The sequence below is a fragment of the Callospermophilus lateralis genome, chromosome 6 (genome assembly GCF_048772815.1).
Source record: "Callospermophilus lateralis isolate mCalLat2 chromosome 6, mCalLat2.hap1, whole genome shotgun sequence".
Taxonomy (NCBI): domain Eukaryota; kingdom Metazoa; phylum Chordata; class Mammalia; order Rodentia; family Sciuridae; genus Callospermophilus; species Callospermophilus lateralis.
The window spans coordinates 3,198,145-3,341,412 of NC_135310.1; the positions used below are offsets into that span (position 1 = coordinate 3,198,145).

Here is a 143,268-nt window from a genome sequence, read left to right on the forward strand (position 1 = left end):
GCACAGAGCACAGGGTGTACCAGGAACAGTAAGCAGGCAGCACAGGGAAGAGCGGGGGGCATAAGCACTAGAGACGCCCGGTCAGGGGACAGGTGGGACAGTGTATCTGCAGGTGCTAGGAAGGGCCATGTCCTGCTCTGAGCAGGTGAAGAGCTGGTGCAGGGCTCCAGGCCAGTCAGTAACTGCACCTGCCTCACCCCTGCCTGATGCTCCCGCGGGTCTGAGCCCACCGCTCCCAGGAAGCCTACCCCTGTCTAGAGCTTGCCCGAGAAGCTCCACCCCACACCACCAGGACTTCAGGAAGCTACGGTCACCCTGGTGGTAAAGAGAATCCCAGCTCATCACAGCCACAGAGGCGCTGCCCTGAAGTGGGAGGCCACTCACTGGGGGCACTGAGGACCCTCCACCTGGGCAGTGTGAACCAGCCCTCCCGCCTCTGGGTGAGCCGTCCCCTCGAGCAGACGTGGTGAAGCCCCGTCACTGCATCTATGATTAGTTCAGAAGAGCTTGTGTTGGAGTAGGACGATCCCTGCCTGGCGCAATGTGACTGAGTCCCTGTAAGAAGAAGGTGATGTGGACACACACAGAGGAGGCACGACCAGGCGGAGGCACAGATGGGTGACGCGGAGGGAAGACAAGGACTACTGGCCACACCAGTAGTCCCTGGAAGAGCAGCTGGAGCCTGGCTCTGCCCAAGCCTCGGTCTCAGGCTTCTGGCCTCCAGAACCAAGGGCCACACAGTGTCATCCCCACCCAGGGCACAAACAGCGCTCCATGGGCCTTCCGGGTGTGCGTGTGCTGTGGGACTCCTACCAGTACCGGGGTCGCCCTTCTCTCCACAGTTTGCCAGAAGAGCCGGCTCTGCTCTGAACTGTGAGAGGTCTTGCTGTCCCCTCCCCTCCCCCCATCCTGGCCTCCTCCCCACACACTTGGCACTCTCCTGCCCACCCCCTGCCCCACCAGTGCACACCTCAGCTGACCTCAGAGTCTGGTGTGGTCACTCGCTGTCTTTCTGGGCCTTCCTGTCCTCCCGTCTGGGTCCCTCACTGCTTCCTGAGGGTGTGGGAACCATCCTGGCTCAGAGCCTTGGCCTGCTGGCCCTGGGCTGGGTTCGCTGTCCTAAGGGACAGCCTTTCCTCACCTGATCACATCTGTGATCATAGCTGGCTCAGGATGTGCCTGGCTGGGCACCGTCCTTCCTCTTCTCAGCCCCCCGGGCGACCTGCTCCAGTCCTCTCCCACCTGCTTTGTCTCCTGTGCAGCTCTGGTCACTTCTAGAGCACTATGTGACTCATGGCTTCTCCGCCTGAGCTCCAGGGGCAAGGAGTCGGTCTGCTTTACAGGTTTTGTTCACCAACATTTCCTAGAAGCTCAGAAGAGCACATTTCACGATTCTCTCTCTTTCTTTTTCTTTTTGGGGCCACAAACTGAACCCAGGGGTGCTTAACCACTAAGCCACACCCCCAGTTCTTTTTAATTTATTTAGAGACAGGTTGCTGAGGCTGGCCTTGAACTTGCCTGTGCCTGCTCAGCCTCCCGGGTTCCTGGATTGGGGAACCACGCCTGGCCACACCTATTTTTTAAATGAATGAACAGGTGAGTGCATATGAAACAACGAGAGTTTTTCTAAGAAAGTCTACAGGCAGAATCAATACCAGCAAAACAGCCACATGACCCACAGTGACCTAAAAATGTAGTGCAATCCCTATCAAGATCTCCATGCCATTTTTTCATAGAAATTGAAAAAAAAAACCCAATTATCAAAGTTGAATGGAATCAGAAAAAACCCAAATCGCTAAGGCAATCTCCAGAAAAAAAGAACAGAATGGAGTCATCACACACCTTGATTTCAAAATATATTAAAAAGTGTTAGTTATAGTCCAATCCCAGCACGGGTATGAAAACACACCGAGCAATGGAATAGCAAAGGGAGTCCAGAAAGAAGCCCAAGTTTAGTGGCAAACTGACTATAGACAGAGGTGCCTAGAACACACAATGGGGAAAGAACAGTCTCTTCAGTAAATAGTGTTGGGGAAACCCACCATCCACACGGGCAGAGAGTGGAATTGGAGCTTATCTCACAGTTTACAAAAAAACAATCCAAAGGACTGAAGGAGTTGAACAGAAGGTGGGAAGCAGCAGCTCCTAGAAGAAAACCCAGGGGGAAGTTCCACAGCTGTTCCGACAGTGCCTTGGGCAGAACTCCAACAGCACAGGCAGCAGGACCTGGAGTAGGGAGGAGGAGGCACCAAACAGAGGGGCTTCCTCACAGTCAGGGGGACAGCAGAGCCAGCCACAGAGAGGGGAGTCCCTATCCAGCCTGGAGAAGGAATTCAACAAGAAAACAAAGGAACTGATTTTAAAATGGGCAAAGGATGTGAACAGACATCTCAAAGGAAGAGATAGGAAAATCTGCTCCCACCTTTAACCGCCAGGGAAATGCAAGTTTAGTCGCAGTAAGATGTCACCTCACACCTTTCAGAATGACTGCTGAGTACAATGCATGCTGAAAGGGAGGTTTTCTGCCCTGGGAGTCGCGGTAGGGAAAAAAACCCCCAGCGCCCTGGGTCTTCAAAGGACACCTTTCCTTGGCTCCAGTCTTTATCCCCAGCCCCACCAAGGTCTTTCCAAACCTGCTTCCTGTTGCGATGAAGAAGCACCATTTCTTTATCCAGTAAGACAGACAGACCAGCCCCCGTCTGCGGCCCTTTGTGGGAACAATGAAGTCTTAAGCATCTGAGACCTAAGATAACACTTGGATCTCTGGTCTCCTGTGGGGTCCTCGCCCTGCTGGGGCCCGTCCTAAACAGATTCTGTACCCACACAGCCCTGCTGCTCCAGACTGGGGTAGGGCCCTCTGTAGTCACAGACCCCACAGGGGATTCTGATGCACATTCAAATTTGGAAACTAAGGCCCTGGGGAGTAGGAGGGGTAAATAAATAGTCACCCAAGACTTTGAAGGAGACGTCTGCATCTTTCAGAGAAATTGATGTGGAGATCATTCCTAAGTCACTGGGCTCTGGACCTACTGGAAGTCAAACTGGGAATCCATTCCCAGGCACCAGATCTCCCACCTCCCCCAGCACCGCCTCCCTCCCACCCAAAGCACCTTGATGAGATTAAAAATACACCCAAAACTTTTCTGTTTGTAGAACCTAGTGTCAAATACCGGTGTCCACGCAGGAGGCACATTAGCATTTGATTAGTATGTGCATAGAAAGTTGTCTGAGCCCAAATACACAAACTGGGAAATCAAAGAGGGGGCCTCACACCTTTTGCTGGCCTCATCCTGAACATTTATTTGTTTTAAAACAACTTCCTCAGGGAATTTCCTTCCGAAAAGAAACTCGTCTCCATTTTAAAGGAAAATGACCCCCTCTCCCCTACTCCTTAACCAGGTTCTGACAGTGACCCCATAATGAGAAGGGAGAAGGTGGCGGCTGGCATTTTTCTTGTCCTCCTTTTTAAAGCTGCAGTGAGACTGTAGAAAAAACATCGTCAGGAAATTTAGAAGCTACAAAGGACTAGCATTTTATATGGAATTTATCCTAATACCTAGCTAATGCTTGTACTTTTGTGCAGAGAAATAATTACTAAAATGCAATAAACTTTGAACCATGTTCCTATGAGGAAATAAAAAAAAAACTTTTAACAAAATGTTTACAGCACTAAGGAATGGATTTCCGACTCAAAGTTTCATCCTATCAGTAAAGTTTAACACAATCCTTACTGAAAGTAAAAGCAGGAAAAGATCATCCTCTAATGCAAAGGTTTAAAGGACTTAATATTCAGCAAATATTTATGTTGGTATATAAGTTTTTGATAATTCTAAAAAATCAAATTTTTTTTGGCAAAAAATATTCTCTCACTGATTCATTGAAGATCTTAATGGTTATAATTAAACTTTTTAGTGACTCCATTAAACTTTTTAGTGACTCCATTCTTCTTATGACCAAAAATATGAAAAATGCGAATTTTGTACACTTTTAAAATCAAACTGACTTTAGAAATCATTTCATCTGACTTTCAATTCTCGCAACAAAGGAAAAGAGAGCTGTGTGGGGGTGGTGTCTGGCAGCCATGGTGAGGTGGCACAATCCCAACTCCAAATTTGCTTCCACCCTTTGCTGTCTGTCTGAGCAAGATACTTCAGGAATCGCTATTTTTTTTTTTTTGTAACATTACTTAACAAATTTTAATGAATGAAGTTGCTTTCTTGCTAATTAGAAGTGAGTGGGATCAAAGACAAAGGCACTTGCAGTGTTTACCACAACCAGGAAGAGCTGGTTTCCCAGCTGACTAGTCTAATTGAGGCTCCACCTGCATTGATTTGTAAAACCTTCATGCAGAGTTTAAAGTCTATGCTAATGGCACTGTGGAGGGGCAAGCTGAACTTGAGTACCCTAAATTTTAGGTCCTGTTTCAATTCAGAAGATGTATTTGGGAGGGGAGGGGAGTGGTGGCTGGTGGTCTCTAGGTCTCTCCTTCCTGAGGGCCATCCATCTCACCAGTTTCCTGTCTTTTCCAAGCGCGAAGGCTAAGGACTTTAGTGGGTGGTGGGTGAAGAGAGACTCTGCCTCACACACATTTTGAGGGACTGGACAGAGTTTATATAGCTCCAGCTCCGAGTCACAGTTGGAGTGAATATCCAAGTGAGAGGGTGAGTGGCCGTGTGTTCACACACCGTAACTAACACTAGAGGGAGAGGAAGATAACAGGAGAAGGAATGAATGGATCCGTAAGGGCTCTCTGTAGGGGGGGAGCAGGCGGGAGGAATTCTCCAGGCAGTTCAGAAGGATCTTTCAAAACCCTGCACATATATTAATATGATATTGTAAATAAAAATCATTAGGGAATCTAAAATTTTAGCTCCAGAAGAGACCATCTAATCCAGTTTTAGCCTCAGGACCAAAATTGTTGCTTTAGAACTAAAAATAAAACACATAGATTATATTAAATTCATGAGTTTTTGAGTTCTAGTGCATTTAAGACCAGAGAGTTGATTCCATTACAGAAACTCAACCACACTATTCCAACTTTAATGTTTATGGCACAACACATGACACATACAAGTGAAAATGTATTTTCACTAATTTTGAGAGAGACAGACTGTCAGAAACACACACAAGAGCGGACGTTTACTATAGTTTCTTTTGGGATCATTTAGATTAAGAGCTTTTTCTTTTCTTTTCTTTGTGGTGCTGGGGATGGACCCTAGAGCCTCCTGAATGCTAGAAAGTGCTGGGCTTCGCCCCAGCCCAGGGTTGTCTAGTTAAAGCGACTCGTTGTCTCTCCACACACTTAACCACTGTATCAATTACAATAAATTTATGATTGAGTGGATTCTCTTCTTCCTGCCAAGGGAATTTATCACATATAAGGAAGTCGATCATAAAGAAGCAGTTCTCAAGTCTTGGGTAATGCTTAGGGAATACCTGCTTCCGCAAATATCTAGTGAAGACGAAATGTACCCTTAAGCCACTTTCCCACGTACTTCCTAAAATGCTCAAGACCCACAAGCCTTAAAGGCACAGCTCTGTTGGCAGTCTCTCCGCGCCTAACCCTGCTCCGTGTGTGGTCCGCAGCGGTCCTGCGCAAGGCTGGTGGGATGCTCAGGGACCAAGCCCCCGGAGCTGCATCCTTGTCGCTGCCATAGGGGCGCGGGTTGACCGCTGGGTGTCGCTGCTGTGCGAACAGCTGGGCCGAGGGAGCCCGCGCCGGGGTGGAACCTGTGCGGAGCAGCCTCCGACGCCGAGCAGGACCGTTTTCTTACAAGAGTTTAGTCCGCTTCCGAGGAGGCTGATCCTCGCAGGACAAACCGCTGCTCGTTAAAGGAAAACAGTTCTTCAGGAGTGGTTTGAGGCTCGAGGCGCTGCGCCTCGGGGACCTCGTGGTCATTCCGAAAGGTCGCTTTTTAAGAGAAACAGCCTCAAAGCGCTCCCTGGAAAATGGGTCGAGCGCTTCTTCGGGGCTTCCTCCCAGTGGCCGGTCTGCGGGTGGAGCGTCCCCGCAGCCTGCACGGTGAGAGGGGACGAGATCACAGCGCCCCGGCCCCGCGCTCTCCCCTGAGTACGCCTAGGGATGACATTCATTGCAGCTTCTAACGACACAGACTTGAAGGGGAACAGAGGGAGACTACAAACAGGTTTATGGCCTGCCAGCGGGGCTCTGGGCTCCAAATTGCCGGGCTCGGCAATCCCCGGTCGTTTCCCCGGCGCGGGCGGGGCGCGCGGCGGGCGGCGGGGTCCCCGCGGCGCGCTCATTAGCGCCCACTCTCCTTAATGGCTTCCTGTGGCTGGATGTTTACTTGTCATTTGTTTGCAGCCTTGTTCCCAGCTACTGATCCCAAGACTGACCACCTTTTCTGTCCTTGTTTGAAGCCGGTGCCCGGAGCGGTGCCAGTGACCCCGTGCAAAGTCGCGCCCCAGGCCGGGCGCCTGCGGTCCCCTCCGCGGGCCAGCGTCTACCTGGTAGGACCCGCGGCGCTGCAGGGCCGCGCACAGTGCCCCCGGCTTGGGGGGTCTGCGGGTCCCACCGCTGTTCCCACTGTGCGTCTGCGGACGACCCGGGAACCGGGAGCCCAGCCCCCAGCTGGGAAGGCCTTTCCCGGGAGCCCCTCTGCCAAGGCGGAATGGGGGCATGGCCGGCCCGCGGCCTCCCAGCTCCTGGACGGAAGGGGAGACCCCAAACCCCACCATCCGGAGCCCGCCACCACTCCAAGGGCTGCCTTCTGTGCCAGAAGGCTTGGGTGGGACCTGGGCCTCGCAGAGACCTCCCTGTCGTTTAGACGTTACTGTTTTGAGAAGGATGAAAGCGCTTCCTGCCGAGGGAGGCAGGGTCCAGCTGCAGAGGGCCGCCTCCCTGGTGTCTAAGGGATTCCACTCGCCACGTAGAACCAGGTCACAAAGAATTCTCGTGTCTGCTCTAGAATTGCCTCGTTTCTCGGGATGGGGGCAGCCAGACAAGTGCTGACGCAAGCTACTTTCTTCATCAAACAGCCCCCATCAGGCTTTTTAGAGTCTTGGCCATGCCTGGTTTTATTCTCGACTTTGTTAAGGAGTGAACTTCTGGCCAGGCACCAGGCGCTCAAACTGCGCTCTGAGCTCTCTATCCAATCAGGTCTCAAAAGAGGAGACTGGCCGCGGTGGATCTGCAGGGTCCAGTTTACCTGCCCCTCAGGAAGTCCCTTTACCCCCGTGAGGAGTGCTCCTTTGGAGCGTCCAGTCCAGGCTCTCCTCCTTTCTTCACCTTTCCTGTCTGTGAAACAGCCTCGCCAGCTCAGTTGCTTGATTCTAGAATCAAAAAATAAAAGCCGTTTAGATCTACAGATTCGTTGTGATTCTGACTTCTGACAAACTGAAAATGGAATGGAAAATGAGACCCTCAAATTCTAAGTCCTGGGTGCCTGAAGGGGTTCTTCTGGGCTCACTGTTTCAAAAAGTTACCTGCCATGTCCACAGGTGGTTCCCAAATCTGGCCTTATCAGTTGGAGAGGTGCCCCAATGTCTAAGACATGAATTTATATTTGAAAGTGGTGAGGGTCCTGATGTCTGTTTTCTGCTAAACTGGCAAATACATGTTTTATCACAAGCAGGAAATCCCTGTGTGGCAATCAGTTTAGAGTATGACAATTCAAGACTCCCCAGGTCAAAGGGAGATACAAGTAGAAAATGACTTTTTAGGGAAAGGTGTCTTATCTTTTTCCTCCCAATGTCCTCAAACCCGTTGGCCCTCTTTTCTCTCTAAGGCTTCCTTGTTGCCACCCCGTCCCCAAGGTCCCCTTAGTAACCTAGAGTAACTCTAGCTACCAATGAGAAAAGAACAGTTCGCCTGTCTTCAGATGGTCCCCTTTAATTTTAAACCCATTATTTAGGGACAGAGACAGTTGAAGGTGTGGTGGAACTTTGTGGGTGTCAGTTGCTATTGAAAGTAACTCTTCTCTGAACAGATGAGCTGCAGGTTACCCAGACATTACACTCCAAGGCTTAGGAAGAGGACTTCAGTGTTTTAAATCATCCACTGATGTATCATTTGTCATTAAAAATATCACTCTGATATATTTGTTCTCTTTGAATGTAAGATTATAGGGTTGCAGAATGAACTGACCAGATGTGGAATCTTGAAGAACATGAGTGACCATGAAGGGTTTTGGAAGCTGGTTCAAGAGGAAGGTCACGGAACAGAAATCAAAGAAAAGCTCCAAAATATAAAATTTAAAAGTTTGTATATTTCCTATTTTTTATTGTGGATTTTTATAATTGCCTTAACGTTTTTAGCAGTTGGTTCTGGGAAGCAGTGATGCTGTCTCACAGTCGGGTTAAGATGGTAGGACAGCTGGTTTCTAAAGGTTTCAAGGCCATATGGGTTTTCATAATAAAATAGGCAGTGGGGACAGTGGCTGTGTTTGCTGGTTGCCTTCAGTGCTCCGACCACACCACCATCCAGGGCTCAGAGGGACAGCCACGCACCTCTTCCTCAGGACGGTTCCAGGGCTGCTTCTCACCAGAGTGAAGAAATTCATTTCAATAAATGAGGAGTGTTTACTTCTTGCCAAGAACTGTGCACAAACACAGGTGATAAATGGCCTAAAGGAGACAAAAAAGTGTTCCCAAAGAGGCTTTGAGCAATTGAGAATGTGAGATTTTAAAGTGGCCGCAGGGAAGTTCATAGGTCAAATTTACTTTGTGGAGAGGTTTAACAGCCAGGAAAGCCAGGCAGTGGGTTTCGCCTCAGCCGCATCCTTCACCCTTTGAGAGCATAATTTTTAGCTTGTTATAGGTTCTTAAAGTCTTTGTGCCTATGAGATGTCAACAGCCTGAGGGTCAGTGACTCTCGCCCCACTGACCAGGGCGTCTCTCTGTGGCCGTGGCTTTGGACCAGAGCCCCTCTAGAGCTTTGTAGATCTGGGTTAGTAAGCACTCCCTTGTCTGAGGTTTGCAGTGTTCTGAGGTGAAGGCCCGGTGGGTTTGTTACCTGTTCACTCTGGTCAGGCACAGAGCTGGGCAATGCTGGTACAGAGGTGACCACAGGCTGATTTCAATCTTCTTCTCAGAAGAATACTTTCAGGGGACCGTGATCTTTTACCTTCGTACTGGGCTACTCTGCCTAGGTTCTAGTGTACGGCAGTGCTCACCCCTATATAGCGTTAGCGTGCTCCCACGAAAATGTCTAAAGAAACCTGGGCCAACGTGCAGATGTCCTAAGCAACAGCACGAAAAGTTAACTTCCAGAGAAGATGGAAATGAACATTGTTAGTTGAGTGACTTTTTTTTTTTTTTTTTTTTTGAGAATGGAAAAATCCAAGTGAAGTTTTTGGGGTGGTGTGTTAGAGCAAAAGGGCCAGTGGCTCTTTTCGTGTGTGTGAGGAATTCCTGAAGGAGCCAAGCTGCTCCTGCTGGGTGACGTGTGGAAAGCCACCAGTGCCCGCCAGCTGGAGTAAGGCCATGCTGGAGTTAGGTCACTGCTGGCAGGTGGCTTTGTGTTTTCTCAGTGAACCTCTGATTTGAAGGTGCTATCAGGACCAAAAGCCACGGGAACTCAGAGCCTGTGGATCTTTCTGAATGAACCCACAAGCTCGGACCCCTGAACAAAGGTTTTAGTTAGTTGAAGAAGGTAGAGAACCCAAATGTTGAAAGCATAATTGTTGGAAGGTAAATAGGTCTTTTCCGCTGCCCATTCAGAAGCTCGTCTGCCTTCAACATTGCTCTTGGCCACTAGTAATTGTCGTACATTTTACAAAAGAGTACTGTGAGCTGGGCATGGTGACACGCACCCATGATCTCAGTGACTTGGGAATCTGAGGGAGGCTGAGGCAGGAGGATTGCAAGTTCCAGGCCAGGCTGGACATCTTAGTGAGACTCTGTCTCAAAATAAAAAATAAAAAGGGCTGGAGGTGGAGCTCAGTGGTAGAGCACCCCTGGGCTCAATCCCCAATACAAAAAAAAAAAAAAAAGAAGAGGAAGAAGAATTAATTAATTAAAGTGGCATCTATGCAGTTGCACCTGGAGCTTCCCATATCCTTTGGTTATCCAACTGTGACAGTCAAGGACTGGACCTAAATGTCTGGTAGGAAGAAATCTGAGCATAGAGAGGTTAGAGACCTGCTCATAAATATTCACAGAAGAAAAATAGCACCAATTTCTAGGAAATACAGGACTTTTATCCAAATAGGTGACGGCAAATGTTGTTCACTATAACTTGGGGGTGTTTAAATATGTAAAGCATGGTTTGGGTCTTCACCAAAAAGAAAAAGGCCAGTTTTCCCTAGAATATTATGAGTTAATAATCTACAGTAAAATTTTTGACTTGGAGATGATGACAAAACTATCCGCCAGCATTTAAGTATATAAATAATACTGAATGCTGAAATTCTAAAAAGAAAAAAAAAATCATAGTTGAAAGAACTGTAAATTCCCAGGTTTATTCCAAAATTAAGAATTTACTGTTCAAACATTAAGCTGGATCCTCAATATTAAGTGTTTACTCATTGTGAATCCACATTCTTTCCTACTTAGACAGCACTGAATGGTGGTACAAATTGAGCTTCTTGATACCTCGCATCTCTCTCCCCAGTGTTGAATCCCAGGCCTCAGGATGCTCCTAGGAGAAGGGAAGCCAGGCCACTGGTGGACGCTGATCGCCAGGACAGGCTTTGCCGGTGGCGACAGGTGAGGCTGCTCCTAGGGATGAAAGAAATGTTCTCTGACATTGCGTTTTCATTTCTGTTAGGGGGATTCTTTCATGTCTACTATGTCCCAAGCTTTTTTGTTACTCAGCATTAAAAATATTCATGTGGTGAAGTGATTGGTCTAACGGGCGGTTTTGAATACTTATGGCACACAAAGTAGCATTTTGCATCATCTGTGCAATTTCACTTGGAAGATGTAAAGGCAGGTGTGTCTGGGGAGACAAAACCTGGTGAAAATGACTCCCAAATCACCAACTGGAGACTCATGTGTGGGAGAAAGAAAACCAGTGATTCTTGTTCTTTATTATAAAAACCCAGGTGCAGGGGAGTTAGGGAGGATTCTACAGACACAGCTCTGGTGGGAGGGACTGTGTTTGTGGAGGGGAGGGCTCCCGCTCTGAGGGGAGCAGGTTTCTTCTGTCTCCAGGGCCGCCCCTGGGTGCCCAGCTCTGCAGCAGGAGGAAGGCTTCTGGTTGACCACGTGCCTCCCATCTCCCCAGTCCTGCTCATCCTCACAGAGGTCTCCATTCCCCCCAGATGAAATGACCCCAATACTGAGGAACCACCCCATGAAGCTGGGGAGCCGCCCTGGAGACAGAGCCAGGGTCTAGAAGTAGGAGGTGGGGTGAGTGCTGCAACCTCTCCAGCTGCACCCATCCTCAGCTGCCACGGTGTGACGGAGACAGCTCAGCCTTGGAGTAGGAAGGTCTGGCTTTGATTTTTGACCCTGCTCCCTAACAGGGGGCTTGGGCAGGGCCGCAAGTCATTTCTTCACATGCAAAGGTGTGAGTGTGGTGCCTGTTTTACAGGTTGTGACCAGAGGAACCCACATGAACGAGCCAGGTACAAATTCGTTTGAAATTTGTTTTGTGCTGTGGACATGTTGGACCTGGTTTTAGCAAACATTTCCCCCGCTGAACATCCCAATGCGTTGTGTCTGGGATTTGTTTTGGACACTTGCAGTAACAGGAGCTGCTTGGAGGAGGACGGCTGTCCTCTGGTCAACTCTGTTCTCTCATTGGCTGGTGCCTGAGCCAGTGGACAGTGCATGAGCTGGGCCCTCCTGGGTGGCTGGGGAGGGCTGGGCCTCACACTTGGGTGTAAGGAGCACACCATTCTCAGTTTGCTAGAAGAGCAGTGTTTGGGGGGAAGGTCTGTCGTATGGCTGAAGATGGCTGAAATTTTGGTTTGCAGCAAAGAGTTGTCTTATGTACCTCGCCCTCTGGGAAGAGGGCCATGCGATCCCATGACTGCAGAGACAGATGTTCCGTCTAACTCCCCTGGGTCAAAATAGATCTCGCATTCTGAGCTAGGAAAGGCAGTTTTCTCAAATAATGATGGACATGCGCGGCTTGTGCACCCGATTGACTTTCGACCCTGAAAGTGACCACCCCCCTGATTGTCTCTGCAGGTAGTAGAGGTAGTTAAAAGTGGCTAGGTGTTGATTATTTCTGGCTCCCCCCTGTGTTCAGAGAACTAAAACCAGTTTATTCGTCCACGTGAACAGGCACATTTAGGGGAGGAGAGCTGGCCTGAGTGCGGGATGTGTGGTTAGACTCAGGATACCTGGTGGAGGTTTCAAAAGGATGGACATGTTGTCCTCTGTCTGTCTGTCTGTGCTGGGGAGGGAACCCAAGGCCTTGCCCATGCTAGGCAAGCGCTGTACCACTGAGCTACAAACCCAGCCCAAGTGTTGTCCTTTAAAAAAAAGAACATGGGTTGGGCTGGAAAGAGCTGGACACTTCACACCAGGAAGACGAATGGCCGAGCAGCCCTGGGAGACAGTGTGGGGTTCTCAGGTGTCCCACGTTTCACTGCATTTCATCGGCTATTGTCCCTCAGGCTGCATTGTGCCCTTCCCATGCCCACAAGCCACATGTTGAAGCCCTACCCCCAGCGTGACGATGTTTGGAGGTGAGTTTAGGGGGGGTGACGAGGGTGGGACCCCCATCATAGGATCAGTGTCCTCATGAGAGGAGATGCCAGCGAACTTGCTGTCCCTCCCTGTGTGTGAGGATACACTGAGGGGGCTGCCATCTCCGTGGCAGGAAGAGCCCTCACCAGGCCCCAGTGGTGCTGGTTCCCTGGTCTCCCACTTCCTGCCTCTGAGTTGTGAGAAAGTGAATTTCTGTTGCTTAAGCAACCCTGTCTGCGGCAGTTTGTTGTGGCAATCTGAGCTAAAATTCCAATAAATGTATTTCATGTTTATTTCATATTTATCCAAAGTAGCTTCATAGATCAGAAATAAGGCCAATGGGAAGAAGTCACAAAAAAGTGAGGTTTAGTTCAGCATGGGGGTGTGTGCATGCTGGACCAGGAGGACCTTTAATAATGTGGACACATATATAATACTAACTGAGTGCCCCCCATTGTGCCTCCCCCAGCCCTACAGGAGTTTGAGTCTGGGATGCAGATTCCTTAGGTAGAACCTAATATTCGGTCCAATTCAAACTAATTTAAGTCCAGAGAAAAAACAACCAGAGGAATAAAAACACACAGTGTAAAAAATACATGATAGAGAAAAACTCTGTCCAGATGACTGTTTGAGAACCAGAGCCCCCACACAGCACTGGTGGTCACCGCACATCACGCTAGGCTCCAGCTCTGTAGCTTCTTATGGGATGGTGACATTATTTCACATAAAGACAAAACTGAAGGCCACAGTTAGATAAGAATTCTATAAGGATCTCTCTGTAATAGTTACAATGCTGTGGGGAAACCTTTGCAGAACAAGCTAAAAACAAAGGCGTCCTGCCTAAAACATTGTAGCGAGTAGAACCCGGTTCTTACATCACACTAAGGCAGTAAGATAGGGGCCAGGCCAGTGCCTCCACTAATATCACGATCCCACATGATGTCCAGCGTCGTTCCTGGACTATCCCAGTTAATGTCTGCAGATTTTGAGAAGCCCATTTTACAGGTGGGGAAAAAGAAACTTAGGACAGTCTGGTAACACCCTTGCCCAGGGTAGCCCAGTCTGCACAGTGTGGACCTGGATCCCAACCCGGCCTGCCTCCAAACTGAGAGGTAGGCAGAATTGCCAGGAATGTAGGACAGTGCCCGTAGAAGCCCTTCTTGTGGCCAGTGACTGTGAGTTTCATCATGAAGATGGCCTGAAGTGACTTGGGAGTGACAGACCCTCCAGGCACTGCTGCTCACAGCCCACAGGCGGCTTCCCAGAATCCCCTCTGCAGAGGACCCTCAGGTGGAACTGAAATTAGTTTCGAGCCCAAGAGGGGCGGGTGCAGCTCACACCAAACTGTGAGAAAGCCCCTGCCTTTAATCTGGCCTGGCCTGGCCCGCAGGCCACCAAGCCCCTGTTTGGTCCTCTGCAGCCAGGTCCATCTGTGGCTCGGAGGCAGCTTGGCAGTGTTAGTCGAGAGCTGCGCAGAGGAGATTGTTCACAGGGAGGTGAGGAAAAAATAAGACTGGAATGAGGCAGGACGTCTTGACATGAAAAGGAGGAGTGCCACTCGGAATTAAATCCAAAGTGAATTTAGGGGACCGCCCTGACAGTTGTCAACAGCAGGAAGACTTAGTGCCTGCAAGCGCAGCCTGGGGGAACGAGGACCAGCACAGAGAAAAAAGAGAGCAAGGAATGTAGGCAGTGTGGCCTGGAGGCACACCTGCAGCTCAGCTCCTCAGTTTTACAGCTTTTGCTTGGGCGGGTCCAGGTCACCATGGACACCTGGTGGCACAGGGCTGTGGCTTCCATCAGAGACTGGCTCATGCCGCGATAGATGCTAGATGAGGTGTAAGGAGCACCCTGGACCTATGGAGTGGCTGGAACTGCCACACTCCCAGAAGGGGTGCTTGACTTAGGGCACTGTGAGCAGCGCCCCAGCAGCCTTTGTCCCCTGGGAGCAGCCACATTTCACCTGCAGACACAGGCGTGGTGTCAGGGGCATGGTCAATAGAGAAAGCAAGATTCGATTGGGCATAAAAATACCCACAAAGCTCTGTCCACTGTGGGAACTGCCCCTTCACGGAGGAATGCTGAGTGCCTATGGAATCACCTGGGGAGGGACTGCCAATTGTCCTGAGCACCCCTGTCCCCTTCCTGTGCTCCTGCAGCACCTATGATGCATGCCCAGGGTGCCTGCCTTTCACAGCTGGAGTCTTGGGAAACAGACCCCTTGAAGTGAAGAGCCCCAGGTTGGCTTCCCAGAACTTCCTCATTCTGAGAATGGGAGCTGGGGGCTGCCCGGCCAGCGGGTGCCAGGGAACCTGCCAGCCCAGCCTAATCTACAGGTGTGTACTACCTGGCTTTGCTTCTGTAAAGCGCAGCCCCTTCTGTGAAGAGGCACCCCGCTGCTTCTCCCCGTTTCTCCTTTGCCCATGGATTGCCTGTTTCCTGCGTGGTTGGGCAGCCAACTGGCCACGGGGATCCAGGTGGTTCCTGGCTAGGCTACTGGTCACACTGGGAACCACTCTGGTCGGGTAAGATGTGATTGGTCATTTCGCAGCAGACTGAACCCCTTTCTGCCAGGCAGGTGAGCAGCTGCAGGTTGCAGGGCTCCTGAGCCTGCTGCACTCGCCGTCCTGGAGCATAGGCCTCTCTCAGGGGCGATGATGCAGTGGTTGGCTGAGCACGTAGGCGTGGGCTGCCCCAGCTGGAGCTGTGCACAGTGTGCTGGGTGCATTCTTCACCATTGCCATGACAGTCAGTCCTGTGTGACCTTGAGCCCTGGCACGTGGTCTTGGGTCACCAGCTCTCAGGCCCAGTGCAGCTCCTGAATCCAGAACTTTGAGTTTGGGTTTTAACCAGCCCTTAGGGACTTAGGGACAGACCCAAGTTTGAAAGCCAGGGCCCTAGGCACTACCTCAGCTTGGGGGCTTAGATGTCCAGACTTAATTAGCTGTGGTTCTGGGCCTGTTAATGATAGGCTGTCTGACTTTATTTATTTAGGTACTGGAATTGAACCCTGGGATGCTCTACCACTGAGCTATGTCCCCAGCCCTATCTATTTATTTATTTGAGACAGGGTCCTGTTAAGTTGCCCAGGCTGACCTTGAACTTGCCATCCTCCTGCCTCAGCCTCCTGAAACACCAGGGTTATAGGTGCATACTGTCATACCCCTCGGCTGCCACGGAGCTGTACCCCCAGTCCCAGTTTTCCAACTCTTAAACAATAACTCCTTTCAGATATTCAGAATGTTTCCAAGTGTGGTGGTGCAGGCCTGTAATCCCAGCTACTCAGGAGATTGAGGCAGGAGGCTTGCAATCTCAAGGCCAGTCTGGACAATATAATGATACTTTTTATTGAAATAAAAATAATAAAAAGGGCTGAGGATGTAGCTCAGTTTTAGAGTACTTGCTTAGCATGGATGAGGTACTGGGTTTAATTCCTAATACTGGAAGAAAAAAAAACATAACTGGGTTTAATTCCTAATACTGCAAGAAAAAAAACATAACATGGTAGATGCTCAGTAAAAATTCCTTGAATGGATAAATGACTTACAGAATGAATGACTGATGTTCCTAGTGAGGTGAGTGGGCTTCCCTGGAAGTGTGCATGTAGGTCTGAGGACCCAGGAAGGAGCATCAGGGACTGGCAAGAATCAGTCTCCTTCCCTCTGACCACTCGCCACCAGCATACCTGGCTGCCCAACGCAGTTGTACAAGAGAGTCCAAGTGAGGCGACTCTGGGACTTGAGGACGGTTCACAGGTGGAAGTTCCTGTTTACAGGGACTTAACATTCCTCTCTCTAGTGCTGAGCCTTCTCTGTGAACATGAGGGTCAGAGACATACTCACTTCTTGGGATTACACCTGATCCACCCAATCCACACTTTCTTTTTAAAAAGAACCTGAGATTGATGTTCCTCTCCAAGCAACTGCTGCAGGGCTCTGGAAGAACCACACAGAATGGCCCTTCCTGCTGTAAGAAGAGCCTCCTCCTGCTCTGCGTATGGAGTGGAAGGATTGCCATGCATTCTCTATGACAGGTGACACCGCCACTCGGCCTGCTCCCAGAGTCAGCACCCTGCATCTCAGGCAGAGCCACCCACAGAGAAAGGCCCTCCTACCTCCGAGGACTGTGAGTGCCTAGAGTAGAATCCGAATGAGATCTGTACAGCTTCTTGCAAGGAGGTCAGGTTGAGCTACCAAGCTCTAAGACTGACCTTGCCCTCGACTTGCCCGCTCAGTAAACCACGCTGACTCTTTGTTCAGGATTCATCGGAGCCAGGCTTAGACAGAAGCATACTGCAATACCCCCACCCAAATTTGAGCCTTCTTACACATCTGTGACCACCTAGGTCCAACCAGGCCCTCCTCCTGTGGAATCTGTCCTGCTGCTGCCCTTAGCCCAGCACACAGCTGCAGTCCAGTCTCAACAGGAGAGCTGCAGGGTTGGGGTTCTCCACTGCTGTACCAGAATGCCCAGGAGCCTAGTGGAATGGTGGCTGAGTGTTGGCTGGGGTAAGAGGGGGATCTTCTGTTGGTCTCCTGGGCTCAAGTACGGGGAATGCACTTAGCTGCGAGCTGGTGAACTCTAAGACCTCCAAGATAGCCGAGGGTCTCTCCCCTCCTCTCTGTCCTCCCACACCCACAAGAGAGTCCAAGTGGGGGCAGCCAGCCTTTTCCACAGTGGCCCTCTGTTTTCTTTCTTTTTTTGAATACTGAGCACTGAACCCACAGCCTCACACATACTAAGCAGCTACCTACCACTGAGCTATATCCCCATCCCCTCTTCTAAGAAAGAAGCTGCCCCAGCTGTCTGTCCCCATAATACCTGGATGTCACTTATGCCACACTCTGAGTCACAGCAGGGCACAGGGCTGGTCAGATGCCAGCAGAGGGGAAGCACCCCCCATCTCTTGATGGAGTAGGCCCAGGAGGGGTTGCTGTGCCGGCCTGGCCTGGGAGACACTGCCTTCTGTGTGCCCAGCTCACCTCTGGGTTTCTGTCCAAGCCTGCAGCTGGCTCCTGTGCTGTAAAAGCCACAGGCTGATTTGCATGTACTCGGATGTACTGTGGTCTGTGTACTCCCTTGGCCTGACATGATTTGATGTACTCGGATGTACTGGTCTGTGTATCCCTTGGCTGACGAGAGTTCCTTGGGCAGGAAGGCTTCTACACGAGCTCACTGTTGTCCTGCATGCTGAAAGGAGTGCCTGGCCTGTAGGCAGAGCTTGAGAGACAGGTGCAGGACGGGTAAGGGAGTGTGGTGCCCACAGGTAAGCCCACAGGTTGGCCCTCTGTGGCCAGACTGTATCTCATAAACAGACGCTGAAAGATGTGGTATAGAACCGTGTCACATACCTGTTGGTCCTGGTGGGGCAGGGAGTGGGACGTGAGATGAAAAGCACTGTCCTGGAGCTGTGGGATTGGGGAGGCTGCTGGAGGGGAGCTGTGGGATTGGGGAGGCTGCTGGAGGGGAGCTGTGGGCTGCTGAGAGGCCACAGGTGACTGAGCTGGGTCTGGCTGACACTGACCCTGTCAGGTCTCTGGGACTTAGTTGCAGCCAGGACAAGACAGCAGGTGCTCGGGCTGTGTGACACGCAACACAGAACATGGGGGGGCCGTTGTGGCCGACGGTCGTGGGGGTGATGTCCGTGCTGGGGCTGTTTAGTAACTGCCTTTGTGTGTGCCATACTGCAGCAGCTCCTCTGTTCCTTTAAACTAGTGTTGAATTGTTCAGGAGAACCCTTTTCCCTGGGTTGTGAAGCACTGTCCAGGGAATTCCTCCTTTTTTTCTTGCTATTAAGAAAAAACATGCTAGTTTTAAGATTAAAATATCCTGAAAGTAATACAGGAATGAAATAGTTGGAGCTCTTTCCCCCTTTGTGGTGCGGGGCTGAACCACCACCTCGTGCCTGCGAGGCATGAGCTTCCCATCAAGATTCACCCAGGCCCAGATCCTGGATGGGTCTCCAGGGGGTGATTCTGTCCTCTAGGGCCTTGGATCTGGGGACAGTGTCAGATGCGATGTTAGGAACGTGCTCTGTGGACAGGCGCAGTTCACCGCAGGCATCAGGCTCTGGTTCCGAGGCTGAATCTGGGCTCCTTTGCTCAGTGACAGACCCTGAAACCTGTGAGAGGGTCTTACCTTCTCCACTCCTGACCCTAGTTTTCACTTCTTTCGAATTTTCACTTTTATGGATTCTTCACACTTTTAAAGCGTTTATAGCTTAACAATGAAGTTCTGATTGAAGTCGGTTACATTACAACTAATTTTTAGTAGATAGTTCATATAGAAACCTTCATTTTCCTTCAGTGTAAGTGACACAATATTTGCTGTTGATCTATAGGAAGTAAAACCCTTTGACCTTCAGAGATGAAAAACAAAACCACACCAATTACATTAGATACAAACTAATGAGACTTTACCCAGTTTTGAATGAATATGAAGTTGTAAGACAACTACCTCAATTTTTCTGTCAATTTATCCCTAGTGTCCACATAGAAGGACATTGTCAGGAACCTAAGGTTATTTTCCTCTTAAAATGATACAAAATAACAGCACAATTTAGGCAACTACTATTATTGGGCATTTGTTACATGCTGGGAATCTAGACCAGATATTAAGATTGTGTGAATGTGAATGGGAGGAAGTCATGTCGATTAACACATATGTATGGTAAGAATATATTTTTTTGTTCTAGAAATATTGAAATAATTGTAATATTTCTAAATAAGAGGTGTCTCATTTCTGAAACGGCCCCATGGCTTGTCCCACCTGGGATCTGGATGCCCACCAACCGTCAGGATTGAGGCTGGCTTTTGTTCTTTACAGACCAGGGCCTCTACTCTGGGACAGGAACCCTGTCTGCCTCGAACCCAAGAAGAACCTCAGCGACAACCTCTGAAGGTAAGAGGCACAGACTTCACGTGGCCTTGATACCTCCAGGTACCGTCGGCTTAATGACTACGGTCACCAGGACTGTGGGGAGGAGTGGTATTCCCAGGACATTAACCATAGAATCTCTGTGTTTGTGTATATGACAATGAGATTGTGTAAGCAAATGTTTTCTCTGTGAAGATGAAACTGGGGGCGTATTATTATTGTCTTTTCTTTCAGAAGGCAATATCATTTTTATGTGAAGGTGTGTGTCTCTAAAAACTAGATCCTTGCTTCTAAACTAAATATCACCCACTCAGCTATGTATCCATCCATCTACCCACCACACATCTATCTGTCTGCCCATCTGTCCATCCATCCGTGCATCCATCCATTAAAAAGCACTCATTGGGGCTGGGGATGTGGCTCAAGCGGTAGCACGCTCTCCTGGCATGCGTGCGGCCCGGGTTCGATTCTCAGCACCACATACAAACAAGGATGTTATGTCCGCCGATAACTAAAAAATAAATATTAAAAAAAAATTCTCTCTCTCTTTCTCTCTCTCTCACTCTCTCTTTAAAAAAAAAGCACTCATTGGAGTAGGTTTCAAAATATATTCTGTGAGAGGTAGAAAGATGAACCAACTTCTCAAATGACTATCATTTTAGTATCTTTTGTACTGAAATTTGATTTTGGGGATTAGAAGGGATGTAGAGTAATTTCTAATTGTGACAATGTATGCGCAGTTTAAGTTTCACTTTTTTAAAAACAAAACTCCTTGGTATGAGAAAATAACTAAAGGATCAGAAATAAGAGCTAATGAGGACATTTCAGCGGGAACACTTTCCCTCTCCTTGTTTTCTCCCTACTTGACCCTCAGCAATCCACTTTTCCTATTCTTGCTTCATCTTACTATAGGTGTCCTTCTAATAAAAATACTCGCCTTAAACACTTCACTAAATGTGGAAGAAATGGGTAGAGTCATGGCTTTGCACAGATGTTTCTGAGAGGTTCTCTCTCAAAAGGGGGGCTTTTCAGGCTGGGGTGGTGTGTGAATGAGAAAGGCCACTCCTGGGGGGAGGGCCATAGTCCTGGATTGCAGTGTGCAGCGGTGACACTTAGGATGGCTTCCTCTGTACTCGGAGCTGAGAGGGGTCAATCCCTGGGTGCTCGGACCGTAAACAGCCTTCAAGCACTTTAAAAAATCTGCATTTTGTGGGTGTCGGCACAATGCACTCTGCCTTCCCTCCGCCATCTGTGCTTTATGCCCGAGTCCCCTTTGAACATTTGCCTTGGCTTGTAAAGACTGCAATTGATTTCACTCCAGCCTTCAAGGTGATATACCATTTTGCCAAATGCAGTTGTAGGCAGATAGTCCATTCCTAAAAAGATAACCTTCATTTTTCGTACCCAGACTTGAGTTTTCTTGGTAAAAAGCCACAGTGCAAATTTTAGGGAGCTTGCAGACACTTGGGGCCTGGTGTTTCTCCAATTGATGATGAGGAGTGGGCAGAGGTCACCTTTCCCAATCCCTTTGACGACCCGCTCTTAGTGGGTGGCTCCCAGCTCTGGAATTTGGGACTCTGAAATTCCACTTTGGTCCCTGTGGCCAGGAGTGGCCCCCCAGATGGCCCCACCCAGTGTTCCCCCTCATCTCCAAGGTTGGGTCCTGGTGCAGGACAGGGGTAAGGGGTGGTGTCTCCTTCCTGCCATGACAGGGCCTTGCACTCTTGGCTTTGAGGTTGTCTTAGGAGAAAACCCACCACTCAAGACTGGCTTGTGGCAAGTGCTTCGCTGGGTGGAGAGCCGGTGGGGGACCCGGGCCCTCGCCACCCAAGGAATTCCTGCATGCGCATTTCCCACAGGAGGCTTCCCAGGACTGAGGGAGGGCCTGTGGGGCACTTGTCACATGGGTGACCTCAGATCCATTAAGACCTAGCCTCTGGCCTGAGCAGCTCCCCGTCTCACAGGCTGGGCTGGAGCAGTGTGTCCCCTCCCCTGCCCACTGTTCCCGCCTCTCCCGGGCCACACTCACATCTCACCACCTCTGCCAACCTTCCCAAGGGCTCAGCCAGAGGACACTGTTCTTCTTTCCAGCTTCCCTGGGCACACTTGGCCCTTGCACAGGTGTTAGCTCCTCAGCGGAGTGGGCCCGCAGCTCCAGGCCCACCTGGGGCAGCACTTGGACTCTCCTCGGTGGGGACTGGAGCGTCTTGTTCCTGAAGGCCAGCCCATCAATCTGCCTCTGCCTGGCTAGTCAGCAGGATTTCATACTCGACTTTGCCTAAGCAGGATCCTCCCTCTTTCTCTTCACCATCAGCCAGCATATCTGCTTTGGGACCCAAAGCTCCCTGGGCCCTGGGACACTTGTCTCACTGGGACCCAGCCTGAGAGGCATCTCCTTGGTTGCTGGGCAGGCAGTGGGGTTATGAGCTGTTGTTCTGGGTCCATCCTGCTCTGGGGGAGGGAGAACCTGATGCTGGGCAGCCTGTCCCTCCTCCACGCAGCACGTGTTTGCTGGCTCAGGCAGGTGAAGAGCGCCTGGCTGGAAGAGCGAACGTGCGTCTGGCTGTGGTCGGACATGGGTTCTGCATCCTGAGACAGCGTGCACACAATGTCAGAGGCCAGTGCATCTGTAACACCACCTGTGAAGACGATTGCCGGCTGCTGGGTAGAAGGCATCCCGCCCACTTAGGGGTTTGCTTTTAATCAAGGACAGTTGCATTCATGCTTTGAAATATTTCTTTTTCCCAAACTTCTCAGAGTGCTGAAGGCAGTCTGGGCCTCCTCTCTCCTCCAGTTTCCTCCGGCAGTCTTTCCTGAGCAATCCCTCTGGTCCGTTTGTCTCCCCCAAACCTTGCAGCTTGGCAGAACCCACTGGGCTGTAAAGGGCTGACTTAGTAAATTCTATGCAAAGGGATTAGAGACACAAACTGGGAGGACCCAGAGACGTCACTGGCAGGACTGCCTGTAGGTACGCAGATTTAGAAATGCTTTACAGCTTCGGCTGGGAATTTTACACGCTTTGCCTAATTGTGGCAGACAACATGCACTCCCCCAGCCTTGCCGAGCTGAGCACATGGTCATAGAGCTCCAGGGCCTGGCCGTTGGATCTGCTGGCTGGGAAATGTGGCCGCAGCCCTGGGCAGTACAAAGGGCACTAATGACCTCGAAAGACCTAAGCCAAATGGGGTCATTGGTGCTTGGGACGAACTATATCCTCCACTTAGAAGCCAGGATCAGACGTTGATTTGCTGGGTTCTAGGAAAACGTGCTTTTGTGGGGTTTGTAACGAGGGAGTGTATAATCAACTCAATGAGGAAAACCCTGGATGAAGTTCCTTCTTAACGTGATTTTCTTTCTTTTTAGAGTCTATATCTCTGCATAAATAAAAACAGGATGTTAATTTTGTACTTTCTCAAAATGTATCATTTTCTGTTCACCCCAAATATGTCTAAAAACAATGTGAGGTACACACAGAGGGAGTTCTAACATTCCGGCCTCAGGACACGAGTGGTCTACTACCCCAAGTGACAAAAAGGGTGCCACAGGGATTTGGCAGTGCAGATGGAAATGCCACTGTGCTCACTCCTGATGGGAAATGACGGGATACAGAGTTTTACTTGATCCATGTGTTTTACTAGGGAGCACAGGCATCGTATTGTGGGAAATAATTTATTTAATCACATTTTTAGCAATAAAATGAGTCTTGGACTATGTCTGGAATGTGGTCTTGTCCCAGATGGAAGGATCCTATCCCCGTGGTTTAGCTGCCTAAGATTTGGATCACCCAGGCTGTTTCTTCCAACAACACAAAGTGTCCAGGTGAGAAGGCGGAGCCTGGTCCCATCCTGGGAAGACCTGCAGAAGCCCCTGGAACAGGAATACTGTTGAAATCTCCGTGGACGGATGTCTTCATTAAGAAAAATGTTCCATCATAGCCACCAACAGCTAAACCAGGAATACAAAATGAGTAAAACTGGCTCCCGGGAAACAGGGAGCTCATACCCGGCACCTGAGAGCTCAGGAAGAGGTGGGAGCGGCCTGCTGGAGAGTGGCTTCCTGGCTGTCCTGGTGATCTAGGGCAATGCTTCCTGGCAGGAACGGGGGAGCCATTGTTTTAGGTCTGCTGGGCACAGCTGGTCTCTTGGGCAGTCCTCTTCTGTCCCTTTTAAAAATAACACTTGAAAAATGTCAAACCACAGATCTGGCCCCTTGGCTGGAATCTGCAGCCCTCTAGTCTGGGATGCTAACTTGGTGGCTCTCCTTTTTGAATTTTAATTACAGAAGAATAAATCCAAATGTGCTGTGTATCTTTTGGAGTCTAAGTTAAGAAAGCCATCTCTCTCCCCATCTTTCACTGTAGTGTTTAAGCTAGGACTGGGGCCCGTGTGGTGCTGCACACCTGTGGCAGGAGGGTCGTGTGTTCAAAGCCAGCCTCAGCAACTTATCAAGGCCCTAAACAATTTGGTAGGATCCAGTCTAATTAAAAAAGGATGGATCTGGCTCAGTGGTTAAGTGCCTGAGTTCAATCCCAGTAACAAAAATAAATAAGTAAATAAAATAAATGAACAAACTAGGGCTGGACTATGCATAAGGCCTATATGCTGAGACCCTGGCCCGAGGATGCCTGATGAAGTTCAGATTTCAGGGCCCCTTTGCCAGAGGACAGCTTTTCTTATTGTCACCTGATTCTACATTGTTGAAAAGGTGGCTTTGATTTTGAATGATGTGTTTTACCAACACTAGAAATGCTTCCATGGGTCACCCTACCCTAGCCCCAGGTTTTTTTGTAGAATTTAAAGTTTGGAACCCAAGGGATAAAATTGGTTGAAATCATCACCTCGATAGGGAGTGTCACGTAGGGTGCAAACACAACATTAAAGAGTGAAGGAAGTTGGAAGTGCACTGTGAATTCTTGGCTGAGAGTTTTAAAATGTGTTGAAGTCCATTCTGTGATAAGGTGTTGGGTGTCCCTGTATAAAGTAATGTCCTCAGGGCAAAAACAGAGCTCTTCTTGTTTCTTTCCTGGGCTTGGTTTCTCTGCTGCTCTCAGCCTCCCCACCCCAGGGGGCAAAGTACCCACTGCTCCCTGCACAGTGCGCTAATAAATGCCAAGGAGCTGACTGACCTAGAGCGGGTGGCCCCGGTCCTGCTTTCTTTTGCAGAAGAGCTGTGTTCACTTTTCCATTTCTTTGAAGAAATACATGCATTTTTCAATCTGCCCAATAGTACCAATAGAAACCATTTAGAATTGCTTTAAATACAGTGATTTTCTGTTTTCCCCTTTCTGTTTCATAATATTGGCCCAAAACACTGAGGCATGATGAGCTAGTGATTTGCCAAGTCTCACTACAATCTGCTCATAGGTGTTCTATAATTATTAATTTCTTCTATCACTTGAAGAGAAGTGGTGAAATGTTTCCTATAAATACCTACAGAAATCTGACGTCTTTGAAAACACGTCTGATTTTTACCCATTTTCTCTCCCAGTTTGATGAGGAAGAACAACCTTGTGTTTTCAGAAGCACTTTATGATGGGGCTTGATGCTGTGTGACATTTTCTGACCTTGGATGGTGGAGTGTCTGAGTTAATCTGGCTTCCCCCACCCCTGCTTCCCTCCTTTAGGGTCTGAGCTACCCAGGACTTGCATTGCACCGAGGTTTCTTCTGGTGGGTGATGGAACCTGGGGATCCATGGGGGTTAGGGGCCGTGTGTCTCTCCAGCTGTGGTCCATGCACACTCCACTTGTAAATAGCAGACCCAGCACCCTGGCTGTGTGAGCAGGGCGCCTTGCCACCCTCCTCCACCCCCTCTCCCTGCGGGACAGCTCAGCCTGGGGTGTCAGGGAGATCATTAAGGGGCACTGCTCCTTCTCCACACCTGCGATGCTTCCCTGCTGTAATTTTATGGGCCGTGAGGAGGCAGGTTTGACACCGGGACACAGTCTCTGCCAACAGCTGCAGACGAGTCAGCTCCCCAGACAGTAAAATGTAAAGAGGGGGGAGGGGGCAACCTTTGAAGTTTGCAAAAAAGCATGACTTTGACCACTTCCTCTTCCCTTTTTAAATGGCTCCCAGGTATTATGTTGAGAGCGGCTACCGCTAGCTTTACAAGGACAGATCCGCTTCCTCCCAGCGCTCGAGACTCAGGTCTGCATGGTCCCCAGCATTTTAATACCATTTCTGGATGGCCCTCTGTGTCCTAGATGACACCAGGAGGAGCAAATGGGGAATGGCTGCTGAGCTGGAGGCGCAGTGGGCATCTGCACAGATGCACACCTGCGTGGTGCTCTAGGCTGCGTTGCCGACAGCGGCTTCTTCCTTGGGCTTCCTGATCCTGACCATAAAGGAACCGTGACGTGAGGAACGGACTAAAACTGTGGCTTTTTTTGGATCTTAGTGTCCAGTGGCTGCTTTCTTTTCCCACTTTGTTCCAGCATTTTCTCTTTTTGTTTAAAAAGAGACTCCAGGAGATTAGTTGATCTGTCACTTCTAGGTACTTTAGCATAAGAAGTCCTGAATGTGTGTGTGTGTGCACGTGTGTGAGTCCAACACCACCTGCTCCTCGGGAGGCCTTGCTCAGTGAGCTTGTGGGGGGCATGCGTGGTGGCCAGCTGTGAAGTGCTAGGGCAGCCTCTCTTCCCCTCGCGAGGGCTGCAGGCTGCTGTGAGGCTGAACCGTGGTAATGGGAAGAGCTATGGGAAAGCCGAATCCTGGCTGACCCCCCACCACCACCATGTCCTGCTACTATCCCAGGCTGCCAGCAGTTCTCGGCTGGCAGCTCTCTGCCACTCCACCATGGCCACATTGGGCTGCTCCACCCTTGTCTGCCTCTTGACCTCCCAAGGCCTTCTGGTGACCACTGTTACTCTTTTCACCTGGTGGCAAGTGCCTCTATGACAGTGTTGGCCTCCCCCGCAAACCCTGTGGTACCTTCCTGGTGTTCCTGTGTGTAGGCCTCAGCCCGCACAGCACTCCTGTCTCCCTGGCCCCCATCTCTCTGGCTTTCAGGCCACCGGTTGGGCCTTGCACGTCCTCCTAAGGAGCCACGGGCACACTCCCTGCACCCCTAGCGCCTCCGCGTCCTGCAGGCGCTGTTCCAGCTTCTTGGAGAAGCACTGTCTACCTCCTCGTTGCTGGAGCTCCTCCCGGGCCAGGGTCTTGGACACTAAGTCCTGCCCCTCTGCAGCAACCTTGGGCCCGTGGCCTTGGATGTGGCTGGCAACGCCAGCCTGTGATGATTTCTACCCAAGGAAGCCAGGCGCTCCGGGAGCCAGCTCGGCAGGCAGCAGAGTGGATTCCCTGCAGGGCAGACTCAGGCCTCGGGAGTGCCACGGATCTGCCACGAGGAAACTGCTCCTGCAAGCCTTCGTCCCTGGCAGCGAATGCACTGGGTGGTACTGCCTCGGGCCCTGGGGAGCAGGGACACAGTCCTCCCTCTTCCCTGTGGCACCACGCGGACCCCTGTTCATCACTGTCCTTGTTAGCACACTCCAAACTCAGCCGTCTGCATGCCACCCAGGTGCCTGCTGGGCAAAGACGGGTCCCTGGGGGGACATTCACATGCACACTCTCCCCTCTCTTGACCAGGTCCAGGCTCTTCTGAACTGAGGTCTCTTCCCACCCTCTGACGGGGCACCTGCCCTTCATGGTTGTTCAACACACCAGTGCAAGCCGTGTCCTCCAGACGGGCTCTCAGCTCCTCGGGACAAACTGCCCTTCATACCGGAGGCTCATGCAGGGGTGGGTGTGCGAGAACGGCAAGCACACCACAGCAAAGTGGCAGTAGGGACACTGTGGGACCCAGGGCCTCTTGCTCAGCCTCATGAAGAGGCAGCCTGACAGGAGGGTGTGGTCTGGCCAGAGTGGCGAGAGGTGACCTCCTCAACTGTTCCTGGATGTAGGCAGTTCCAGGATGTAGGTTTCTCACCAGAACACCGATGTCCTCCCCTGGGGTCTGCTGCCCCGATGCTCCCCCTCCCCTCAGGCCCAGAGCAATGGACTTGTCCACCTTTGGACTGAGACCTCTGAAACAGTAAGCCCTGAATAAACTTCCCCTCCTCTAAGTTGTTCTTGTCAGATATTTCTGTCACAGTGACACAAGATGACACACCTGTGGGGACCATGATTTCCCTAGAGGAATACAGTGCTCCCACAGAAGCCAGAAGATCCTTCATGTTTCGATAAAGCTTCTAATGATCTAAGCACATGTGGTGACCCGCGCCATTTGGAGGATTTCAGCGTGGCCAAGGGATGCCCGTGGCGGGGCTGCATCTCTGCCTGCTCTGCCCAAGTCTTCCTTCTCATCTGTGCCATCTGCTGCGGGTGCTGTGTGGGGGTGCTGGCTCCCATTGACAGTCCCCGTTTCCTCACCTGGTGCACGGCTGCTTCTGTCTGCACCTTGCCGGATGCTCCTGCCTGCTGCCCTGGATGAGTGAAGCAGCCTCCACTCCTTTTTTTTTTTTTTTTTTGGATACTGGGGATTGAACTCAGGGGCACTTGACCGCTGAGCCACACCCCCAGCCCTATTTTGGATTTTATTTAGAGACAGGGTCTCACTGAGTTGCTTAAGGGTCTCACTAAGTTGCTGAGGCTGGCTTTGAACTTCCGATCCTCCTGACTCAGCCTCCCCAGCTGCTGGGATTACAGGTGTGCACCACCACACCCGGCTCCACTCCATCTTTTTTATTTTGGGCAGCGCTGGGGTGGAACCAGGGCCTGGTGCATATAGGCGAGTGCTTTGGTAGAGCATCATGTCCACCCTCACTCTTATTTATCTGCTTTGATGGGGTGACTGAGGTCTTCCACTGAGGAGAGCTGCAGTGACTGGTAGGAGCCCAGCATGACAACATCATGTGGAAGAACCTTCCAGGCCAGGGAGCAGAGGTGCCCAAGGCTGTGTGCCGCAGTCTGGCTGGGCACAAATAACCGGGAGGTCATGAGCCACTTGTAGGTTCAAACAGGAACTACTTTATTGCCAGAACCCAACGGGAACTCCACCAGAACTCAACGGAAACTCCGCAAGAACCAACGGGAACTCTGCGAGAACTCAAAAGTAGCAGGCACCTGAAGTAGCAGGAGCCGCCTTATTGCCGGACAGCAGAGGTTTATATACACAACTGAATACACAGCTTGTTTCAATTTAGCATCATCCAGTTACAGCAATCAGTCATTATCTTAATAATTATACACAGCTTAACTTAATTATCATCATCTTAATGGCTCGCTGGCGTTACTTCTCAACCACTCCTTCTGGCAAAATGTCAGGCGCCATCTTGACTTGGTTGTGGCTCTCAACAGCTGTGGGCAGGAGCCAGCTTGGTGTGTCCCAAGAACAGAAATATGAGGGACACCTTGCAGTGAGGGCAGGGCTGTTGCCGGGGATCATGGAGGTAGGAGGAGTCAGAGAGGCATCCAGCCTTCTCTGAAAGGGCCACATGGGCAGAGATGCCAGCGGTCCACTCAATAGCTAATGCACATGAGATTCCCACACTGTGCAAGTCTTACATACCGCGTTTCTTTTCCTCACAATCGATGGGTATTGAGGTCTAAACTGGCAAAATAAAGGAGTCAAGTGAGGCTGCAGGCCGGACCACCTACCTGCAGTCATGGAAAAGGAGCCAGAGCTGGACTTTGACCCAGAGAGCTCTGACTGCCCACTGCACTGGGCCCCTTTTGGTTTTCCTCAGGAGATGGTTCTGGAAGAAATGACAGAGAAAAATCTGAAGGCAGGCTCAGACCGAAATTCCCCAAACCCGCGAAGCCAGCAGCAAGAGGAGCAGAAACAAGTGAGCAGAAACCATCCACATGGCCTTTGGTGTGGGCTTAGCCCAGCACAGGCTGCACATGGCCAGGTGCTGTCAGGGCGCAGGGGCAGCTCCAGCGCCCTCCAGCCAGACCTGAATCATGAGGCACGTGCGCCACGTCCTAAAATCAGGAGGCCCGTTCTGAGCCACCGTTCTGCTGCGTCTGGAGTCGAGTCCGAGCCTCGATTTTCAGCAGGGGCCTTTCTCTCTGCATTAGCTGCGGGAGGAGGAGGTGTACTTCTCACTTCTATAGTCCTTGTGGAAGAGGAGGAGCACACCTGGCTGACGGTGGCACTGAAGGGTGCGTAGAAAGATCTGTCTCCTTTTCCCCAAGGGCCTTCTTTCTCAAGTGACCGAATGGAGGAAAAGGTGTCAACAGCGAGAAGATGCAGGAAGACCGGGAAGACGAGCCCCTGGACAGGGCAAGGTGAGTGTCGGGGCTTGGCAATCTGATCCCGCTGCTCTCCTGCAGCTCTCCTCCCACCCTGGGCTTCAGAGCACCGCTAGCCCAAGAGAAGCCAGAGGGGCCTGAGTTCAAAGTGAGACTCAGGAGAATCAATAGTGGAGAAGAAAGAAAGGAGGAAACTCACCGTGATTCTTTCCCACTGCGAGAGGAATGAGCCTGGCCAGAGGCAGGACAGAGGGCCCAGCTTGCTGTCCACCCTTTACCTTGCGGATAATTTACACTGCTGGATGGGGTGACTGAGATCTTCCCTAAGTATTTTGCATGCCAACTAGAGGGAGTAAGTCGCTATGTTTAGCCCTGGTGAGTCATGACAGTGTACGGCTGCTGTGTGTGATAACGTGCTCTCCCGTGCTGTCCCCATCCTTGACCACTGCAGATTCCATCTCCAAGGTGAGACACAAGCACAAATACTTTCACAACAAAATATTTCTTACAGAGCAAGATTGCTTGTAAAACAGGTGAGAAGGATTCCCGAAGTAAGATCTATCTTCGTCGCTTGTATCAGATGTATTCAACCTCTCTTGCAAACATGGAATTCTCCAGAAGGTGAGTTCCTTTCTAAAACATATTTTAACGACTTTTTTTTTCTTGATTGTTTTGTGGTCCTGTGAATGAAGTCCAGGCCCTTGTGCATGCTGGAGCTACACCCCAGCCCTTAATGCCTAATTTAAATGTCTTTCCACAATCGTCTTTGCACATAAGTGTGTTAGAGAATTGCCACTCAGGAGGCCACCAAATGTTCTGGAAGGCCATCAGATAGGGCACGGTTACCGTCCCTCTGAGATGGAGACCCAGCCCAGAACGTTAGGTAGCCTGGCTGGGGGTCCTCAGCCATGGAAGGCATTCTGGCCCCTGGCCTGCTGCCAGAGGTCCTATGTGTCCTGGGAGTACTTTCCTGTAGCTGTGTGGAGATGTGGGGGTTGGCCTCTCTGTGTCCCTGGCACTACTGGTGGGATCACAGTGAACCTCAGGACCCGGCTCACCATTGCTCCCTAAGAGCCAGGACTTGAACTTGGATCCGTGGCCCATCCTGCTCTGTGCGCTGGGGGTGTGAAGCAAGCGCATGTCTCTTGGCGATTGGCCGTGCAGAAGCCCACTCCCAGTGGAGACTGGCAGGGGGCTGGGAAACTGTGTCCTTTCTTTAGAGGACACAGAAGCCAGGCCATCTCGGAATGAGATGGACGGAGGGTACTGTGCTGGCCTGGAGGACTCACTGGGACCTCCTGGCGTTTCAAGGCCACCTTTTCTGAGATTCTGAACCTGGGGCCTTTCTCTTCCTCAAAGGGCTCAAGAGCTCTCCAGATCTGTTGAACACACAGCAGAGAGATGGGTCCTAAAGGTGGAGACCAAAGTCTTCAGGGGTCAGAGCCTTGTGAGGGGGAAAAGCCCCTTCCTTCCCTCCCCAGAAACCCAGAGTCCACCCCCCGGGCTGTTTCCCACGAGGCCACTGTACATGTCCAGCTGGGAGACTGCTGTGGATTCTTGTAGCAAGGAGCCAGTTTCTGGTCATTTGGAGGGTGGAGGAGGTGTCTCCCTCCTTTAGGGACCAATTCAGGCTCCGCTATTAGCATTTGAATCAGGCAGCCAAGCAGTTTTGATTGAACAGAGAAGCCAAGCCTTTGTTGTTGCAATCTAAGGGCTTAAGTAATTTTCTGGCCTGCTTTAATCAGTGGGAAAGGGGAAATGGAGATGCTCCGGAGAAGTGTGTTCTGGCCTCTGAGGCCCAGCTTGAGCCCCTGATCCCAGGCCAGCTCCTGAACTGCTGTCCTTACACTCAATCTGCTCAAGTGTCTCCAGAATATTTTTTTTTTTTTGGTTTGGATTAAACCAATCCAAATAATTATGGAGACACAGCAGGAGGGGATGGCAACCCCATGGTCACAGTCTTCTCTTGCAGTGGCTCAGCCATATCTCCTCACCCCCCATCCACAAAAGGAGCCTAAAGGCAGAGAATCTGTGGCCAGTTCAAGGACAACATCCAAGTAACCTTGTTACACAGTGGAGCTACGGCCTCTTAAGAGCACGGGGAACTACTGGAGGTAGCCCATGGTATTTAATTGACATGGGAAGGAGACAGTCTATCTATGTGCTTAACTAATAAAAATTGTAAAATCTTAAGTTTAGAAAGGCTGAAGGCCAAGTTTCCTCAGCCGCTTGCTCTTTCCTGTGGCTGGCATTACGTTTTCTTATATTGTGCACAGAGACACAGACATGAAGGACTCCAAAAATGCAGATGACTATGAAAAACCTGTTTGGAAAAAATAGTCTTTGGAAAACTTGACCTCTTGGCAGCCATGCTCAGAGTCTGCTCTGGGGGGGCGGGGGGGTCCTGGAGCAGATGAGCCAAGCCCCTGGCCTGCTCCATCTGGGCACGCTTTCTGAGGAAAGGTGCCTATGAAACACCCAGAAGCCCTGGCACACCTCGTGGGGCCTGCTCGCGTCCTTGTGTCCACGCTCAGCAAACCCCAGCACCTGCACACTCCGACACGAATGTGTGGCGTTCCAGTGCGCTACCGCACCACCTGATGTCTGCTCCATCAGCTCAGCTACCTGCAGGCTCCCTGCAGGCCAAGGGCTCCCTGCCTCTCAGACTGGCTCCAACTCACTCCCTGGATTCCTCTTCCTCATTTGGGCCACCCATGGCTTCCCCTGCAGGCCTCCCCTGCAGATGGCCTTCTCTCCCCCAACCCTGCCTGGGGGCGGGGCCTTTCCCACCTTCCTGGGGGATGGTCCCAGCTGTTTGAGAGCGGGATGCCTGGAGGGCAGGTACTCTGCCTTCGTTAGTGTGTGTCTCCCCCTAGGCTGGAGCCCTTCCCCAGGAGAGGCAGTTTACCCAACAGCTGTTCCTGGGGCTGATAAAAGACCTCCTGTTTGCTTCTGCCTTGGTGTTTGCTGTGTGGCGTGTGTGCAGACAAATGGCCACTCTCTTGTCCAGCTTGAGAGGAATCCACCCTGACTCCCCCACCTTTGCCCTGGCGACCCCATGGCTCAGCAGGAGCCCCCCAGGGCTGTCGGCTGAGCCTGTGTGGACGGGGGGAGGCTCACACGTGCTTCTTTGCCACAAGCGTTCTGGTCTCTACAGGGGAAGCCACGCAGAAGGGGGACCATGTCCTGGCAGGCCTTGCCCATAGTCCCTCCTGGCTGCTGCCTAACACTGGCCGCTGGCTGTTCACTGGCTCTAGAGCCCAGTGCTGATGCCCGGAGTCTACACTTTGACGGGGACAGGTCAAGGGTCATCCAAGGTCCCCTGGACTCTCAGGCTGGCCAAGGCCTGAAGGGATTCCCTGCCAGGCACGGTCTCAGAGCCTCCGTCCCCAGGTGAGGGGCACCGTGCTCCAAACATATCTTACCACACTCCAGCCCTGGGACTGTCCCCCTCAGGTGAGCCTGCGTGCCCCTAGGTGTGCGTGTGTCATCCCTAGTGTGTAAACAACTGAGTGACCTTGCACACTGCGGCTGTGCACACAGGGACTCAGAGCAGCGAGGATGGCATATTCCTGAGCCATCCTCAGGGTGTTGCCAGCAGCCCGTCCATGAGCCAGCCCCCCTGAGAGTGTGCACCTCCTCAGCCCACGGTCCCTGGGCATGGCCCCCCGATGGTGTGCACCCCCTCAGCCCACACTCCCTGGGCATGGCCCCCCGATGGTGTGCACCCCTCAGCCCATGCTCCCTGGGCATGGCCCCCCGATGGTGTGCACCCCCTCAGCCCACGCTCCCTGGGCATGGCCCCCCAGCAGTGTGCACCCTTCAGCCCACACTCCCTGGGCATTGTCCCCTGACGGTGTGCACCCCCTCAGCCCATGCTCCCTGGGCATGGCCCCCCAGCAGTGTGCACCCTTCAGCCCACACTCCCTGGGCATTGTCCCCTGACGGTGTGCACCCCCTCAGCCCATGCTCCCTGGGCATGGCCCCCCAGCAGTGTGCACCCCTCAGCCCACACTCCCTGGGCATTGTCCCCTGACGGTGTGCACCCCCTCAGCCCACGCTCCCTGGGCATGGCCCCCCAGCAGTGTGCACCCTTCAGCCCACACTCCCTGGGCATTGTCCCCTGACGGTGTGCACCCCCTCAGCCCATGCTCCCTGGGCATGGCCCCCCAGCAGTGTGCACCCCTCAGCCCACACTCCCTGGGCATGGCCCCCCGATGGTGTGCACCCCCTCAGCCCACGCTCCCTGGGCATGGCCCCCCAGCAGTGTGCACCCCTCAGCCCACACTCCCTGGGCATTGTCCCCTGACGGTGTGCACCCCTCAGCCTACGCTTCCTGGGCATGGCCCCCCAGCAGTGTGCACCCCCTCAGCCCACACTCCCTGGGCCTGGGCCCATTTTTATGCCAGGTTTACTTTTAATAGTAGGTCAGAAAAGGGGATTGCATGTGGCTCCAGCACTGGGGGGACTTGCAGGGACTCAGCAGAGCCACACAATGCACAGAGGCTGGGGGCTTCCCCTGGGGCAGTCCTGGCCCAGGCTTCAGCAGGAGCAGTGGGAGGACCTGTCAGAGCAGCCTGTGTGTGTTCAAGGGGTGCTGAGCCTGACAGCTTCCCTGTGTTTGCTTTTCTCTGTTTGGTGCCACCTGAGCAGACTGATGGAGAGAGATGGCCGCTTTGCAGATGAGCACGCTGAGCGCAGAGCTGGAGGTCTGGTCAGTGACCCTGGGTTTAGTGGCAGCACAAGTGACACTCTGTCCTGCCTGGGACAGAGATCTGGGAGGCTCTGGGGGAACTGGCATTCCTGTGGGTGCAGAAACCGGCCAGCAGGCAGTGCTGCCCTGGAGGGTAAGGAGTGAAGAAGTCCGTTTGCCCTGAGTGGTGGTGTGGGGGTGTCTCGGGGCAGTGGTGACCAGGGGACCGGGTCAGTCGGGGTTCTAATGAGACAAAAATCTACTGTTGAATCCAACTTAAAAACAGAACCCAAAGACCCACCTTCCTCTGGCCCCAGGGGCCCCTCAGTTGCCACCCTGTGATGGCCTAGCAGCAGGCAGGAGGCAGAAGTGCGTAGCCTGGTGGGGTCCAGGCAGCGTCACTCAGCAACAAGACACTACTTCTTAAAGTGGCACTTTTTAGACAACGAAAAGCTTAAAATATGAATAAATAAATACCCATTTAAGTGAGCATTGCTGCCCTATGTCCCAAACTCTTTTCTAAACATTGTTCCTTGTATTACAAATATAATGAAAGCAGCCACAACAAAATCAAAGTATGCTTTGCTTCTGAAAGCTGGATTTCATGGTCCCGAATGAAGACACTGGGCAGGAAGAAGTCCAGCCCAGGGAAATGGGGACAGAGGACCTACCACCCATCAGACGTCAGCCTGGAGGACGGCCTGCCCTCCACTTCCTGAAGTGCCAGAGCCCAGCGAGTGCACAGAGAGCGTCCCACCGGAAAACAGGAGGTCGCCAGGTGGCCCTGTGTGGCATGTGAGTGGCAAAGCAATCGAACAAAACCTAGAAATGAGAAATGTTTGCAAACAGACAAAACCTAACAAGCAACCCATGTTGCAGTGATGGAGTGTGTGGTGGAGGTGATCTGGTGTGTGGTGGAGGTGAAGGAGTGTGTGGTGGTGGTGAAGGGTGTGTGGTGGTGGTGAAGGGTGTGTGGTGGAGGTGAAGGAGTGTGTGGTGGTGGTGAAGGGTGTGTGGTGGTGGTGAAGGGTGTGTGGCGGAGGTGAAGGGGTGTGTGGTGGAGGCGAAGGGGTGTGTGGTGGAGGTGATCTGGTGTGTGGCGGAGGTGAAGGGGTGTGTGGTGGTGGTGAAGGGGTGTGTGGTGGAGGTGATGGGGAGTGTGGCGGAGGTGAAGGGGTGTGTGATGGGGTGTGTGGTGGAGGTGAAGAGGTGTGTGGTGGAGGCGAAGGGGAGTGTGGCGGAGGTGATGGGGAGTGTGGTGGAGGGCGAGAAGAATGCAGAGCCAAGCACTGGATCCCTGATGTTCTGCGGCAGACCCTGCTTGGGTCTCAGCCAGCCCGACACCTTGCTCCAGGAGTCCCCAGGCACCCCCTGAATGGGTGGCCTGGGCCTGCGCTCCCCCAGCCTCAGCTCCCAGCCTCTGCTCTTCCTCCCTGAGTCCCCGTCCAGGGGAGCAGTCTCCTGCCTCAGGCCATTACTGGCTCTTGTAAGGCACCTGTGAGGACAGCAGGTGGCTACCACTGTGTCTCCTGCCTCCAGGACAGTGACCGGCACACAGCAGAACCCCATTATTGTTTCTAGAACGAATAACTCGATGGGCTCCTGTTGGTCCAGGTTTCTTCACAGCCAGGCCCAGGGGTGCCCCTGGCGGCGCCAGGTCCTCCCTTCCTCGCTCCGAGGCTTGGCCTTGGCTTCCTGTGGCACAGTGGGCACTGGGACCTGCTCGGGTTGTTGGGATCCTGCACCAGCTCGAGTGTCCAGTTGCGTCCACTGACGGTGGTACCAGCAGTGGTACCTCACACTTCTGGCCAACGCCCTCACGGGAAGGGGGAGTCGGAGTTGCATCTGGTGGTGACAGTCTTGACACCCTGGTGGTGCCCTTCTGTATTAGCCCCTCGTCCCTAGGAGCAAATCCTGTGGAGCTTCAGGCTCGGTTTGCTCAGGTCGTGGGTGATAAAGATGCGCAGGAGCTCTGCCATCTGTGAGCCTGCCTCCAACCAGGGAGAAATCCACTGGCAGCCTGGCCCCGAGGCTCTTCAAAGTGCATTTGCAGGACAGATGCCCTTAGCAGGAGCCAGTCTGAGGAGGCTTGGTGAGGCTTCCATCGGGACCTGAGAGTTGAGTCTTCTGTTACCTTGGTGTCTTACTGACATTGCTTTTCTTCTTGGAGTCCTTTCCAAATTGAGGGAAATGCAGACAGTGAACGTTTCTGTCAAAGTGCCTTGGGTCTTAAATGTAGCTGTCGTACCCTCTGATCCGGAGGTGAAGCCTGACACCAGATGTGGCAATGACTGGCTCCTCTCCGTTGAGGGTGAGCATGACATCTGCCCTTGGCCAACCTTCTGGGCACCCCATGTAGCCCATGGCCCAGGACAGCACAGGGTCCTTTGGCTCCTTTGCCTGACTTGGGTCCAGGGATTGTCCTGTAGTGCCCATCTCCAGACAGTCCCAGTGCTACCCACTTGTGATGTTTTCAGACAGGAACTTCAAGCCAACTTATGGAGCAGGTGAAAATTCACTGGTCACTACTTTGGATTTTCCTTTTCCCCCATTTTTTTAATTGATGCATTGCAGGTGTACATCACGGTGTGGTCTCTTGTCACATAGCCATGTGTGCACTCAGTGTGACAATATAATTGGCCCAATGTCATTGGTTTGTTCCAATTTTCATTGAGCTTATGGGATAATATGAATGTTTTCCTATACAAACATGCACACTCACACAGAGACACACAAACCAACAGACACACATAGATGCGGACACACAGATCCTCGTTGAAGTGATTTGTTTCATTTCTCTGATAATTAGTTTTGGTGAGGACTAGGGTGTCTTGCCAGAAAAAGATGCAATCTTTTTTCCCCCCAGTGGCAGAGCAGCATGGGTTATACTCAAAGCATAAAGTGGACCACTGTCCCATTTCCCACTGTCGATCTCTACATTCCATTTCTGTGGAAACATGGGTGACAACATCTCCAAACTATTTTCTGCTGAAAGGGGTGGGGATGTTGGGGAAAGTAACCCGAGGTCCTTGTTCTCTATCAGGTGGAGTGTGGAAAAGATGCAGTCTCATGTAGCAGGAATCTGTGGCTCACAAATCATCCTCCACAGCTGGATTGTTGAGTACAAAATGTACATCCAAATGTTCTCTGCTTGATTCCCAAATCCTGAAGAACATCTCCATGATTTCCCCAAGGATCAAGATTTCCAATTTGAGTTAAAATAGGCTATGCACTCAAACAGTCAGGAAAGGAGGGCAGGATACCAGTAAATGTGATGCAAACTCAATGCAAAATTCACAAGGGAAGCAGGCTTCAGGGAGCCACTGAGAGGGGCTTGGTCTGCAAGCTTGTAGCAGCCTGTGGTGCCCACCTAAGACTGGCCAACCCAGAGTGTGGAGGCGAAACCCTTAAGACCCTTGCACTTGATTGTGTACATATGAATTCTTGGGGAGAGAATTCATAATGTTTTTTAAAAATTGGATTCTTATGGAAGTTAATGTCATTGAATGTGATAGAAAAAGTTCTTATATTTGCAGAGAAAAGTTATGTGTTGGTATTTACACGATTTTGAGTTTATGCACAGAAAGCCAGTTTAAATACCATCTAAGGAGCCTTCCCTCTTTCCTTAGGCGTAACCTGGCAGAGCACGTGAAGGGTGAACCTGCTCCTCCTGGGATGACCACAGCACCCCTGGCCCTGGAGCACATGATTCTGACTCACCGCATTGTGGTTAGCTCCTGTCCTTCCTCTGATGTCGCCCTCCGTGAGATCAAAGGGCAAATGAGAGTGGGAGAGAGGGCTGGAGAGCTGCAAGGGTGGGAGGGGTGGTTGGAGCAGGGTCCCAGCAGGGAAGGTTCTAAGGATTTCAGGGCTGGGAACTAGATGGGCCAGTGGTCAGAGGTGGAAATAGGGAAATTCCTGAGCCATGGTAGGAGCTGGAGGGAAGGAGCTATTTCCTAATTCCCTGGTGAGAAAGAGCAAATGGCCAATAATGAGGTGAGGCAATGGGGGTGTGTCCCTAGGACACTCACCTTTAAGGTTTCATATATATGGGGTGGTTTTTTCTTTCATTGTAGGAGGCCAAGACAGGAAGTCGGTACTGGATCAACTATGTGGTTGAAGAATAAAGCTGCCCTATCAGAACGAGATGCAAAGAAGGAAGGAGAAAGAAATGTTGAAATTCCCCAAGAAGTAAGGAAAAGACAGCTTTCTCTTTCTTTAATCCGCAGTTCAAGTAGGTAAGCATGTAATCAACACGCAGCTTCAAGCCTGTTCCTCACGGTGTGGCGTTTCCACGGGGAAGCCCAGGTGACCGAGAATCCCTAGAAGCAGGCCCTGGTGGGATCAGACTCACAGTGAAGCCAGGTCATAGAGACGGTCGGCACAGGTACACAATCAGCCTGTGTTTTCTGTGCCTGACTAGAGTATTATGGCTGAACAAACCTCAACATGAGTTTTTAAACTGTGAGAGAAAACATTTGAAAAGGAGTGAAGTAGAGATCGTGAAGTGGAAAAATATAACAAATGAAAAGAATATTCAGTGAGTGAGCTGAACAGTAGCTTGGGTGTGCCTGAAGATGAACCCCTGAACTAGCCAGGTCAGAAGAACGACTCATGCAGCACTGGAGACAGAGATGGAGCCTGAGAGGGCCCGGGACACAGAGGACGGAGGAAGAAGTCCAGCACGTCTAATCAGCTCCACTAGCGATACTGGAGAGGAGCAGGAAGAAGCAGGATGTGAAGAGAGAAGAATTTCCTCTGGCTTAGGAAACCCAAGAATCATGAACAAAGTGAGTCAAAAGAATACCACCGAACATGAAGTGGAGATCGTTGAAGGATCCCCAGAAAAACAAGGGGATAATACCCAGAAATGCAGACAGCTCCTCAATATGAGTAACAGGCAAATTCTCTCAGAGTTATTTTAGCAGGAAGAAAGAGAGGGCTGGGGAAGTGGCTGGGTGGTAGAGCTCGTGCCTAGCACGTGTGAGGCCCTGGGTTCCTTCCCCAGCCCTGCAGAAGAAGAGGAAGAAAAAAAGAAATTATAAATAAGTAATAGAAATCCTAAAAAGCCCTACAAATGTTAAATAAAACCAACAAATTAAAAAGCTTTCCACCAATAAAATAAGGAAACTCTAGGCCCATGTGGTTTCATGGCAGAATTCTACAAACCCCTGAGGAAGAAACGATGCCATTGTTCATGTGTGACTCTCTCAGAACACGGGAGCCAGCATGTGAAGGCAGGTGACCTCAGTTCCAGAGCCAGAGCAGGCGTGTGTCACCAGGAGGAAACACAGCCACCTCAGGCAGGGACACACTTGCTTTACTCTGGAAGAAAATGTGAACAGATGGGGCCTAGTGGTGCCGCTCGATTCAGTAAGTTCTGCTTATAATAAAGTAACAGGAAATCATGACTCGGAGGGAAATCCTTCAATCTGAAGGTGTACACACTCACACACACTCATACACGTAAAAATATACTTCACATCTTTCCCATTTTTATTCCATATAGTATGGGAAGTCTGACTCATATCATAGGAAAGAAAAAGATATAAAAGCTGTAAAGTCTATGAAACAAGAAATAAACTTTTCTTTTAAATAGAAAAATTCCAACAAATCTACAGATTGATTATTTGTTTGATTGTTTGGTTGATTGTTTGATTTGGAAGATTGCTGGAAAAAGGTGAAGATACAAAAATTGACTATATTTCTATATAGCAGCAAAAATTCAACAAAGGAATGTAATTTACAATGATGTATCAAAAATAGCAAACATGTAGGGATAATTTTAATGAAATTGTGCACCATGAAAACCATGTGCTATTTTTGGAGAATATTTTTTAATCTAAATAAATAAATGGATACACCTGTTTTGTGGATTGGAAGACTTGATACCATAATGATTTCAATTTCACACAAGTTATAGATTCTATATGATTCCAACTGTTATCCAATAGTTTTAATTTAAATACAACAAATTGATGCTAACACCTATATAGAAATGTAAAGTTTCAAGTAGGTCAAAATATTCCCTCTCTTGAAGACCCTGTACCAGTTCGGACAATGTTGTAGCAATAGGCATAGAATGGACCCGTGTGAACCTGCTCGCACACACACCAAGCACAGAGTACAGAGAAAGACCCTCGGCCACATGGGCAACCCTGGATGGGGGAAAACCACACCAATCAGTTCTGAATCGATCGTAGGTCCCAGGGGCAAAAGTACAACAAGTGAAGTCCTAAAATATAACTTAGGAAGTAACTTTATGCTGTCAAGTAGGGGAGACTTTCACAAGTAGGGTTCAAAAATCATTTTTCACTGAGAAAAACGTGAATGAAGTAGACAACATTAAATTAAAAACCACTTTTTTTTGGGGGGGGGGGCGGTGTCAAAAGACGTCCATGAGCTAATTGAGAGGTGAGACAAGGTAGAATAAAATATTTCCAGCACTGGTACCGGCAACAGGCTTGCAGACAAAATAGGTGAAGAACGCCGACAAACACAGAGCCCAAAGGCAGACAGCCGGACAGAGAAGGGAGAGGTTTGAACAGAGGTTCAGACCCACAGCAGATGGCCAGGGAGGCACCCAAGGTGGGCTCAGCCGCTTTAAAGGTCATCACCACAGGGACAGGTGGCCACCCTGTCCAGGATGACTACGGTGAAGAAAGACACGTGTGGACGTGGGCAGCCTGGATCCAGGCAGTGAGACCCCCTTCCTGTGTGCTGACCTGTCCACCTCTTTGCCTTCCTACTGTGTGTTTGAAACACACCCCTGAACCAGCGATTGAGAATCTGAACTCGGTCTGGGCGCTCCTGCCTGTGGGCTCTGCAGCAGCCCCCGGTGGGGAACGAGGAGGCAGCCTCTGCCTCCAGGCTCTCTTTCTGCCCTCCACCCCCCTAGGCACAGTGCAGGGAAGGCCGGTTCTGTCAGGGGAGGAGAAGGGGTCATGAGGCCCTCGTTTGCTTTATTTACTATGATTGAATTGACAGGTGCATGTCTCACATGTTACATGTGTGACCATCAACTGAGGAGCAGTTGGCACACTGGGAGGAGGTGCCAGGAGCAGGAGTGGGAAGGTGGGTGTGGGTGTTAGGTAGACCCAGGTGGATGGGTGGGAGCCGGTGAGGGGTCAGTCCAGGAAAGATGATTTTCCTCTTATTTTGACCTGAGCTTAACGACACTCCATCCACCCTGGATAAAGACTTGGGTGGCAAGACCCCCTGGGCTGCACATTTAGAGTCAACAGATTAAGGCAAAACCATTTTGGTTTAAAAAATGAGGGGAAAAAAGGTATTTCTGAACATATAAGTTGCCTCTAATAACTACACCTTCAGAAAATCATTTACAAGAATCTAATCCTCAAACATAATTACTCTTCACTAAGAGGATGGGGCAAAATTGACCAAAATGATGGTTTACTACAATAGCATGAGGCCACAGGGCATCTAACAGGTGAATTCAGCTACCATGATTAGCCAAAAAAAAAAAAAAGTCTCTGGACTTTGCATCAGGGTCCAAGTCAAAACTCTCACATGGTACGATTTAGATGCTGGGAGAACCGGGATCTGCTGGGTATTTACAACATCCTACAGTTTACACACAAACACGTCTCTCTGCTTTATGAGCAAATCATTTTAAAGGTATTTGAACTGCATTCAGAACTTTAGAACTCATCCTGGCAAGGAGTGGCTCTGGCCTCTTCTCAACAGATTCGCAGGACAGAAGGCAGCCCCAGTTCTGAGCTGGCACTGCCCACGAGTCCTGGAGGGGACAGCAAGTCATGCCCATTGCTTGTCCACTCGGCAGCACTTGCTGAGGGCTTGCTGTGCACACCTCCAGCTGCCGGGGGCACCCAGCTGAATAGGATGGGCAGTCACTGCCCTCTGCTCCATGGGGGTGTGGAGAGATTCTGTGGCAACTCCAGGAGGAGGTTGGAGCCATCATGAGGTTGGGAGAGTGCTGGGAGCCACAGCCAATTTATATGATGCATGGCATTTTTGATTGAAAGGTGACACCAGCTAGCCATTGAGATGATATGATTATGTTAAAAATTACATTCATATGGATACCGGACTCCTGCTGTTTACCTGGGCCTGCTGCGGGACTCCTGGAGAGTTCCCATTGGTTGGGAAAGTGCAGTAGGAGGGAATTCCGGGGGAAGTTTGGGCGCTGGGGGTGCGGGAAGGAACCGGCGGAACGCCGCGTGGGTGGATCAGGATTCTTCCTGGACGCAAACGTGGTATTTGGCGGTTGTTTCAAAAATAAAGTTTGTTCCTGTTTGAGTGGCTCGTGATCTTGTGCCCAGCCAGACAGCGGCAGGAGAGCAACTGTATAAATAGTCAACGAAGAAAGTGCAATGTCAAGTCATATCGAAGACAGAACTGTACTTCTGTAAAATCATATTTCTGTGGACTGAGTTGTAAGAACTCTTGGAAAAATTAGTAAGTTAGTTCTGGGGAAGGAAAGAAGGAAATTTGCAAAATTCCCACATCTTTCAGGAAGGAAGGAAGAGTTACTACTATTCTTCCTCCTATCTGGCTAAAGAATGAGTAAGAACTCAAGAAAAAGAAGTGGCCTAAGTAAATTATAATCCTTTAGCAATGTTTTCAACTTCCAGATAACTATATGTACACATTATAGTCTCCAGAAAGAAGAAAAAAATTGCCAAACTTGTTCACACAGGTTACATAGCCCTTATCCAAAATGCTAACCACAAGAAGTGTTTTAGATTTCAGTTTTTTGGATTTTGGAATATTTACATAGACTTTACCAGTTGAGTATTTCTAATCTGAAAATCAGAAATCCTAAATGCTTCCAAGTCAAACCTTTTGAGTATTGGTGCTTAACAAGTTTCAGATTTTGGAGCCCTTGGGATTTAGATTTTCAGATCAGGGATGTTCAGCCTGTAGGAAAAGAATAGTAGTAGGGAAGTGGCATATAAAGAATGTTCTAGATTGGGTCCAGTTCTTGAGCAAAAGGTCATGTGGACAGCAAAATGGTCAGCACATTCTCCCTGACCTTCTAACATTTGCTGTAGTGAAGAGGAAGACTTTGCTCAATGTGGAATACTGATGATTTCAGTCTTCGGTGAGACTGGTCATGGGATGCTTGTTTTTCAACCCCAGAATGACTGTGGCTCTGAGCTGGGTCATGGACCCACTTATTTTGGGAGACTCCTTCCTCACCTTGATGCGTAACCCAAAGCAGCACTGACTCAGAGCTACATCTTATTAACCTCCACAGACCATGTTTGCTTGATAACAGAGAAACGCAGGCTGGGTCTATCAGAGGACTTTCCTATGGGAGGCCAGAATTCACCTGGTGGCCAGTTAACTAGCCAACTGAAGGTGCACATTATTTCCTGATGTAAAATTTGCAAAATTCCCACATCTCTTAGTTTTAACTAGGTTTTAAAATTGTAATGTGAATTTATTTTCCCGCGGACACCAAGCCACGATGCACGTTTCAAGTGTGTGCTGTCCTTGGCTTCCACAACCCCCAGGCTTGCCCGGGTGCCCTGCTTCTCCACGCCTCTGTCCCAGGACCCTGCAGCTGTAATAGTGACATAGTTTGATCCTAAAGCCACCACTGGAGTGAAGGCTGCTTCAAAGTCAGAGGATGTGCCTGCCAAAGACCAGCGATGGCTGCCGAGTGGCCTTTGTCTGGAATGGCTGCAGCCCCCAGCTGACTTGGAGTTCCAGTCCCATGGCCACCGTGGCACTGGGCATGCTGCTGACCTTTCTGATCTACATTTTGCTTCCCAATGGGCATTTTAAACCCAGGCTGACGCCAACACTGCTGCGCAGGGTTCTTTGGAGACAGGCTGGGTCAGGTGCGCTGGCTTCCTCTCCAGCGGCCGCATCTGCGGTTACCACCAGCCTCTCAGAGCCCAGCGCAGGCCATTTAGGGTGAATGTGAGATTACTGGCCTTTCACCCAGAGTTCCGAAGGAATGAACCAGACCCTCTCCCCATTCCCGGACCCTCCCAGTCAGTTTCCTTCCACACTTGTGTGAATGGGGTGGACAGGAGAGGGGGAAATACATTGTTTCTACTTCCTGTATGTTTACCTTAATTTGATGGGAGTTCGGTTGGGTTTAAATGAGCACAACTCAGAAATCACATTGGCACTGCATTTGAACTCTCCAGCCAGCTTCTGCCGCCTGGGATAGAGGGGGCAGTTCACCCTACTGCACTGTCCCATCTCAAGGGCGATGTGCACAAGACAGTGAGCTCAGGTGCTTCTCCTGGTGCTCTGAGGGGCCGAGCCCCCTGGGAGCTGTGAGTGGTTGAAGCAGGCTCACTTCAGCCCAGTCCCTGGGGAGCCGAGATCCCAGGCTGTTCTCCAGGTGTCCCAAGTCCCCGCTCCGTCCCATTTGCATTATCAGTCTGGTTCCTGATAAGTGGGAAAGAATTACCTGAACCCCCTTTCCCTGGCCGGCAGCCTCTCCTGCCTCCACCCTCACACCCCCCAGCCAAAGCCTTCTGCAGATTTCTGCTCAGCGCTGCTGGTCGCCGTCCCTTCCCTGGCCCCACCACCACCCGTCCCCAGTGGGCTGAGACTCCATCGCTCCTGGTCCAGTCCTTCACAGCTGTCCTGGTCCACAGCGCTCACAGGAGTCTCTGCAAGGTGCCTGGGAAAGCAGGCTTCCCCTCCCCTTCCCGGATGTCTGCAGGGAGCGGTCCTCCCACTCCCCCTTCAAACACGGCCGCCCCTCCCCCGCCCCTCCCCACCCGGCCTTTCCTGGCCCCGTTAGCACCGAGGCGTCTCCAGGTAAGATCTGCCAGGTCCGCCTCCTGACTGAGCCTCCCCTGCTCTGCCCACAGGCCATTGTGTCTTGAGAGTCTCCACTGTCATTGAAATGAGGTGCTGTCTCTCAGTCTGCGGTTCTCATTTTGTTCCTTCTTATCTGTCTTCCTTAGATACCCAGGTTCTCTGCGGGTCCTCGCGTCCCCTGCTGTTCTGAGTGTCCTGTGGTTCCTCAACGGAGAGGACGTGTCCCTTCAGTTAGGAGGAAGTTCTGCTCTCTCCCAAGCTCCAAGGCCTCGGGTCCCCCAAGCCAGCCCCTACTCAGCACTGGCTTTCTCTGCCTCCTGGCTTCCTCTAGGGGATGTCAGCTCCCAGCAGGAGCTCAGACCTCCCTGTACCAGCCCCTTCCACAGCCAGGGTCACTGGGTTGTGTTCTGGACTTAGTGCCTGCCTTTTCTGCAGGTCAGGGGTGATGGAAACTAGAGCTTGCCCAGCCAGAACCTTTCCGTGTGCACTGCACCTGCCTGTCTCCCCGCAGTCTTTGCACAGGGGGACGGACTGGGGCTTCATGTTTAACCAGTGCCAAAGCAGGAGTCTGCAAAATAAGTTGGAGAGGGAGAGAGAAGATGTGTGTGTGTGTGTAGATACCATAACACTCACTAGTGGATGTGTGTGTGTGCGCGCGCGTCATGATTTTTGGAGCAGTTTAAAGCCTTCTACGGTGTTCCTTCCCTCACCACCTCTGCTCATTTCTATTCATCCTCAAAATCTCAAAACACAATTTCTGGGCTGGGGATATAGCTCAGTTGGTAGAGAACTTGCCTTGCATGCACAAGGCCCTGGGTTCGATCCCCAGCACCACAAACAAAACACACACACACACACACACACACACACACACACACACACACATACACACACACCCGCACACAATTTCCCCAGGAAGCCCTCCTTTGTCTCTTCCAGGCAAAGACTTCAATAAAGCTTGCTCTGGTCTGTGCCTCAGCAACTATGAGGCACCAACGTTCAGTCCCACACTCTGGGTTGAAATGCTCCATGCCACACATACGGGCAGCTCTTCTTTAGACACCTGTGCCACCTGCGTGGCCAGCCCCACCAGGAGCCAGGAGGAAGGATCTGTGGAGGGGCATCATCCTAGTGAGAGACCTCCCAGGCAGGCCCTGGGGAAGATAAGTAAGTCACAGGGAGCCTCCCACAAAGGTGGAGGACTGTGATTCCAGAGGCTGAGGGTAGGGGACACCCCCTGGGAGGTCAGCCTCCTGCACAAGGCAGCAAGCCTTGCCCTGTGAGCTCAAAGGCGAGAGGGAAGGCTACGGATGCCATGATGAGGGACTGAGGGACGTGAGGAAATCAGGACTGCCAGAAACCTGAAGTGGAGAGGAATAAAATCTGCATGGGCGGCAGTAAAACCCCTAAGTGACATGGAGGCGAGTTGACAGAGTGGTGTGGAAAAAACTTCACAGGCCACTTAATTATGCAGAAAGACCCCAGAGATGAAAAGAGATGGGGAGAAGGCGGCAGAAGCCAGAACAGGTAAGAGCTGAACTGGAAGCTCGGTTACCCCAGGTACAAACAGCTCTGCCCAAGGGCCCCTGGTGCAAGGGAGCTCTCCCCACATCCACCCCAAAGGATTTCACCAAATGAGATTCTCCTCTTAACCACATCACCAAGGAACCTGGGAGCTCCCAGAACTGCAAAATTAAGAATCCAGGCAGAAAGATCCCAAGTTACCCACCAGACAGTCCCCAAGGCCAGCTGCCCACAAATTTCTCCTCTGCAACCTCGAATTCCAAACAGAGCAGAAGTGCTGGAGTTTAAGAACTGTAAGGATCCAAGACCTCTAACCTTCGGCTTGCTGTGCTGGTTTGTTGGTTTTTAGTGTGTGAACTCCGGTCACTAAATCAACCAGAACACTGTCACCTGTGATACAGCACAGCTCTCAAGGCACAAGAGATGGAGTTTGGTTTTGAGGTGCAGCCCTCAGCTGCTTCCTATCTAATTCCACACCCTGCGGGGCTGCTCCCTCCTCTGCAGCTCATAGGAGCACATTGGGAAGCTCAGAGTGACAGCCTGGTGGCCTGCCTCTGCTATTTCCATGATGAATAAACTGTGCAGAGTGTACCTTGGAACTAGAGAGAGTCCTGGAACAAATGTGTATTTATTCTTTTCATCAAAAACCTCAGTCCCCTTAAACAACCCAATGTCCTTCATTTTTTCCCCTCCAGTGCTAAGGGGTATAAAGATTTGTGTCTTGTCACTTTTAAAACAATCACAAGAGTCACTGGGTTCCTTTCAAAGGGAGTGACAAACCAACAGATGACAGAATTATGCACTATTAGGCAATATTTACGATCACTTCTAATCTAGGACTTACCAGTGCTTTTTGTTAAGTCCGCTCAATCAGTGGGGGGATACAAAACGGAAAAAGAGGAGGAGGAGTACATGCCAAAATATGGATGGTGACTGCATTCAGTGCCTGGGGTCTTCGTTTTCATATATGTGACACGTATTATGTATGTATGGACTGACAGCATATTCTTTAATGAACACACATTATATTCTCAGGAAAAAAAAATGTTTTTTCTTGTAGGAAATTGTGAGTCACGGCCCTGGATGTAGTCCTCTGTGGGCTGGGTTTGAGCCTGCGCAGATGCAGGTGCACTGGAACCTGCTCCTATGTCCTAGGTTTTGTTTTCTGAGAGGGGTTGACCCCAAGGAAAACTGCCACTCTGGAAACAGATGTATTTCTTATGTTTCCTATGTCATTTTTTCTCAGTGGACAGTTACACCCGAGGCCTGGCCAGCAGGCCTGGCCCTATTTTCCTCTAAATGTCTGGGTGAGCCAAGGAGAGGTAGACCTGGAGGGAGAAACAGCTGGAAGTGCCTGTCCCTCCCTCCCAAGGAAGCACCTTGTTATTGACTGGGAACCCTTTACAGCCGCTGGAGGAAGCTTTTGGCTGTAAACTGTCATGCACTGCAGCCTTCCTTGAAAAGGCTGAGGATGGGCCTGGGCCTGAGAACCCAGGGAGGAAGATCTGAAGCCAGCCCCAGAAGTGGGGAGGCGATGTTTAGGAGGCACCCCAGCAGTGACACCAGTCAGTGACTTCCAACTGTACCTCTTCTGGATTATGCTCTTCATTCCTGGGGACATGTGTAGTGTGGAAATTTTATTGTGCATGTTAGAAATGTAGCATTCTCTTCTGGTTTCATTCTTGTTTGGCTGGACCCCCTGGAAGGACAGTTTTAGATCCACCTGTTAAGTATGGTAGTCTTCCTGAGCTTCCTGGGCCCTGGGAAGTCCACCCCAAAGCCACCAGAGGCCAGCTCCCCTCTGGGTGTCAGGGAGTGGCAGAGGTGGTCTGTTTCTGGGCCAGAGTTTAGAGACCTTCAACCACTTTGGACACACCTTCCTTTTGCCTCCACTTCCCTTCCACTTTGACCCTTTATTCTAAGTGCCAGGCTCAGGGGGATCTCAAGTCACAGTCCCCCAAAGAGAGTGACATGCATGGAGGCTTCCTGGGAGCCCCTGCGGGGGTGACCACCGCCTGCGGCAAGGCGTCTCAGAAGGGCCCGGGTGTCGGAGCAAATGAGGTCCTTTTGGTGTCCCTGCAGAAGGAAACTCCCTCTGGGGCAGGCCCCGGGAATCTCCATACACCCTAGACAACAAAGAGGAGCAAGGCGGACACCAACTAGGTGACATCTCTTCCGCTGGAAGTAGGAGGACGCAGAAAGAAGCCCTAGAAGCATTCCCATCCCACCCAGGGGATCTGGGCACCCTCCTGGGGGCTGGCTGCTGGGAAGCCCTCTTCAAAAGTCCCGGGCGGTCCAGCCCAGTTCCAGGGAAGAACCCCTCCTGCGGCTTCTCCAGCAATCCCACCCCAGAGCGAGCCTAGCCTCGCTCGGGGAAGTCTGGGGCTCAGGACCGTCAAAACGGGTGCCCCACCTGACGAGTTGGCTTCTTCCAGAGGTCGTGGGGGCGGGGAGCGTGCGAAGAGCGGGAGACTGAGGCAGGACACAGGCTCCGTGAACACGGTGGCGCGGCGTTCAGAGCGAGAGGCAGAGCTTTGGTGGGAGACTGCCTCTTTCCCCTTCCCGGGCTCGGGTTTAGAGGAATGTTATTGTTTAAAGAGACCCCATTGAACTATTTCCTGCTTGTTGTCACCTTCCCCTCGCTCTCCCCGCGGAGGTTCTCACCGAAAGGTAATAAACCAGCTGCTCCGACACCGCTTGGCGCTGCGGCGGGTGGGGACACGCGCCCACCGTCCTCACGAACGATCCCGGGACGACGGCGGCCAGGCGCACCCCGGCCACACTCAGAGCACGCGCGGCGCAGAGCTGTCTCCCAAATCCTGTTTTCATCAGGGGCCGAGGAAACTTCCTAGAAGGGGTCACTTTATTTTTTTTCCGCTCCTGGGCACACTCCGCGCGCGGTGCTTCCCTCTCCAAACAGGTGAGGGCGGCGGGGAAGTGGGTCGCCGTGGTGGGCGTTAGTGGCACCACCTGAGATCGAGACCGGTGTGCGGGAACTGCCCGATGGAGGACCAGCACCCCGGGGCCCGGGCAGGCGCGCCCCCGAGCCGGGCTGTGGTCCCAGAGGGGACTCGGAGCCTCTGGCCCGGGCGCAGGGAGCGCAAGGCGGACTCTCGGGTTGGCACGGCCGCGGGATCTGGGGTGCGCCCGGGGAGAGCGCAGGGTGCCGGGCGAGGGAGTTGGGGAGCGTCGCGGGCGGCCGACAGCCCCTGGCCGAGGTGCGGGCCGGGCGGGCTCCGGTGCCGGCTCCCTGCCTCCCTCCGCGGTCCGCGGGCCCGCCCCGCCGCTTTGATGGAGGTGCAAACATTTGGGGGAGGGCGGGGGTGTAGGGACTGGGCCGGGCGCGAGGGCCGGGGCCCAGGATTTACAGGAAACAGGCGCGCGGGAGCCCATTGTTGGCCCCGGGCCGCCCGGGCCCGCCCGGCCGGGTCTGATATGGCCGCGCCCGGCCAATGGGCAGCCGTCCCGCACTTCAAAGGCTACGCAGCCCAATCCGCCGCGCCCCCCTCCGCTGCAGCCTCGGCTCTATTTATGGGGAGGGGACAGAATTTCTCTCCCCAGAGATCTACTCTAGTCTTGCCTCGCGGGAGTTCAAGTGGAATCTCTTCTTCCCCTAGCCCCCGTCCCCCGCCCCCGCCCCCTCCCCCCACGTCCCGATCCTGATCCTGATCCTGGCGCTTCTCCCGCGGCTGTGTTTCGATCCGGGCGCCCTTGCGGGTCTTGGCCCGTGAGACCACTTTCTCGGAACAGCAGCCGAGAGGCGTGAAGGTGGCTCTAGGGTAGCGATTCGGAGCTCCGGGGAGGTGGGGTGGGGCGGGAGGGAGGATGAGCGCCCCAGGCACTGAGAGCGCGGGGAAGAGCCTGCAGTGCCGAGTGGACCACCTGCTGAGCGCGGTGGAGAGCGAGCTGCAGGCCGGCAGCGAGAAAGGCGACCCCACCGAGCGCGAGCTGCGCGTGGGCCTGGAGGAGAGCGAGCTATGGCTGCGCTTCAAGGAGCTCACCAATGAGATGATTGTGACCAAGAACGGCAGGTAGGAGCGCGTCTGGAGCTCGGGCAGCCTGGGGTGTCTCCTACCGTGGGACGCTCTTTCCCCATAAGGAGGACTTCTTTCCCTCCCGTTAACAGCCCCTGGTGACTCCTAACCATTATCCCCCTGGGATTTCTCTGAGGAGGGACTGGAACCTCAGGTCCTCGAGGTGCCTCGATTCTCGAGGTGTTTTGGCCTCTAGCGCTGAAAGCCTTCCCTAAAAGCTCTCTTCCTCGGCTGCCTCCAGGAGGCCAAGGGACAGTCTGTAGGCCGCCTGGGCCCAGGAGGCGGGAGGCTCCGGGAAAGGGAGAGCTTGGAAGCTCCGGTGGACGTTCTCCAGGAGGCCCGAAATAAAACAAGTCTCTGGGCTCCAGCCTCCCGCATAACGGATCCGATCGGGTCCTCCTGCCGCGCCCTGTTTTCCAGGAGGATGTTCCCCGTGCTGAAGGTGAACGTGTCCGGCCTGGACCCCAACGCCATGTATTCTTTCCTGCTGGACTTCGTGGCCGCCGACAACCACCGCTGGAAGTACGTGAACGGGGAGTGGGTGCCCGGGGGCAAGCCGGAGCCGCAGGCGCCCAGCTGCGTCTACATCCACCCCGACTCGCCCAACTTCGGCGCCCACTGGATGAAGGCGCCCGTCTCCTTCAGCAAAGTCAAGCTCACCAACAAACTCAACGGAGGGGGCCAGGTAGGCGCGCTGGAGCTGGAAGGGCCAAGCCGGGCTGGGGCGGGAGGGCACGCCTGCGCTGCACCTTCTGTGCGGAGACCTTGGAGGGACGCTGCTGGACCGGAGGTGACCTCTGTCCTGGAGAAGCTACCACATTAGCTCTGTTTATGTTAATCTGATAAAGGTCACACCAATTCTGGGGGCCAGGGGATGGGAGCCCCCATGCTTGAAGGTTTCCTGCAGGCCTGAGCCTGGAGAATGTTGTGTTCTGGTCTCACCTAGAGGTGAGAGCAGTAAGAATGAAGTCTTGACAAACTTGCTCTTTAGTCTGGAATTGATCCTGGAAGACCTGACACCTCAAAAGCTACAACTAGCCCTTTAAAGGCTGCTGTAGCCCTGCCGGAGGCCTAGCGCGCCTTCCTATCAGCCTAGCGGTTTCCTGATGATGGGGTTACCCTGACGTGTAATCGCAATCCCTCTTCCCAAACACATCCCTCAACAGCAGAGGCCCTTTCCCAGAGCTGGAGGACTTTCCGAAGCTTGGATGTGATTCTCTTCCACAGCAGATGGAAGGATGCTTTGTCTGTCTCCCTGGAAAGAGTTCTGACTGGTTTTGAATATTTCAGATCATGTTAAACTCCCTACATAAGTACGAGCCTCGCATTCACATAGTGAGAGTCGGGGGTCCCCAGCGCATGATCACCAGCCACTGCTTCCCGGAGACCCAGTTCATAGCAGTGACAGCCTATCAGAACGAGGAGGTGAGAGGGCTGGCTCCTGCCCTGGGGAGTCTGGGGATGGGAGACCCTGCCTGATGGTGTGTCAGAGGCCACCGCTCAGTACCATTTCAAATTTACCATGACTCAAGTGGAGGCACCAGGGGAAAAAGTTTAAAATGAACATTCATTCAAGCACCTTCCCCCTTTTGTGAACACAACATATTTTCCTTTTTAGCTATCTGTAAGATTGCCTAAAACTGGAAACATCCACGAGATTCTTGAAATGAAAAGATGCTTACAGTATTTAGGCTGAGCTCTGTGAGACCCTCTTAGGCGGCAGAGGGGCATCTCCTGTGTTTGGAAATCTTCCTGAAAGAGTGGGTGGCATCTTTCCCCAGCCTGCAGAGTGAAGCCTGCATTCCAGTACTGGCTGGGTGCTTGCAGATAATTCTAAGTGAAAATTTGTGATTGGTTGGTTAAGTTGTCAGTGTTGCAATGTTGACCAGAAACTAAAACCAGCAAGTACATTACTATTTCCTTGGCAACCCCAGTTTATGTTTTGAGCCCTTTTGATTTGTACGCATGGGATATTTTGGGGAGTAGGCTAATTTTAGTATGAATTCCACTCAGAAATTGGCATTTAAAATTTTTCATAAATTTATTCTCCTTTGCAATTTCTCAGCTACTTCAGACCCAAATAGAAAAATACGTCTGAAAAGAGTTCTCACTGGTTTTGAATATTTCTAGGTGGCACTAGTGCTTCTCAATTTCTTGGTGCTAAACTAAATCCTCTGGTAATGAACAATCCACTAAGAGATAGACTTTCTCGTTTTTCAGATCACAGCTCTTAAAATTAAATACAATCCATTTGCCAAAGCTTTCCTGGATGCTAAAGAAAGGTGAGAGAATTCCAACTCTACCCCCCCACCCGCCCCGCACAGAACTATTTGGAAATGCAAAGTATTTTCTGATATTTCTCCTTCTTGACAAGTTGCTGCAATTTTTTTCAACAGAAGTGATCACAAAGACATGATAGAAGATGTGGGGGACGGCCAGCAGCCGGGGTTCTCCCAATGTACGGTTTGTTGCCTCTGCCTCCTCCATGTTTCTGGGCTAGAATTGCTGAAATCTAGAAGCCAGAAATGAAGCCACACATGTTTGTGGGTGTGGATGGAGAGCAGGATTGCCCTTTGTGCCGCCAGGCTCATGGCCTCTGGTGTGGAAGCTGCCAGCTCGTCTCCAGCCTGCTCCCTGGGGAGGTGTATGCTCACAGTCAGGGACCACTGATGCTGATCTGGGTCTTTTGTTTTGCTCAGAGGCAGCTTCAGTGCCTAGGATGGGCTATTGGGACCTTGGTAGGAAGTAGACTTGGGGTAAGAAGAGAGTCTAGCTCATCATACTGTCTTTGAGTGGTTCCTATTCCTTTAATCCTAGTGACTCAGGAGGCTGAATCAGAAGGACCACAGTTTGAGGCCAGCCTGAGCATCTAATGACCTCCTGTCTCAAAATGAAATATACTAAGGGCTTGGGACATAGCTCAGTGGTAAAGCACCCCTGGGTTCAATCCCAGTACCAAATAAATAAGTAAATGAGGAAGAGAGGTGGGGGGAGAAAGGGGGCTGGGGGAGGAAGAGAGATCAAGATCCTACTTTTGTAAGTGGTTGCAAACTGAAGAATGGAGCTGTGGGAAGCTTGTGAGCTACCCCACCCCCACCGCGGGTTGTTTTGGAACTATGGTTGGTAAGATGGGCAGTTCTGCTTTAAGTCTCACTCTTTAGGAGTTACAGGGTTTGGAGGCTGGAGCAGGTATTAACAGTGACCTCCATGAAGAGAAAGAAGTGCTCCTTCTAAACTTTCCTGTCCACCCAGGGAGGGCGGGAGATGTTGAGGAATTGACTGTAGGGAGTACAGAGCCAGTGCTTGCTGGCTCTTCACAGGTGGCAGGAACCAGCCTCCCGCCGTCTTCTACTCAGAATGGACGTTTTCAGCCTGTCTTCTAGGCTGAGTTAACAGGGGCGTCCTCTGGAGCAGTGCGCTGGGAGCAGAGTGAAGGGGTCCTTAGGCCAGGGCGGCTGCGCATTGCTTAGTTTGGAGATTGGAGCAGAGTAGTTGTCTCCCTGTGGTTTGCTTTTTCTGAATTTAAAAAAAAAACACTTAAAAAGAAGAATGAAGAAGTTGGAGTTTTAGAGGACAGAACAGTTTTGAATAGCAGGGAGAAGGAGGGAGACTGGAGAGATTAAAACGTAGAAAGGGAAAGCAAATGATGGGGCGGCTGGTCCCCCAGAGGAGCAGGGCAGCTGCGCCCCAGGCTCCAGACATCCCCGCTGACATTGCGCCCTCTCAGCTGACAGGAGGCCCCCTGCCATGGCCGGGGCGTCCTCAGGTGTGTTACTACACATCCGCTGTGGTCGAGGCTCAGGTCACTGGGTAGAGTTTCCTCAGGTTTCCTCGATGCCCACAGGTTTGAAACTTTAGCCTGTAGAGTATGGGGCTGATGTCCTGCAACGCCTTGAGGTGTGGGTGGCCTTGAGGTGTGGGCGGCACGGAGTGCTGGCTCAGGATCCTTCACCTCTGCAGGACTCTGGGGAAAGGGACCAGCCCTCCCTGGTTTCTCCTTAATAACAGCCGCTACAAAGGCCAGTCTCTCAGTATTCTTTTCTCACAGCAGGGGGGTGGCTTCTTCCTGGAACCAGCACCCTGTGTCCACCGGCCAGCCCCCACCCTCAGTTTGGAGGCCCCCTCTCTCTCCCTTCTACCCACGGCTGCGAAAGGTACCCGGCCCTGAGGAACCACCGCTCAGCCCCCTACCCCAGCCCGTATGCTCATCGGAACAATTCTCCAAGTAGGTCACAGTCTTTCTACCAGGGGACAGTGGGTGGCTGCAGACAGAGACCTTCCTTTGACACTCCAGGTCTTAGGGTCAAAACAGACTTTGCTCTCACATCTGCACTGGGGCCAGCTGCACCTCAGAGATGCTGACCCTGGGCTCTTCCTGTCTGCGTGCCCCAGAGTTCTGCTCAGACTCAACACAGCAGGCTCTGCCAGTCGCTCTCTAGCGGGAGACCCAGGCGTGGATAGTTTGCGTCTCTCTCTGAAGTGATCAAGCTGGATCAGCCTTGCCCAGGACTTCCTGACTAGCCTAGTGAGACTGGGTGTCACCTGAGAACCCATAGTCTCAGGCCCACCCCAGATCTACCCGCTCAGTAGCTGGGTGGGGGACAGCCCTCTGGTGGTCTGGTGCTTGCTTTCATGTCCTGAAGGTTGGCACAGCCTGTAAAGACCCCTGGTCTAATTGTCTCAAGCACTCTGTGTGCCCAGACCGACGTTGGTGTGCCCCAAACAGAGGAAAATAGCCAAAGAACGCCATCAAGCCATCAAGCCATGGCAGCTGACCTCAAAGGAGAGGAGTGGTCTTCGGCCTTGTTCCCCGGAGGGGGAGACCCTGAGGCTGGAAGATCCTATTTTTAATTTGCCTGCAGTAATGGTTTTCATAGCCCATTCATTGCTTATGAAATAACCCGTGGGGAAAGACAGGTTGAAATGGCACTTATTCTTAAGTGTAAAGTTAACGTATTGGGCTATGGGTGTGGCTCGGGGGTAGCCGGCTTCCCAGCAGGAGTGAAGCAGTCAGGACCAGAGGCTAAGCTATCCCTAACTGGGTCTAGAAGTCAGTCTCTGCAGAGCAGAAGGATCTCATGATAAAGGAAAAAGCTTGGGCTTATTGGAAAGTATTTTCAAATGTATTTGGCAATAGATGTTCACCTGATGCCCAGTGAAGCAGCTGATGGATTGTGCTCTGTGTCCGCTGGGTCCACCATTGTCCTTGGTGCTGGGTGGTCCCAGCTGTCAGCAGCACACACCTGTTGCTCTTGGGAGACCCCCTCCTGTAACTGTGCCCCTTGTCCCCCAGCCTACTCCGACAACTCGTCTGCCTGCCTGTCCATGCTGCCGTCCCATGAGAACTGGTCCAGCCTCGGGGTGCCTGCCCACGGCAGCATGCTCCCAGGGAGCCACAGTGCCAGCCCTCCCGCCGGCTCTAGGTATGGATGTCTGGGGAGCCATCCACACCCTCCCGTGACCTCAGGCTGGGTCCATCATCTGGGCCGTTTCTCCCGTCCGACCGTGTACCTGTGGGCAGTTGGGCTTCTCCTTGCAGTTCTGCTGTGAGCCACATGTGTCCAGATGTGTTCCTCGGCTGGCTGCCACGTCCCCGCTCACATTCTGCTCCCTGCACGTCTCCTGGGGGAGCTCGCCTAAGGAAACCCAGGGCCGGTCTTGGCTTTGCGCTGTACTATCCTCACTTCTCTGTGCCTCAGCTTCTCCCCATGTAGAAAGAGCACACTAAATCATGGGCTTCCGCGGTCCCTCCCAGGTGGGTGGGATCACTAGGTGTAGTTGAAACTTTTTACAACCTTTTCTGACAGGAGCCAGCTGTTCAGTTAGGGAACAAGTGTTTCGGCTTTCCTGTGGACATAGGATCACAGTCCTGGACATACATGCAGGCACAGGTCAAGAGAAGTCTTTATTCTTTTTCAGATTAAGTCAGGAAAAGGCTTCTATTTACCTGAAAATTATGTAGTCGGAGAATAGCTCAAACACCAGCAGGCCTGCGGTTCACTGAAAGTCAGGCCTCTGTAGATCAACATAGTAGCAAAAAAATAGCAAAGCTGTCAGTGGACCCTCCTTTTCCAGAGGAAAAAGGCCCAGGGCAGAGGGAGGCTGCAGTCGCTGATCCTGATGGCAGGCTCAAGGCATTTGATGTCTGCAGAATATTAGTATATGCCTGAGATCTTCATTCTTTTTGTCAAGGAAATAGTTCTTTAATAAGAATCTAATAGTCTGTTCTTATGCAGATAGCACAGTTTTCAAGGGCTCTGGTGGCTGTCCCCAGTCACATGACCTGCGGCCTACCCTGCAGACCCAGGGCTCAGTGTGGAGTGCTGGGTATTTCCAAGCCCCTGCTCAGCTGAGAACAGAGCAGAAGTCTACCTGATTAGCTCAGGCTTGCTGCAAGGGCCACTGCCATTACATGTAGGACACGGCTTGGTCCACAGTCCAGCGATGTGAAGTAGGCCCCATTACGCATTTGCGGAAGAATGCTGGAAAAAACGTTCCACTAAACAGAATTTTAGCATGGTTTAGTAGTTTTCACTGCTATGTGCTTAGATGAAAGGATTTAGTAAGCATTTTCAATATCCTCCTTTTGGGGACGTACTAGAGATTGAACTTTACCACTGAACCGCACTCCCCACATCCTTTTTAATTTTATTTTGAAACAGCCTTGCTAAGTTGCTCAGGCTGGCCTCCAACTTGTGATCCTCTGGCCTCAGCCTCCTGAGTTACTGGGATCACAGGTTGTACCACTGGCCTTGCGACACCCTGTTTTATACCTGGAGACAGCTGGAAAAGTAGTTGGAGGCTGAGCTCATGTGCCACAGCTAATGAAAGCAGGGCTGGACTGGCTTCTGGTCCAGCTCCAGGGTCTGTCCCTCATCACCCATGCTGATGAGAAGAGGTAGGGCTCCTGGAGTGTTGTCAGAGCGCCTTCCGATCAGCCGTCCAGCTGCATCTGGCCTTGACCTTGAGAACCACAGCTGTGTTGTGCAGCATGCTAATTAAAAATGCAGCTTCCTCTGGGGACCCTCGTACACTGGCTCCGTGCGTCTGAGGAGTCTGCATTCTGCTGGAGAGCACAGAGTGGGCAGGGTGCTGGCAGCCTTGGTAGCAGTGCCCTGCCGGGAGCTGGGTGTTGGTCAATACTCTTTTTAATGTTTTGCTTCTTGTTAATAGATACGATAGGAGCTTCTGTACTCCTCAGAATGTGGTCATTTAGTAACATGGAGAAAATGACCTGCTTGAAAAGCCGAGAAATGTGATCAGTAATATCCTTAGGAATGGGATCCTGAGCCCGTCCCCCTCCCTTCCCACTCTCTGCATGTCCGACCCTTTCCTGCCCCTGACTGCTGTGTTTTTCTGTTTCAGCCAGTACCCCAGCCTGTGGTCTGTGAGCAACGGCACCATCACCCCAGGCTCCCAGACGGCCGGGGTGTCCAACGGCCTGGGGGCCCAGTTCTTTCGCGGCTCCCCCGCACACTATGCACCCCTCACCCATGCAGTGTCTGCCGCCTCGTCCTCAGGCTCCCCACTGTATGAAGGGGCTGCCACGGTCACAGACGTTCCTGAGAGCCAGTATGATGCCTCGGCCCAAGGCCGCCTCATCACCTCCTGGACACCCGTATCCCCGCCTTCCATGTGAACCCAGCCCTATCTCCAGGGACAGTGACTTTGCTGTGGTAACTGGCATTGACTGGACCGAACTGCTGGGCATGGTGTGTCAGGCTGGTGGGACCAGGGGAGGAACGAGCCGGGCCAACTCCATGCTAAAGTCAGATAAGGACCTGCGAGGTACCCACCCTACACCCCTTGCTCATCATCTGCAAGAGAGATGTGCCCACTACTGGTGACTCAGTCTGGAGTGGACGTGGGGCCTGGTTCCCCATGGTTCATAGTTGGAAATCCTTTGCCGGGTCCCCAAACTATGGATTTGTTTCTCACACAGCAAGTAGGGTGACTTTGGTGCACCAGAGTCTGTAAGCTCCACTGTCCTGCTTTAGGGAGACACAGAGCACACTTTCCATTCTCTTCCTTGTTGCTTTTGAGTAGTTAGATTTGAGCTGTTAAGGACAGAAACAATTCAGAGTGAGGACAGCAGATTGCAGTTGAGCTGCCAATGACTGCACCGCCACTGGAAGGTGTGATTTTGAGCAGACATACGTAGCTAACCTCTTGTATTGTGAAATCAACTCTTTTATATTTTCCTTTTGACAAAAAAAGTAGCCAAAGACAATCGGCAGAAAGCATTTTCTGCAAAATAAAGGCAATATACAAGATTTGGTTGTTCCAGTTATTATTTAAACGCCTCCTTTTGGGGTGAGTCTATTCTTATTTATGGCTGGGGCAAAAGACTTTCTCCCAAAGAATCATTTTTATCTATCACGGACCTTGGTGTATTGCAGAAATGGAAGTGAAATTCAGACATATTTAGTGCTGACTGTCACGAAATGCAAGTGGTATTAAGGGATTTTTCAAGAGTTTTAATTACATAGATGATCAGGGACGGTGACAGGAGCATACTGATGTACCAAAGATCAGTGTGGAAGGTCCACTGGATGCCAGTGCGTAAAGGGGTTGATAAAAGTCATTGTTCAAGCGGTCAAGTGTGGGACATCATTGGGACACCTCCTCACTGCAGCCAGGACAGTCGGGCTGGCCTGGGGCGATCTCTCCATGTGCTGGCAGAAGCCCTGGCACTGGCCCTGCCTCCCGCCTAGCATTCCAATACCAGGTTGTGCGAGCAGTGACGAAGTGGGAAAAGGCCCCTCCCAGAGCCACTGCTAACCCGACTGCTCAGTCCCTGGCTTTCTCCAGACTCTGCCTGACATTTCCAGGATGAGAACTGACTTTTTTGCCTTCTTGAGAACAAGCCCAGCATTTGAGTTGCTGGAGTTTCAGTGAGACTTGTGCCTGCTTCCCAGGGGCTTGTGGACACTGTCCGAGGAATGAGTTTGGACCATAGGTCCTCTCCAGACAGGTGCTGGGCCTGCTGGAGAAGGACCGGGGACTTAGGGAAGGAGGCCAGGCAGGGACAGGGCCTCTGTCTTCTCAGAGTGGCTGGTGTCTCCTTCCCTGGGATCACCTCCGACTGCTTGGCTGGGGCTCTGGTTTGGCTCTTGGGTTTTTCCCCGGTGCCTTGGCAGATCTTCAGTGGTGCTAGAACTGTGGGGAGGAGGAGCCTTGGTGGACTGGAGGAGGAGCTGCAAGTGGCCCAGGTGTCCCTGGAGGGTGCCCTGGGGACGTGTGGCTGCCCCACTGCCAGATCCACCACTGTGAGGGACATTGCATGTGTGGACGATGAATGGTGTCTTGACTGCCTGGCCCTTTAAAGGTCCAGAATTCAAATTCAGAGACTTGATATCTTAAAAGTCCTGTCTGTGTCTTTCTGCTGATAAAGCGGTGACTATATAATGGGAAAAATCAAATTTTGTATAAAAGTCTGGATTTGAATACAGTAATTCCCCTCATCCATGGGGCATAGTCCAAGACCTCAGTGAATGCCTGAAACCCCCAAAGATAAATTTAATTATTATTAAATATATTAAATAATTATTATTAAACACCCAATAATTTTTTAAAAGGACTGGGCTTACATCTGGGCTTAAACTCCATCATATATATAATTTATATATTATATTTATATGTTTATACATATATTTATATAAACATACCTGCAACGGAGTTTAATTTATAAACCAGGCACAATAAGAGGTTAATGCCTATAATCCCAGCAGCTTGAGAGGCTGAGGTAGGAGGATCTCAAGTTTGAGGCCAGCCTTAGCAACGTAGCAAGGCTGTAGGCAACTTAGCAAGACCCTGTCTCAAAATAAAAAATAAAAAGAGCTGGGAATATGGCTCAGTGCTAAAGCACCCCTGGGTTCAATCTCCAGTTTAATCTCTCTCTCAGGGGTTAGAATAGCAGGACTATTCTTGTGCTTTGGGGCTGTTGTTAGTAAAGCAGGTATTACTGAACACAATCACGGTGGTGCCCACATGGCAGAGGCTCCAATGGGTGGCACAGAGTAGGGGTATATGGTGTAGGTAGGCTGCACAGCAGGAAGGTTCATGCCCCAGGTGGAATGGAGCTGGCTGGCACAAGATTTCACAGGCTTCTCAGAATGGTGCACTATTTAAAACCTACAAGTGGGTTTTCTTTCTGGAATTTACCATTTAATATTTTCAAACTGAATTTGCAGAAAGAAATATTGTGGATAAGAAGGAGACTACTGTAGTCACTTGCCTTACTTGCTGCAGGACTTTAGGAAAGTTGGTTCTCGACTTCAGAATCTCAATTTCCTTACCTGTAAGTTTGGAGAAAGAAGATGCTCATTCATTGGGATGCGCGTGAGAAGTAACAGAGACAAGGACCTTGGGAAGTAGACAGAAACAGTAGCGTGTGCTGTAGGCCTTGTGGCCAGATCATGAGCCCGTGGAGTGAACTGCAAGCCCAGCTCTTTATGAACTCAGAAGTGGTTGCTGTAAGTGGGAAGCCTAGGCAAGAGCTCAAGCCACCTGTCCCAGTTTGGAATGCAAATCCCCTTCATGCCTGCTGAGTAATCCCCATGAATTATTTCTCTACAAAAATTCAGGTGGACTCTCAGTTGTTCATGAATGAAACACTCCTACTTTACTTTTTAAAAAGAAACTATATACATATACACAATAGCTAAACTGTGCAACCAACCTAGATGCCCTTCAGTAGATGAATGGATAAAGAAACTGTGGTATATAAACACCATAGAATACTACTCAACATTAAGAGAATAAAGTTATGGTGTTTGCAAGTAAATGGATGGAGTTGGAGAATACCATGCTAAGTGAAACAAGCCAATCCCCAAAACAAAGGCCAAGTGTCCTCTCTGATAAGTAGATGCTGATCCATAACGGGGAGGCGGGAGGCGTGGGAAAGACGAGGAACTCTGCTGGGCAATGGGGAGGGAGGGTGCGTGGGAACAGGAGAGATGGTGGCGTGAGATGGGCATCATTTCCCCAGGTACACTTATGACTGCTCATAGGTATGACGCTACCTCGTGTACAACCAGAGGAATGTAATATAAAGTTGTGTTGCAGTTGTGTACAATGAATCAAAATGCATTCTGCTGTCATGTACACCTAATTAAAAAACAATAAAATAAAAAGGATAAAAAAAGAACTACACAATCTGAGTCACACACCTTTGGGCTTACAGCTGGGACTGACCAGGCTGGAAGGTGAGAGTGACTTTCCAGTGACTGTCTCAGCAACTAAGGCTCCATGTTCTGGGTTACCTCCTTTCTCCTCAGGGAGGAGGTGTTAGTGGGAGGCAGGGATGGTGCTTTCTAATAAGAAGGTGAATTGTGAAACGTGCATTTAGAAATCAAAATTGAACGGACGCATTCCTGGCCAGGCGTGTGGGTGAGTCGATAAGTGGCATGTATATGCATATGTGTGGACGTTGACATTCATGTACATGGGAGCAGGTTTATCATGGGCACTGGCTGTCACCAGTGTCTCCAGGTCCCACTGGAGACCCTGCAAAGCTGGAGACCCTGCAAGCTGGAGACCCTGCAAAGCTGGCGGCATGATCTAGTTCAAGGTTGAAGCCTGAGAACCAGTGTGCAACACTGTCGGCAGGAAAGCTGGATGTCTGGGCTTAAGAGAGGGAGAGAGGGCTCAGCCTCGGCTCTGTCGTCCTCATCTTCCCGGCCTTCCAGAGTTCGCAATGCCCGCCCTGCTGGAGAGGAAGGGCCACAGGCCACATGCAGTCTACTGATTGGGGCAGGTCTCCTGGAGACACCCTCACATACACCCCAGAAGTACTGCACGCTCTCTGGGCACCCTTTGGCTCAGTAAGTTTGGCAAATTAAATTAACCACCATAAATCCAAAATTTCCATTTTCTCCTATAACATTATATTTTTAAAAGACTTATGAATTTCTAAACTGGAAATTATGATGCTTTATAATATAGATGCTGCATTTCCTGTGCAATATACTCAGAAACAGGATGGCTTGCCATCAGAGTCCTTCTCTGGTTCCCAAGCTAGTTCTGAGAAGGAAATCCCTTCCTTCCTTCCTCCCTCCGTCCTTTCTATTTTTCTCTTCTTTCTTTCTTTTCTTTTTTGGTTCCAGGGACTGAATCTAGGAGCACTTAACCACTGAGCCGCATCCCCAACCCTTTTTCATTTTTTATTTTGACACAAGTCTCACTAAGTGGCTCAAGCCCTTATTAAGTTGCTGAGGCTGGCTCTGAAATCTTGATCCTCCTGCCTCAGCCTCTCCAGTCACTGGGGTTATGGGTGCCCCAGCTGGAAAACTATTATTTCTTATATTTAAATATGCTTATAATTCCAGTATTTGTCTTTTTATTTAAAAAGAAGAGGCTAAGTGATTATCTCTTCCTTCTAATTTTTTAAAAAACTAATTCTAAATTGGGAATTTAATCATTATAGAACTAAAATATAGCTAGACTGCAAATTGTAATACTCTGTTTGGGATCTCCTTTGGTGTTATTATTCAAATATGTCAACATTGGTAAATTACATTTCCATAAACTGTATTCTTTACATGTGATTTGTTTTATCTTTGTAACAAGCTGCAGTAATAGCAGAATCAAGTGAAACTACAGAAACGACATCTTTTAATTCATTGAAAGATCTGGATTTATGCATTAAACAAAATGGCTGTAAAGGTTGAATTTCCTATAATTTAATCTGTTTGGTACCAGGGATTGAACCCAGAGGGTTTTACCACTGAGCTACATCTCTAGTCCTTTTAATTTTTCATTTTGAGACAGACTCTTGCTAATTTGCATAGGGCCTTGCTAATTACTGAGGCTGGTCTTCAACTTGAGATCCTCCTGTCTCAACCTTCCAAGTTGCTACGATTACAGGTGCCAGGGCACCTGACTATACTTCCCTTAAAAGTCCCTCTAAATATGTCATTACCTAAGATGGCAAACAGCCCAATGTGCGTTCTCCACCTGCACTGCTTGTACACCACGGGGACAGGGGCCACTTGTTGTACCACTCAGCTGCGGAGGTTGTGTGATTTGGGGCCATGTTCCCAAAAGACCACCAGACAGGGGGCCGTCACACAGACAGAGGCACAATGGAGAAGAGCAGAGGGCTTCTGCGGGTTTTGAGAGCACAGGTCACAGACTCAGCACCAACATAGCCAGGTGGCGGGTGGGCCAGGACTTGGTAGTGTGTGACAGGCTACCTTGGAATAGGGAGTGCAGAGAAGGCAGGTCCTGGAGCGAGTAGCAGGAGGAGCTGTTAGGGTGGTTCAGTTCTGGCAGGTGCAAAGAATATTCTAGAGCAAGCAGGGATTTTAAAAAAAATTAACTTTAATTTGTTATATATGTCAGCAGAATGTATTACAATTCATTTTACACATATAGAGCACAATTTTCATATCTCTGGTTGTGTACAAAGTATATTCACACATTTGCGTCTTCGTACATGTACTAGGGTAATTATGTCCATCTCATTCCACCATCTTTTCTACCCTCTTGCCCCCTCCCTTTCCCTCCCATCCCTTTGCCCTATCTAGAGTTCATCTACTCCCCCCATGCTTCCCCACCCAACCCCTCTATGAGTCAGCCTCCTTATATCAGAGAGAACATTCAGCATTTGGTTTTTGGGGATTGGCTTACTTCACTTAGCATCATATTCTCCAACTCCATCCATTTACCTGCAAGTGCCATGCTGAGTAATATTCCATTGTGTGTATATGCATTCTTCTACTAAAGGGCATCTAGGTAAATGGAATGGATTCAAACTAAAAACTTCTTCTCAGCAAAAGAAACAATCAGTGAGGTGAATATAGAGCCCACATCTTGGGAGCAAATTTTTACCACTTGCACATAAGATAGAGCACTAATATCTAGGATGTATAAAGAACTCAAAAAGCTAAATACCAAACAAAACAAAACAACAACAACAACAAAAACCAAATAGCCTAATCAATAAATGGGCCAAGGACCTAAACTAACACCTCTCAGAGATGATATATAATCAATCAACAAATATATGAAAAATGTTCAACATCTCTAGTAATTAGAGAAATGCAAATCAAAACTACTCTAAGATTTCATCTCACTCCAGTCAGAATTGTAGCTGTTATGAAGACAAACAGCAACAAGTGTTGATGAGGATGTGGGGAAAAGGCATACTCATACACTGCTGGTGGGACTGCAAGTTGGTGCAGCCAATATGGAAAGCAGTATGGAGTTTCCTTGGAAATCTGGGAATGGAATCACCTTTTGATCCAGCTATCCCACTCCTTGGTCTATACACAAAGGACCCCCAAACAGCATACTACAGGGACACAGCCACATCAATGCTTATAGTAGCACAATTCACAATAGATAGCTAAACTGTGGAACCAAGCAAGCTGTGAATTTTTAAAAATGTGTGTTCTGGGTATAATGTAAGAAAACAAGAGGGAAGGTTAAGCTTAGTGGCATCACACTTGAAAGAGGGGCAGACCATGCTGTTAGCTCAGGTTTTCATCTGTTCCACAACACAAGCGGATTATTCCAGGGGGTGACCAGGACAGCGGTAGTGTTACCCCCTGGTACTCATCTAGTAGCTCAACTATTTTAAATAATGATATTTGCTACTTGGAATGTGTGTTGGCAAATACAATAATAACCATAATAGTTTTCACAGTAATGCCATCCAAATGTTTTAGTAAAATATTGATGTTCACCACAGTTTAACAATAACCCAACCTACACATTTGAGCACATTCCTACAAAATAATGGATGTAGAACTATGCATTTGCACAACTGCATGGGTTTTGATCTTGTTCTATCTATAAATGGAGAATATGCGCCCTCAACTAGAAAACTGTCACCAAATTTTGATAGAATAAAGATCAAGACTTTTGGCTTAGGGATAATATTTTATTGAGAGGAATATAAAGAAGAATCATGTAAGGTATTATAATTTGCTCTTAAGTAATAACAATGTTAGTGAAATATTCTTTCAATTCCATCAGCAAAAAAATATAAAGAAGCCTATAATTCCAGTGGCTCAGGAGGCTCAGGCAGGAGGATCGTGAGTTCAAAGTCAGCCTCAACAACTTAGAGAGATCCTAAGAAACTCAGTGAGACCCTGTCTCAAAACAAAGCATAAAGAGGGCTGGGGATGTGGCTCAGTTGTTAAGTGTCCCTGGGTTCAATCTCTTGTATGAGGGTGGGGGCGGGTGGAGAGAAGGATTTGTAGTAATAATTATTAATAAAATAGAACAATTATAACAATATACTATAAAAAAAAAGACTGTTAAGAAAATGGTGGGGGCTGGGGATGTGGCTCAAGTGGTAGCGCGCTCGCCTGGCATGCCTGCGGCCCAGGTTCGATCCTCAGCACCACATACAAACAAAGATGTTGTGTCTGCCAAAAACTAAAAAATAAATATTAAAATTCTCTCTCTCTCTCTCTCTCTTAAAAAAAAAAAAAAAGAAAGAAAATGGTGACAGTGCAGTGTAGGTTTGCCCCGTGTGTTTAAGAAGATATGTGTGCTGTTGGCTTGGGTTTTCATCTGTTAGCTCAGGTTTCCTGACCCCTCCAGGAGGTTACCCGGACAGCGGTAGTGTTACCCCTGGTACTCATCTAGTAGTCTTACAATAAGACTCTGACACGGAACCTACACAGGTAAAACACCTTTTGTTTATTTTTATTTAATTTTTGCAGTGCTGGGGATGGACCTTGCCTAGATGGCTTCTATTTCCTCCAATTTTGTCGGCTGACCACTTCCTTTATGAGCTCATCTTCATCGTACAGTCCTTTACCACGTGCAACAAAAGATATTATCCTTCTGGGCTAGGGAGGTGGTGCAGTGGTGACCTCGCCTGGCAAGCAGGAGGCCCTGGGTCCAATCCCCACTATCACCAAAGGGTGGAAAAAAACCAGAAAAAGGAAAAGGGACTACCCTGTTACTCAGCTTTTTTGTTGCTGAGATCAAAGACCCGGCAAGAACAATTCAGAGGAGGAAAACCTGACTTTCTTCATGGTTTTGGAGGTCCAGTTCTTGGTCAGCTGACCCATACCTCTGGGCCCAAGGAGTAGCAGCACATCATGGTGGAAGGGCGCAGTGGAGGGAAGTGCTCAGCTCATGATGGCCAGGGAGTAGAGAGAGGTCCACTTGCCAGGGACAACATGCAAACCACAGGACCTACTTCCTCCAGTCACCGCACGTCCCCCCAGTCACCGCCCATTAATGCATTCACATTATTAATCCATCATGGCTCAATCCACTGATCAAGGCACAGCTCTCATAATCCAATCACATCGCCTCTGAGCGTGATCTCCACATAAGCTCTCAGAGCCCATCCTGTGTCCAAACCACAACAGCAGCTGACCAGAGGAAGGAAAGGCCACCAGGGGACCCCACTGGGAGGAACAGCAGAAATGGTAGGAGGGAGGCGACCGACGGAAGAGCTTCCCCATGTTGCAGGGGCACTCCACGTGACACCCCGTTCTATCCAGGTATCAGGAGATGGCCTCGGACTTGGCAGAGGAGGACCATCAAGGTTGAGGTGCCTGATGCTCAATGTTAGAGTTGTGACCTAAGGTAAAATAGACATCTCTATCAGACATGGCTTTCTGATGGAGCGTCAGGCTTGTCCATGAACACAAAGCGTAGGGCTAGAAGAAAGTTCCAAAGCTGGTAACAGTGATCTGCCTTCCACCGTGACTCCACAGTGGGTAAGAGTGACGTGATGTTGAAAAGTCAGGAGCCTACAGAAATGTCACCAGTTTACAAAGAATTCATTAAAACTGGAGAACTATAGCCAACCTGACAAAAGGAGGTCAAATAGGAAGTCCTTCAGATGCAAGAAACAATGTTCGCCGCAGAGGGCTGGGAGCAGTGCACCAGGAGCAGAGGGCTGGGAGCAGGTGCCACCAGGAGCAGAGGGCTGGGAGCAGTGCACCAGGAGCAGAGGGCTGGGAGCAGTGCACCAGGAGCAGAGGGCTGGGAGCAGTGCACCAGGAGCAGAGGGCTGGGAGCAGGTGCCACCAGGAGCAGAGGGCTGGGAGCAGGTGCCACCAGGAGCAGAGGGCTGGGAGCAGGTGCCACCAGGAGCAGAGAACTGGGAGCAGTGCACCAGGAGCAGAGGGCTGGGAGAGTGCACCAGGAGCAGAGGGCTGGGAGCAGGTGCCACCAGGAGCAGAGAACTGGGAGCAGTGCACCAGGAGCAGAGGGCTGGGAGCAGCTGCCACCAAGAGCAGAGGGCTGGGAGCAGTGCACCAGGAGCAGAGGGCTGGGAGCAGTGCACCAGGAGCAGAGGGCTGGGAGCAGGTGCCACCAAGAGCAGAGGGCTGGGAGCAGGTGCCACCAGGAGCAGAGGGCTGGGAGCAGTGCACCAGGAGCAGAGGGCTGGGAGCAGGTGCCACCAAGAGCAGAGGGCTGGGAGCAGTGCACCAGGAGCAGAGGGCTGGGAGCAGGTGCCACCAGGAGCAGAGAACTGGGAGCAGTGCACCAGGAGCAGAGGGCTGGGAGCAGGTGCCACCAGGAGCAGAGGGCTGGGAGCAGTGCACCAGGAGCAGAGGGCTGGGAGCAGGTGCCACCAGGAGCAGAGAACTGGGAGCAGTGCACCAGGAGCAGAGGGCTGGGAGCAGGTGCCACCAAGAGCAGAGGGCTGGGAGCAGGTGCCACCAGGAGCAGAGGGTTGGGAGCAGTGCACCAGGAGCAGAGGGCTGGGAGCAGGTGCCACCAGGAGCAGAGGGCTGGGAGCAGTGCACCAGGAGCAGAGGGCTGGGAGCAGGTGCCACCAAGAGCAGAGGGCTGGGAGCAGGTGCCACCAGGAGCAGAGGGTTGGGAGCAGTGCACCAGGAGCAGAGGGCTGGGAGCAGGTGCCACCAGGAGCAGAGGGCTGGGAGCAGTGCACCAGGAGCAGAGGGCTGGGAGCAGGTGCCACCAAGAGCAGAGGACTGGGAGCAGGTGCCACCAGGAGCAGAGGGTTGGGAGCAGTGCACCAGGAGCAGAGAGCTGGGAGAGCGCCTCTCAGGGCTGGAAACTGCAGGCATCAAGGGACATCAGGGAGCATGGGAGGAGCTGTCCTTACCCTGAGGGTGAGGACAGGTTGGGGTCAAGCTCAATTCTCAGCATAGGAGCAAAAATAACCTGAAGAAGCAGGAAATGCACTGATGGAGGCTGTGGGGAGCCCACTGATGCCCGAGATGGGAAATTGGTGAAGGAGAAGAGTAACAGTGGAAGCCACAAGAATTTGCAAGTAGAATCAAGGAGGAAAGGTTCCAGTTAGGGGAGAGAGGTGACTCTTGGGGTCAGCAGGTGGAAGCTCACCTGGATGGCCACGTGGCACCTGCACTGGAGAACCAAGCAGCTTCATGAAGTCTTAGAGCAGAGAGTGGCAGCTTGAATGGGCTGGAGATGATGGGTGGGAGGGAAGGGGCAGGGGCTTGAAAGAGACCGACAGGAGCCTGGCACGGTGGTGCACGCCTTGATCGCAGCTACCAGGGAGGCTGGGGCTGGAGGACCACAGTTCAGGCACTCGGTGAGAGAAGGTTTCTGAAAGAAGACACCCTCGGCTTCCAACAATGAAAGGAGAGAGTGAGCACTGTTCCAGGAAGGGAGCAGCTTGGGCAGGGAAGGGCTTCTTCCAGAAGGTAACCGAGAAGCAAAACTTGAAGGTGGAAGAGAGTGGGGTGTGCAGAGGTCTGTGGAAGAGCACTCCCTGGCCAGGACGACCCAGGGAGGACTGGCTCCTATGGTCAGGAACTGGAAGGTGAGAGGAATGGAGTGGAGGGAGGGGAGAAGTGCAGAGCTGGGAGAAGGCCACACAGCCACACTCTGCAGCTGGGCACTGAGCAGACTCAGCTGGTTCTCTCCCCTCCCTGCAGAGCAGTCTGCTGTCTCAAGAGCCAGCCTGGGGGCAGAGTCCGGAGGCCACAGCAGCATCTCCTGTGAGACAGGGCACCCCAAACACGTGGTCAACAGACATCTATGCTTGCCTGCCCTTGGTTTAATTCTGGAAACCTTTAAGCTCTCTTAAACGGTTTTTAAATTGGCTAGTGAGCTTTTGATCATATGCTTTTACGGTTGTAAAGACTGGCTTCCAGCATATATTTAAGCATGGACATTTTAAGATAGAGGTTACAAATGTATCCAATGGAATCTAAATGTTACAAAATTTATTGGCTGTTCATTCATCAATATAAATGTAGTTGAAGTCTTTAGGAATTTTAATGGTCTTTCTTCTGGAATTTGTATTTTCACTTCACTTGCCCTACAAAGTGTTTTCTAATGTAATGCACCATGAATTAATATACCATGAATCTTGGAAGCCTTTTACAGAGCGCCCATCATCTTCCCACGCAGAGACACATGCAGACTGTGTCTGCCTGCTGATGTCTATCCATACGTTTTTTTCTGCTTAATTTCCCAAATACAACATTAAACATTTTATTCTAAAGTATTATGACATAAACTAGTACACAAATTTTATTAAGACATAAATGTTATAAAATTGACTAAACAATTTAAAAACTTTACAAGTAAAATTTTGCTAGAAATGTCATTCCATATGATTTATTGGTGGTAGAGAGAATATGGGTGTTTTTATTCTTTACTTAAAGGAATTATTAATTGTCCTTTCATATGATACCTGAGTCATGTCTGGATAGATTAGCTGTTAGCCTTTCTCTGGTAAAAGGTAAAATGGGTCATTTTGAAATGGGAGTTGGGAACTCCCCGGGTCATTACCCAGCACCTCTAAGATCCATTTTGTTTTCTTCCACTTCTTTTCCCAATTTTGCAGATTATGTTCCGTCTTTCCTTTGAGTCTTCCTAGTTCTGCTTTGTGCTCTTGTTTTTAAAAATTTTTTAATTCTTTTTCAGTACTGGGGTGTTATGGTTTGAATATAGTGTCCCCCAAAAGCTCACATGTGAGACAATGCAAGAAGGTTTGGAGAAGAAATGGCTGGGTTGTGACAATCTTAACCCAATCAGTGAATTAATCACCTGATGGCATTGCTCGAGTGGTAAGGGAAGGCAGGTGGCGTGTGGCTGGAGGAGGTGGGCATTGGGGTCGTGGCTTTGGGTATATATTTGTATCTGGTGAGTGGAGACCTCTCTCTCTGCTTCTTGACCACCATGTGAGCGGCTTCCCTCCTCCACATTCTTCTGCCATGGTGTCCTGTGTCACCTTGAGTCACGAGGAAGGGAACCTGCCGTCTGTGGACTGAGACCTCTGAACTTTGAGCCCCCAAATAAACTTTTCCTCCTCGACAGTCGACAGTTGTTCTGGTTGGTCTTTTATTCACAGCAGGGAGAAAGCTGACTGAAGCATGTGATTGAACCCAGGGGTGCTCTACCCAGGAGCTCAGTCCCTTTTATGTTTCATTTTGAGAGAGGATATCTCTGAATTGTCCAGGGGAGCCTCAAACGCAGGTTCTTCTGCCACAGTGCTGCAAGGGCTGGGGTTCTAGCCATGTGCCACTGTGGCTGAGTTCTTCTTTTAATCATTACTTTTTCTTTGTTTGGAATGATTTGGCTTTTAATTTTAAGTATTTTTCTTAGTACACCTTTTCCTGGTGCTTTATTTAAACTTTTTTACTTAAGTTTAATTAGCATCTAATAAAATGTTCTAGTGTCTCATGTTCTCTAATGCAGTTTAACACCGTACCTACCTCTATGACACCACACAGAATAAGATAAAAACATTTTACCCCCCAAAGTTGTCTCCTGCCCTTCCAATCAACTCTCCAACTCTCTCCACTAAGCCATTACTTTCTAATTTCTGTCATTACTAATGCCTTGGACTTAACACAAGTAGAATCATAACATGCTTTTGAGCTTGCTTTTAGCTGGTTTAAGTGTTGTATGCACTATTTATTCTCATTTAATTTTTAAAATTTCAGACTTATATATAAGTTGCAGAAATAAAGCAAAAAAAAAAAAATGGCTATGGAACATCATATAAAATCATGGTAAAATCACCAAAACCAGAAATAATACTAGTAGTAACAGTTAAATAATCTGCAGACCCCAGATAAGTGTTGGCAACTGTTCTAAGAATGTCTTCTTCTGCTTGGTTTGTGCCTTTTAGCTGCTAATAACATTCTGCTGTTTATATAGGCTCTCGCTGGACCATGGGGTGGTTTTAGTTTGTAGCGATCATGATTCAGTTGCTATGAACAATTTTGTTCAAGTCTTTTTGGGAACATATTTTCATTTTTCTTGAAAATATACCTAGGAATGAAATTGTTGGATCACACATGAGTGTTTAACTTGATAAGTAAGTGCCAGTCCCCAGGGCGAGAGAACTATTTCAAACTCCCACCAGGGACGGCTCAGAGTTCCCGTTGTTCGTCTCCTTGTGAGCATGTATTGTTGTTACTCATCAAAGCCAGCAGTGTTCGTGGATGGGAAAGGGACCTCATTGCAGTTTTAATTTGCCTTTTCCTGATACCTAAGGATGTGGAGCACCTTTTAACAGGCTGAATTGCCCATTCCTCTATCCCTGAGTGTTTGTCTTTTGCTCATTTTAGTTGGGTTTCTGTCTTTTCTTTGTCTGTTGATCTTAACATGGTTGATTTGTCAGAGGTCTTAGGTATTCCAGTGCCAGTCTTTTGTCAGACGTGCTATGGGGATACCCTCCAGTCTCTTCATATCTATTTGTTTTCTTAGTGGCAACTTTTCTGAGCAGAAATTCCTAAGTCTAGTTTACTATTCTCTTCTTTTGTGGCTGGTGGGTGTGGTGGGTGAGAACTCTGCCCAAGCCGCAGTGGTGAAGGTGTTCTCCTCCACACGCCTCCCAGAGGGGCTGCCGTTCCCAGGCCCCTGCTTGCTGATCTCCACAAGTCACTCCCAGGCAGGGACAGGGCTGCCAGGTGTTCTCTGCTCTTCCGTGGGAATACCTAGCTCCAGCTCTAGCTGCCAGGAAGGCGCTGCTTTCCGCACTAGTTGAAAGTTAACCACCAAGTATGGGGGCTGTTTTCAACTCCTCTGCTCTCCAGTTCTTTTCCAACCTTGTTCTTTTTTTTTAAAAAATATTCATTTGTTTTTAAGTTTTAGGTGGACACAGTATCTTTATTTTACATTTATGTGGTGCTGAGGATTGAACCCAGTGCCTCGTGCGCTAGGCAAGCGCTCTACCACTGAGCCACAAGCCCAGCCCCTCCAACCTCTTCTTTACTAATATATTACGGCCCTTTCAGATTTGCTTTTAGATGTTCACATCAATTTTAGGATCATCTTTGGAGTCCCAATGACCCTGCAGCCCCACTGTGATCCTGCTGGAGTTGGCGTTGGATCTGTAAACCTCTTAGGGGACATGGGGCCGAGCGTGCTGTCCAGTCTCACCGTGTTCCACTGCCCGCCTCCCTCCCTGGTTTGTGGTGTCCAGTGCGCAGCCTCATGCGTCTTTCCTCAGTCTCCTTCCTAGAAGCCTGGAGCTTTTTGGCGTTGTGGTGAACATGCCTGATTCGTAATGTTCCTTCCAAATGTTCCTGCGTGCGGAACGGCAATCGGTTTTGGCAGTTGGGGCATGCTGTGAGCCTGGTCACCCCCCTTACTAATTCTAGTAGCCTGTTTACCACACCAGCACTTCACTCGTGAACAGTTTTACGCCAGGGTTGACAATCTGTGCCTTTTCCTTCACGTTCTGTGCTGCGTTGGTCGGTTGAAGTCTTTGGCAGACTCCTGAACAGAACCCGTCTAAGCGGACCGTCAGCGCCTTCTCTCCACTCTCGGGGGAACGGAGCTTCTGTCCATCCCTCGTGATGCTCGCTGTTGGCTCCTAGGGGTGGAGGGCGCTCCCCTGGACCCCTGTGGAATTGTAGGCACAGGGGCAGTTTGAATTCTATCAAACGCTCTTTCCACACCATTTAGATGGTGATATCTGGTGTTTTTCTATCCCACTGGTGTGCTGTATCGCTGACTGGTTTCCAAATGTCAAACCCGCTCTGCATTCCTCACACAGGCCACGCTTGATCTGTTCGCTGCGTCTTGTGACCCGTCACTGGATGTAGTTGTTGACTGATGTGTTTCGTTTCTGTCCTCAGGATAAGGCCCTGCGATGAAGTGCTGCAGAAACTCTTCAGTGAAGCCATTTGGCATAGAGCTTCCTCCTTGATAATGGAGACCTCATTGGATCTCTGTCTTCTCCGGTCACGAGTGTTGCTGGTGGCCCTTCGCAGGCGTGTTGGTTTATTCTGTTATTAAATTTGTAAATAATCTTTTTGACATGATTGTTTCTGTGGCTGTCTGCAGGAACGCTGAGTGTGGCTTCCTTGATTCCCAGCCTTGCCAGCTTGTGTGTTCCCTCTCATCATTTTGTCTGTCCACCACAGGTTTATCAATTTAAGAGATTTTTTTTTTTTTTCAAAGAACCACACTTTGTTTTCACTAGTTTCACCGCAGTCTTTGTCTTTCCCACGGGACCTGAGCTTTCTCCTGAGGTCCTTCAGCGTTTCTCGCAGGGTGGGTCTGCCGGAGACAGACAGACCTTCCCTCGGATTCGCTGTTGGCTCCTGGGGGTGGACGGCGTTCCCCTGGACCCGGCTGTTGACACTGAGGTCCACCGGGCAGAAGCCCAGGCTGCTTGGTCAACTCCCTTGTTTTCCTCCGTGGTTCTGGTGAGAAGCAGGTCGCCCTTCACACGGCCGTTCCCACTACAGCACTCTTTCCCCGGTGGCTCTTAAGATCAGTCACGGATCCTTTGGTTTTCATCAGCTGTACGATGATGTCCTAGGTGTACCATTCTTTGCATTCACCTGCTTTGGGTTTCCTGCTGAGGGTTTCCCACTGGTCAGTTGTTGGCTGGTCTGGAACGTGCTGACCACCGTCCCTTGAGTTCCTGGTGGGCTTCCTCTGCTGCGTTGATACTCTTGCTCGGGATCTGGTGTGTCTTCTCCCCCTACACTTGACAATGCTCTTTTAGAGCATGCTCCTTTTACTTGCAAGTAGAGCAGCCTGTCACCCCAGCAGCAGTCCAGGGACCCGCTATGTGTCTGGATCCTTCAGGAGCCTATCAGGAGCCCTGTTAGTGCTGTGCGCCTGGCCGTGCCCTGTGTCCCCAGGATCTGGCTGGTTGGCGAATTACTGTAATTTTATAGCTTATCCTTTGTTAGGCTGAAATCAATTATCTTGGGCACCTCACCTTGCTTTATATTAAAGGCAGAAGCAAAAATCTACTGATGTATTATTTTTCTATCAAATTCTGTCCCAAGTGCGTTTCTTTCTCACTGTTCTTCTTTAAATGAAGTGAGTTTTTCCTGACCAGTATTTCTTGACTGAAAGTAGAAGGTAAGGCCAGGCATTATGTTAGCAAGTATTTCCCAGGGGTGTGTGTGTGTGTGTGTGTGCATGTGTCTGTAACTTTTTGTGTCCGTCTCTGTGTGTTTTTGTATCTGTGTCTGTGTTTTTATGTGTCTCTGTGTATCTTTGTGTGTCTGTGTATCTGGGTTCATCTGTGGGTGGGTGTGTGTCTGTTTTCTTAAATGCCCAGATGCTATATTTTGGGGTTGTGTGTCCAGAGCCCCATTACAGTGGAGTAAAAGAGGTTGCAAGATGCTGAGCTAGCTAACCATAGCTATCACGCTGTCACTGATGTGTCGTGGACCTCCAAGAAGAGGTGGTGAGAAGTAAAGGTTAGGGTCAGTCACGTGTCCTTCTGGGTTCCCGGTGCACAGCCCAGCACAAAGCCAGCCTCTCCAGGCTCCCACCACAGCTAGGGTTGCATGTGGTGGCTTTCTCCTCCAACCTTTTCATTGACTTGGAATTTTACCTAAAAAACCAAAAACTCTATCTTATTTTTCTTAGTAATTTTTTTAATAATATGCTAGAAGATAACCAAAATTGATTTGAAAAATCATTACATGAAGTGTAGGCAGCTTTCTTTAACAACCTTGCTCTCCTAATAATTTCTCCAGCCCGAAGAGAGTACCTGAAGTGCCCTGACTAGGCTGTGTTCTTCCAGGCATTTCTCTGGGAATACGCGGTCATGCTGCTTTCAGGAGAAGAACTCAAGTTCTGTTGGTTTGTACTGCAGGGGTGGAAAGCAGACAAGTGCCTGTGCCTGGTCCCTGGTGCAGGCAGGCCCCACAGGCTGTGTGTGTGTGTGTGCTCTGTGCTCGGAGGCCCAGTGCTGGAAATGCACGCCATTCCTCACCTAGGTAGCAGAATGTCGCAGTGGCGAAGCAGCTCAGACAGCACCCGGGAACATTCCTGAGTCTGGGTGATTGATGGGGGACAGGCAGAAAACAGGAGCTGGTGTGTGTTCTAATTAAATGGCACAAGGTTTTGGAGAAAGTGACACATTGTAATAGGATCTTGAGGAGTTATTTTTGACAGGGTTGCTTAACTGTGGTCTGAAGTGAGACTTACGGTTAATTTCTGTGTAAAGGGTCTCCTATGGAAACGGCAGCTGGAGTTCCCGTGACATCATGTTTGATTCCCTGCTGGGGAAACCATTGAGGGACTTGTACCCCTTCAAGAACATACCTAAGGGACAATATGTTGTGAACTAAAATGTCTGTTGTTTGGGTACTGCTACTCAATGTACTGAGATGAAATTAAAGAAAGAGCACATTTAAATTATATTAGAGTTAGTAAAAACATATTTTTGTCATTTTCAAAGCTTGAAGAGGCCAGAGGAGGGGCTGGGGCGTTGCTAGTGGCGGAGCACTGGCCTAGCATGTGGGGCTCTGGGTTCAACCCCCAAGTCAGCCCTGCTTCCCACCCCTCACCAAACAAGCGAGAAGGAATTGGATTTGAAAATGTCGCATTAAGAACACCACAGCACTCATTAAAAATTACTTATTGCTTAAGATCTTGAATTTTCTAAACTGACAGAAAAAGCATTCTGAGTGTGATTTACACACGTGCTCCAACTTTGGTCCTGAAAATGTCATCACTCCGTCTGTGTGAGTTTTGCGGGAAACACAGGAGCATGACGGTGCGAGCGTCAGGGCTCTGTCCTAGGTACCTTGCTCCTTTCTGCGTCATCACCGTCACGGATGGCTGTGTTGAGTGTGCCCTAAGCTCCCCTCCAGCCGTCATTCCCTTACGCCTGACGCTTTGCTCTTGTCTTGTCTTCCACACGAGGATGCCTCACCCTCCTGTTCTGTCCCTGTCTTGTCTCCTCCTCCTTTTCTCTCATAGATATTGACTCTGAAACCTCTGCAGGATCTTGGAGGAGCCTGCTGACGCTGGCTGACAGCGGGAGACTCCCTGGGCGGGAGTCTCGGCTCCCAGGTGCCGTGGGACAGATGTGCTGCCTGGTGTGTTCTATGGAGCAGAAGCAGCAGGACTCTGCAAGGAAGAGGGTTCCCAAATCCCAGATGTGCACTTCTGGAAACCAGGGAGGAAAGAGGGGGATGGACAGGTGGGTTTCCAGCCAACAGGGTCTCCTCCAAGCTGTTTCCCCACTGCAACGTGATGGAGACGCAAGTAGCTCTGCCTCCAGGGCCAGGTGGAAGCTTGGCCTGAGGAGCTGGACCTGCGGAGTGTCAGTGGGTGCAGAAAGTCCAAACTGGTGTGTCTGACTCAGGAGGCATGTTCTTCCTGTATGCCTTGGCCAGGACAGTGCAGGACGACCAGCAGTCCACCCCCAGGGATGTCTCTCTTGACACTAGTGTGAGTAATTAAATTGTTGCACTAATTTGGATTATTTGAAAGTTATTACTGCATTATTTTAAGCAGTTATCACTTTATAAAATTCAACAGTTCAGACAGAAGGACCCCCGATTCAGTGGCTCAAATTTAATACACACCTAAGGGTAGAGTACTGGACTGAAAAGAAAATCATGGTTCGCTTCATTCTTCCTCATAGTCAGTTAACACATGGGTGACCTGCTTGGAAAGAAGTCCACAGAGGGCAAGGAGCTTCGCACAAAGATTTTGAGTCTTCTGAAATGTGACAGAACTCTTTTTACTGGGGTCCTTTTCCAGCTTACATAAGTGTAGCGACGTGGATTTTGACCATTGGCTTCAATGAGAGGCCCACCTGCTGACCTGGGCCACTGGGCAGCTGATGTCCACGTGGCTGAGCTTCCTTCTGTGTAAAGGCACAAGGCCACAGTGCTCTGGCTGCTCGCTGCTTTCTGTCTGGCTAGTTGAAAGTCCATGTGGGCCTCTCCCGTCCTGGTGAGGTTCAACGGAGTTCCACTGGAATGTTCAGAAGGCTAACGCAGCTAGTAGAAGGCATCAAGCTGGGTTTCCGTGAGTTTTAAAGCATCCTTAGGTCCCAGTGCTTTCAAGTAGATGCAGCTGCAGTTTCAGGAAGACTTTCTGCTGCCGTGGACAGGGTGGCTTCAGACGGAACGTCAGGGACTTGGGGTGATCTGAACCCTGCTCACCGGAGTTCTGTGGGCAGGCTCCTGTACACAGGCCAGCAGACACGTGTGTTCTCGACACCTGGCTCTTCATGACGCTACCTCCATCGACCCAAGAGCTCCAGGGCAGATGGTCCAGAGGCCTGTGAAGAGAGTTCTACTAACGTTCCCAGTGGCTCTTCCGTTCTTTCACCTTGTTCTGGATGTTCTCCTGGGTTAGGGAAAACCTTAGCATCTGAATCCATGGAAAGTGGAAGGGAAGCTGTGGTGGTGGGGTGGTGTGGAGGCACAGGGCACAGGGAGGATCCGTCAGCTCCTGGGGGTGGGAACTTCCTGCCGCTTGAGTTCCATGGCAGGTACATGTGGCAAGTGGCAAGTCCCGAGGACAGCCACCGGGATGTATGTGCCCTGCCCTCAGGGTTTCCCACACCTGGCGCCGTTTGGGAACAGAAGCAGAGCTTGGCTGTTGAGTGTGAATGGCGGGGACTGGGTGAGGTTGGTCCACCCCCATCTGTATCTGAGTGTGAAGATTTTGTTTTCTATGGCACTCGGTGTCCTTGCAGGTCTACACACAGCTTCAGATAAAGGGTGAATACTAGGAAGCTCCCCGAAGGAGTAACAGGTTGGACCCAAGAGAGCCTGGATGAGTACACAAGCTGCCCCATCCGTATGGTCCACTGCCCCAGTCTCCCTGCTCTCCACTGCCCTTTCTGGCCATGGTCCCCCACGTCTCTCTGGTGGCCTTGCTGGGACTTACCCCTCCCCCATCACTACAACTGGACTTCAGCCTCCTTTACCTCTTGTGTGAAACTGTATTTTTCTAAGGACGTCACCATTTGAAGCTCTTGACCTACGTATGTGACCTGTAGAAATCTTTTGTTCCATCCCACAGGGTCCTAAAAATGATCTGAATTGAAACCTTTCCCAGCTAGACCCTACGCCTTCTGTTGAGGTGTTGATGTGCTGTCCTGGCCCTGAGAATGTAGAACTGAAGATGACTTCATGCAGTGCAACCCACAGGCAAGAAATTCCCCCTCAGGTCAGACTGAGGTCCTGGTCCACTGTTGGAAACCTTCACCAGTTTCTCAGGTAGGTTATACTTTATGTGATTTTAAAAAGTGCATATGTTAGGAGTTGCCTTTTCATCTGATATGAGACACTTAGAGGTAAATTAGTTCAATTGCATTTATTATTATGGAAGGTACTTTTAATATTCATTTATCTTGATTTTTACATTTAGTTTCAATTTTTATGCTTATTTAAACTTGTTCTCCACTAAATTGATCTGTCTTTGTCTTTGTTTTGTGTGCACACATCCAGTAAAATGGACATTAATATTTTGTTCTAGCAGTTACTTTTATTTCTATTTAGATTTTACATTCTACCCTCTTATACTTAACAGTTTGGCTGGGTAGAAATCCATTGGCCACACCTGAAGGTCTGCATCTGAAGACTGTGTCCCTCGAATGCACAGCACGGAACACCTTGCAGACAGTCTGAGATTTTTCTCTTACAGGTAACTTAGCCTCTTTAGTCCAAATGTCAAAAGGGTATTACAACTGCTTTTTAGGAACTCAGGAATAATTGCTTCAATTTTTTTTCAATGGATATACTGGGTTTTTATCTTTAATTGTTAAATGATTATTCTTTCCTACTTTATTTTGCTGGCCTTAGTCCTATGTTGAACTTCTACTGTGTATAAAGCAGTTTTCCTTTCACCAAAAATTCTCTTCCAAATTCCTATCTGTATTGTGGATGAACAGATGATAGTCTCAGCAATCTTGTTGACCATGGATAGAGCCACACGATAAGGCCAATAGAGAAGAAATACAGAAGAACTTGGGCCCTAACACCTTCATGGATCTTTCAAACGTGGCTTAAACTGATTCTTTTAAGACTTGTACATTAGAGAAAATTGAATCCAATCTGTTTGACTGCAATTTAAGTTTTCTATTTTATCTAGTAACACGTGCTTCTTATCTAACATGGATTGTGTAATTAAATACATGTACTGCATTAATATTACTGTAAATTGTAATTTGAATTACTTAATATGGGCATTTACTTTATTTGTAATATCTTGCTGCAAAATATTGTTGAGGAAAAAAACTAAAGCTCTAGTCAGATGGAGAGGTATACTATGTTCATGGATTAGAAGACTTGATCTTGTTCTAATGTCACTTTTTCTTAAATTGGCCTACAGCTTCCAGATAGTTCTAACCAGGAGGCTCTTTTTGTTACATGTTAAGAATCTAATTCTAAAATTTAAATGGAAATGCAAATGATCAATATGACCAAAAGGACATTAAAGAATAATAGTTACATAACTTATCCTAAGTGATTTCAAGACATAGTATCAAACTACAATAATAAAAACTGTGTTATATTGGCAAAAAGATAGATCAAGTAAATGAAAAGTGCAGAAACTGACCCACGTATCTATGATGATTTATTTTTGACAAAGATGCAATTAAAGAATAATCTCATCAACAAATGGTGCTTGGACAATTGAATTTCCATATAAAAATCAAACCAGTCTAAAACATAAACCCTTACGTCACACCAATTAAAACTTCAACTTGAAAGAGAGCATGCTTAAACAACGTGGAAAAACTATAAACTATAAAACTTTTAACTATAGGATGGTAAAACTTCTGTAATACAAAAACTATAAAAGATAAGAGAAAATTTAGTGATTTTGGATTTGGAAAAGATTTTCTTTAAAAGGACTCCAAAGTCACTAAACATAAAAGAAAAAAAAAATCAATAAATTCAACTTATTCAAAGTTAGTGCTTTGCTTTTCAAAACACATTTTTATGAAAATTAAAAGATAAGCCAGACTAGGAAAACTTAAAAAAAAACATTTATTCATTTAAAAAATATACATGTAACCAAAGACCTCTCATTATTAATTTATGACAATCAACCAATAGAAATGGGTAAAAATTTTAAAAAGTGCTACACAATCAGATAAAATAGATAACAAACAAGAAAAATATGCTCAACATAATTATTATAGATATCCAAATTGAAACTACTGAGAGAAAGCACTATATACCTACTATGGCTAAAGTTAAAAAGGTGGATCATACTAAGAGTTGGCAAAGAGGTGGAAAGTGGTAAATAAATCACACTTAGGTGATAGCAGTGTGGAATTGTACATCTACCTTAGAAATGCTTGGTAGTGTCTTAAAAAATTAAAGAGATATCTCCCAAGTGGCCTAGCTTTTTCACTATTAGAAATTTACCTAAGAGAGATGAAAAGTTTTTTTTTCCTTAGAAATAAGGGCACATAAATGTTCATAGAGGCTTTGTCACACCAAACTACCTAAAATAGCCCAAGCATCCATCAGCAGGGAAATGGGTAAGCATATTTTGTTATAGCCACACCATTCAGTAAGAAAAAGAACAAAGTATTTATCACATCACTGCAGACTCTCAAAATAATTATGTAGCCACAAGCCAGAAAATAACAAGTACAGTGTGTTGTTACATTTATATAAAATTGCATAAAATATAAGCTAATGTTTAACTAAGAAAATGTTTCTGTGGTGCATGCAGGTGGGCAGGAGGGAGGAGAGATGGACCACACAGGTGCAGGAAGAGAGGTGTGGGTGAGGGAAGAGCTCGCTGTCTCAGTCATGGTGCTGCTTCCCGGGAGGGTTCAAGGGCCCACAAAACTGTGCCCCTAGAGGTGTGCAGGTAACGGCATGTTCCTCACACATCAACCTGGCTGCAAGACTTTCCGTGTAGGGGGTTGGGGGGACAGCTCAGCTGGTAGAGTGCTTGTCCTGCATGCACAAGGTTCAATCCCCTGCACCACAGAAAGCAAACAGAAAAGCTTTCACCGTGAAGGGAGTTTTCGCACGTTCAGTGAGGGGTTTGGGAGAGTGGCAGACAGGAGAAGGCCCAGAGCAGAGTGGGGGTAAGGTCTGGTGATGAACCCTGGTGACAAAGGGCCAGGATGTGCAGTGAGGGGTCCTGTTATGAGCATCCTTTGGTGGAGATCATCCACCTAGGCACATGAGAACGCGATTTTCCTGCAAGGCTTGCTGTGTCCATCACAGGATAGCACAGGCTTCTCAGGGTCCCTTGGGTAGGGGCAAGGACTCTGGGATGGCCTTGTCTACCTGCAGTACAGTGGGTGCTGGGGGCAGCTTAGCCCACCCGGAGCAGGGGACAAGTGGTCATGTGACAGTGCCTTTATCTATATGTATCAGTATTCATTTATATACACACACATGCATGTTCATGCGCACACATACAACACAAGATACACATGCTTACACTTCATATATGGAGTCACATGTGTACATATACAAGCCCACTTAAGTACATATCCATAGATACACATACATATTCCTAAATGTATACATACCATATTTACATATCAGTATATAACACAGAATGCATGTACTCACACATATGCACATACATACATTGCATATTCACATATGTATACACACAACACATACATATGCACATAAGGATTTGTATACTACACACATGCATATTAGTAGATAGTATATATAAACATTTATATTTATACAAACAATATACAGCTACATATTCATACATATTAATATTCATATTTGCATGAATAGACTCAGGCACCCACATAATATACAAAGTCTCTCTCTCTCTCTCTCTCTCTCTCTCTCTCTCTCTCTCACACACACACACACACACACACACACACACCACATTTGCTTCCTATTCCTATTTTCCCAGTGAGAAAAACAGTTCAGAGACAGTATTTGCTCACCAATAATGCATAATTAATACTAATGGATGATGAATCACCATGGTCTAGTCTCCCACTTCTGTAATTCTAGGGTTCCTTTCAGAAAATATTAAGGACAACTAGTGCTGAGGGTTCCGGTCACACAGGGACCCATGTCCGCCCCTCCCAGGGGTGCAGCCTGGCTCGGCCCTCCCTGACGGCAGACCCCAGCTCACAAAGGGCCCTTGTGCTGAGCCCGGTGCGCGCCTGCTCCCCGCTGCTTGGGCCTGGGCGTGTGTGCCGTACCCACATCCCTAGCCTGACTCAGCTCCTCTGTCCAACTCTGCTCCACAGGGCCCCTTGGCGTTCTGGGGTGGCGCGTGCCAGGGCAGCCCAGGCCCTCTTCCTAAGCACTGCTCCCCTGACGGGTGGCGCAGCACTCTGCTTCGTGAGTCACTTTCACCTTTTCTTTCTCACTTGTTTACTCTGCTTCATTCCTCTAGGAATTTGGGGATTGGAAGTGGAGCCAGGAGAAGCCTCACTTGACTGAACTGTCGGGAAGGTGCTAATTTTCTCGCTGCTGTCATCCCTACCCCAGGGGAGGAGGTAGGCAGGAAAGGGCCTTGTGCTGGGTGACAGCCCAGGTGCCTTGCTCTCCGAGTGCCCACCTGCCTGGGCCCTCCCGCTCCCCACACCCTCACTCTAGGCCCCAGCGGTCCCCGAGGACGCCCTCTGCCCTTCCCATGGCTGCTGCAGCCTGGGCCTGCCTGCCCGCAGCCCCGCAGCTCCTGCTGTCCCGCCTGCTGCAACACTGGGCAGTGTCCCTCCCTGGGCTTGGGCCTGCTGCAGAGGTGATGCTCCCAAGAGGGAAAGACCGGGCCAGCCAATGAAGAGGAGCGGGAGGGACGCAGGGCTGACAGTGACACAGGCCTCCTGAGCGAGAAGCAGATAGAGGCCCCAACACGGAGACGGAGAGCCCCAGAGAGCGCGTCAGGGTAGAGGGGACTGAGACAGCCTGGAGGTCTTCAGATGCACAGGGCTGGTGGCCACTGACAGAGGCCTGGGTCCAGAGTGCACTGGGGAGTTGTTGGAACCTTTGTTGGGAAGTCCAGGAACTGAGTGTCTCCCGGGCGGCTCTGAGGCTAGAAGGAAAGAGGGCTTAGCAGGCGGACTTGAGAAGCCACCGTCAATAGCTCAGAAAGAGGAAGGCGCTAGCGGCAGGGAGAGGAGAAAAGACCGCTGATGGGCTGGGAGCTGAGGGCAGAGTGGCCTTCAGTACAGAGGGAGTCCCACCAGAGCAAGATGCCGCTCAGGCAGACGAGGACTGGCCGGGAGCCCATCAGCTAGGCCTGCTGGAGGGCATCCGTCCCCACTCCCCATGTTCTTTCTCATCATCTGCAGATCTGCTCTTGCCGTGAACCTTGCTCTCTCTCAGTGTCTTATTGGATGTTCAACATCAGCATCAAGGACCGGGAGGCCACCGTCACCATGTGCTTCATGGCTCACCCCTGCCCATTCCCTGGGGACCGACATAGTTATCAGGAGTGCACAGGAGGCAAGCCGTGCTTTCCCTTAAGATTCCAGAAGCACAAAGGGGGGTGTATATTTGAGACCCCGGGGCCCACACTGCGGGCTGGCTGTCCTTCAGGCTCACCCCCCACACTCATGCTGGTTAGATAATGGGGTCGCTGAGGGTTTTACTGGTTGCAGGAAGACTGAAGTGGGAGGAAAACAGCAGGAATGAGAGGGCCAGGAACATCTGGGGAGGGTGAGGCTTGGTGGCTGGAGATCAGCCATGGTTTGCAGTGGACACGGTGAGTCACCAGCACAGACACCGCCGCGCGCTGGTACAGTGCCAGGGGGAGGACCGGCTGCTCCCAGGGTGGGCAGTGCCCTCTCTGCAAATGACAGCTCTAGTCCTGGAGCGGAGGGTCTGGTCGCCACAGGATCCCCTCCTGTCCTCCCCAGCACGGGGCAGCACTTCAGCAGGAGCACTTTCCTCTCTGGTGCATCCAGTGGTGCAGGAAGGACCACATCTGGGGAGCACAGCCTCATGTTCTTCAGGTCACTAGCTCACACCCTCAGGCCCCTGTACGAGGTAAGGGAGACTCCGGGGCTCACAGAGCGCCTCAGACCTGTGGTCCCTTGTTCTGTGCCCCTTCCTTTGAATGATTTATTATAAAAAGCAACATATACAAAAAAAAGTCCAATAATCAGGTGATAGACACCTGTCAGTGTCCAACGAGATGCGGCGAGCGCAGGTGAAGTCAGCCGTGGGCTCCGCTGGCAGCCTCCGAGCCCTGCTGCCCGGGCACCGTGGCTCTCTCCCGAGTCCAGCGCTCACTCCCACTCCCGTGACCATGTTTTGACAGATGTATTCCAAAGCATTAGGGAATTCTTAATGTAATAATATTTGGCTTAAAAAAAAGTTGAGAGTTCACATAGATTCTTCACCCAGCGTACCCTGATTTTAATGAATCAGGAAATGAACGTGGTACAACGCTATTCTAAACCTAGACCTTATTCACATTTGCAGCTCCAGTGATTTATCTTACAGATCATTCTATATTAATACATAGAGCCTTAAATCTTCAGTGTTCATGTATGGCTTTTACTAGTAGAGCATTTCCCAGATTCGGAAATTCTGGGTCAAAGGCAAATGCTTATTAAATATAACAGAATCTATAAAACTGCCCCTGTAAGAGGTGACACCAATTTGCACAACCATCTTCAGCACACAAGGCCTGCTCACTGACACTCTTGCCAGCACTGTGTCTCGTCAGACTTTAAAGTGTTGCCGTACCAATAGATGGAAATGCCAACAGGTGGGAAGTGCTGTCTTGTGTGGTGAATAGCTGCTTTACTGGAAGAATATGCACACACCATAAGTTTCCCTCTTTCCTTGGACAGTTCAGAGGTTTTAAAAAAATTATTTAAAATTTTTTGGCATAATCAAGTTTGAACAACTGGCACCACTATCTAAGGCGGGGACATTTTCATCATCCAAATCGTCCCATCCCCTGAAAGTCACCCACCTGTGTTCTGCCTCTTTGTGCCTGCTCTGAACCCTTCATATAATTTGGAATTGTGCAATGTGTGGTCTTTCATCACGGGCTTCCTTCACTTTATATAATGTTTCCAAAATTCAACCAAATTGCACAACATATCAATATTTCATCTCTCCATTGCTGACTAATACTCCTTTCTCTGGATATATAGCATTTGTTTCTCCATTCATCATCCAATGGACATGTGGGTCATTTCCATTTTGTGGCTATCAGGAATAATGCTGTTATGGACACGTTTTTGTATGGACGTCTGTTCTGTTTCTCTTGGATATGTAGAATTGCTGGGCCTTGTGGTGACTTCATACATACGATGTTGAAAAACTGAGAAGGTGTCTGCACCCTGCCGCACCATGCCACCATCCTCAGCAGTGGGTGAGGGCTTCATTTCCCCACGCTCACCCACACGGACTCTTCCATGTTAGCCCCTGATGGGCTGTTGGTCCATGAGGGCTGGGTTTGCATACCCTGTGGACTGATTGGGCCTCTTCATGTGCTCTTGCATAATTTCTGTATTTTCTTTAGGCAAATGACTCTTCAAATCCTTTGCCCACTTAAAAAATTGGGTTATTTGTCTTTTTATTTTTGAGTTGTCAGGGTTGTTCCCATACCTTAGACACAGGTGCCTCCCCAGGTCTGTGATTTCCGCTCTCCCATTATGTTGGTTCTCACTCTACTTTCCTGATGATGTTTTTTGATGCACAAAGTTTTGATCTTCCTGAAATCCAGTTTACCCATTTTTCTTTTTTGTTACTTGTGCTTTGGCATCACACCAAGAAGCCCATTGTCCAACCCAGAGTCTTGGAGATTTACTGCTGCAGTTTCTTCTAAGAGTTTCATGCTTTGAGCACTTGCATTCGACCTTGTATTCTTTTACTTAATCTTTGCATATAGTGTGAGGAATGCATCCAACCTCATTCTTCTAGATAGGGACTTCTAGCTGTCCCAGCAAATCATTCTTTTCCTAATTTATTGTCTTGGCAGCTTTATTTTTAAAAAATGGAAAGCTCACTTAATTTCATGCAGTTTATCCAACTATTTATTCCTCTTCCTCACAATCCACCTGCTTTTGTTTACTTTTCAGAGTACACAAACCTTTTGTTTTATCCAGGGATTTTGTATTTAATTGGCAGAAGCATCGAGAACTAAGCATAGGAGGATAGAGAGTAGTTAGGAGGCTTCCCCTAAAGATGCACACAAAGACCTGCACAAAGACTTGCACACAAAGACCCACACACATTATTGCCAAGCTTGGAAACAACCAAGAGAGTTTTCAAACAACTCTTTGGAAAAGAAGCATTCATAAGGCTTGTGTTGTTTGATCTGCCCCCGAGCTTGTCTGCTTGGGCCCTTTTGTCAAAGACAATAAACTATAATTGCTTAACATTGTAAGTGCCTGAAATGACAAAACCAGTTTGGACAAACCAGCCAAAGAAGGGGGTTCCGAATTTTCCTCTTGAACTTGGACAGTCTTAATGTCACCCCTGAGCTGTGACTTGGCACAACCAATCCAAGGAGCATATGAAAGATGTGAGAATGGAGCTGAGGTTAAAAAAAACTCTGCCCACAAGAAAATCAGCCTAAATGTGGGGCTGGAATCTAATTGTTGGCTGCTAAAAGCATTAATAGTCTCCTGAAGATTACAGGGGAACTCAGAGGCAATGTACTATAACATTTCCTTATCTGGAATGTAACAAAAAGTCAACTTACAAAGAATTAATAAATATGACTGGCCTTTAACTGAAAAAACAATAAAAATTACTAACCCCAGATACACAGATGTTGGCATATCAAATGAGGACTTTATGGCAGCTAAAATCACTATGCTCCATGAAGTAATGGTAAATGAATTTGAGATAAATAGAATGATAGAATTCGACATAAAAATTGTTAAAAAGAAGCAAAATGAAATTTAGATCTGGAAAATAAAGGGAATGAATTTGAAAATTCACAGGATGAGCTCAATAAAATGGAGAAAACAGAATAAAAAGCCAGCAGACCCAAATATGGATCAATAAAAAAAAAAAATCGAATCTGAAGAACAGAGGAGGACATTATTGAAAACAAATGACAGAACTTTTGTGAACTGCAGGGAAATTCCAGTAGGTCTAAAATAAGGGTAAGTGAAATTCTGTAAGATGAGAAAGAAGATTGGTACCGAAAAAGCATTTGAAGGAATAATGGCTGAAAATTAGCCAAATTTAGTGAAGTATATCCTCAAGAAAAACTGTTCTTGGAACATCATAATCAAGTTGTAGAAGCCCAAAGGTTAAGAACAATTCTTTAAAGCTGCTGGAGAAAAATGTTATACAAAGGAACAAAAATTTGAATTATCATAGATGCCACATTGGGAAACAAAGGCAGTGGGACAACATATTTAAAATGCTGAGAGCAAGGACCTGCAGATGAAGAATTCCATCCTGGGGAAAGCAGCATCAGCAGACCTGCCATACAAGAAAGGGAGATGAAGTTCTTCACCCTGATAAAGAAGGGTCCAACACGTGGGGGAAATGGGTTTGCAGGCAGGACAGGCAGTGTAAATAACTCGGGCGATATAAATGCCTATTTGCTCCTCTGAAGTTCTTTAAAATAGGTATGACTATTGAAGGGAGACACAATAGCACTGCCTGCTGGTTCTCAAGGTGCAGGGATACTGTGACGGCAGCACTCAGGTGGGTGGGGAGGTGGCAGCGGCTCCAATGCTTCAGCAAGTGTTCCGTATTGTAATTGAAGTGGGATAACATTAACTATCAGTGAAACATTAGGTGTGTGTTCTTAATCCACAGAGCAACCACTAAATCGCATAAAGGGAAACTAAAACAATTCAAATTAACCAAAGGAAGAGAGAAAAAGGAGGCGGCGTCAGAGGAACAGAAACAGAGGGAACAAAGAGAAAATAAATGATAAGATGGAATTCCTAAGTCCAACCATGTGCACACTTACATTAAATGTTTTTTCAGTCTTTAAAAAAATTTGTTCTAATTAGTCATACCCGACAGTAGAATGCACTTTGACATCATATGTAGATGAAGTATGATTTCTCATTCTTCTGGTGGTGCATGATGTGAAATCCCACCAGTTGTGTAGTTATATATGTACATAGGGTAATAATGTCTGATTTATTCTACTACCCTTCCTACCCCTATTCCCCCTCCCCTCCCTTCACTCCCCTCTACCTAAAGTACCTCTATTCTTCCCTGGTGCGCCTTCCCCCACCCCATTGTGAGTTAGTATCCACATATCAGAGAAAACATTTGGCATTTGGGATTGGCTTGTTTCACTTCGCACGATAATCTCCAGCTCCATCCATTTAGGTCAATGCCATGATTTCATTCTTCTTTAAGGCTGAGTAGTTTTCCATGGTGTATGTATACCACATTTTTTTATTCATTCATGTGTTGGAGGACACCTAGGTTGGTTCCATAACTTAGCCATTGTGAGTGGAGCTGTTATAAGCATTAATGGGGCTGTGTCGCGTAATATGCGGATTTTAAGTCCTTTGGGTATAAACCGGGGAGTAGGACAGCTGGGCCAAATGGTGGTTCCATTCCAAGTTTCCTGAGGAATCTCCATATCATGGTTTGTACCAGATATTAATGGTCTAAACACTCTTAAAAGCCAGAGATCATCATAATTAAGAAAAAAACAAGACCATGTTATCCTGCTGGCTACAAGAGAAATGCTTTAAATATAAAGACAAAGATACACTGAGCAAAAGAGAACAGAAGAGAGCAGGAGCAAACATTGACCCTGAGAAGGAGGTCCATTTCTGGGGCCCTAGTCACAGAGCTGACAATGCATCAGGGGGTTCTTGCCGTCAGTATGCAAAGCAGAGCCTTCCATACACAGAGCAAGGATTGAGCTGGGAAATACAAGCAACTTCACAATAGCCTAGAGCTTTTAGTGTGCTCCCTTCTGCAATTAATGAAAAGAATCTGATAAAAGATTGAGTCAAGGCAGAGATGATCTGAACACCCCCACCGACCCCTTCCTCCTAGTTGACTCTCATAGGACGCCACATCCCTCACCTGTGGAACTCACATTGCTTTCCATGGCACATGATTGTTCACAAGACAGATGGGATGGTAAATTATATCACCACACTAAAAAAGTGGGGAAAGGAAAGAAAAAGACACGATACTGGTACATCACCCAAGTCTCATAGGAATATCGGAATCTTCCAAGGACATTCTCTGAGCAATAAGAAATTGAAAATAATAGGATATTTAGGAAACTCCCAAGGATCTGGCAGTTACACCACACACTTCTAAATAGTCCTAGGAGGAAATCAAGGGGAAATCAGAAAATATTTCCATTCGAACGGAAAGCAAGGCAACCTCCCCCGATCTGTAGGTGCAGTGCCTTGGTGTGGACAGGAAGCCAGTGGCTGCCAGCCTGGGGAAGGGCAGCAGGGCCGAGGGGCAGGTTTAGCAGGCTTGGGCATGATGGAATGGGCATGGTGGAATGGTGGAATGGGGCAGAACTCCCTGAAAGTAGAAGCCAAGTTCAGATCTTGGGAGATCAGTGCAAGGGGAGTGAAAAGAAAGATAGGTGTCAGAGAGGCCGGTGGGTACAGCAGGTCCTGTTCCCTGGGACTCATTCCGGCAGGCAAGCCCGGGTGTTCCTCTGGACAACCTGCAAACTGAGCCTTGAGCTGCAATGGTCACAGTGGCCACACGAGGGCGAGCTTGCATCGCCAAAGCCTCTCAGACCTTTTTTTTTAAATTTTTTAAACTATGTATTCTTCCTAAAATTAAATCGTGTATCCCAGAATATAAAGATGAATAAATGTCTTTGGCACTAAGTAGATTTCAAGTTCATACTTAAACTAGCACTGCAGTTGAACCTCCAGAAGTTTAGAGGTGGAAAGAACCTCAGACCTCAGACCTCTCTAACTCTGCATGATGCCGCCCTCCTGCCCAACAGGAAGCACTGGCTCATCAAGCCACCCGGTGGCCAGTACTCGTGAAGAGGCCCTGTGTGCCCTGCACTGGCATGACCACTGTGGGCGAGGTGGTTTCCTCTAGGGGCACAGTTGGGGTGCAGAGAAACCCAAGCAAGTGGAAAGGATGTGTGGGAGGACGATGACCCGGGCATTCCAGAGAGCCCGCGGATGCCGGGCCGGAAACCCAGGCCCGTGTGGCCAGGATGTGCCGCAGTCCGGCTGCAGCAAAGTAACCTGGGGTGACGAGCAACTTGTGTACCTTGATACAGCAGGAGTGGGAGCCGTTTATGGTAGGACAGGAGGGGTATATATACATTCCACACAGCTTATCTAATTAACATAAACTAGATACAGCTGGCAACCAATAAGGACTCTCCACACTTAATGGCTCGCTGGTGTTACTTCACAAACCACTCCCTCTGGCAAAATGCCAGGCGCCATCTTGACTTGTTTACAGACCCTACTGTCCTCCACACACCCTTCCTCCTAGCCTGTGGACGCTCCATGCTCATGTCGGAGCACCCAAGCTCCAACTCACACTTTTGTTTTTGTCACCTTTCTGCATTTTGGTGGGGAGACCTATTTGTGATTTTGGCTTTCTTGAATCCAGTTTAGTCAATCTATATTGTATGTCTGTCCATCCTTCCATCATCATCCATCATCCATTATCATCTATCCATCCACCATCATCCATCCATCATCATCCACCATCATCCATCAATCATATCCATCCATCATCATCATCATCCATCCATCATCATCCACCATCATCCATCATCATCCACCATCATCCATCATCATCCATCATCATCCATCATCATCCATCATCATCCATCATCCATCATCATCCATTATCCATCATCATCCATCCATCCATCATCATCCATCATCCATCATCATTCATCCATCCATCATCCATCATCATCCATCATCATCCATCATCGTCCATCATCCATCATCATCCATCCATCCATCATCATCCATCCATCCATCATCATCCATCATCATCCATCATCGTCCATCATCCATCATCATCCATCATCATCCATCATCCATCATCATCCATTATCCATCATCATCCATCCATCCATCATCATCCATCCATCCATCATCATCCATCCATCCATCATCATCCACCATCATCCATCATCATCCATCATCATCCATCATCGTCCATCATCCATCATCATCCATCCATCCATCATCATCCATCATCATCATCATCCATCCATCATCATCATCCATCATCATCCATCCATCCATCATCATCCATCCATCCATCATCATCCATCATCCATCATCATCCATCATCATCCATCATCATCCATCATCCATCATCATCCATCATCATCCATCATCATCCATCATCCATCATCATCCATCATCATCCATCATCATCCATCCATCCATCATCATCCATCAATCATATCCATCCATCCATCATCATCCATCATCATCCATCATCATCCATCCATCCATCATCATCCATCCATCCATCATCATCCATCCATCAATCATCATCCATCCATCAATCATCATCCATCCATCCATCATCATCCCTCCATCCATCATCATCCACCTATTCTACTTTCCCCTGTGGTCCCACACAGCGTGGATCCTGGGCCTCACTGCAGCCTAGACCTCCCCCAGGAATTTTCTGGAACCTGCGTGGTGGGGGCCCAGCTCTGCTCTCCACAGACTCCTGGAGGCAAGTGGACCAGAGCTGCTGGGGGGCAACAGGGATGGGGCCGGCCTAGGAGTGGAGAGGAAGACGCTATTGACCTCAGGACTGTGGGAGACCAGGGAGAGGAGAGCCCTCGGAGCCCCAGGATCCCGGTGGTTGTGCAGGGTCTAGGAAGACACTTGCCATTTGTGACCTCAAGGGATGAGGAATGAGGACAACTCATTGCCGCCAGGGAAGTGAGGAGGTATTTGTTGCTTAAAAACAGGCAACAAATCCCCCAAAGCGCACCTTTAGGATGGACGGGTAATTCACACATCCTCACCCGAAGGCTGCCCGGGAGGGCGTCCTGCTGGGCACCTCAGGCACTTCCTCTAGCTGTCTCTGAGCCTGTCACTCAGGTTTTTGATTCCTGCAGATGAAATGGTGAGCAAACAGCAGGGGATCCCATGGGGAGGTTCCCACACTGGTGAGGGGCCCAGGCCTCAGCTGCCAGGGAGCCAGGGAGCGAGGGTTCCTGGGAGCAGGCACTGTCTTCATCCCCAGGACCGCGGGGAGAACCGGAGAAAGTGGACAGCTGAGCCAAGGTGGGGCTGCTCCTGCAGAAGGTCCTGGCTGCACTTCTCTGGTTCCACCCCACCTGTTTCTCAGCAGGTGCTCTCTGTGTCTTGAAGGAGAGAGACAAAAGCCGGAATTCGTCTGCTGCTAACTTTTTAACCATCCCTGAGCTCCCCTTCTCCTCCTGTGGGGGCCTGGCTCACTGTTGGCAATGGGTGGTTCTTTGTGGCAGTGGGTGGCGCCCTGCAGGCAGCTGTGGCCGCACCGCGGGGTGCTGGGAAGCGCTGTCAGAGAGCACCTCTCTGTCCTCAGTGGGTCAAGTTCCACTGCAGGGTGGAGCCCTCGGGCAGGCCACCATCCCATGTGGGTGGGCTTGGACTATGCCCCAGGTGCCCCATCTTTGCTGCACCTCCATCTTTGCTGTCCTGTTTGATGTCTCACGAGGAAGCCGCCAGAGTCCTGCTGTTAATGCTTTAACAGAGGAGAGAAGATGGTGGGCAAGCTCCAGATGGAGCCTCTGGGGGACACGGCTCTCTGGCTGTTCCTTTTTCTGCCTGTGGCTCCAGGAGCAATAAAGCCGACTCAGCGTGGGACGGCGGCTGCTTCAGGCACGGGAGGCACGGGACAGGTCTCCTTCCTCAGAAGATCAAACTCACAGCCCGGGCCCTCTTCCTGCTTGGCCACCAGTTTTCTTGTTCCTGCTCTGTGTCGCAGCAGACAAGGGACTTCATTTACAGAGACACTAAGAGAAACAGAGGGGTTCCGTGGGGAGATTGGGTTGGGAACTCCTGGCCACCCAGCAGGATGAGGACAGGCTTCTGGGTCTGGTCCCCACATAGGGATGCTCTCCAGAGGAGCTGCGGAGCTATGGCTTGGATACGCCCCTCAGAAAGCACACGTTTGAAACTCAATCCCCAGGGTGTAGTGGGGGGAGGCGGGCCTGGGGGGGGGTGTTGCCAGGAGGTCCCCACCCTCCTGAATGGTCAGCGCAGGTCATGAGTGGGCTGGAGACTGTGGGTTCAGTCTCCTGTGCTCCGTCCCTTCTACCTTGGGATGTACAGCCAGGGGTCCTCACTGGGTGCAGCCCTCTCTTTGGACTGCAATAAATTTCTTGTCTTTGCTAATTACCCAGTTTGTGATCTTCTGTTATAGCAATGGAAATCAGAGTTCAGACAGCCGTGTTTTCTATATTTGGAGTTGAGGGCAAAAACCTTGGTGATATGGGTCCCCTCCCAGTGTGGTCTGCATGATCAGGGTGATCAGCCTCTCCTGTCTGCCCTGGACACACAGCCCCTGGTCACAACCACACAGTGGTTAGGGCAGTCTGGTTGGGCCCTGGGGGAAAGCCGATCTTTGGAATCCTGGCTTCTCACTGACCAACAACTTACACTGCTTTGGATTCTTGATGTCTTCAACTGTAAGCTGAAGGTCTTACCTACCTGGTGGGCCACGGAGAAGCCCCTGTACCGATCCTCATCCTGGGCTTCCCTGGGTTCCCGTGTGCCAGGCAGCCCATGAGGACTGACGGCTCTCAAAGGCCCACCTGCCCTGGGGTGGTCTGAGAACAGCTCAGCGCTTCTGGGTCTTGCCGTTTGGTACACTCCCTTCACAGCTTGGATTCAGCCTTCAAGTCTAGCCACCTCTCCCTTGTCCAGACCACCTGGGCGATAATGGGGGGCTGTGGCCGAGGTGATACAGTGTCTCTCTCCATCCTGGTCCCCTGGCCAGCCCTGTGTGCCCTGCAGCTCAGCCATGTGGCTGGGCTCTTGCCAGTGGATGAGGTTCTGTCCTGGGGCCTGGGGCACACTTTCTCCCTCCCGCCATCTGGCACTTGATTGCAGAGGGGCCCTGAGGCTCCCAGGAATTTGAGCCCCTGAGGGAAGAGGTGCAGCCCCACTCCCTGTCTACAGGGGATGGTCTAGCTTAGCAGTCAGACTCAGCAGGCCACCGCAGCCAAGGAGGCAGCCGTGTCCCACAGACACGCGAAGGGAAGCAACAAGGGAGACTTTGAACTTTGTTCTGGGAAATCGAGGGCATTGCATTTAAATACCTTGAACAGTCTCCTGGCCCTTGCTGCCCACAGGCGATGGTCTAGCATTGCATTTAAATAGCTTGAACAATCTCCTAGGCCCTTGCTAGCAGAAGGTGCACCGGGAGGAAAGAGTCAGGAGTGGACCATCAGGAAACACAACAAAGAGACAGGAGCTATCAGACAGGTCCTCCTTGTTGTCTTCCTTATTTCCAATAAAAGAATGTTTTGCCGCTTGACTCTTTTTTAAAAAAAATATTATTTTTTAGTTGCAGTTGGACACAATACCTTTATTTTATTTATTTTTATGTGGTGCTGAGGATGGAACCCAGGGCTCTGCACATGCCAGGCGAGCACTCTACCACTGAGCCACCACCTCAGCCCTGATGCGGCTGGACTTAGTGGTCATTTAGGCATTTTAATTCTTTTTCATTTAAAGTGAATTTCCTATTCCATTTCCCTCCCAGTTTATTTGATCAGGTGACCCCGCAAGCCAAACAGCAATGCTACCGAGGAATAGCATTCTTGTGGGCCACCTGATGTCCAGGGTCGTTCCTGGAATGGCAGAATCGGCCTCCCTGAGGTGTCAGAGCCTCAGTCTCACCCAGACCTGCTCCATCAGCACTTCAACAAGCTACTCTGGGTTTTGGTGTGTAGAGTGCATTAGAAACTTTATTTTTTCCCCATCTTTCCACGAGTTATCATGTAGAAGTACCTGGTCATCTGTTTTGTGAACCAAAAAATAGAACCACAGAGAAAATTTACTTCCTCCCCAAAATGTGAGTTTTCCCTGGACTCCAAATAGTTTGATTTTATTTCTTTTAATGAAGCTCAGCTCCTGCTTTATTGGTTGCATGTTTGACAGGTTTCAAATCCACGTTCGCTGACAGGCAGCAGCTCACCTGCTGACGGACAGGTCCTGAGAGGCCTGGGGCTGCTCAGGTGCTGCGGTCATTACTCTGAGCCTTGCCATCACCTCCTGGCCTGCCTCTGACTCGGAAGCCCTTCTCTGACCCAGCTCGAGCTGGGGACAAGTTCTTTCTACTTCTTTCCAGGAGAGCACAGAACCCTCTGGAAACTAGCAAGCTAGACTCCAGGTGCTTGAAATACAGCCATTGTCACAGCACCTGTTTTGAATTGTTTTTTTTTTTCTTACTGGTACCTGACATAGGCCTGGACATCCCCAGGAGCCAGGGGATGCTGCCCCCCCTGTGCCCAGGACAGAGGTGGCTTGACCCTGCTTTAAAGAAAAAGGTTGAGCAGTTGTCAGTGCCCACCTCTAAGCTGGCCCTGAAAAGGTGTTTGGAAGTTTGCAGAAATAGCCAATTGTGTGATGTGCTTGGTTTGGGGAAGCTGGGTTGTTTTCTCTCCAAGTGGAAAGGGTATGTGTGTCCATGGAGAAACCTGTTAGTCATCTCTTAAAACCCAGGGCTGTCTTTCCTCTGCAGGAAAGGCTGAGGAGTGCCCACTGACCATGAAGCCAAGCTTTCCAAGTGGCAGGAGGTCCCCATTTTACATGACTCACTCCAAATCTCAGTTTGCTTTTCCTAAGTTTTTCCAACAGCCAATAAAATTTGTGGGGAGCCTGGAAGTGGCTGGTGGCACTCCTCTAGACGTTTGAGGTTTCTATTGTCTCGGATGCAGAAGAGGAAAAAAGGAGAAAAAAAAATAGAACATAGAAAAAACTCACATCATCTGAACCTCTTAAATTAGGATTGAAAATAGGAGGCTCCTTTGGGGTCAAAGAAACCCCATAACCAACATGGCGCTGGCTTCCTGAGCTAGCCAGTGTTTGCAGAGCACCCAAGATGCAGAAGATGCTCTCACTCTCACAGTCACTCTCAACCCTCGTGGCCCTTCTGTGAGTGAGGACCGCAGACAGCAGTTTTACAGGGTGACAGGCTGCCTGTTCAGTGGAAGAGTGGGGGTGGGGGGCTCACACTGGGTGTGTGAAGCGTGCAGAGCCCAGCGAGCAGTCACTCTCCTTCAGCAGTGGAAGTTGTCTCTGGGGACATGCAAAAGGGCTCAGAGTGTAAGGACAGGATATTTTTTGTTTATTAGATTTTAATTCTTTCAGTGCTTGATTTAAGTACAAACAATTCCTTACTTAAAAAAAAAGACATCAAATGAATGTGTTACTCCATTGCTACTCAGCAGCATTGAATCTTCCACTACAGAGAATGAGATGTAACTAAAAACAAACTTCATTAAGTTTGAAAGTCTGAGAGCAAATATGTGTATGTACAAGCTGATGTACAAGAATATTATATACCCATATATGTATATGTGCACATTGTACATTATATATCTGTTACACTTATGTACAAATTGCATAGATATGCACATGAATTTATTATAATTAATGACTACATGCATGTGTATGTTGTGTGTATACACACTTGCTACATGCATGCATTTTACAGGCATGAACACACATGCATGTATATTACACATGCATATTGCATGTTTACTAACATTTCTATTAAACAGCAACTTTTGTATGAATGCAAGCAGCAGAAATCTTTACCATATTGCCAAAGTTTGAAATCCTAGATTAATCTTCACTATTTTAGAGATTAACTTATTCCAAATTTAGAAACACGGTTCTACAGGGCTTCACAGCTGCACGTGAAGCTCCTGCACCCTAGGAGCCCTGTGATCTGCACTGCCTGCCACTCCACTCAGTCACATGGCTCAGCCAGCTACAGAGGGTGGGCACCAGTGAGCCACTTAAAACCAACTACCCCTGCCAGAGCTCCACCTCGACATGCTGTGGAGGAGAGTTTCAGCATTTTCCAGGAGAATCAGAGCGCAGAGAGTGTGTGGTTGTTACTGCAGGCTGTCCCCAGATAGGGAACCCGACAAAAATTCATTCCCCTTGTTTTGAGGTCTTTATGTGATCTTTTCTCTATTTTTCCTTCTTGTTTTTCTGTTTAAATGTCTTAATCCTTTTAGCGCCCATGAATCTTTTTTCCCAAAATCTGGAGGTTTGCGTTTCAAATGCATGGTTAGGACTCTGAATTGTAAAACAGCATCAAAGAAAACATGTATTTTTTAAAAATGTAAAGGTTGTTGAGTGCCATTAATATACTGATGAGGTTGGAATATGTGCTGGAGCGGTTCTGAGGAGACTGGCATGAGGATGTGTCAGGACCGGGGCTGCAGCCACAGTGAGCAGGGCTGTGCAGGTATGTAGGAGTGCCCGGGCTGCAGCTGAGCCGCCGCAGAGGGCTTGCTTCTCACGAGGGAAGAGGGAAGGGAAACTGCAAGTACCTGAATCCAGATCTTGCCTTCTGCATTGTCGAGCCACTCGGGCGTTCAAGACCTGATCAGAGACTCAACGATCCTTGGAGAGAGACGTGATCGTCACCCATATTCATAGAAACAGGCAAAGAGGATGATGAAGTGGGACGATATCACTTAGCCGAGCCAATGTTAAAATGCTACAGTCAGGATTGTGTTTTAATTTTAATTTTTTGTTTATTTATTTTTAAAAAATGTTTTTAGGATTGGCTAACTCCACTTAGCATTATCTTCTCTAACTCCATCCATTTACCTGCAGATGCCATGATTTTATCCTCTTTTATTGCTGAGTGATATTCCATTGTGTATATACGCCACTTTTTTAAATCCATTCATCTATTGAAGGGCATCTAGGTTGGTTCCACAGTTTAGCTATTGTGAATTGTGCTGCTTTAAACATTGATGTGCTCTATATGTGTGATAAGAATTGTAATGCATTCTGCTGTCATATATAAATTAAAAAATCAAAAAATATTTGTAGTTGTAGGTGGATACAATATCTTTATTTTATTTATTTTTATGTGGTGCTGAGAATTGAATCCAGTGTCTCACATGTGCTAGGCAAGTGCTCTACCACTGAGCCAGCACCTTGTTTATTTATTTCTGCCGCAGTCTGGCTGGGCACAAGATCACGAGCCACTCAAACAGGAACAAACTTTATTTGAAAAAACCGCCAATACCACGTTCGTGCCCGTGAAGATTCCCGATCCACCCACGCCGCGTTCCGCCGGTTCCTTCCTGGAACCCCAGCGCAAGATCCTCCCCCGGAATTCCCTCCTACTGCACTTTCCCAACCAATGGGAACTCTCCAGGAGTCCCGCAGCAGGCCAAGGTAAACAGCAGGAATCCGGTATCCATATGAATGTAATTTTTAACATAATCATATCATCTCAATGGCTAGCTGGCATCACCTTTCAATCAAAAATGCCATGCATCATATTAATTGGCTGTGGCTCCCAGCATATTTCTATTATAGAAGAGAAGATATTCATTTTAAAATTCAGAAAAATGTAAGAAAGAAAAATCTTAATTTATTTCAAAAAGTGTTTTCTTGTAGAGTTTTAATGTTACATATTTTATATACAAAACTTTTAAATTACGGTGTCCACATGACCAGCTTGCATTCAAAGAAGCACAGTCTAGCAATCAAAAATAATTAAACAAGAAATGCTTTCCTATACATCAATAATGAATCTGCTGAGAAGAAAAAATCAGGAAAACAATCCCATTCACAATATCCTAAAAAAGAAAAAAGAAAAAAAGCAAGGAATAAATCTAACCAGGGAGGTAAAAGACCTCTACGATGGCAAATAGAGAATATTGAAGAAAGAAATTGAAGAGGACCTCAGAAGACGGAAAGTCCTCCCATGTCCACGGATAGGCAGGATTAATATTGTCAAAACAGCCACACTGATAAAGTCATGTACAGATTCAATGCAATCCCCATCAAAATACCCATGACATTCTTCACAGAACTCGGAAAAAATTCCTCAAGTTCATTTGGAAGGATGAAAGAGCCAGAATAGCAAAGCAATCCTGAGTCAAAACAGCAGTGACGGAGGCACCACAGTAACAAAAACTGCAGGCGTGGCGTAAACACAGACCCACAGCCCAATCCTAGAGAGGACGGAAACAAACCCTCGCAGACGCGGCCCTCTGATCCTGGACAAAGGTGCCCGACACACAGGAGAAGAGAGCCTTTTAAACAAACGGAGCTGGGGAAGCTGTGTGTCCACGTGTAGAAGACTGAGGTTAGACCTTACCTTTCCCCCTGCATGAAAAGAAGCAGAATCCGTACAGCTTTCTCAGAGTACCCTGAGATCACATGGCCTGTGACAGCACTGTCCCTCAAGGCACGCGGAAGGCCTGAGGTGCGGGTGCTGCCTTCCTCCTCTGAGGGCCTACGGATGCCTGAGGAGGTAATGCATGAACAGGGCCTGACTCCCAGCGGGATTCCATAGTGCTCTATTCCTGGCTTCCTTCCACTCCGTCTCCCAAAGGATATTTACTCCAAAAATACCTATTACACAATCAGTTGATGAAAACATACAGGTCCTCACTAACATCCAGTCAAGGATAAAAGACCTACCTAGAGCAGAGTCAAGGGCCACAGAGACAGCTGTGATCGGAAAGGACAGGAGCAGCCACTCCTCCAGCCACGTCAGGTCCTGACTCATCTCCACCCCTGTGAGTCACTGAACCCCCACCCTAACAGGGCAGTCGCAGGACGCAAAGAGTCTGAGTATCTTCAATTGCAATTGAGGGTCGTGCTGGGTAGATCATGTCCCCCCAAATTCACGTTCACCATGGACCTCAGAATGAGCTCCTGTTTGAAGTAGGGTCTTTGCAGGTGCAGTCAGTCAGTTAAGGTAAGGTCATCCTGGACTGGTGGGCAGGGTGATCCGATGACTAGGTGTCCTTGTAAGAGGATGCTGTGGACACACACACAAAGCCACAGTGCAAGCAACCTGGATCCAAACCTCCGTCCACCCGGTCTCTGACTAGACTGGGCTTCGCAGGATTGTTTAATCACCAAGCCCAAATCACCCTGGCCCTTCTCTGTGTGGCAATCCACCCAGAGTGCTTCCTGAGGGAAATCTTGGCTCCATCTTGGCTTCTTCAGAACTCTGCCCTGTGAAGGGCAACGGCCTTGCTGCCCAGAGGACGGCAGCCACCCTGCACGTGCCCCCAAGGTGGGCGCAGCAGGAGGAGGCTGGCGGCTGGACCCAGGGCAGGGCTGGCAGGGCAGGGACACTGGTGCTGTGCATGGGGACTGTGGAAGGTCTCACCACGGACCGTACACCAGCACTACCCTGCCACTCTATTAAGGGTGAGCTAACTGCTGTGGACGTGTTCAGGCATAATATTTTCTTTTAATCAACATCAAATGAAAATGAGATGAGAAGAAAAACGGGTTCTTTGAAAGCATGCTTTTTTCTTCATAGGGACAGGTTTATTAAAACTTCCGTTTGGATGTAAGTTATTTTGATCTCATTGCTGAACAATAAACAAAGCAAACAAAAATAAGAAACTTACACACATTCCTTGATTGGATACTTTCAACATTAAGTATTTATCATTTTTATCTATGTCTATCATCTGTAGGGCATTCTCTGTCTTTCAGTGGGACTAAATTATTCTAGCTAAACTAATCCTAAGTAGATTCTCCCTCAAGTTGAACATGTTATTTGGAAAGTTGTGCAGGCCACATGTTCTTTTTAAAAAGTCAAGGTCATGAAGGACCAAGGAAGACCAAGGAGACGCTCCAGATTAGAGGAAGCTGGAGACCAGACCACCACTGCCTACGTAACCCTGGGTCAGACCCTGGCCCAGATCCCGTCTGCGTGTTGGTCAGTCTCTCCCTCTGCTAAGCTGTCATATTCCAAAGCTCCCCTCGGTTGGATCTTACTTCACACAGGCGAAGCCTGGAGATGAGGACCCTGATGAGGCGCTTATTTGCCAGGGTTGGTCCTGCCTTGGCACCGGGCAGCTTCTGGAAAGGCCGAGCCCTGTGAAGGGAGGAGATCTGCAGAGTGACCCACTCCAGAGTCACTTCTCCTTCCAGGATGCAGGCTGCTGAGTGTGCCAACCAAGTACCCGTGGTCCCTAGGTCAGGCGGAAGGGATACCAATCCTGCCACCACCCCACGTTGTGGACGCCAGGCAGTCCCTCGCCCTGGCTGCCTGCCCTGCAGTCTTGACAGGCACCCCGCGATCGGCAGGTCCCAGTGGCTCTAGGGCCCCCTGGCTTTGAGTGATGACTTTGTCACAACTGCACCTGGCTTTGTTTCTGCCCCCTCTGCCATCCCTGCTGCCCACCGTCCCTCACCTGTGTGCACTGCCCCTCCCTGTGGTCTTTGCCTCTGCCCACTGCTGCCTTTGTGTCTCCTACACTCCCCAAGGAAAGGCCTCAGGGGAAGCCCTGAAGACTTTCGGCCTAGGGCTCTGATGCCACTGCCTTTGACTCAAGCCCTGGTCCTGGGTCCAGTCCACTGAGGCAAGGTGCTGGACCCCACGGTATAAAGCATGTTGTAACAAGCAGCCTTCGGAGTCTTCCAGTTAGGCTGCTGATCCTGTCTGAGATGGGTTACCTTCTCTGCACTGGACACCAGGTGGGGCTCTTGTGACTAACAACGGCTGAGATTCACTCCTGCTCACATCTGGGACTAGCAGGCAGACCCCAAAGCAGATCCACAACTGGGTTTTGTGCTGTTGGTGCCTTGCCTCAGGTGTAAGTGTTACAGGGTCAGGATCAGCCCAGTGTCCTCTTGGATGGGTGCAAGGAGCCACTGTCCTTAGTCCTTGTTAGGCAGAGGTTTTCAGACTGAGAACCCTGTGCCAGGTGACCGAGTGTACCAGATTTTACATCTTGTCTGTGCCGTGGCAGTGGGACCCTATAAAACTTGCCTATTGAATTGCATTTCATGAATACTATTTATTACACCAAGGACAGTTTGTTAATTAAAGAAATTTCTGTGGAATATTTAGGTAACAACGTTTCAAAATCTGACTCTAGCCCCCTCTGAATTGTAGAGTCATCTGCTACGTATCCCTAGACTTTAGATTAAAATAAACTTTGAGGCACATTCACCCACCACTGTGATCTGAAGTAGTTAAAAATCGGTTATATGCCTAGTGACCTGTATGTCAGGATACATGTTTAGCTGCTTCTAGCATCTTCAGAGAAGAAAGGGAAAAGGAGTCTGCATTTCAAGACTCCATCATACACCAGCCCCCTTCAAGGAGGCACTGAGACCAGTGGGCGTGGCTCGTGATGAACTGCGGGAACTGGTGTGCAGGCACCAGGCCACAGAAGAGCAGCTGCAGGACCAGCAGAGACAGACCCACCTTCTTCTCTGTCCAGAAAGCTGACTCACAGCTTCCCTTTTTCTGATCCCACCTTTTTCTACCCCTGGTTTTCCCCATTGGCCTCTTCCTTCCAGTTTTCCCCAGCACTCAGTCCTGGATGGAGACCCTCTCTCCTCCTCACTCAGTCACTCAGAGGAGGAGGATCCCCCGCGGGTGCTCGGGTGCACAGGAGCGTGCACGGGTGGCGGGCTCATCCTGGGGGTCTCCTGGCCCTTGCTGAGCACCTGCAGCTCACATCCAGCCAAAGCAAAGCCCGAGAAGCCTCTAACCCAAATGGGCGTCACGCAGACTTGGCATGATTGGCTTTTCTTTGCCTGGAAGATGAAAATATTCTGATGGATAGAGAGAGAGAGAGAGAGAGAGAGAGAGAGAGAGGGAGGGAGGGAGGGAGGGAGGGAGAGAGGGAGGGAGAGGAAGAGAAATGGGTGAAATGTGAACCATGGAGGGACCAATGCTTACCAGGGCGGTGTTCTCAACTGAAGGGATTTTCTGCCCCAACCACCAGGGTGGTCCAACCGCCATGAGTGGGCTGCCTCACCTCATGTCACCTGTGCCTTCACCCTCCAGAGCGTGGGGACACAGGTAAGCAAGGCTGCTGGACAGAGCCTGGGAGCTTGAGGGCGATATGTCCCCCCCCTGACAGGGCTAAGAGAACGGAATTCCCTGGGAGATTCCCTCGGGTCAGGTTTGGGGGGATCACAACTGCTGCTCCACACTGAATTTCTGACACTTGAAGTTTAGGGGGCTGCGAGACTCTTGGAACTGGGTGTGAAAGGCCACAACCACAGAGGGAGGAGGCAGAGAGGGTTCCCCAGGCTCTGGGGGGGAAGGAGACCACGATGGCAGGTGCCCTATCCAACCAGCTCACCCCAAGAACATCTTCCGTGCACCTGGCGGTGTGACTCACACAGGGCAGAAGGAAGACTGTGGGAGCGATGGAATCTGCGAGAAAGAGGAAAAGAAGTGTAAAGACAGTTTATCCAAAATAAGCATTTCATTGACTCCTCCAACCAAGATCTCAGGAACTGTCGTAGCCATGTTTTTAATTGGCACCCTGTACCAACACGAAAATGTGTCATTTAAAAACACGACTTTATGGATAAGTTCAGTGGTACTAAGCTCCAAGTGAACATTAATTCCTACTGAACACAATCATTTTCTCTCAAATACAAGAAAAACCTGAAGGCACACTTTTCATGCCATACTAGTTAGGGACAATTCAAGAAAAGAAAATTATAGCCATAGTTAATTTTGAACACAGATGTAAACACCCATGTAAATAAGATAGAGCTAAGGAAATACAACACTATGCTAAAAAGACATGTAATTAAATAAGACTTACTCATGGGTGCAGGACAGCCCACTATCAGGATTTACTACATTCTGAACTACACCCCTGAACTACATCAGCTGAGACTAAAGCATAAAGTACACAATTAATGCACAAAGAATTCTTGACAAACTTAACACATACTTATTGTTGAGAGCCACAGCCTAAGGGGCCCCAGCAAACTTCCAGCTGCCAGCTGATGATTGGCTCACAGCAGCCCCAGCAAACTTCTAGCTGCCAACTGATTGGCTCCTCTGCGGTGATGCTCATTGGGTTGTTTCCCCGCCCTTTCAGACCACGGAGCTGCTCATTGGGGGACTTTTTGGCTCCGCCCATGTGACCCAGCCAATTGGCCTCAAGAGCAGGAGGAGTGGGGGAGGTTGAGAGGCTTGTGGGAAGCCGGTGGTGGCAGTTGGGCTTTGAGGGTTTTTCCTGAGGAGCTGTGTGGTGTGTTGTGTGTATTCTAAAAATAAAGTTCGTTTCTTTTGACAAGTGGCTCCTGAATTGTGCCCAGGCAGACTGCGGCATTTGGTGGGCCCCACGGGAATGGAAAGTGATAAGTGATAAGGTAAACTGCTGAGGGTAAGTGATAAGGTAAACTGCTCGCCCCCGAGGGCAGGGCGAGAGGATGGGGAGCCATTTTAAGATTCTTCTTTTGTTTTGCTTCACTTTTGTTTTAAGTTGCCTGTCCCTGGAGATGAGTGAGACGGAAGAAAAACCGCTCACATCTGAGGAACAGATAGGGAGAAAGGACGGATGCACATATAAGGAGGATAGAAAGGCTATAATGATTTTTTGTTGTTCCATTTTTATTTCATTCTGTCTCGGTTTTGTTTGGCGTCATCTTGTTGGGTTGTATTACAGTAGAAATACAGGATCAGAAATTAGTAAAAAACAAACCAAAAGAGTGTTAAGTAAATTGTTAGAGGAAGGAGGCATCCCAGTAAAATCAAGAGCAGTCAGGGCATACGTTGATACAATACAAAAATGTAGCCCATGGCTTCTTAAGGAGGAGTTGTTAAATACATCACAATGGAACCATCATGGTGAAGATTTAAAAAGAATAGAAAAGAACAGCCCAGGAACTCTGCCAGTTGGCACATTGCCATTGTGGACGTTCGTATCTGGTTTGCTTAGTCCAAAGCCTTCAGTTCAGACAAAGGTAGAGGAAGGAGAAGACATATTGATTCAAGTAAAAGAGAAGGTCTCTCAAGTCAGTCAGACAGAGGAAAAGATTCAAGTAAAAGAGAAGGCCTCTCGAGTTAGTCAGATAGAGGAAGAAAGTTTAGAGCAGAAAAAGCCATCAGGGGAAAAGTTACACCAGGAGACTGCTACTAACACCTTTCTATCACCAGAGGGCGTTAAGTGTCCAACCAACAACGCCACCTCCATATGCTGGGAGGCTCCCAACCCGCGCAGTTGATAGTTGGGATCCTGAGACAGGATCTCAAATATTAACATGCCCTGTATTTGAGGCAGGAGGGCAGCGAATTCACTGTGCTTTAAATTTCAAAAAAGTGAAGCAGCTAAAAGAGGCTGTAACAACCTATGGCCCTCAAGCTCCCTTCACTGTAAGCATGGTCGAATCCATTACCAACTTGGACATGATGCCAGCAGATTGGGCTAATATGTGTAAATCTGTGCTAAATAGAGGACAATACCTGTTATGGAAGGTTGCCAATGAGGAATTTTGCAAGGAGTCGGCTAGGCGAAATGCAGCAGCTGGTTATCCTCAGAGAAATCTAGATATGTTGTTAGGAAAGGGACCTTATGAGGATCAGCAGCAACAAATTGCATATGATCCTGGCGTATACACACAAATTGCTGTAGATGCGGTTAGGGCATGGAAGACTTTACAAGGACATGGAGGTTTACAAGGTCAATTATCTAGGTAATACAGGGAGCTAATGAACCTTACGCTGAATTTGTAGATAAGCTTATTCAAACAGCTACCAGAGTTTTTAGGAATACAGAACAAGCGATGCCATTAATAAAACAACTGGCTTATGAGCAACCGAATCGTTGGTGCAGAGATATCATTAGACCATGGAAACATGAAGATTTAAACACATATATTAAATTATGTAGAGACATTAATGAACAAGGGCAAATTGTGGCAGCTGCAGTACAACAGATTTTAGATGCCAGGCCAAAAACATGCTACAATTGTGAACAAACAGGACATTTTAAAAGGAATTGCCCCACAGGAGGAGGGTTTAACAAAACTAGGTATCAAAGGAGTAGAATACCGGGTATTTGCCCACAATGCCGTAGAGGGAGACATTGGGCTAATGAATGCCATTCTCAAACCACCATAGAGGGTACTCCATATCAAAAAACGAACAAGGACCAGGTGTCTATCCACGATATCGTGGAGAAAGGCATCGGGCTCCATTGCCAAAAAATGGACAGGGGGGCCCAGTGCTCCGGGGCCCAAGACCACAAATATATGGAGCACTGGAGGAACCCAGCAGCCCCATCAGGGTAGTGCCCAGGACACATTGTCCATTAAATCCCTCACTAGACAAACCAGAGGAAGCGCAGGATTCGACATCTGCACCTCCTCCAGAACAGTACTAACTCCAGAGATGGGAATTCAAATCATTCCACAGGGGTAAAAGGACCTCTTCCCCAAGGAACAGTAGGCTTATTATTGGGATGCAGTTCTTCTACTCTAAAAGGACTTATGATAAGTCCTGGGGTAATTGATCCCGATTATGAAGGTGAAATAAAAATTATAGCCAGTTCTCCAAAGGGTGTATCAGTAATTTCACCAGGAGATAGAATAGCACAGTTACTAATAATACCCAGCCTACATGATAAATTTTCCAGTCGTACTGTAGAAAGAGGTTCCAAGGGATTAGGCTCCACAGGTGTAGATTGGGCTATGCTTTCTTTAAATTTTGATTCTCACCCCATGCTAAAACTAAATATTCAAGGACATGAATTTAATGGGCTACTGGATACAGGTGCAGACCTTAGCATCATCTCTCGTCAAGAATGGCCAAAACATTGGCCATTACAACAAGCCACTCAAACGCTTTGAGGCCTAGGAGTGGCGACTAATCCCCATAGAAGTGCAGTGGTATTAGATTGGAAGGATCCTGAAGGATGTGAAGGAACTATACAACCATATGTATTGGATCATCTTCCCGTAAATTTATGGGGACGAGATGTCCTAGATCAATTAGGTTTGACATTAACAAATAACATCAATCAAAATTCACCCACTATTATGGCTAGACAAGGTTTTAGGAAAAGAAAAAGATTAGAAAAACAAGGACAAGGTATAGCAGCACCAATACAAATAGATCAAGGAACAGACAGACATGAGTTGGATTTTCAGAAGGGGCCACTGAGACAATAAAAATTACTTGGAAATCAGAAAGACCAGTATGAGTTCCTCAGTGGCCCCTGATTAAAGAAAAGATACAAGTAGCCCATGACCTGGTCAAACAACAATTAGCAGGAGGACATATACAACCTTCTGTATCTCCTCATAATACTCCCCTTTTTGTCATCAAAAAGAAATCTGGTAAATGGAGATTATTGCAAGATTTAAGAGCCATTAATAATGAGATGGTTATTATGGGACCTGCTCAATTGGGGATTCCTCAATTGTTTTTTTTGCCAAAAACCTGGTATGTTTTAGTTAGAGATATTAAAGATTATTTTTTTTCAATTCCAATTCATCCTGAGGATAGTCCACGTTTTGCATTTACTATCCCTGCACTGAATCATGAAGGTCCTGATCAGAGATATGAATGGAAAGTACTCCCTCAAGGGATGGCTAACACCCCACTATGTGTCAAATTTATGTTAACAAAGTAATCCAGCCACTTAGAAATCAAAATCCTGAACTACAAATATTTCACTATATGGATGATGTATTAGTAGCACACAAAGATAAACACACATTGCTAGAATGTTATGCCACACTTACAAACATATTAAAAAATTATAAACTAGAGATAGCAATACTTTACAATTAAATTTTCCAATTAATTATTTAGGAGTTCTATTATCCTCAACGATGGTCCATCCACCAAAAATTCAAATACGAGAAGATCAACTCAAATCTCTTAATGACTTTCAAAAGTTATTAGGAGACATAAATTGGATAAGTCCTTATCTAGGCATACCAACAGGAGTGTTGGGACCTTTATTTGAAATCCTAAAAGGCCCATCAGATCCAAATTCACCCTGAATGTTAATGCCTGAAGCAAGAAAGGCATTAAAAATCATTGAAACATATATGGAAAATATGCATTTGGATAGAATTGATATAAGTTTGCCTTTATTATTTATTGTACTACCAACAAAAAATATTCCTACAGGAGTATTTTGGCAAGAAGATCCATTATTATGGATACCTTTATCTTATTCTCCTAATACTATTCTTACTAGGTATCCTGAGGCTGTAGGACAATTAATACTCAAAGGAATAAAAGCAGCAAAGGGAGTGTTTGGAATTTCCTCCAATAAAATTAATACTCCATATACTATGAATCAAATTTATGAGTTAGCTAATGAGTGAAATACTTGGGTAATAATCATGTGTAAATCTAATGTTTCATTTGATAATCACTTACCATCTAATCCTTTATTGTTTTTTGGTCTTTGCATCCTGTAATTTTTCCAAAAATGACAAGAAAAACACCTACCATGAATGCTCCAAATATATTCACTGATGGGTCAAATAATGGTACAGCAGCAATAGTTACACCTGATCAAACTTTTACATTTTTAGTACCCAAACAATCAGCTCAACAGGTAGAGCTTAATGCAGTATTACAAGCTTTTGTGATGTTTAAAGATTCTGTATTTAATTTATTTTCCGATAGTCAGTATATAGTTAATGCTATAGTATCCCTTGAAGATGCTGGTAGGATTTCCCCTTCCTCTACTGTTTTCTCTTTGCTTTCCACTATACAAAGTCTAATCTGGGATAGAAAAGATCCATTCTTTATAGGACATATCAGGGCACATACAGGATTGCCTGGAGTCCTTAGTTTGGGCAATGATTTAGCAGATAAAACTACACATGACATACATATTTTCTCTACACTAGAAGAAGCTACAAATTTTCATAAAAACTTCCATGTCAATGCTAATACTTTACAAAAGAGTTTTAAATTAACTATGGAACAAGCTAGACAAATAATAAAACAATGTCAAAATTGTGTAACCTTTTTACCACAAGTTAATCTTGGAGTCAATCCTAGAGGACTGATACCTAACCATATTTGGCAGATGGACGTCACACACTTGCCAGAATTTGGAAAATTAAAATATTTGTATGTTACAGTTGATACTTCTTCCAGATTTTTGATGGACTCCCTTCATGCCAGAGAAAAAACTAAAAATATTATAGCTCATTGCTTACAAAATTTTGCCACTGTGGGCATTCCAAAACAGTTAAAAACAGATAATGCCCCTGGTTTTACTTCTACCTCTTCTAAACAATTTTGCTCATCATTTGGCATTACTCATATAACAGGAATCTCATACAATCCAAAAGGAAAAGGCATAGTTGAAAGAGCTCATCAAACTATTAAAATGTACTTATTAAAGCAAAAAGAGGGAATTGGGAATGGGTATATATTCCCCAAAGATAAACTTAAAATAACACTCTTTACTCTAAACTTTTTAAATTTGGATTCATCAGGGCTTAGTGCTATGGAAAGGCATATGTGTCCAAAAAATGTACAGAAGCCCAAGGTACTTTGGAAGAATATTCTAACAGGACAATGGAAAGGTCCTGACCCAGTAATTGTCTGGAGTGGGGGGTCTGTTTGTATATTTTCACAGGGAGAACAGCAGCCGATTTGGATTCCAGAAAGATTAACTAAAGCGATTTCTACAGAACAAAAAGAAGATGATTTGGCTCAAATCCATAACAACTGATATCCAAACTCCAGTTTGACTATTCTTACATCTGCGACAGAACCAGGATGCTTTTTTCAATATCTATTTTATTATTGCCCTTTCCCACATCATGAAGTTCTATTTTGTTTTTTGAGCTCATACAGACCTAGGTTAATGTTTTGCTGATCAGTTCTATTTTTTGACTATAGAGTTTTTAAACATTGCAATGCAGATTTCACCTGTAAAAAGTTATAAGGCCTTTACTATTATGTTATGTGTTGTATGTATTATATTATGTGTGCACACTTGTGTTTTGTGTTGTATGTTTGTATGTACATATGTCCATATATCATATATGATGAGTGCTCATGAAAAAATGAATCCAAATATTTTTTTTTATTCACATGATTTAAATGGTTTAATTTAAATTGGGTAAACAGCTGTTGAGGATTGTTTTAATATGTGAACAAAAAAGGAGGTTAACAGATCTGTTTGTTTACTTTCACCTTTCTTTTTTATTATATTTAATAATTCTGTTCAAGATAATGTAAATTGTTATGAAAATTGTTTTCTTTTAGTGCCTTCTGGAATGTTACATAATTTTTTCTTTAGCCATTATTGCCAGAATTCCTATCTTCATCCCAGTGCTGGTGAAGACAAAGATAAAACCAATCTACAGCTTCTGCAAGAGCCATCACTGAACTGCTTGCAGAACTTGCCTGGACTATGTATCACTTGTATGCATTGTGAACTCACTTGTATGCATTGTGAACTATCTGTTGGTGCAGCGACTTGTGGTAGTGTTGGGGTATTTTTGCTGATGGTGTCATCGGTGGTACAATTTTTCCAAAAGGAGCCGTCAATTGGCTTGGTGTATCCTCCTCCCTTCTGCTTGTGATGGTCGTTCAGCTAAAATTTGGGGGCCAACAGAGGTGAGGAAAAGAACCTCACCTGCCCACTGGTACAAAGACCTATCCACAGGTGTGGCTGTATGCTGGACCAGTAGTCAATGACAGGTAAGATCCAATTGCAATGGTACCAACCTAAGACAGGAGGCTGACGCCTTGAGGTCAGCTCATCCGACGACGGGTAAGGACCATATGTACTATTGAACAACCTAAGGCAGGCACGTTCCCTAAGCCACATGCTTGTTGTTTAAACAGAGAGGGGGAGATGTTGAGAGCCATAGCCGAAGGGGCCCCAGCAAACTTCCAGCTGCCAGCAAACTTCCAGATGCCAGCTGATGATTCGCTCACAGCGGCCCCAGCAAACTTCTAGCTGCCAACTGAGCGGCTCCTCTGTGGTGATGCTCATTGGGTTGTTTCCCCGCCCTTTCAGACCACAGAGCTGCTCATTGGGGGACTTTTTTGGCTCTGCCCACGCGACCCAGCCAATCGGCCTCTAGAGCAGGAGGAGTGGGGGAGGTTGAGAGGCTTGTGGGAAGCCGGTGGTGGCAGATGGGCTCTGAGGGTTTTTCCTGAGGAGCTGTGTGGTTTGTTGTGTGTGTTCTAAAAATAAAGTTCGTTTCTTTTGACAAGTGGCTCCTGAATTGTGCCCAGCCAGACTGCGGCACTTATGATGAGAATTGTCCACCAGCCAGAACTAGAAAAAAATTCTTCAATGTATTGAAGTCATGTGCCCTGAAAATCATGGCACACTTCATACTTACCAGAAGCATTTTAATATCTCCTCTAACATTGTGAGCAAGACAAGCATGTGCATCAGCACTCCTGCTCTCCAATACTGGTGCTCATACTCCTGACGGATGCTGTGAGGAAAGAAAAATGAACAGGAGTTATGAAAAAGCAAATGCCTAAATAAAGGAAAAGATAAAAGTGTTATTATTTGCTGATGAAATCCAACTATTAGAACTAGTAAGAGACTCGATAACATTTTCAGATAGAAGAAAAACTTGTAAAATCATAGCATTTTCTGTTAGCGACAATACTAACCAGAAAATATAACAAAAATACCATTCCAAACATCAGTCAGCACTCTAGAGTGTTTAAAAATTAGTAATTAAACTGGACTTGGTGGCACATAACTGTAATCCTAGCCACCTGGGAGACTGAGGCAATCAGATCAGAAGTTTGAGGCCACCCTCAGCAATTTAGCAAGACCCTGTCCCAAAACAAAAACTAAAAGGGCCGGGGTGTAGTTCAGTGATAAAGTGCCCATGATTCAATTCCCCATTAACACTTAAACACACACACACACACACAAATTAATAATCAATGCGTAGGAACTTTACAGGAAAAATTAAAATATGTTGATAAATGACAAAGTGAAATGGACAGGCAACCTGCTCTTTCCTGGGACATGCTAATATTGTAAAGATGATAGTTTTTTCATAGTGTGCATGCTTGTAATTCCAGTGGCTCTGGAGGCCGAGGCAGGAGGATTGCAAGTTCAAAGCCAGCCGCAGCAAAAGCAAGGAGTTAAGCAACTCAGTGAGACCCTAAATAAAATACAAAATAGGGCTAGGGATGTGACTCAGTGGTCAAGTTCCCCTGAATCCAATCCCTGGTACCAAAAAAAAATGTAATTCTTATTAAAATCCCAATGACATTCTTCATAGAAATAGAAAATGCAATCATAAAATTTATTTGGAAAAATAAGAGACCCAGAACAGCTAAAGCAATCCTTCGCAAGAAAAGTAAACCAGGGGGCATCACAATACCAGATCTTAAACTATACTACAGAGCTATAGTAACAAAAATGGCATGGTACTGGCACCAAAATAGACTTGTAGGCCAATGGTACAGAATAGAGAACACAGAGACAAACCCACATAAATACAGTTATCTCACTGTAGACAAAGGTGTCAAAAACATACACTGGAGAAAAGACAGCCTCTTCAACAAACGGTACTGGCAAAACTGGAAATCCATATGTAGAAAAATGAAATTAAACCCCTATCTCTCACCCTGCACAAAAATCAAGTCACTAGAACAGAGATTCTTCATCTAATAGAAGGAAAAATAGGCCAAAATCTTTACCACGTTGGCCTAGGATCTGATTCCCTTAACAAATCTCCTAAAGCACAAGAAGTAAAATCAAGAATCAATAAATAGGATGGATTCATTTTAAAAAGTTTCTTCTCAGCAAAGGAAACAATCAATAACCTGAGGAGAAAGCCTACAGATTTGGAGACAATCTTTACCACATGTACCTCCAATGAAGCATTAATCTCTAGGATATATTAAGAACTCAAAAAAAATCAAATAACCCAATTGATAAATGGACTCAGGAACTGAACAGACACTTCACCCAAGAAGAAAAGCAATCATCAACAAATATATAAAAAAGGGTTCAACATCTCTAGCAATTAGAGAAATGCAAATCAAAACTACTCTTAAGATTTTATCTCACTCTTGTCAGAATGACAAACATCAAGAATATATGCAACAGTAAATGTTGGTGAGGATGTGGGGAAAAAGGTCCACTCATACATTGCTGGTGGGACTGCAAATTGGTGCAACCACTATGGAAAGCAGTATAGAGATTCTTCAGAAAATTTGAAATGGAACCACCATTTGACCCAGTTATCCCACTCCTTGGTTTATACCCAAAGGACTTAAAATCAGCATACTACAGTGATCCAGCCACATCAATATTTACAGCAGCTCAATTCACAATAGCTAAACTATGGAACCAACCTAGATGTCCTTCAATAGATGAATGGATAAAGAAAATGTGGTATATGTACTCAATGGACTATTACTCAGCTTTAAAGAAGAGTGAAATTATGGCATTTGCCACAAATGGATGGAGTTGGAAAGTGAATTAAGGCAATCCCCCAAACTAAAGGCTGAATATTTTTTTCTAATATGTGGATACTAATTCACAATAAGACCGAGGGCACTAAAGAAGAATAGCGTTACCTAAGATGAGGTAGAGGGAAGTATGGGAGGGAGGGAAGGGGTGTGGGGATAGGAAGATAGTAGAAGGAAACAGTCATTATTACTTTACATATATATGTGGCTGCATGACCAATGTGATTCTACAAGTACACTCAGAAAAATGAGAAATTATATGCCGTCTATGTATATCAAAGTGCATAAATGCATCCTCCTGTCAAGCATAACTAATTAAAACAAATTTAAAAATTTTTTAAAAAGGTGCTAGATTTTCCAAAGTTAAAGTGTGAATTCAAAACAACTCCAGTAAAAATTCCAGCTGAGTTTTCCCAGAAGGATGCAAAAATCCTACCATAAAATTTATATGAAAGCTTAAAGGACCTCAAAAAGATAAGTAAAATTTGGGAAATTTCCTGTTGTTGTATTCTGCCCACCAGATGCAAAGACACCCTACGGTTAAGACCACAAACATACAGTTATCCAGCGGCACAATGAAATACGCCAAAGACAATCCCTGTATTTATGGGGCATTAGTACAGGATGAAGCGGTCGCAAATCAATAGAACGAGTCGATTTTTTGGTAGAAGATAGTGGAAAGTGGGCTTGGATGTGGAAGAGAACACAGCGGGTTCCGGGATGCACACCTAACACCGCGTTCCAAGGTGGCCTGTGGTTGGCTTAGAGACGTAAATGTGGGCTGCTGGGAGCCATTAGCCAAGTAGGTATGACAATTTCCTTGCCAGCGTACCCCTATGCTGTCTAGTGGAAGGACTCCTGAAAGGTGACCTTGCTCAAGGACCAGGGCGGATCCGTGTTTAGGGTGTCCCCGGTTTAGCATAATAGGAGATTAGGGTGTTCCCCCTTTAGAATAGGGCGGTTTAGCATAATAGGAGATTAGGGTGTTCCCCCTTTAGAATAGGGCGTATCCTGCTGCCTGAGGTCCTCTTGAGTTCTAGGGGTCAGACAATATTTTTGGGAGACAGAAGCCCATGAGTAGTGGATTTGGGCAGAGAACGTGGATTTCCCCAGAGCGTGTTTGTAGAAGGCTGGTGTGAGATAGGGAATAAAGAATTGCTGTTTGAATCTACAAAGCTGTGAGTGGCTCGTGATTTGTGCCCAGCCAGACTGCGACAGTGGGCAGTTGGACTATGAGTTAACCCAAGGGAAGGCAGGGGATTTTTTTGTGACATAGGACTGGAGACAAAATTCTTATATAAAATTTCAAAAAACATAACCAGAGAAAATATTGACGAGTTTACTACATTCCAAGTGCACCACAGACAAGTCTGTAATTTCTAAAACAACCAACAGCATATGTAGGACTCCCTGCAACCATCCAAGGCGACGAGAGGGGTCCTCACAGGGGAATGGGTGATGGAGGCTAACAGGAACTTTCAGAAGGGGATCTCCGGAGGTGACAAGCACGTAAAGGAGGGCTCACACTCGTCTGTGCTGGTAAAAGTGCCCCTCGGAGAAACTGCAGTTGTCCTCCCTGGGGACCAGTTCCAGGCCCCTGCAGAAGCCCAATCTGGATGTTTAAGTCTTCTATAAAAAGTGGCCATTTATATAAAAGGTTATAAACATGCTCGTGGCTTCTGCACATCTCCCCATGCACGTTAAGTCGCCTCTAGGTGACGTGCAGTATCTAGTACAAATGCCACGTAAACAGTTGTTACCCTGCATTGTTGGGGGATAATGACGGGAGAAAAGTCTGTGCGTGTTCAGTACTGACTCCGTTTTTTTTCTGAATACTTTCTCTGTGCAGTTGGTTGACTCTGTGGATACAGACCTTAGAAATGTGGGAGTCTGACTGTGTGTTATTCAGTGCCTATTAGATTGGCAAAATTGGAAATATTGTGAATAATGCCATGTTTGGCAGGCTGGAAATAGGGGGAATCCTATGTGTAGACTGGGATGACCATTTTGGAGAACGTCCTGGTAACATTAGTGAAATTAACACACATTTCCGAAATGTATTCTCACGTGCGTTCGTGGTGGGACGCCTGAGCACACTCACTTAGTGCTGTTGTGCAGCGGGAGTTTGGAGAGGTGGTGGGTGAGCATGGTGCATACCCACCTCAGTGTCCCAGGTAGCAGTTGCAAGTACAATGAACAGATCTTACAAAGGTAAGGAGAAGCAGTGGGAGCTCCGGCACAGCCTCGTTCCTGTAAGCATACACACAGACGCATAATAAATAATCACATTTCATGAAAAGACATCATAAAATAATACACCCATGAGCCACATTTGAAATGTTTAGCAACATATCTGATCATTTAAATTCACGTATGAATGAAGCAATGAAGATCCCTTTCACTCTTTAACTAAGCTCTACTTGCACTGATCTGCTCATGGTGGCAGGCTGTGATGGAGACGTTCAATGTCCTGGCCCACCTGGCTCTAAAGGGGTGCCACACACAGGCCACCGAGGCAGCCTTCGGCGAGATCCCAGTTACCAAGAGGGGAACGGGAGAGAGAAAGGACGGAGGGAATGAGGGGAGGCGAGCCTGGAGACTAGGGGACGTCTGCTGAGGTTCTGTCTGCAGGCGAGGGAGCCAGTCATCTTGACAGAAGAACGGACGGAGGGCTCTTCCCTCTCCACAAGCACCTCCACTCAGACCCTTTGGAACACCCAGGACAGCTGTGGCCCAGTCAGGAAATCGCTGTTGAATGAAGCCAACTCCCCAAGCCCAGCCAAAGACCACCACTGCACACCAGGCAGGTGCCAGCACAAGCTCCTGCCTGTCCCCGGGGCCGCCGCACCCCACCCAGCTGCTACCTGAATCCGTGTGCAGCTGCTCCCTCCCGGCACAGTGAGACGTTTCTAGAACAAGCTCTTGAGCTCAGCCTTCGGGCCCCAGCGTTTCCACCCAGATCTTCTGACCTAGAAACAGCACCCTCCAGACACAACACACTCCAGACACAACTCCTGAGTGCTCCGTACCTGGGGCCACAGCAGGAAGAGGCCTCAGAGTCGCAGAGTCTGTGTGTCCACTGCTCCGCCCAGTCGAGGCTCCCAGAGAAAAGAGCCAGGGCGCTGTGTCAGCCTGTCCACCTATTAAGGTACAGCATGTACTCACCTGTATAATTTGTTTAAGGAGTGGATCACACAGTCATGAGCTGGAGAGTCCAAAATTTGTAGGGCAAGCCAGTGCACTGGAGCCCCGGGCAGAACTTCTATGTGGCAGTCTTGAGGCAGAACTCCTTCTTTTCCAGTAAACCTCAGTTTGGGGCTCTTTAGGCCTTCAGCTGATTAGATCGGGCTCACCCCCTTATCATGGGTCACCTCTCTTGTTTTAAGTGAACTGACAATAGGAGTGAGACCCTTTCACAACATACCCTCACGGCAACACCTTGGTTGGTCAGATTAAGGCAGGGGGACATGTAGCCCAGTTGCCAGCACATGAAGCTGACCATTGCACCTGTAAACCATGTCGACAGTATTAACTAGTCATGCTGCTTATACTGGTTACTGATGGGCATGGAAATATCCAGAGGTCTCCTATGCGTCCTGGATCCACAGCTACATAACAGTTCTGGATATACATCAAACATGTCAAATTGTGGAGCATGGAAGGGAGGTGGGAAATAAAGAAGAAAGGGAATACATAAGCAGATTCATGAATAAGTAAATACATCAAACAAAAAAAGGGCTTTGTGTGGGTAGAGATGGTACAGTGCCAAGAGTTAGGGACATTCTTAATCTTTTATACTTGATGCCCCAAATAGAATCTTCAAAACCCAGTTCCTAGGCATTTACACAAAGAAACACACCTACTTCCACACACAGACTGTACAGAATGTTCATGCAGCTTTACCTAAAATAGCCAAAACCTAGGGGAAAATCCAGGTGTTTATCAACAGGTGAGTGACAGATTGTGGCTCTCACACAATGGAAGGCAACTCAGAAATAACAGCCACAGACACACGCAGCAATGTGAATGAATCTGTAACCCCCCCCCCCAGTCAAAAGCAGACCCCAGGGAGCACATATGAGTGATCCCATCTGCTGGCCCTGCAGGGAGGGACCCAGTCTTGCTGAGCTGAAGCTGGCCCATCGTCCCTGGTTGCAGGGAGGTACTCGATCCTGGGTGATGCTCTGCGCTGCGGGGTGGGAGTACTTAGAACCCCGACTGTGGGGGTGGCTCCAGGTGCACACAGCAGAAGTCATCAGAACCGGGCGAGAGCTCCCCACTGGTCACCGGCTCTCATCAAGCAGCGGGCCCCAAGTTCAGTTGTGTGGCTCCTGCCGTCTCCGTGCTGATGGCTGATGCTTTGTGGTGACAGTTCCACTCTCCTCCAGCAGGTGGGAGCACTCCTCAGTGTTCGGCTCACTCCCAGGAGTGGGGAAGGTGTGTGCGACCGACGTGCAGCACTTCCAGGACTAGCACCTGGGCCTATTAGGATCCGATGCAGTGACCCTGGACACATGCCTGCTCCTTTCTCTACATCCCAGTCCTCAACCGTTTGAAGAGACACACTACATCTCCTGTCTCACTGAACTTGGCCGGTGACTTTAGCCTTTCTCTGAAGTAACAGTGAGCACTGAACACTTTCTCCCGTCCCCTGGCATCCGGGCTGCTCACAAGCGGACTTGTGTGTTTGCCACTGTCCCTCTAAGGGACTGCCAAGAGACCCCTGTGGCTCCAGCTGGAGAGGCCACCGGGGGCTGCATGGACTCACCGTTCTCTTCTGTTCCTGATTCTCTCTACGTGCGGCAGGAGCTGGGCTTTTGTCAGGGAATTGTGCTACAGATTCCTCAGGACTTTCAAGTTTTCTTGATTATAAGCTGCTGTTACGCAGTTGGTCTGTGCAGCTCCGCGGGCCGGCCCAGTGGAGACCCAGCGTGTCATTGTTAGAATTTCTACCTTCATTGCAGACTGCTGAGGTTTTGGTGGCTTTTGGCTTATTTTTAAACTCAATGAACACATTTCCTATCTATCCGAGCTTTCTATACTGAATGAATGTGACAATCGGATGATTTGCTTTTAAGGCTGTCCTGTTCTGGAAGCTAGTTTTCCAGAACATTCAGATGGAATCCCCTTCCATGGGGACTATTCTTTTTAAATCATTGTAAATGTATTTTCAGTAAATAGCATTTTTTTTTACTCTTACTATATGATCTGGTATTTCAGCTTTTAAAAAAATTATTATTATTATTTTTTAATTTATATATGTCAGTGGAATATATTACAATTCTTATAGAGCACAATTTTTCATATCTCTGATTGTATACAAAGTATATTCACACCGATTTGTGTCTTTATATTAAAAAGTTTCTTCTCAGCAAAGAAACACTTAGCGAGGTGAATAGAGAGCCTACATCTTGGGAGCAAATCTCCCCCCCGCCCCACATATCAGATAGAGCACTAATCTCTAGGATACATAAAGAACTCAAAAAGCTAAGCACCAAAAATCAAATAATCTAATCAATAAGTGGGCCAAGGACCTGAACAGATACTTCTCAGAAGATGATATAAAATCAATCAACAAATATTTGAAAAAATGTTCATTATCACTAACAATCAGAGAAATGCAGATAAAAACCACTCTAAGATCCCATTTCACTCCAGTCAGAATGGCAGCTATGATGAAGACAAACAACAGTAAGTGTTGGCAAGGATGTGGGGAAAAGGCACACTCACACACTGCTGGTGGAACTGCAAATTGATGCAGCCAATATGGACAGAGTATGGAGATTCCTTGGAAATCTGGGATTGGAACCACCATTTGACCTGCGGGGACTATACTTGAGGTCAGTTCATTGACTTGTAAGCGATCCACCCAGCCCGATAGCTATCCAACGTGTAGCAATGGCTCCCACCCATAAAGAAGGACTGAAATTTTTAAAATATTGTGAGTTTCATGATTTTAATGATTTTTTTCTTTTAATAGCAAGGTATGTATGAAATTATTATAATGGAAATCAATAGGAAAATGTCACTGAGAGACTCTCAGGGGCAGGTGCTCTTTCAGGAAAGCCACAGATAGGACTGGGACGAGGAGAAGCCTGGGAATGTGACATCTCCTGGAGAAAGCTGAGATGAGTCAGGTCCGCAGGGATGGGTGAGCAGGTGGCCTGAGATGGGCTGCACCTGGGGAGAGGCAGGAGGTGTTTCCCACCCCGCAGGCTGAGTCCCACCGCAGGTTGTCCAAATCAAGGCTGCACTGAGGCTGGTTCTCCAAACCCTCCAGCGATTTGACCTGGGAATGGATTAACTGGAGAGGACTGAGGGCAGCGTTTTATTGAAGGCTTCGAAAAAGAAGAATAAGATTAAAATCAGAGAATTCAAAGAAATGAAGGATTGGCACCAGTACCCTTGGAGGTTGAAAGCAAAATGGGGTTAAAAAGACAAAAGCAACCAGTCTGGGGAGCTCACTGTCAAGCTGGGAGGAGAAGGTGGAGGAAATGGGGGGAAGGTAGCAATTTCTCTACAAGGTGAGAAAATGGTAAGTAAGTGCCTGCAAGATTCCCAGGATGGGACGGGGGTTAGAGTGACGGGGAAAACAAGGGAGAGAGAGCACGGGGGCCACTCATCACCCAGGAGGCGGGCACGAGGGTTCGGGAAGAGGAACACATCCAAGCCTTTGCCCACGGAAAGCCGGATGCTATAAGAACCAGGAGCTCAGCCTGGGTTCCACCCTTGTTTGACTTCTCTTTTTGGGGACTTAGGCACTCCTGTCCTGTGATTAAATTAGATTGTCAGCACAAGAGGAGAAATTTTAAATCAACGTGAATGCTAACATCAACAAGATTCTTTAAGAAAACATTTCCCACCTATAAAATGAATTGTACTTGTTCTGTTTTCCCCACCTACATACGTACTAAAATGTCATCATTTTGCTGTGTTAGTTTTCCATTTCTATTTGCCCATCAGAGTGGTAAAGGGGTGTCCCACTTGGTCTTCACACACAAACTCAAAAGCTAAGAACAAGTGGAGCGGTGGTGGTGCATGTCTATAATCTTAGCAACTCGGGAGGCTGAGGTCAGAGGATCGCAAGTTCAAGGTGGCCAGCCCCAGCAACTTAGTGAGGAGACTCTGTCTCAGAATAGAAAAAAAGGCTAGGGATGTGGTTCAGTGGTTAAGCACCTCTGGGTTCAATCCCTGTTACAAAAAAAAAAAAAAAAAAGAAAGAAAGAAAGAAAAGAAAAGAAAAAAAATAAGTAAAAAGAAAAGAAAAAACCCCAAAGCCAAGGATAAATTCCTGGGCCTTAGTATGTCAGCAAAGGAAATTGATAATGTTGGGGCAGCTGCAGTCAAGTGCCTTGTGCTGCCTGATGGCTCTCTGTGCAAAAATTTCCATTCTCCTTCCAGACAAAAACATGCAAACCATAGCAGAATGTGTTTGGATATCTAAAAAAAACCCGTTAATATCACGAGGAATGACTGTGTAACTAACCATGTCATCAGCTGGAACAGTCCACACTTAATTCCTGTAGGCTTTCTTTGTTGCTATTGTTGGCAGAGTTGAGGATAGGGTGCTGGACTGAGGAGTCCGCGAAGGCCACAATTCCCCTGTTGAAAAAATTGTGGAAGATGAATCTGATGCTGAGCAGCAGTGAGCCGATGAGGCTGGATGGAAGAGAGAAGCGTGTGGGAGTCTTCCAGACGGGGCCTCTGCCAATTGACGTCAGCAGGCAGGAGCCTCCCCCAGACGCGGCAGACCAGCTGGGCCAGCCAACTGTGCAGGCGGAGGACCAGAGCTGAAATATTTGCATCCGGACCTTGAGAGAGTGAACCGGCATCGGAATCCCGGGCCTTCTTCAGGGTTAGCAGAAGCCCAGGAGATCAAAGTCCCAGCGGGAAGGAGGCTCCCTGAGTCCGTGTTCGTCAGTCGTGTGCATCAGGAGGACTCATTACTTACCAGCAGACTGAACTGTAGTGATCAGATCAATGAGTTCAGAACTTGGGGAATCTATTACTGTGCAAGTTCTTATTTTCTTGCTCACGAGTGTGACCTTCCAGTGTGTGGATGAGAATTGGGAGATTTTTAAAGTTGGGAATAGCTGTTAGAGTAATCGGTCACCAGGGTCCCTAAATCACTGAGGGATGTGACAAAGAGTTATTGGGCATGTATGATGAGGCAGGCCATGTTCTAAGCACTTGAGCAAAACTAGTACAAAGTAAGCAGAATTCCTGCCCTTATGCGACTCAAAGCCTAGTAGGGGATACAGAGAATAAAAATGGACACAAATGAATTATGTAACACAGGTGGAAATATCATGAGAACAGAGCAGAGTGGAGGGTCTGGAGGGGTCTTGGTGGGCGTGGGCATGGGTGGGGTGTCTAGTGGAATTGTCTGGGTATAGGTCTCATGGAGGCAGAGGGATTCTGGCAGTGACTGAGAGAGATCAAGGAATGAGCTATGCAGATGTAGGGGAAGAGTAGGCCAGGGAGCAGGGGCAGATCTGCAGAGGCCCTGAGGCTGAGCTACCCAGGGGAAGAGTCTGGTGCTACCAGGGCTAGAGCTGTAGGATTCATGGTCAGGATTGTTGGGAGGATCTATCGGGACTTACAGACCATTGAAAGCCTTAGTCTTTAACTCTGAGTAAGACGGGGAGGATTAGCGGGGTTAGGACGGAGGATGCTGGCTGATTTATGTTTTGGAGGCTCATTCTGAAGGAATCCTGGAAGCCTGCACCAAGGCAGCACAGGGCCAGGGAAAGAGTGTTCAGAATCTGGATGTTGCACCTTGAGGGTGCCCCCTGGACGGGAAGAGGGGTGCACAGATTTAGGAGGAAAGGACAAGTCAAGCGTGACCGGGAGGCTTTGGCCCAAGCTACCAAAGAGAAGGCACTATGGTCAGCAGAGACAGAGGGGGGCTGGAGAGGGTTCTATCACCCTGTGTGCAAAGCAGAGCCAGGGGCTGCCTCCCCACAAGGCAACTTGAGTGTTTTCCGCCTCCAGCTGATGACCAATCAGGTTGTTAGAACGCAGTGATTCTTGACTAACTTTTAAAAGATCAGATGGAGTAAAGTGTGGACATGTCAGTGCTCCCAGGGCACCAAGGGGAGTGCTGCGTCACAACTGTGGCTGCCGGTCTTCCAGTTGGGGCACAGCCTTGCCCAAGGGGAAGATCAGCCGATACCTGGCTGATGAGTGCACAGTCTCGGCTCCTGCTGGTCATCCCAGTTCCAGGGCTCCAGAAAGTGGACAAATGCGAGGGTCAGAGCCCAGTGAAATCCAACTGTGGATACGGAGGGCCACCAAGAACAGAGGAGCATGTAGGGAGAGGAAGTGCAACGTGAGGTAGAAAGTACTTCCTGGCCAAGTCCTGAGTCTTCCACAAATCTGGGTGAGGCCTGGGACATCAAAGGTCCCTGGTCCTTCATTTCCACAGGACAAATGTGGCCCTGGCAGAGGGGTGCTGGAGGTCTCCAAGCAAGGTGCCGTTGACCTCATGCCACATGCCAGTGTGGGTTATAAGACATCTCCATCTGTCCCCTGGAGAGTTGCATGGTCTATGTGACATTTTCTGAAGAGCTACGTGCTATAAACCCACAGATTCTAGGTTTGTTTTTCATAGGCTTACGCACCAGAAAGCGTTCACCAGGTAAGGCTCGTCCAGAAAGTGCGTTTGTCCGGGGGTACAGTTATCAGCATATGAAAAAAGAACAAACTGAGTCACACACTGTTTTTCTTTCTGGGAGTGTCTCCCTGATAATCGCCTACTCTCCCAGGAAATCTGCCCACAAGGCAAGATTTCACACTCTAGCAAAGACCCCAGAAGATGATGCAGAGAGCTGGGCTGACTTAAAACGTGGGAAAGGATGACTCCATTTGAAGCAGGAGTCCAGGACTTTGGTGGTAGATAGTGGAAGAAGGCCTGGGCGCACATGCATACAGACTCCGGAAGACCCACCAGCCATGTTTTGTGGATGCCCAGAGGAACCCCATTCACTGTGTTAGTACAGAGCATGCTGGGGACCTCCACTCCAGCCCAGATGCGGTGACGACAGCTGGCTTTGCTCTGACCTTGAATAACTGTATGGCCAGGTGCATACAGAGAACAGTGGATCACAGACACGGGGCAGCAGGCAGCCCAGGAACCAGGTCACCGGAAGGTGGGAAGTTGAGCTCTGTGATGCCTCGTGACACCGCCATAGGCCATTTCTCATCTGCAGGGCAGGAAGGAGAAACCAGCAGAGCTGGCAAGGTGCACCCTTCGGGAGGCGTACACCGGACTTCACGGAGACCAGGATTTTCAAGCGCTACTTAGTTTGAATGTTGACTGTCCTCCGAAGACCCATATACTAAAGACCTGGCCCCAGGGGGTGTTACTGTGCAAGTCCATAAGAGGGGGGCAGTGGAAGGTCTTTAGGTCACTGGGAACATGACTCTGAAGGGGACTGAGGGAGACTGGCTTTTTCTTTCTTGTTTCATGGCCACTAGGTGAATGGTTTTTCTCCACCATGTACTCCCACCATAATGTCCTGCCTTTGTCCCCAAAGCAACAGGGCCAACCAAACATGCATTGAAACCTCTCCATCTATAAGTCAATATAAGCCTTTTTTCTTTACAAATTGATTATCTCAAGCATTTTATTATAGGATGAAATGCTAACTAACACAGGTGTAAAGTACAAGAGATGATAGAACCACAGAGAAAAAGATTCAGTATCAGAGCTCTGTAGCAGTGTTCCTTCCCTGCATAATTAAGACAGTCCTGATCTGCACATAATTAAGACAGTCCTGAGAAGCAATTCTTTATGGTCAGGATAAGGGGAAAAAAAAGCCAAGAAAAAGGTAGATTATACAATTCTTGTAGCTCACAGAAGAGCAAATATACCCACTAATGAGAGTAAAAGACCTCATCACACATGAGATGTCAGGCAAACCTTCAGAAGGTCATCGCTTTAGTAGTGCAATATGTCAGCTCTAGACTAAGATTGCACTGGATTTACCCTTAACACAGTATTTTTAAAAAGTCTCAAAAGGATGCAAATGATTTTAACTCTTTTAAGTGAAAAATTTTTTGAAGGAATAAAATAAAATCAGAAACAATGCAAAATTTAAGGTGTCTAGGACATATAAAATTACGTGGTGAGGCCTGATAAAAAAGAAAACATGAATCAGAATGAGGAAATCAATCAATAGGAAAATAACTAGAAATGAAAAGATAGTGAAATGATGAGAAAAGATTAAAAGATGTTATAAATATGCTTCATATATTCAGCAGGATGAAGTAGAAGACATAAAAGATAGAAATTGAACTTCTAGAGATAAAAATGCAATATGTAAAAGTAACTATATGCTTGATGGAATTAATAGCAGATTAAAAGCTGTTGATTAAAAAATGAACTTGGGGAGTAAAAACTTTCTGAAATGAATCAGAGAATTAAAAAGAGGAAAAATAATGAGCAGAGCATCTTTAGTGTAAGTGAGGCCCTCAGTTCAGTTTCCAGAATTTCACAAACCAATGAGCAACAACAACCACCAGAAAACCCAAACTGGCCTATGGACAATATCAGGCAGTCTAATCAGCAAGCCACTGGAATCCCAAGAGCGGGAGTGAGGTCAGGTGTGGTGCACACGCCTGAATCCCAGCAACTCGGGAGGCTGAGGCAGGAGGATGATGAGTTCAAAGCCAGCCTCAGAAAAAGCGAGGCACTAAGCAACTCAGTGAGACCCTGTCTCTAAATAAAATATAAAATAGGGCTGGGGTGTGTCTCAGTGGTCGAGTGCCCCCGAGTTCAGTTCCTGGTTCAAAAAAAAAAAAAAAAAAAAAAAAAAGAAAGAAAGATGGATGAGAAACAGAAAAGCAGAAAGTATTTTATAGAAATAATAGTCAAGCAGTTTTAAAAATTTTGGGAAAACTAAACCTACAAATTCTAGAAACTTGATGAACTCCAAGGAAGGAAGACAAAACTATACAAAGATACATCATCATTAAAGTGCTAAAAACCAGTGGTAAAACCTGGGCATGGTGGAGCATGCCTGTAATCCCAGCAGCTCAGGAGCCTGAGGCAGGAGGATTGGGAGTTCAAAGCCAGCCTCAGCAACAGTGAGGTGCTAAGGTCTCTAACTAAAATACAAAGGGGCTGAGTGTCCCCGAGGTCAATCCCTGGTACCAAGAAAAAACAAAACCAGGGTTGGGGATGTGGCTCAAGGGGTAGCACGCTCGCCTGGCACGTCTGCGGCCTGGGTTCGATCCTCAGCACAACATACAAACAAAGATGTTGTGTCCACCGAAAACTAAAAAAAAGTAAATATTAAAATTCTCTCTATCTCTCTCTCTCAAAAAAAAAAAAAAGATTAAAAGAAAAGAAAAAACAAAAACCAAACAATAACAACAACAACAAAAAACAGCAACTAAAGTTGGTAAAGAGAAAATAGAAAATGAGAAAAATGTGTTCAGAGGAACAATATTCAGAATGACACCAGACTTCTCAGCAGAAACCACCCAAACCAGGAAACAAGGGAAGATACACTTAAAATGACTAGAAAAAAGTAGAAGTCATTACAAAGTGAAAGTAACTTTTCAGAAATTAAAGATAAATTAATTTATGAATTTTTTTTCAGCAAAACAAAAAGATAATTCCTCATTAGCGGAGCAACAATTTAAGAAATGTTAAATATTTTTTCACATAAAAGTTCAATATTTCTAGACAGAAATGTGATCTAATCAAAGGAATAATGCAAGCATATGTGAGATTTTTCTCCTCGCTATTATTTCTTCAATATAGAACAGATAGTTTAAAGCAAAAATAACAATAATAGATCAAAGGACATATTTGTAAAATTAAAATATATAAAAAATATCCCGAAGAGCAGAAGGGGTTAGTGTGCTTTTAGAATACTACATAATTCCTTGAAGGTAGACTGTGATAGGTTCAGTATGTATGCTATGTCAGCTCGCCATTACTGTAACAAAATACCTAAGACAATCAACTTAAAGAGAGAAAAGACTTGCTTGGGACCACAGTTTGGGAGGTTTTAGTCCATAGTCAGTTGACCTATTGTTTTGGGGCCTGTGGTGAGGTAGGGCATCAGGGTGGGAGCAGGGAGCAGAGGAACTTGCTCATCTCCTGACTGGGCAGAGAAGGGAGAGGAAGGGGCACGTTTTCACCTTCCCTTCAAGGGAGGCTCCCAGAGGCCTGAGAGCTCATCAGGCTCCACCTCTTGAAGTTCCCATCACCTGCCCAAAGCACCACCTGCATGGAGAGGGGTGGAAGTGACCATAGGGGAGCACAAAGTGGGTCTTGTGTTGATGGAATGATTCTGTTTTGATTGACGGTGGTGACACAAGTCTGCAAATGTCCCCAAATGACCCAGATTCATTGCACTAATGTGATTTCCTGGTTTTGATGCTGTACTGTAATTATGTCAGATGCAACCACTGGGGAAGGGAACGTGGGAACTCTCTCTACTATCTTTGCAGTTCTCTGGGAATTCATGGCTGTTTCCAAATAAAAATAAAATTTTAAAATTCTGTCACGGTTCCAGAGGTCAGAATTCTAAATGGGTGTGAGCAGGACCAGGCGTCCTCTGGAGCCCTGGGGCAGATCTGTTTCCTGTCCTTCCACCATCTAAAGCCACATTCTTTGCATTCCTGGGCAAATGACCCCACGCTCCATCTTCAAATCTCTCCCACTTCTGTCTTTGTATCACCTTCTGTTCTTTTCTTTTCAAGTTTTCCTCTTAAAAAAAAATTGTCATGATTACCTTTAGGCACATATAAGCCAGGAGAATCTCCAGTCTTCAGACCCTTGATCACTTCTACAAAGTCCAGTTACCATATGTGGTAATGTCCATGTGTTTCAGGGATTAGGACCTGGACATAAGCAGGTCCATTACTCAGCTTCTGTAGCTGCCACACAACTTTGCAAAACCGACATTCACAGCATGCTTCAGCCACACATCAGAAAACACTTCCTTTCTAAATACAAATAAATTTTTTGACAAGATAGACCATATTCTGGCTGTAAAATATATCTGAATAGATAAAAGAGAACCAGATACATAAAAGTGTATTCTCATTTCACAATAGCATAAAAGTAGAATCAATAATAAAATGTATAGAAAGCAACCTCTGAGTATTTGGATATAGAACAATATATTCTAAATAAGCACTGGCAAGAGAAGAAATCACAAAGAAAATTGAAAAATGATATTCTATAAAAATAAAACACAATGTGCTAACATGTGTGACATACAGATGAAGATTGCATAGAAGGTAGATTTTTAGCACTCATTGCTTAGAGTATAGAAAAAAGGTCTCACGTCAAACATCTCAGCTTTGACTCTAAGAAATTAAAGAAGAGCAATGAAACCCTACAGAGAAGAAGCAACAATTTTAGAGAGTGAAATAGATAAATCAGTGAAATAGAAAACAGAAAACCAGTAAAGGATATCAGTGAATATGGAACTGTATTGTTTGAAAATTTTGATAAAATTAAAAGCCATAACCAATCTGATCAGAATAAAATAAAGATGATGAAATTTACCAAAATCAGTGTGAGAGCAGGTCATCACTACAGATCCTGCAGGTCATGGGAGGACAGCAAGGGGGTATTATGGACGACTTGATTTCACAGGGACCAACAGGTCAGTAGATGAAATACACATATTCCTTATGGACCCAAAGTGCCAATCCACTAGTGAAGACACGGGCAACACAGAGGAGAGCTGTGTGTCTGAAAACTTGTTAAATTCTAATTAATGACGTTTCCACAAACAAATGTGCAAACCTCTTTGGGCTTCTCTACTTCTCTGCTTAAGGAAGAAACAGTACAATCATACACAGAACCTTCCAGAACAGAGACAAAGGAACTTCCTAACTCAATCTGTGACCCTCACACCAAAAGCAAACCGGTACGTCATGATGGGGACACAGACGAATGTCAGTGAATCAGTGCTGCCCAGTGTAGGGAATGCAACAGCCTGGGGGCCCGTGCAGCTTCATGGAGGCAAGGTTGGCGGAACACTGGGTGGGGACCATTCTGCACTGTCCACCATGGCACTGACCTGCAGGGAAGCACCGCACCATTCCAGTGGTGAAGAAAAGACATCTGCTGAGCTTCAACCTCCACTTTGATAAATTCTTGGAAATCTGAGCATATAAATAAACTTTATCATGATGATCAAGTACATCACCAATAAAAGCCTGGTAGGTGACGTTATATGTAATGGTGCCAGGCCAGATGTGCCCCCTCAAATCCTCATCAAGGCAAGGATGCTCACGTCCCCCACTCTTCCACACGGTACCAGAGGTTCTCTGCAGCACCCAGTGGACAAGAAAGCAGGCGGGCCAGCTTTCTTATTCACTCACTGCACATTGTCCACCTAGAAAAATTCTCAAGAATCTATATAAGAGTGGTTGGAACTATTCAATGAACCTAGCAAGGTTGCTGGTTCCTTCAATCTGCAGAAGTCACTTATGTCTATGTACTCACAATAACTAAATAGCAATGAAAATTTAAACCATACTGCTTATAGGAGCATCAAAAACAGGGAGCCCTTGGGGATAAACTTAGCAAAATGCACGCAAGGGATCTAGACAGTAAAATTAAAAAAAGAATATTGTTGAAAAAAATTAAAGAAGACAAAATAAACATGGAAAGATACAATACTCACGGGACAGAGGGCTCAATATTATAATGATGTTTCCTTTCCCCAAACAGACTTATGTCTCCACAGCAATCCAACTGAATCAGCAGGTTACTGGGTAGGGGTTGGCAAGCTGATTCTAAAATTTATTTGCAAATGCAAAGAACCTAGAATATCCAAGTCCGTTTTGAAAAACCATGACAGAATTGGAGGACTTACTTAATTTCCAGGCCAAAACAAGTTGTGGCATGCGGACGCGGGAGGGCACTGCCAGGCAGGAAGGGCGACACATCAGTGATCCAACCCGGACTCTCAAGAGTAGCCCACTGACGACCTACGGTGTGATTCTACTTCTGTGAAGTTCTAGAAAAAGCTCTCCTACAGTGATAGAGATCAGGTGAGTGGTTGTCAGTGGTCAGATTTAGGAGTGTGCCTAGACTGCCAATGGTTCAAGGGAACTTTTTGAAGCAATAAAAAGCTATATCATGATGAAACCCTATGAGCTCTATATCCACTTAAAAGTTGGCTTTTATTGTAAGTGGGATCACAATGCCACTGACTTAGGAAATAAGGACTATAATGATAGGGGAGTACTGTATTATGGAGAATCTCTATTATAGACAATGGCCATTATATGGCTCCGTGTCCCCAACAGGTATGATATCTGGGCCTGGTAATCAAGGGGTTGGAAGACAGAGTGGTCTTGGGTGGGAGACCCCAGCAATCCCAGTGAGTGTCCCAATCATACAATGAGACAAACTTTGTTTCTGCAGTGCTAGGGGTCCCGGCTTCCAAAGGCAAATTCTTCTGAATTCCCATATAGGAAACTCAAGGAGTCCTTCTAAAGTCAAGTTGCTTCAGGGTCCTCTGTCCAGCAGGCAAGGAGAGAGGAGTCCTGTTGGCCTGGGCAGTGGACAGATCTTCAGGAAAAGCCACAGTTGCTACCCCCTGGTTTAGGAAAGACTGTTAGGGGTCTGGATGGTCCAGTACGTACCCATGCTCAGCTTTTAATAGAAAAATTAAATGATCTCAAACTTATAGAAAAGGTGCAACTCAGAAGATAAAGATTGTTTTTCACTTGATTCTTTTGAGAGTTAGCTTGCCAAATGGATGTCCTATCACCCAGTGGCACTTTAGTGCATATTTCTTAAGTATAAGAACACTTTCCTACACAACCACAAGACAGCCATTACCACCAAGAAATAAAAACGGTACTTATCTACCACAGACCCACTCGAGTCCCAGCCACGGAGGCTGTGCCACTGTGCCAACATTGCTGTGACAGCCCAGCTCTTGGTGAGGAGGCATCTTAGGGACATATCTGGGACCAACTGTGATAGCAGGGGCAGGCCCAGGCCGAGGACTGCAGCCAGGGCCACTAGCACCTCTGCCTCTGGGCATCCCTTCTGCATCTGGGGCTCCAGCCTCGGCCGGCTTTCCCTCTCCCCACTCTGCCTCACTGTGCATCTCACCACTTTCCTCTAGAGCAGAGCAACTCCACTGCATCTGGCTGATGTATGGACCACCGAGCATGAAAGAGAGTTTCATTGTGAACACTGCTGAGTCATGAGGAGTCACAGATGGGGCTGCACACCTAGTTTCCCTGCCCCAGGGTTTCCTTAGGTTCATCGTGAGCATCTGGTCCTCTCTCTCCAGGCATCGGAAGAAGGATTGCACTTTCCTCCCACTTTGAAGCCAGGACCATGTGATTTCCTTTGACAAGAGATGCTGCCAGGAGGGAGCCTCAAGCGTTAGAGTCTGTAAACAAGTCAGGATGGCGCCTAGCATTTTGCCAGAGGGAGTGGTTTGTGAAGTAACACCAGCGAGCCATTAAGTGTGGAGATTCCTTATTGGTTGACTGCTGTTTCTAGTTTATGTTAATTAAGATAAGCTGTGTGGAATGTATAAATATCGCTCCGGTCCTACAATAAACGGCTCCTACTCCTGCTGTATCAAGGTACACAAGTTGTTCGTCACCCCCCGGTCATTTTGCCCAGCCAGCCGGGCTGCGGCACTCAAGGGCCACTGCACAGCCTCCTTGGGTTTGCTGGCAATGTGGTCAGTCTGGTTTTTGAGTGACCATGGTGAAGCCTTCTATTTGCTTGCCGTGAACTTGAAGAAACATGAGCAAGAAATAAACACTGCTGTTTCAGGGTGCTTCAGTCTGGCAGCTGTTCGTCACATTAGCATGACCGAGACTGACCTGACCCACAGACTGACCATGGACTTGGGCCCTTCCAAGGATTGTTCATGCCCAGAGCAGCGGTGTGTTTAGATGAGGCCACGGGTAGCACTTTCTTATATAAATATCTGTTTCTGGAAAAGTGACCCATGCTTACTTCCTGCCCTTTCCGCAAGCCCCTGGGGGCCAACTGCCGGCCCACCCTTATGACCAGCATTCTCACTTCTTAAAGATTCGCAGCAGGTAAAGCTTTGGCATTTGGAAGAGCAAGGGGGGGCTCCAAGGCTCCTCCCTCCGTGTTGTTGAGAGAGGTTCTGTGAGACCTTGATTTAAGCCATGAGATCTGTGCTTTCTAGAGGTCTCTTTGTGATGTTGTGAGGCTTGGTGGAAGACAAAGGGGACAAGGAAGCCTCCTGTCCCCGTCATGGCAGCTGTGAGCAGTGAAGACAGGGACTGTCTTTCCCAGACTGCATCCCAAGGAGGGACTGTCACAGAGAAGAGCGGGTTGGAGGCTGTGGGTAGTGGAGCGCAGCTCAAAGAGTCAGACAGCAGAGGGGATCCTAACCAGATGGTCCCTGGAGGGGACTGGGGGCTCTGTCCCCCGCCACCCCTCTTGACCCTGCTCCTGGCTGAGCCCAGTCTTCAGTTCTGTGGAGATTTTGTACACGGTGCAGCCACAATGGCCCATTGCGTGGCACTAGCCCCTAGGTTTCTTGATTAGCACAGGAACCTGAACAGAGGGAGGGGCTGGGGGACTGAGGGAGAGGATGCATCTCAGGAGCCCTGGAGCTTGGCAAGCGCTCCCCGAACGTCGGCTGCTGGATATGCTCGCGCCACCCCTCATGTTGACCCTTCCCCAAGCAAATTAGCAAACAAGGCACAGCACCCTGTCCAGCCTTGGGCCACACGAGCAGCTGGAAGAGATGAAGACCTTCTGCCCAGCTTCGAGGCCCATGTGCCCATGAGGTCAAGCTGACCTCTGACAGCTTCTGGGTGTGGCACCTGGTGTGAGCCCTAGCAACACCCGTGGCCATCTGTCAAGTGGACTGAAGAGAAGGAACGTGACAAAGAGCTGGAGGAGAGACGAGGGAACCGTGGGCCATGTGTTTCAAAGCATCGGAACTTCCACTCCAGGAAATGGACTTGAGGGACATCTGCCTGGTGACAACCACCTCTGCCTGGATTGGGAGTCCTGCTCAGGAGCGGGTCCTGGGCCACCACCAGAATGCAGCAGCAGAGCCACCTCACAGGAGAGGTCAGTGAGGAAAAGAATAGGGAACAAATGACGCTTCCCTACGGTGTCAAGTGCAGAGTGCTCCGCCCGTCAGGCAGGGCCGTCATCGCCACTGAGGTCACAAATGGTGACTTACATGTCTGATATAGAATTTGACATTTTGCCTTGCTTCAAATTCTGACTCATGCTAAAGGGAAAGTTTTTTTCCTCTCTAAACCACATTCAAAGGACACAACATATACATTGCACCTTTTATAATGGATTTGGTTTTTAGGTAAACACATATCTATTGAAAGCCTTTTTCTTTTTGGAAAACTGACAATGAAAGAGAAAAAGTTATAGACTGTTATCTCTCCTGAGAAAAAGAAGATATTTACAGGGAGCTTCTGGTTTAAATTTTGGCATTCCATGGCATTCCGGTAGAGACACACCAAGTACAGCCTCAAGGGTCACTGCCCGGACCACAGATGCTTGGTGTCCCAGATGATGCCCTGGGTCTGAGATCTGGTATCAAACAGCAATTCACTGTGACAAAACACGGCCTGCTGTAGTTTAATCTAAAATGAGGAACAAATACAATCTTAAAGGAAGAAAGAACCTTAAACACGATGTGCTCCAGCTGCTTGATTTTACAGACCACCGAGCCAGAGTCCAGTGGCTCTCCAAGCCCCAGGCCTGGCAGCCTCCAGCTCGTCCTCTCCTGTCCTCCCCAGCCTCTCCCTGACTTCCACTCCTTCTATTCATATTCTTTTTCTTTTGATGGAACTAGGCAGCATGGTAAGTGTCACAGCAAGTGTCCTGTGAAGACTAGAATGATTCTAGGATCATCTCCGGCGAGTTTGCACTGATCCTTGCCTTGCAGAAGCAGAGCCTGAAATCTTTAGCATTTTTTTGGTTAAATCAGCTTCTCTAGTATCTTCCTCATCCCCCACAATGTATCCAGGTAAGTCACAGGTCTGAGCCTCTCTGGCTGTCCCTGGCTTGTCCTCTGAGGAGTTGCTGACCTAAGGGATGGAAACTCCAGCCCTTTGCTCCTCCGCAAGAGGCCCAGATAATGGCAGCCGAAACCCTTGCTGAACTGATCCTGACTTATAACAACCAGATGCTCCTCATGCCTTTAGCTGCTGTAGAAAAACAGCTTCCTCACTGTCCAACCTTCCTAAAGCCAGGAGTGGTCTGAAAGGGGCTTCCTCGGTATGGCTGACCCTGCTCGCCTTGGTGCGGGGCTTCTTTCCTGGCTGGACCAGTTCTGCAGCCTCACTGAGGAGAGAGTGCTCTGCGTGTACCAGAGAACAAGGGCCCTGAACATGCAAGCAGGGGAGGAGGAACAGAACTGTGATGGATCTGGAGTCCAGGCAGGGGTCATCATGGGCAAAAGCACACACGCAGCATAACACTCACAGTTCTTGCCCGTCGGCGGAAGCCCTGAATGTCTGTGACCCACTTTTCCGTTTTTGGATGTCTGCTCTACAGATCCACTTCCACATGGATGTAGAAAGTCACATCGAAATGCACTCCCACCTGGGTAATGGGGGACTCTGGATGGTCAGCAACATCTTGACCAATTTTGAGCTATCATCAAACTGGGTTTGCAAGGCCACCTGGTCACCTGAATCTCAAAAAGTGACAAATGATTCCAAGGAGAGTGGACCCATGAATTCTTTCCCTTTAGCAAAAAGTGGGGCATACAGAGTCAGAAGAAGCCACTTGCAGAGTCGCCGTAGGTGAGAAGCCACGCCTGGCTCGGGTCAGCTGGATTGGCAGGCCTTCTCACGCACTCTCAAGCTCTTTGGCCTTTGCCTCTTGACGTGCGCCCACAGGAGAAGTTGGGGCCAGTGAAGGAGGCCCGTGGGGACCTGGGCCTGGTGGTGCAGACACACACAGCCGTGGGCGATGGCAGCAGCAGGTGCCAAGAGACAGGCCAGAGCCCCACCCACTTCCCCAGCCTTCTGGGAGCAGAAGCCGTGAGGCCCTGTGAGAGGAGAGGAAGAGGGCACAGGGACCCAGGTCACTCAAGGAAGGAGAAGGGCATTTTCCCTCTAGGCCAGGTGGCAGGGCTCTCCCCAGTACCAAAAGGAGATGTGTTAGCACAGCGAGGGGCAGACGGCTCCCTCCCAAGGGCCTCCGCAGAGGGAGGAGAGGCAGGAACGCGGGGAAGACTCACCTCTGTCCCTGGCCAAAGGCCTTGCCCACCTGAAACCTGAGCGGTGGAAGAGGGAAACCGCAGGCCCACCGCAAGGCCAGCCCGGTAACAGCAGCCTCCATCTAGCGTCTGGAGCCGGGGAATCCCCAGTGAGAGGGGCCCTCTGGAGAGCGGGACTGCTGACAGCTAGGGGGGCCGAGCAGCAGCACCTTCCATCCCAAGGCACAGGCCATCCTGCACGTCCCCTGTGTGCCTGGGCCAGCTCATGGTCAGGGGATGGCTTCTGCTCTCCCCGTCCATGGGGCTGATCGAGGATGACTGACTCTTCCGTCTCCATGCCCCTGTGCTGGTCTCCTGCCCGGCTGCTGCTCTGCTGCTGTCCTGGCTAGGACTGGGCCTCAGGTGGGCTGGACCATTTCTCCTCTCCGTGTGTTTCTGACAGGACCCCCAGGAATAGGGGGTTTGCTGTTTGTTGTGTTGTTTTGAATCTGGAAAGTTCCCCCCCCAAACTCAGGTATGTGAAGGCTTGGTCCCAATGCAGCCATGTCTGGAAGTGGGGCTTTGGGGCAGTGATCGGTCACGAGGGTTCTGACCTCATCAGTGGATTGATCCACTGATAGCTTAATGGACAGCCGGGAAGCGGTGGACACTGCAGACAAACAGGCTATGGTTGGAGGAAGAAAGTCACAGAGGGCATGCCCCTGGGGCTATACCTTGTCCCTGGCCCCCCTTTTATTCTCTCTCTCTTCTGGCTACCACGAGTTGAGTGCCTTTCTCTTGCCACACCCATCTGCTGCCTTTCTGCTGTGGAGCTAGGAGATCATGGACTGAAACCTCTGAAACTGTGAGTTAAAATCCATCTTTCCTCCTCTAAGTCATTCCTGCGGGAATTCCAGCTGCAGTGATGAAGAGCTGACTGGTATAGTGTGTCTGCTGTTTTGCACTCTACTCCAAATCTGGCGGCAAAGCTTCTAGTTTCCGCGGCTTGCTCCAAATTCCTCACTGATGGATTTGGAGAAGGGCGGGATCAGCTGCAGCAAGATCCCCAGGGTCTCTCATGAATCTTGTCTGGAGTGTAGTAGGTTTCCATGAATAACCATTCCTCAATTTGCTGTATATTTCTTGTTAATTTTCAGAGCCCTAAAATTGTTTTTGTACATATTTGTGTCTAGTGTTCTTGTTTCTTTATGGGGATAGAACTTTGCTGAGCTCCTCACTCAGCCATTCTAAAGGTCCCTCTTACTAGCTTGCCTGACTTCCTTACTCATGCCTTTCTCTGCTCCCTCCCTCCCTCCCTCCCTCCCTCCCTCCCTCTTTCCTTACTTTCTCTCTTTCTGTTTCTTTCCTAAGCATTGAACCAGGACCTTATGATGCCAGGCAAGTTCTCTACCCCCAGGTACACGCCCAGCTCTGGTTTTCTTAAGTAGAAGCTTAGATCACAGATTTGAAGAGTCCTTTGCTAAAACAAGCATTTGATGCCATGGATTTTCCTCTAAGCACTGCTTTAGCTGCACCACACAAATTTTGACATGTTGTTTTCATTTTTATACAAATCAACGTATTTTCTAAAAATTAGTTTCCTTTCAGAGAAGTATGTCAGATTCCCAAATATTTGGGGAATTTACCATGTGTATTTGTTATTGACTCCCATTTAATTTGATTTTGTTCAGAGCATGTACTTTGCATGATTTCGATCCTTCTGAATAATGGACTCTTTTTTTTTGGTCCAAACATGGTCTCTCTTGGTAAATGTTCCATGAGTACCTGAAGTGAATGTGTATTTTTTTTCTTTTTCTTTTCTGTTTTTTTTTTTAGCTGCTTTCTTTTTTTTTTAAACCTACATATTGTAATTTGTTATATATGACAGCAGAATGCATTTCAATTCATAGTATACACATAGAGCACAATTTTTCATATCTCTGGTTGTACACAAAGTAGAGTCACATCATTCATGTCTTCATACAGGTACTTGGGGTACTGCTGTCCATCTCATGCCTCTGTCTTTCCTACCCCTCTGCCCTCCCTTTCCCTCCCTCCCCTTCGCCCTGCCTGAAGTTCCTCCATTCCTCCCGTGCCTCCCTGCACCCCCATAATGGATCAGCATCCTCATATAAGAGAAAATATTCAACATTGTTTTTTTTGCAATTAGCTTACTTCACTTAGCATATTATTCTCCAACTCCATCCATTTACCTGCAAATGCCATGATTTTATTCTCTTTTAATGCTGAGTAATAGTGAATGTGTATTTTGTCGTTGGAATAGTTTTCTATTGATGTCAGTGAACACAAGTTGTATAGAGATTGATGAGTCTTCTATATTTTTAAATTAATCTTCTGTCTCCTTGTTTAATCAATTATTGACAGAAGTATGTTGCAAGTTCCACTTATCCTTGTGGATTCCTCGACTTCTCATTTCAGTTTTGTCAGTCTTTGCTTCAAGTGTGTTGGTGAGCTGTTATTAAGTGCATAGCAATTTAGCGTTGCTATTTTCATGGGTTGGCCCTCTCATTATCGAATAGCCCTATTGGTAACATTCTTTGCTCTGAAATCAACAATGCTCCCTCCTGATATGCAGTTTTACCTTCTGCAGTTTCAGTTACCTGTGATTAAGAGCATTCTGAAAAATCTTAAGGGGACATTTCAGAAATAAACCATTCACAAGTTTTAAATTGCCTTTTTGAATATTGGTGTAAAATCTCATGCTATCCTGGCTGAAATGTAAATGATCTCTTTGACTAGCATATCATGATGTACATGCTGCCCACTCTGTGGCAACTGGAGGCAGTGAGGAAGGAGAGAGACAGAGACAGAGAGAGGGGGCATGTTCATATACTCTTATTACAGATTATTCATTGTTATGATTGTTTATTATTACTTATTGTCACTAATTTCTCCCTTTGATTAAGGTATGAATTAAACTTTTCTGTAAGTATGTAGAAGAAAACCTAGTTTATAAAGATGTTCCCCAATTCACGATGAGACTGTGCTGATAAACTCAAGTTGAAAATATCATTAGTCAAAAAGGAACTTAATATCTCAATAAACCCTTCATAAAATCAGAATGTCCAAAATGGAACCATTGCAAGTCAGAAGCTTCTTGACTTCTAATGGGATTATGTACAGATAATGTATCTTAAAGTCAGAAAAGTTTCAAGCTGAACAACATTAGTAGTGACCATTTGTAGAGAGTTCAGTGCTGTCCAGTCTCAGGCATCCAGCAGACGCCTGAGAACCTATCCCCCACAGATAAGGAGGGACTACGATATTTTGTCTAATGTATTTGTCTTGACCCTTCATAGTTCTTTTGATAGGTATCCTAATAATACATGTTTTTCCAATATTTTCCTCTTAGCCTCGTGTGTGTGTGTGTGTGTGTGTGTGTGTGTGTGTGTGGTGTGTTTACACATACCTTTTGATTGAATTGTTTAGATCAGAGATCAGCCAACTATGGCCCATGAACCAAATATCACCACCTGGTGACAGGTGTCCTTGGAATGCAGCATTGCCAATTCATTGTGAAATGGCTACTACTGACATTTTGCTACAGCAGCAGAGTTATGTCATTCCTGCAGAGATCATATTTCATAAGAGATTGTTTAAGGCATAATATATTTATCATGTGGCCTTGTCAGGAATCTCTGGTCTAGATCATTTGCATTTACTCTGATTATCAGCACACTTGTGTGTTTAAATCTATTGTCCATCTGCTTTTTTTTTAGGTTCTTTTATTTGTCTATTCCTCCGCTTTCCTTGTCTTCTTTTATATTGACTGTTTTTAATACTTCAGTTTTAGTTCCCAGACTGGCTTCTTAGCTATATTTCTATGTATGTAAGATTGCTCTGAGGTTTACTACATATCTTAAATTTATCAAATATGCCTTCAACTATCATCATGCTACTTTTAGTGAGATATCACACCCCTTGGGAGAAACTTAGGTTGGTTTCCTCTTGCACCCCCTCCCTTGGCCTTTCTCTATTTGTTCTCATACATTTTACTTTGTCCTGAATTGTTAACCCCATGATAATACTTCTTCTTCTTCTTCTTCTTCTTCTTCTTCTTCTTCTTCTTCTTCTTCTTCTTCTTCTTCTTCTTCTTCTGTACTTTTAAATCTCATTTTTAAAAATGAGAAGTATCTTTGGCTCAACTTCTCAGTTTTCCAAAATGTAGTCTCGTTCTCCCAGTGTGATCTTAAACAATAAATTTCGGTGACATTTCAATTTCAGGATCCACAGATGGAAATCCTGTCCCATCCAGGCACTTTCTGGGCTCTCCCCATGTGACATCACGTGCATCCTCCTTGAGACGCATGCAGTCCTCTACTTTGTAAATCAGGAGGTGAGCGACACGTGGCCTCACGAGGGCACTGATTCTCGAACTTAACAGGAGGAAGAAACCTTTTAATCACCACCATGGTCAATTTCCATGATTCCTAGAGGTTTACTGTGAAAATTCAATTTTCAGTCAAGAAATGGGAAAGATGTGGGATTTTTCCTGTTGCAAGCTGGTGGATGACGGGCACCACTCTGGATCCTGGCTGAAATGAAGCACCTTCTGTTACTGGAGCACCAGCAGCTCCGTTCCCCAATTCCCATCAGGCAAGGAAAGAGGACCTTTTAAGGGGCAACTGTTTGTAGTACAAGAACCCTGACTTGGGTCATGTAAAATATGTGTGGTGAGGAAGTGGACCATTTGGCCCAAAAGGAACATTAGCTTTTAACACTGGGCAGTAACTGCCTGCTCATAGCCCTCGGGGGCATTTCTAAACAGTATGCTTGAAAAGGTCACCCAGAACAGGGGCAGCCAAGGCCTTGGAGGTAAGACAGACACACAAAAGATGTGTCTTCTTGTCCAGTTCTTAAAAATGTTCAAGTATCACAGGGGTTAGAGGGTTTTTTTTTTTTTAATTATTACTATTGTTTTTGCTTCAAAGCCACTTTCTTTGTGTAAGTGCTGGATTGTTTACACACCTCAGGGTTTAAGAGGAGCGAGGAAAGGGTCCAGCTGAGTTGGGTATTGTATTTCATCTCCAGACGTGTTACAGTTGCTCCTTCCATTAACTCTCCATCTTTCAGTTGAATTTCCCATCCACACACTACCTTCTCGAATTAACAGTGTGGTGGGACCCACTCCTTCTATGATGTCTCAGGAGCCTGAGACAGAGGCAAACAGGAATCAGACCATCCCAGGAGCCATGTCCTGCCTCTCTGATGCTCCACTGCTCACAGGAGATAATTGGGTTTTATTTGAAAGCAACAGTCTCTGAGCTCTTATCTTGATCAAGGAGTGGTGCCGTATTATTATCCATTGATATCAGATCAGTGAAGATAACGAGACTACAACAACTAGATTGCTAAGACCTTAAGCAGCCAACTTGGTGTCTACACTGACAAGACCAGTATGATAAGAGTCGAATCGCCACTTGTCCCTGGGATGTGTTTAAAGTGTCTGTTGGTGGAAAACAGTTACGTATGAGTTGTTACGTATGAAATAATTGGCATTGAACAGCCCAAGCATTTTATCATCATTTAGAAAATGCACAAAACCAGCACCTGGCCTGCTCTTCTTCGTCTTTCTCCTGAGTGAAGCTGGAGTAATGGCACGTTGGCTCGTCATGGTTTGAATATGAGGTGTTCCCCAAAAGCTCTTGGGATGATGCAGCAATGTTCAGAGGCACAAAGTTTACATTATGAGAGCTGTAACCTACTTAGGGAGTCAATCCACTTGATGGATGACTAATTTGAAAGAACTGCAGTGTTGGGTGATAACTGTGAGCAGGTGGGGTATGGCTGGAGGAAGTAGGTCACTGGGGGGTGTATGCCTCTGGGGTTTATACTTTGTACCTGGCTCCTAGATCCCCACTATCCTGGCTCCTGGGTCAGCAAGCTCTGAGCGGCTTTCCTGCACCCCACCCTCCTGTCAGAATTGATGTTTCTGGTTCACCTCAAGCCCAGAGCAATGGATTCAACTGACCATGGACTGAACCTCTGAAACTGTGAGCCCCAAATGAACTTTTCCTCCTCTAAGTTGTTCTCGTCACGTATTTGGGTCACAATGGTGCAAAGTGGACATACAGGGCATTCAGCAATATGAGAATCAGACCATTCATTTCATACTGGACATTTCATTTTAGGTTGATAATTATACATTAAAATGTTCACCTAAAGCTCTTAATAGCAAATCAGCAGCTGAATACAGAAAAATATTTTTAAAAGACCCCCTATTACCCAGGCTCTTAATTTTCCCTTCTCACATGGAGAGCCAAGCCTTCAGAGGGAAAGTGCCCATTAGACCTGACTCATGCCACATAGGCAGCTGCAAGGCTAGCACCCCCTCTCCCCAGCCCTGTGGCCAGAGACCACCCACTGCATTCTCTGCAGAGAGAGAAGCTCTCTTTCTTTCATCATAGACAATCTGGAAGGCACAGAAAAGTATGACATAAAAAGTACCTATGCCCAGAGACATGCACACACACCATGTTCCTGCCCCGTAGCAGCCGCAGTTAGCACCAGGGAAACACAGGAGGGAGGTAGACAAGGGTCCACTCATGGCCTCTTCCTGGACCAGGGCAAGGATCAGAATCCATCTGGTTTGACTTTCTTGTTAAGATTCATGATTGCACTAGCCCCAGTGGTTCAAGAGCTCCCCAGAGATATGGCCTGGTGCTCAGGACACATACCAGTTGCAGGAGGTATCAGAGATTCTGGAAAGACGGGCGCTCAGGTAAACACACCCTTTAACCCCCACCCTGTTCCCTCAGGGTCACATCTGAGGACGTCTGGGGATGACATCAAAACCCCAGTACGCGTTTCACTAAAAGCTCTGTGGCCTCGGGCCCACAAAGAGCTGGGTTTCCTAAGTGTATTACCCAAGGGAGGGAGCTCTCCCCACCAGCTGAAATCTCTGGCCTTGGGGCCCTTCGGGATCATCGTCGGGCAGCCGCCGTGCTCAGTTTCCAGCTGCCCTTTGAGGTCTGGTGGACATAGCACCTGGCAAGAGCAGCGGGACAGACAGGTGTGGGGCCTGCCGCACCCCGTGGCCAGCCTGAGCACCATGAGCGTGTGCAGGGCGGGAAGCACTCCGCACACACCCGTAGTGGGCACCAGTGAAAGCCAATAAATTACTAGTTAAGATCCAGTGCACCCCGTCTTGGAAGAGGAGCCCTTGCGGAGCCGCCGCGTTGCCTTTGTCTTAGTGGTGGTTCCCCAGAATCCCTGGTGCAGAGAGGTCTCCGTTTTGAAACGGAGCATCAGCAATCTTTTCCTTCTTTACTGGGTGTTTGTGTTGCTGTTCCAGGGAGTTTCAGAGCTCTGAGGAGCCCTTCCCCCTGAGGCATTCCTTAAGCAAGAGGGATTTGGGGCAGCTGACCCCACCTCCTGCCTGTCCACTGTGTGATATGTGACCAACACAGCAAGAAGAGCCCAAGGAAATAATGACTTTTGTTCTTGAGGTTTGCAGAACTGAAGAGCATCTCATGACCAGGCGATGGGCACCAGTGGTACATCATCTGGCCCAGCCTCATGAGGAGCGTCCATCTGCCGCCACCATAAACCACCGAGTCAGCTCCCAAACATAAGGGCTTTGTGACAGAGGCCCCCATCTTCTCATTGAGATGTCACTTTGAATGATCTCTTCCCTTGCCTTGGCACCTTGTCTGTAGACTTCCTTGGATCATCCTGGGACAAAGACTGGACCTTAATTCTGGTGATGATTGGATGTGACAGCTGTAGGAACTGACTACAGGAGTGACAGCTCCGCTCACAGGTGACCCTCAGACCTGTGCTCTGGGGAGAGGAACCCTGGGTGTTCAGCTCCACGTGACTGAACCAGGGCCTCTGTGAGTGGCCCAGTTGTGCACCCTGGGGACAGCTGCTCAGGTGGGTGTGGAGCTCTCAGCCTGAGGCCTGAGCCCCCAGGTGGGGGACCTGCACAGCTGACACACCCCTGG

The 143,268-nt window shown here is 48.2% G+C and overlaps 2 protein-coding genes across 4 annotated transcripts; both read left to right on the top strand.

Moving 5' to 3' along the window:
• Positions 1-5,949: 5,949 nt before the first annotated feature.
• On the top strand, positions 5,950-38,493 carry LOC143641810 (uncharacterized). Its single transcript, XM_077109630.1, has 13 exons — positions 5,950-6,022; positions 6,326-6,471; positions 8,082-8,220; positions 10,574-10,586; positions 27,381-27,393; positions 29,166-29,264; positions 29,617-29,709; positions 30,191-30,294; positions 34,327-34,387; positions 34,962-35,161; positions 36,258-36,347; positions 37,996-38,095; positions 38,443-38,493. The coding sequence occupies exons 1-13, from the start codon at positions 5,950-5,952 to the stop codon at positions 38,491-38,493; spliced, it is 1,182 nt and encodes a 393-aa protein (XP_076965745.1).
• An 11,995-nt stretch (positions 38,494-50,488) lies between these two features.
• Tbxt (T-box transcription factor T) lies at positions 50,489-58,336 on the top strand. Of its 3 annotated transcripts, none has more exons than XM_076859376.1 (8): positions 50,489-50,694; positions 51,118-51,382; positions 51,988-52,122; positions 52,918-52,979; positions 53,094-53,155; positions 54,746-54,922; positions 55,991-56,120; positions 58,063-58,336. In XM_076859376.1, exons 1-8 carry the CDS (start codon positions 50,489-50,491, stop codon positions 58,334-58,336), a joined length of 1,311 nt encoding a protein of 436 aa, XP_076715491.1. The 3 variants fall into 3 exon arrangements, with proteins under 3 accessions (XP_076715491.1, XP_076715492.1, XP_076715493.1); XM_076859377.1 differs by having other exon boundaries at positions 54,749-54,922; XM_076859378.1 differs by lacking the exon at positions 54,746-54,922.
• The last annotated feature ends 84,932 nt before the right edge of the window (positions 58,337-143,268 follow it).

Excerpts from the sequence above, each read along its gene's own strand:
- LOC143641810 (XM_077109630.1), top strand. The coding sequence starts at position 5,950 with ATGGGTCGAGCGCTTCTTCGGGGCTTCCTCCCAGTGGCCGGTCTGCGG. Across the intron at positions 34,388-34,961 it reads AGCGCAGAGCTGGAGGTCTG|CTGGATTTCATGGTCCCGAA; the intron begins GTCAGTGACCCT and ends TGCTTCTGAAAG. Across the intron at positions 35,162-36,257 it reads CAGGTGGCCCTGTGTGGCAT|CCCCTCGTCCCTAGGAGCAA; the intron begins GTGAGTGGCAAA and ends CTTCTGTATTAG.
- Tbxt (XM_076859376.1), top strand. The coding sequence starts at position 50,489 with ATGAGCGCCCCAGGCACTGAGAGCGCGGGGAAGAGCCTGCAGTGCCGA. Across the intron at positions 52,123-52,917 it reads CAGCCTATCAGAACGAGGAG|ATCACAGCTCTTAAAATTAA; the intron begins GTGAGAGGGCTG and ends CTCGTTTTTCAG. Across the intron at positions 54,923-55,990 it reads TCATCGGAACAATTCTCCAA|CCTACTCCGACAACTCGTCT; the intron begins GTAGGTCACAGT and ends CTTGTCCCCCAG.